The 144,179-nt window shown below is 37.3% G+C and overlaps 6 protein-coding genes across 6 annotated transcripts; all 6 read left to right on the top strand.

The window, feature by feature from the left end:
* The first annotated feature begins 471 nt into the window (after positions 1-471).
* Positions 472-18,184, top strand: LOC587815 (fibronectin-like). Its single transcript, XM_030988276.1, has 18 exons — positions 472-766; positions 1,193-1,468; positions 2,089-2,361; positions 2,803-3,078; positions 3,700-3,972; positions 5,038-5,313; positions 5,936-6,208; positions 6,638-6,913; positions 7,699-7,971; positions 8,401-8,676; positions 9,462-9,734; positions 10,164-10,439; positions 11,228-11,500; positions 12,124-12,399; positions 13,188-13,460; positions 14,084-14,359; positions 17,551-17,823; positions 18,168-18,184. The coding sequence occupies exons 1-18, from the start codon at positions 472-474 to the stop codon at positions 18,182-18,184; spliced, it is 4,704 nt and encodes a 1,567-aa protein (XP_030844136.1).
* A 26-nt stretch (positions 18,185-18,210) lies between these two features.
* Positions 18,211-32,703, top strand: LOC105445256 (fibropellin-1-like). The gene is made up of 10 exons (XM_030988277.1): positions 18,211-18,529; positions 19,533-19,805; positions 20,737-20,850; positions 23,885-23,998; positions 25,887-26,000; positions 27,271-27,384; positions 28,643-28,756; positions 30,404-30,517; positions 32,156-32,269; positions 32,693-32,703. The coding sequence occupies exons 1-10, from the start codon at positions 18,211-18,213 to the stop codon at positions 32,701-32,703; spliced, it is 1,401 nt and encodes a 466-aa protein (XP_030844137.1).
* Positions 32,704-38,947: 6,244 nt separating this feature from the next.
* Positions 38,948-46,599, top strand: LOC105445257. Its single transcript, XM_030988278.1, has 7 exons — positions 38,948-38,986; positions 39,184-39,217; positions 39,943-40,052; positions 40,918-41,113; positions 42,927-43,026; positions 44,272-44,512; positions 46,170-46,599. The coding sequence occupies exons 1-7, from the start codon at positions 38,948-38,950 to the stop codon at positions 46,482-46,484; spliced, it is 1,035 nt and encodes a 344-aa protein (XP_030844138.1). The 3' UTR covers positions 46,485-46,599.
* A 23,018-nt stretch (positions 46,600-69,617) lies between these two features.
* On the top strand, positions 69,618-87,146 carry LOC105447359 (sushi, von Willebrand factor type A, EGF and pentraxin domain-containing protein 1-like). The gene is made up of 15 exons (XM_030988279.1): positions 69,618-69,834; positions 70,887-71,069; positions 72,124-72,306; positions 73,362-73,544; positions 74,599-74,781; positions 75,835-76,017; positions 77,072-77,254; positions 78,308-78,490; positions 79,545-79,727; positions 80,781-80,963; positions 82,018-82,200; positions 83,254-83,436; positions 84,492-84,674; positions 85,731-85,913; positions 86,968-87,146. Exons 1-15 carry the CDS (start codon positions 69,618-69,620, stop codon positions 87,144-87,146), a joined length of 2,775 nt encoding a protein of 924 aa, XP_030844139.1.
* A 5,601-nt stretch (positions 87,147-92,747) lies between these two features.
* On the top strand, positions 92,748-99,766 carry LOC105443018 (P-selectin-like). The gene is made up of 8 exons (XM_030988280.1): positions 92,748-92,759; positions 93,143-93,413; positions 94,468-94,650; positions 95,702-95,884; positions 96,939-97,121; positions 98,178-98,360; positions 98,717-98,899; positions 99,471-99,766. Exons 1-8 carry the CDS (start codon positions 92,748-92,750, stop codon positions 99,764-99,766), a joined length of 1,494 nt encoding a protein of 497 aa, XP_030844140.1.
* Positions 99,767-107,827: 8,061 nt separating this feature from the next.
* LOC105440012 (mucin-5AC-like) lies at positions 107,828-130,195 on the top strand. Its single transcript, XM_030988281.1, has 18 exons — positions 107,828-108,080; positions 109,444-109,515; positions 109,751-109,822; positions 111,531-111,614; positions 111,856-111,927; positions 112,139-112,222; positions 112,464-112,535; positions 112,775-112,846; positions 114,312-114,383; positions 114,935-114,994; positions 115,206-115,289; positions 116,154-116,213; positions 116,726-116,797; positions 120,008-120,108; positions 122,433-122,628; positions 125,115-125,214; positions 126,247-126,481; positions 127,915-130,195. Exons 1-18 carry the CDS (start codon positions 107,849-107,851, stop codon positions 128,227-128,229), a joined length of 2,055 nt encoding a protein of 684 aa, XP_030844141.1. The 5' UTR covers positions 107,828-107,848; the 3' UTR covers positions 128,230-130,195.
* Positions 130,196-144,179: the final 13,984 nt, after the last annotated feature.

Below are 144,179 nucleotides of genomic sequence, written 5' to 3' on the forward strand. Positions count from 1 at the left end.
ATGAGCGATGATTACCATTATTCCGTGTTATTTCTTTCTTAAAAAGTGAAATAACAATATTAATGTTTATATTGATATTTGGGGTATAATACTATTTATTGTATAATAACATTATTTATTTATATAATACTATTTAGTGTTTCTTTCCACATTCCATGAATGAAGAATCATAACAGATAGGGTATCATTTTGAAGACGAGTAAACACACATGATAACCCACATTCAGTGCTCATAAATATAGGTATGTGATTGGGCCAACAGAACAATGTTTGGTCTAAAATTTCAGCTATTTCCTGTCATTTTTTGACTTGGACCATATTGAAAGAGCAATCTTTTTAGGGGACTTTTCTGCTATAATATTCTCCAAACCGACATTTTACAAATGAATTTAACTCAACATTACTTTTATCTTAACTAGAACCCGAGTGTATTTTAATATTGCATTAGATTTTTAAATAGTATTCTTAAATATGATTTCTTTAATCCATGCAGGGCCTGCTGAAGTTGTCAACCTCACAGAAGGGTCTTCATCCACGACATCCGTGAGCGCGAATTGGACTGGACCAAAGATCGCGGTCGACAGTTTCAACATCTCATGTAGCAACGGTGATGCATCCCCAGCGACCATTAAAGACACCAACCAGTCATCTTACATGGCGTCTTGCGTTAATCTGCCAGTACCAGGCGATACGTACAATATGACTGTGTACAGTATTGTGGGTAGTTGCGCTACTAGTACTTCATCTTCCATCGACCTGGTTGCATGTTAGTAACACCAACAAACGATAATAATTATACTTTTCATAGTAATAATAATAATAATACTTCTACTACTGCTATTTAGTAATCGACACAATAGAGAAAATATAAAATAATGTATGAGGGCGCCCACTCCCCCAAATGTAAATTAATAAGAGGATATTTAAGGTGCACGTTGCCTCTTATTTTCCTGTTTTTAAATTTCGCGAGCTAATGACGCGAACGATCCTGCATTATTAATGTTATTTTCAAATATAAGAGGTATATAATATATTTGGTGTTTCACAAAATAGAAGTAACTCCAAAATAATATTTTGATGTAACTAAATTCTCTCGCGGCATCTCAGGGCGGCACCCATATTAAAAAGCGCTGGTATAAACTATGGATAATGTTCACGAACTTCAATATTTGTTGTTTCTATATCAAACCAGTACCAAGTGCTGTGAACATATCGGAAGGGTGTTCCAATAATACCGTCATCTCAGCTACTTGGACAATACCTAACAGTGTGGTAGACACCTTTGATATCATGTGCTCCGCTGGTACTGCCTCCCCGGCATCTATTCCGCTTGAATCTAGTCCAACGAGTGATACCTTTACAGCTTCCTGTACTGAGTTACCAACACCTGGACTGGAATACAACCTCTCAGTGGTCGCTATTAGCAACAACAAACAGAGCGCCATCCAAACTGTGGGAGTGCATGCATGTAAGTTCCGCAGACATCGATTGGAGTTGTCAGCATTTTATTGCAGACGTAATCTAGTGTAGTGGATAACTACTATCCTTTGCTACTATGTCTCCTTTGTTGTGCAAGTTTTATATCAACCACATACAATCTTTTGTTGGCAACTCAAGCTTGATCGATTACATCTCTTTTGTCGTGGCAACATTATGGCTTTGTTAAGTATCTGTAGGCAGTATGTGTATTCTTCTTTAATAAAATATATATTTCTCGATTGACAAGAAGCAAAGTTGATTCAAAAGATAGAATGTAACAAATATTTGTTGGTATAATTTATAAGAACATGCCAAAGGTTTTTCATTGACACAATATTTCAGTGCAAATGAAAATAGGTATATTATTGGGCTAAAAGATATATGTTTGGTCAATAATTTCAACTATTTCCTGTCATATTTTTGAGTTGGACGTTGTTGAAGGGCATTCCTCTTTAGGGGACATTTCTGCTATAATATTCGATAAACTTACGTTTTACAAATGAAATACCTCAACATTATTTTTCATCTTAACTAGAATTCGAGTGTATTTTAATATTGCATAAGATTTTTAAATAGTATTCTTGAACATAATTTCTTTGATCCATGCAGGGCCTACTGGAGTTGTCAACCTCACAGAAGGGTCTGCATCCACGACATCCGTGAGCGCGAATTGGACTGGATCAAAGAGAGCGGTCGACAGATTCAGCATCTCATGTAGCCATGGTGATGCATCCCCAGTGACCATTGAAGACACCAGCCAGTCATCTTACATGGCGTCTTGCATTAATCTGCCAGTACCAGGCGATATGTACAATATGACTGTGTACAGTATTGTGGGTAGTTGCGCTACTAGTACTTCATCTTCCATCGACCTGGTTGCATGTTAGTATCACCAACAAACAATAATAATTATACTTTTAATAGTAATAATAAAAATAAAATACTTCTACTACTGCTTTTAAATAATCGACACCAAACAAAAGATATTTTGAAAAATGTATAAGCCACCCCCTCACCAAATGTAGGTTAATAAGAGGAAATTTAAGCTGCACGTTGCCTCTTATTTTCCTGTTTCTAAATTTTGCGAGCTTATGAAGCGAACGATCCAGCATTATTAATGTAACTTTGAAATATAAGAGGTATATAATATATTTGGTGTTTCACAAAAATTGAAGATACTCCAAATTAATATTTTGATGTAACTAAATGCTCTCGCGGCATCTCAGGGCGGCATCTCAGGGCGGCACCCATATTAAAAACGCTGGTATAAACTATGCAAAATGTTCACGAACTTCAATATTTGTTGTTTCTATATCAAACCAGTACCAAGTGCTGTGAATATATCGGAAGGGTGTTCCAATAATACCGTCATCTCAGCTACTTGGACAATCCCTAACAGTGTGGTTGACACCTTCGATATCATGTGCTCCGCTGGTACTGCCTCCCCGGCATCTATTCCGCTTGAATCTAGTCCAACGAGTGATACCTTTACAGCTTCCTGTACTGAGTTACCATTACCTGGACTGGAATACAACCTCTCAGTGGTCGCTATTAGCAACAACAAGCAGAGCGCCATCCAAACTGTGGGGGTGCATGCATGTAAGTTCCGCAGACATCGATTGGAGTTGTCAGCATTTTATTGCAGACGTAATCTAGTGTAGTGGATAACTACTATCCTTTGCTACTATGTCTCCTTTGGTTTGCAAGTTTTATATCAACCACATACAATCTTTTGTTGGCAACTCAAGCTTGATCGATTACATCTCTTTTGTCGTGGCAACATTATGGCTTTGTTAAGTATCTGTAGGCAGTATGTGTATTCTTCTTTAATAAAATATATATTTCTCGATTGACAAGAAGCAAAGTTGATTCAAAAGATAGAATGTAACAAATATTTGTTGGTATAAGTTATAAGAACATGCCAAAGGTTTTCCATTGACACAATATTTCAGTGCACATGAAAATAGGTATATTATTGGGCTAAAAGATATATGTTTGGTCCACAATTTCAGCTATTTCCTGTCATATTTTGAGTTGGACGTTGTTGCAAGGGCATTCCTCTTTAGGAGACATTTCTGCTATAATCTTCGATAAACTTACGTTTTACAAATGAAAATACCTCAACATTATTTTTCATCTTAACTAGAATTCGAGTGTATTTTAATATTGCATAAGATTTTTAAATAGTATTCTTGAATATAATTTCTTTGATCCATGCAGGGCCTACTGGAGTTGTCAACCTCACAGAAGGGTCTGCATCCACGACATCCGTGAGCGCGAATTGGACTGGATCAAAGAGAGCGGTCGACAGATTCAGCATCTCATGTAGCCATGGTGATGCATCCCCAGCGACCATTGAAGACACCAGCCAGTCATCTTACATGGCGTCTTGCGTTAATCTACCAGTACCAGGCGATATGTACAATATGACTGTGTACAGTATTGTGGGTAGTTGCGCTACTAGTACCTTATCTTCCATCGACCTGGTTGCATGTTAGTATCACCAACAAACAATAATAATTATACTTTTAATAATCGCGGTAGAGGTTTACGGTACACCATGTGTAAAGTCCTAGAAGAACTAAGGAAAGTGTTTAGAAAATAGAGGTGAAATAGAAAGGCGAGAAAGTGGAGGTTGGAAGGAAGAGTATCTTTCGGAAGTGAGTATAGTCCTGAAAAGGACTGTAAACCAGAAAGTTGTAGATAGGATGAGAGGTTTGAGTAGAAGACTGGATTGAGTTGGAGAGTTGAGTAGAGTTGTAGAGCAGGAGCAGGAGAGTAGACTCGACGTTTCGGACAGGTTGACTGTCCGTCTTCACTTACTCACACCTGAAGACGGACAGTCAACCTGTCCGAAACGTCGGATCTACTCTCCTGCTCCTGCTCTACAACTCTACTCAACTCTCCAACTCAATCCAGTCTTCTACTCCAACCTCTCATCCTATCTACAACTTTCTGGTTTACAGTCCTTTTCAGGACTATACTCACTTCCGAAAGATACTCTTCCTTCCAACCTCCACTTTCCCGCCTTTGTATTTCACCTCTATTTTCTATCCACTTTCCTTAGTCCTTCTAGGACTTTACACATGGTGTACCGTAAACCTCTACCGCGATTATTCATACCACCATGCAAACCTTCAAACGTCATACTTTTAATAGTAATAATAAAAATAAAAATACTTCTACTTCTGCTTTTAAGTAATCGACACAAAACAAAAGATATTTAAAAATGTATGAGGGCGCCCCCTCCCCAAATGTAGGTTAATAAGAGGAAATTTAAGCTGCACGTTGCCTCTTATTTTCCTGTTTCTAAATTTTGCGAGCTTATGAAGCGAACGATCCAGCATTATTAATGTAACTTTGAAATATAAGAGGTATATAATATATTTGGTGTTTCACAAAAATTGAAGATACTCCAAATTAATATTTTGATGTAACTAAATGCTCTCGCGGCATCTCAGGGCGGCATCTCAGGGCGGCACCCATATTAAAAACGCTGGTATAAACTATGCAAAATGTTCACGAACTTCAATATTTGTTGTTTCTATATCAAACCAGTACCAAGTGCTGTGAATATATCGGAAGGGTGTTCCAATAATACCGTCATCTCAGCTACTTGGAAAATCCCTAACAGTGTGGTTGACACCTTCGATATCATGTGCTCCGCTGGTACTGCCTCCCCGGCATCTATTCCGCTTGAATCTAGTCCAACGAGTGATACCTTTACAGCTTCCTGTACTGAGTTACCAACACCTGGACTGGAATACAACCTCTCAGTGGTCGCTATTAGCAACAACAAGCAGAGCGCCATCCAAACTGTGGGGGTGCATGCATGTAAGTTCCGCAGACATCGATTGGAGTTGTCAGCATTTTATTGCAGACGTGTTGTAGTGTAGTGGATAACTACTATCCTTTGCTACTATGTCTCCTTTGTTGTTCAAGTTTTATATCAACCACATACAATCTTTTGTTGGCAACTCAAGCTTGATCGATTACATCTCTTTTGTCGTGGCAAGATTACGGCTTTGTTAATTATTCGTAGGCATTATGTGTATTCTTCTTTAATAAAATATATATTTCTCGACTGACAAGAAGCAAAATTGATTCAAAAGATAGAATGTAACAAATATTTGTTGGTATAATTCATAAGAACATGCTAGAAGTTTTTCCATTGACACAATATTTCAGTGCACATGAAAATAGGTATATTATTGAGCTAAAAGATATATGTTTGGTCCATAATTTCAAATATTTCCTGTCATATTTTGAGTTGGACGTTGTTGAAAGGGCATTCCTCTTTAGGAGACATTTCTGCTATAATATTCGATAAACTTACGTTTTACAAATGAAAATAACTCAACATTATTTTTCATCTTAACTAGAATTCGAGTGTATTTTGATATTGCATAAGATTTTTAAATAGTATTCTTGAGTATATTTTCTTTGATCCATGAAGGGCCTACTGGAGTTGTCAACCTCACAGAAGGGTCTGCATCCACGACATCCGTGAGCGCGAATTGGACTGGATCAAAGAGAGCGGTCGACAGATTCAGCATCTCATGTAGCCATGGTGATGCATCCCCAGCGACCATTGAAGACACCAGCCAGTCATCTTACATGGCGTCTTGCGTTAATCTACCAGTACCAGGCGATATGTACAATATGACTGTGTACAGTATTGTGGGTAGTTGCGCTACTAGTCCTTCATCTTCCATCGACCTGGTTGCATGTTAGTATCACCAAAAAACGATAATAATTATACTTTTAATAGTAATAATAATAAGAAAATACTTCAACTACTGCTTTTAAGTAATCGACACAAAACAAAAGATATTTTAAAAAATGTATGAGGGCGCCCCCTCCCCAAATGAAGGTTAATAAGAGGAAATTTAAGCTGCACGTTGCCTCTTATTTTTCTGTTTCTAAATTTTGCGAGCTTATGAAGTGAACGATCCAGCATTATTAATGTAACTTTGAAATATAAGAGGTATATAATATATTTGGTGTTTCACAAAAATTGAAGATACTCCAAATTAATATTTCGATGTAACTAAATGCTCGCGGCATCTTAGGGCGGCACCCATGTTTAAAAGACGCTTGTATAAACTATGCAAAATGTTCACGAACTTCAATATTTGTTGTTTCTATATCAAACCAGTACCAAGTGCTGTGAATATATCGGAAGGGTGTTCCAATAATACCGTCATCTCAGCTACTTGGAAAATCCCTAACAGTGTGGTTGACACCTTCGATATCATGTGCTCCGCTGGTACTGCCTCCCCGGCATCTATTCCGCTTGAATCTAGTCCAACGAGTGATACCTTTACAGCTTCCTGTACTGAGTTACCAACACCTGGACTGGAATACAACCTCTCAGTGGTCGCTATTAGCAACAACAAGCAGAGCGCCATCCAAACTGTGGGGGTGCATGCATGTAAGTTCCGCAGACATCGATTGGAGTTGTCAGCATTTTATTGCAGACGTAATCTAGTGTAGTGGATAACTACTATCCTTTGCTACCATGTCTCCTTTGTTGTGCAAGTTTTATATCAACCACATACAATCTTTTGTTGGCAACTCAAGCTTGATCGATTAATCTCTTTTGTCGTGGCAACATTAAGCCTTTGTTAAGTATCTGTAGGCAGTATGTGTATTCTTCTTTAATAAAATATATATTTCTCGATTGACAAGAAGCAAAGTTGATTCAAAAGATAGAATGTAACAAATATCTGTTGGTATAATTCATAAGAACATGCCAGAAGTTTTTATATTGACACAATATTTCAGTGCACATGAAAATAGGTTTATTATTGGGCTAAAAGATATATATATATTTATATTTCTCGATTGACAAGAAGCAAAGTTGATTCAAAAGATAGAATGTAACAAATATCTGTTGGTATAATTCATAAGAACATGCTAGAAGTTTTTCCATTGACACAATATTTCAGTGCACATGAAAATAGGTTTATTATTGGGCTAAAAGATATATGTTTGGTCCATAATTTCAGCTATTTCCTGTCATATTTTGAGTTGGACGTTGTTGAAAGGGCATTCCTCTTTAGAAGACATTTCTGCTATAATATTCGATAAACTTACATTTTACAAATGAAAATAACTCAACATTATTTTTCATCTTAACTAGAACTCGAGTGTATTTTAATATTGCATTAGATTTTTAAATAGTATTCTTGAATATAATTTCTTTGATCCATGCAGGGCCTACTGGAGTTGTCAACCTCACAGAAGGGTCTGCATCCTCGACATCCGTGAGCGCGAATTGGACTGGATCAAAGAGAGCGGTCGACAGATTCAGCATCTCATGTAGCCATGGTGATGCATCCCCAGCGACCATTGAAGACACTAGCCAGTCATCTTACATGGCGTCTTGCGTTAATCTACCAGTACCAGGCGATATGTACAATATGACTGTGTACAGTATTGTGGGTAGTTGCGCTACTAGTCCTTCATCTTCCATCGACCTGGTTGCATGTTAGTATCACCAAAAAACGATAATAATTATACTTTTAATAGTAATAATAATAATAAAATACTTCTACTACTGCTTTTAAGTAATCGACACAAAACAAAAGATATTTTAAAAAATGTATGAGGGCGCCCCCTCCCCAAATGAAGGTTAATAAGAGGAAATTTAAGCTGCACGTTGCCTCTTATTTTCCTGTTTCTAAATTTTGCGAGCTTATGAAGCGAATCATCCAGCATTATTAATGTAACTTTAAAATATAAGAGGTATATAATATATTTGGTGTTTCACAAAAATTGAAGATACTCCAAATTAATATTTTGATGTAACTAAATGCTCGCGGCATCTTAGGGCGGCACCCATGTTAAAAAAACGCTTATATAAACTATGCAAAATGTTCACGAACTTCAATATTTGTTGTTTCTATATCAAACCAGTACCAAGTGCTGTGAATATATCGGAAGGGTGTTCCAATAATACCGTCATCTCAGCTACTTGGACAATCCCTAACAGTGTGGTGGACACCTTTGATATCATGTGCTCCGCTGGTACTGCCTCCCCGACATCTATTCCGCTTGAATCTAGTCCAACGAGTGATACCTTTACAGCTTCCTGTACTGAGTTACCAACACCTGGACTGGAATACAACCTCTCAGTGGTCGCTATTAGCAACAACAAGCAGAGCGCCATCCAAACTGTGGGAGTGCATGCGTGTAAGTTCCGCAGACATCGATTGGAGTTGTCAGCATTTTATTGCAGACGTGTTGTAGTGTAGTGGATAATTACTATCCTTTGCTACCATGTCTCCTTTGTTGTGCAAGTTTTATATCAGCCACATACAATCTTTTGTTGGCAACTCAAGCTTGATCGATTAATCTCTTTTGTCGTGGCAACATTAAGCCTTTGTTAAGTATCTGTAGGCAGTATGTGTATTCTTCTTTAATAAAATATATATTTCTCGATTGACAAGAAGCAAAGTTGATTCAAAAGATAGAATGTAACAAATATCTGTTGGTATAATTCATAAGAACATGCCAGAAGTTTTTATATTGACACAATATTTCAGTGCACATGAAAATAGGTTTATTATTGGGCTAAAAGATATATATATATTTATATTTCTCGATTGACAAGAAGCAAAGTTGATTCAAAAGATAGAATGTAACAAATATCTGTTGGTATAATTCATAAGAACATGCTAGAAGTTTTTCCATTGACACAATATTTCAGTGCACATGAAAATAGGTTTATTATTGGGCTAAAAGATATATGTTTGGTCCATAATTTCAGCTATTTCCTGTCATATTTTGAGTTGGACGTTGTTGAAAGGGCATTCCTCTTTAGAAGACATTTCTGCTATAATATTCGATAAACTTACATTTTACAAATGAAAATAACTCAACATTATTTTTCATCTTAACTAGAACTCGAGTGTATTTTAATATTGCATTAGATTTTTAAATAGTATTCTTGAATATAATTTCTTTGATCCATGCAGGGCCTACTGGAGTTGTCAACCTCACAGAAGGGTCTGCATCCTCGACATCCGTGAGCGCGAATTGGACTGGATCAAAGAGAGCGGTCGACAGATTCAGCATCTCATGTAGCCATGGTGATGCATCCCCAGCGACCATTGAAGACACTAGCCAGTCATCTTACATGGCGTCTTGCGTTAATCTACCAGTACCAGGCGATATGTACAATATGACTGTGTACAGTATTGTGGGTAGTTGCGCTACTAGTCCTTCATCTTCCATCGACCTGGTTGCATGTTAGTATCACCAAAAAACGATAATAATTATACTTTTAATAGTAATAATAATAATAAAATACTTCTACTACTGCTTTTAAGTAATCGACACAAAACAAAAGATATTTTAAAAAATGTATGAGGGCGCCCCCTCCCCAAATGAAGGTTAATAAGAGGAAATTTAAGCTGCACGTTGCCTCTTATTTTCCTGTTTCTAAATTTTGCGAGCTTATGAAGCGAATCATCCAGCATTATTAATGTAACTTTAAAATATAAGAGGTATATAATATATTTGGTGTTTCACAAAAATTGAAGATACTCCAAATTAATATTTTGATGTAACTAAATGCTCGCGGCATCTTAGGGCGGCACCCATGTTAAAAAAACGCTTATATAAACTATGCAAAATGTTCACGAACTTCAATATTTGTTGTTTCTATATCAAACCAGTACCAAGTGCTGTGAATATATCGGAAGGGTGTTCCAATAATACCGTCATCTCAGCTACTTGGACAATCCCTAACAGTGTGGTGGACACCTTTGATATCATGTGCTCCGCTGGTACTGCCTCCCCGACATCTATTCCGCTTGAATCTAGTCCAACGAGTGATACCTTTACAGCTTCATGTACTGAGTTACCAACACCTGGACTGGAATACAACCTCTCAGTGGTCGCTATTAGCAACAACAAGCAGAGCGCCATCCAAACTGTGGGAGTGCATGCATGTAAGTTCCGCAGACATCGATTGGAGTTGTCAGCATTTTATTGCAGACGTGTTGTAGTGTAGTGGATAACTACTATCCTTTGCTACCATGTCTCCTTTGTTGTGCAAGTTTCATATAAACCACATACAATCTTTTGTTGGCAACTCAAGCTTGATCGATTACATCTCTTTTGTCGTGGCAACATTAAGCCTTTGTTAAGTATCTGTAGGCAGTATGTGTATTCTTCTTTAATAAAATATATATTTCTCGATTGACAAGAAGCAAAGTTGATTCAAAAGATAGAATGTAACAAATATCTGTTGGTATAATTCATAAGAAAATGCCAGAAGTTTTTCCATTGACACAATATTTCAGTGCACATGAAAATAGGTTTATTATTGGGCTAAAAGATATATATATATATTTATATTTCTCGATTGACAAGAAGCAAAGTTGATTCAAAAGATAGAATGTAACAAATATCTGTTGGTATAATTCATAAGAACATGCCAGAAGTTTTTCCATTGACACAATATTTCAGTGCACATGAAAATAGGTTTATTATTTGGCTAAAAGATATATGTTTGGTCCATAATTTCAGCTATTTCCTGTCATATTTTGAGTTGGACGTTGTTGAAAGGGCGTTCCTCTTTAGAAGACATTTCTGCTATAATATTCGATAAACTTACATTTTACAAATGAAAATAACTCAACATTATTTTTCATCTTAACTAGAACTCGAGTGTATTTTAATATTGCATTAGATTTTTAAATAGTATTCTTGAATATAATTTCTTTGATCCATGCAGGGCCTACTGGAGTTGTCAACCTCACAGAAGGGTCTGCATCCACGACATCCGTGAGCGCGAATTGGACTGGATCAAAGAGAGCGGTCGACAGATTCAGCATCTCATGTAGCCATGGTGATGCATCCCCAGCGACCATTGAAGACACCAGCCAGTCATCTTACATGGCGTCTTGCGTTAATTTACCAGTACCAGGCGATATGTACAATATGACTGTGTACAGTATTGTGGGTAGTTGCGCTACTAGTCCTTCATCTTCCATCGACCTGGTTGCATGTTAGTATCACCAACAAACGATAATAATTATACTTTTAATAGTAATAATAAAAATAAAATACTTCTACTACTGCTTTTGAAGTCCCACTGCACTACTTGTAGCTACTTGCGCCCTCTATATAACAAACAATGCATAATCGGTGACCATTGGTCCCCCATGATCCTCTTTTTCTTATGTTAACTGATAGCTGAGTTGATGAGATAACCACCTGTCCAGTGACCTTGCAGGGCGCTCTAATCCCTCCTGTAAACTATGGCAGATAAGCTTTAAGTAATCGACACAAAACAAAAGATATTTTAAAAAATGTATGAGGGCGCCCCCTCCCCAAATGTAGGTTAATAAGAGGAAATTTAAGCTGCACGTTGCCTCTTATTTTTCTGTGTCTAAATTTTGCGAGCTTATGAAGCGAACGATCCAGCATTATTAATGTAACTTTGAAATATAAGAGGTATATATTATATATTTGGTGTTTCACAAAAATTGAAGATACTCCAAATTAATATTTTGATGTAACTAAATGCTCGCGGCATCTTAGGGCGGCACCCATGTTAAAAAAAACGCTGGTATAAACTATGCAAAATGTTCACGAACTTCAATATTTGTTGTTTCTATATCAAACCAGTACCAAGTGCTGTGAATATATCGGAAGGGTGTTCCAATAATACCGTCATCTCAGCTACTTGGACAATCCCTAACAGTGTGGTGGACACCTTCGATATCATGTGCTCCGCTGGTACTGCCTCCCCGGCATCTATTCCGCTTGAATCTAGTCCAACGAGTGATACCTTTACATCTTCCTGTACTGAGTTACCAACACCTGGACTGGAATACAACCTCTCAGTGGTCGCTATTAGCAACAACAAGCAGAGCGCCATCCAAACTGTGGGAGTGCATGCATGTAAGTTCCGCAGACATCGATTGGAGTTGTCAGCATTTTATTGCAGACGTGTTGTAGTGTAGTGGATAACTACTATCCTTTGCTACCATATCTCCTTTGTTGTGCAAGTTTCATATAAACCACATACAATCTTTTGTTGGCAACTCAAGCTTGATCGATTACATCTCTTTTGTCGTGGCAACATTAAGCCTTTGTTAAGTATCTGTAGGCAGTATGTGTATTCTTCTTTAATAAAATATATATTTCTCGATTGACAAGAAGCAAAGTTGATTCAAAAGATAGAATGTAACAAATATCTGTTGGTATAATTCATAAGAAAATGCCAGAAGTTTTTCCATTGACACAATATTTCAGTGCACATGAAAATAGGTTTATTATTGGGCTAAAAGATATATATATATATTTATATTTCTCGATTGACAAGAAGCAAAGTTGATTCAAAAGATAGAATGTAACAAATATCTGTTGGTATAATTCATAAGAACATGCCAGAAGTTTTTCCATTGACACAATATTTCAGTGCACATGAAAATAGGTTTATTATTTGGCTAAAAGATATATGTTTGGTCCATAATTTCAGCTATTTCCTGTCATATTTTGAGTTGGACGTTGTTGAAAGGGCGTTCCTCTTTAGAAGACATTTCTGCTATAATATTCGATAAACTTACATTTTACAAATGAAAATAACTCAACATTATTTTTCATCTTAACTAGAACTCGAGTGTATTTTAATATTGCATTAGATTTTTAAATAGTATTCTTGAATATAATTTCTTTGATCCATGCAGGGCCTACTGGAGTTGTCAACCTCACAGAAGGGTCTGCATCCACGACATCCGTGAGCGCGAATTGGACTGGATCAAAGAGAGCGGTCGACAGATTCAGCATCTCATGTAGCCATGGTGATGCATCCCCAGCGACCATTGAAGACACCAGCCAGTCATCTTACATGGCGTCTTGCGTTAATTTACCAGTACCAGGCGATATGTACAATATGACTGTGTACAGTATTGTGGGTAGTTGCGCTACTAGTCCTTCATCTTCCATCGACCTGGTTGCATGTTAGTATCACCAACAAACGATAATAATTATACTTTTAATAGTAATAATAAAAATAAAATACTTCTACTACTGCTTTTGAAGTCCCACTGCACTACTTGTAGCTACTTGCGCCCTCTATATAACAAACAATGCATAATCGGTGACCATTGGTCCCCCATGATCCTCTTTTTCTTATGTTAACTGATAGCTGAGTTGATGAGATAACCACCTGTCCAGTGACCTTGCAGGGCGCTCTAATCCCTCCTGTAAACTATGGCAGATAAGCTTTAAGTAATCGACACAAAACAAAAGATATTTTAAAAAATGTATGAGGGCGCCCCCTCCCCAAATGTAGGTTAATAAGAGGAAATTTAAGCTGCACGTTGCCTCTTATTTTTCTGTTTCTAAATTTTGCGAGCTTATGAAGCGAACGATCCAGCATTATTAATGTAACTTTGAAATATAAGAGGTATATATTATATATTTGGTGTTTCACAAAAATTGAAGATACTCCAAATTAATATTTTGATGTAACTAAATGCTCGCGGCATCTTAGGGCGGCACCCATGTTAAAAAAAACGCTGGTATAAACTATGCAAAATGTTCACGAACTTCAATATTTGTTGTTTCTATATCAAACCAGTACCAAGTGCTGTGAATATATCGGAAGGGTGTTCCAATAATACCGTCATCTCAGCTACTTGGACAATCCCTAACAGTGTGGTGGACACCTTCGATATCATGTGCTCCGCTGGTACTGCCTCCCCGGCATCTATTCCGCTTGAATCTAGTCCAACGAGTGATACCTTTACATCTTCCTGTACTGAGTTACCAACACCTGGACTGGAATACAACCTCTCAGTGGTCGCTATTAGCAACAACAAGCAGAGCGCCATCCAAACTGTGGGGGTGCATGCATGTAAGTTCCGCAGACATCGATTGGAGTTGTCAGCATTTTATTGCAGACGTGTTGTAGTGTAGTTGGATCAATAGGAAACTCAGTCACACCGTACCAGATTGCCACTTGAAACTGTATATTTCATTGTATTCAAATCTGCAAAGATATAAATCAAAGGACTCAAAATATATGTATGTGTTATGTTACCAATAAATGAATTCACTCTCTTAAACATGTATAAGAGTTTTCCTTTCCTATTCTCATATGGGTTACAACTGAAATCAACTGAACTCTGTATTTCATAAAAATACAATACACTTTTGATTGTATCTAAATATTCTACCATGTCAATATCACATACCCAATTAATCTCCAATTAAAGACTAAATCTAGTTTAAATGACCATACGAAAAATACATGCATAACCAACAAAGAAATGACAAATATAGTCATTTCTTTCATTTATATCACCAAATCCTCAAACTATAAATTTTACTTGCCCTCCTTGGTTCTAACAAGTAACAAATTTAAGACCTTGTCCATCGCATTTTAGGATGAAACAATTTATACATTACAATTCATCATATATTTAGTATTTCTTTAAGGATCGATATAAGCGATCATATTTTATATATACCACATTCTAAATTGCTCTTAATGCATGAACTGGTTATCTTTCACTGTTTTATAACCAAAATATATAATTAATAATATCATCGGAACTTTCCCTTTTAAATTACGAGCCACGTCTACAATTCGTAAAACGCCACCTACGTTCAAACCAAAGACCTGTACACGTATGCAATACGTTTTTGATATTTTGATATTTTATAATAATGCAACCGTAGGTATATCTGAATTAGTATTACCAGCATTTTATAGAGACATGCTGGATGTTTGGATGGCTACGAGAATATTTTTGTTAAAGGAAAGTGTTTCTAGGAGGAATGAGATTATCTATAATAATAGAATTGTTTTTATCGATGGTCATGTTCATTTCGATGAGGGATTATTTAACAAAAATGTTTATAAGTTGCATCATATTGTTGATAAGGAAGGTAATATAAAATCTAATGAGGAATTTCAAAGAAAAGGTTTAAATAGTTTAGAAATTAGTAAAATACAACGTATTTTTCTTGGCATCCCGTCTTCATGGAAACAATTTTTAAATAAAAATACTCACTCAAATATAGATAGGGAATTGGATATGGATATTATTATGTTTGAAAAGGTATATATGTTAGATCAAATAACCTCAAAAATTATATACGCTTTTTTATTAAATAAGAAAGTAGAAAAATCATATGCAGAACGACATTTAGAACAGACTTATAATATTCATGGAAAAGATATACAATTAATATTTTTAAGACTTAGAAAGTACACATTGAAAGGTAAGCTTAGAGAATTTCAATTTAAAATGCTTTATAATATTATATATACCAAATTACATTTATATAAATTTAAAATGGTTAATAGTAAATTTATGTTCTTTTTGTGGTAAATATGAGGAAACTTACGAGCATTTATTTTGTCTTTGTGAGAAAGTAAAACCAATTTGGGAAGAGTGTGGGAATTCATTTAATTTAGTAGAAATTACAAATATAAATTGGAAAGGTATCCATGTAGGGATAGTTGAGTTTAACATAGGGAAGGAACAGTTATTAAATCATATCATAATTTTGATAAAATATATGATATTTATAGATAGTAAAAATAGACAAAAACCACCAACTTATTTGGAGATTAAGAAAAGATTATTAGAAAATAGAAAGGAGGAGAAGAAATTAGCTGGGGACCGAGGTACACTCACATATCATTTTAGAAAGTGGGACAATTTAGAATAGCTTCGTGCAGAATAAATAAAATAAGGAAGGCGAATAGAAGCAATGAAATGGACATGGCTGATATAATGGTCGAGATTCCCACAAAATGTAGGCATGTTTTAAGTGGGTGTTTGTGTGGGTGTCTGTGCACGTGTGTGTATGTGTGTATGTAAGTATTTTTTTTTTTTTTTTTTTTTTTTCTTCTTCTTTTTTTCATCTCTTAAATGTCTTTTTATGTTCATGCCTTCTTCATGCATGCATGTTTCATGCTTTATTTGATGTAAATAGTAAAATTTCATTTGTATTATTTAGATGTGAATGTAAAATCATATTCTATATAATAATATTAACATGCAGATTATTTTATGTATTGATTTTGTTATTGTTTGTGAAAAGCAATGGAGAAAATAAAATATCATTGAAAAAAATAAAAAAAATAAACTCAAATATCCGCCCAAGTACCAAATTCAAATGTACATTTCAATACCCGCTTATTCTTTTGCTTGAGCTCTGAAAATTATAAATTTCTCATACTTCTTACACACATAAATGAAATTACTGAATATCCAATGTCAATTACTACAAAAACTCACTTCTTAGGCGACAATCTGGCGTCACAAGTTAATAAATTTTTCTCTCGACAACTGCTGACGTCTTGCTCTGTACTCTGTCAAATGGCGTAATAAGGTAACTTTAAAAACCTAAACTTAGCGATTATGTAACTCGCTTCTTCTGACTCAAAATCTACGGTGTCTTCAAATTACTATAAAAAAAAAGAAAACATTAAATAGAAATACAAAATAAGGTTTGTTCATCAAACCAGTAGTGGATAACTACTATCCTTTGCTACCATGTCTCCTTTGTTGTGCAAGTTTTATATAAACCACATACAATATTTTGTTTGCAACTCAAGCTTGATCGATTACATTTCTTTTGTCGTGGCAACATTAAGCCTTTGTTAAGTTTCTGTAGGCAGTATGTGTATTCTTCTTTAATAAAATATATATTTCTCGATTGACAAGAAGCAAAGTTGATTCAAAAGATAGAATGTAACAAATATCTGTTGATATAATTCATAAGAACATGCCAGAAGTTTTTCCATTCATACAATATTTCAGTGCACATGAAAATAGGTTTATTATTGGGCTAAAAGATATATGTTTGGTCCATAATTTCAGCTATTTCCTGTCATATTTTGAGTTGGACGTTTTTGAAAGGGCATTTCTCTTTAGGAGAAATTTCTGCTATAATATTCGATAAACTTACATTTTACAAATGAAAATAACTCAACATTATTTTTCATCTTAACTAGAACTCGAGTGTATTTTAATATTGCATTAGATTTTTAAATAGTATTCTTGAATATAATTTCTTTGATCCATGCAGGGCCTACTGGAGTTGTCAACCTCACAGAAGGGTCTGCATCCACGACATCCGTGAGCGCGAATTGGACTGGATCAAAGAGAGCGGTCGACAGATTCAGCATCTCATGTAGCCATGGTGATGCATCCCCAGCGACCATTGAAGACACCAGCCAGTCATCTTACATGGCGTCTTGCGTTAATCTACCATTACCAGGCGATATGTACAATATGACTGTGTACAGTATTGTGGGTAGTTGCGCTACTAGTCCTTCATCTTCCATCGACATGGTTGCATGTAAGTATCACCAAAAAACGATAATAATTATACTTTTAATAGTAATAATAATAATAAAATACTTCTACTACTGCTTTTAAGTAATCGACACAAAACAAAAGATATTTTTAAAAATGTATGAGGGCGCCCCCTCCCCAAATGTAGGTTAATAAGAAGAAATTTAAGCTGCACGTTGCCTCTTATTTTCCTGTTTCTAATTTTGCGAGCTTATGAAGCGAACGATCCAGCATTATTAATGTAACTTTGAAATATAAGAGGTATATAATATATTTGGTGTTTCACAAAAATTGAAGATACTCCAATTTAATATTTTGATGTAACTAAATGCTCTCGCGGCATTTCAGGGCGGCACCCATGTTAAAAAAACGCTGGTATAAACTATGCAAAATGTTCACGAACTTCAATATTTGTTGTTTCTATATCAAACCAGTACCAAGTGCTGTGAATATATCGGAAGGGTGTTCCAATAATACCGTCATCTCAGCTACTTGGACAATCCCTAACAGTGTGGTAGACACCTTCGATATCATGTGCTCCGCTGGTACTGCCTCCCCGGCATCTATTCCGCTTGAATCTAGTCCAACGAGTGATACCTTTACAGCTTCCTGTACTGAGTTACCAACACCTGGACTGGAATACAACCTCTCAGTGGTCGCTATTAGCAACAACAAGCAGAGCGCCATCCAAACTGTGGGAGTGCATGCATGTAAGTTCCGCAGACATCGATTGGAGTTGTCAGCATTTTATTGCAGACGTGTTGTAGTGTAGTGGATAACTACTATCCTTTGCTACCATGTCTCCTTTGTTGTGCAAGTTTTATATAAACCACATACAATTTTTGTTTGGGAAACTCAAGCTTGATCGATAACATCTCTTTTGTCGTTCGATCATTATCGCTGTGTTAAGTATTTGTAGGCAGTATGTGTATTCTTCTGTAATATGATACCATATTTGTTTCACTGTGCAGCCATATAATGAGCGGTAAATCAGAATAAGGGGCATGGTTAAAAGTGAGAAGTTGCGAAATACACTGATAAGCACTTGTATTGTTAAGAAACGCACCACACAGCAACCCTACAATCTTCAAAGAAAGAAGAATCAAAACAACAAGAGCAGTCAATGTTTAACTTTTTGCTTTACAACCATGCCCCTTTTTTAATGGTAAGTCAGATTTCGTGAAGGAAAAATGGGGTATCATCTAAAAGACGAATAAACGCACTAACAATATACCAACACGAAGAGATAATTGTGCTAAAGCAACAGAGATGTAATCAACCAAACTTAGATTTCCAAACTTTTTTTCAGTGGTTTATATTAAAAATATATATTTCTCGATTGACAAGAAGCAAAGTTGATTCAAAAGATAGAGGGTAACAAATATTTGTTGGTACATTTCATAAGAACATACCAGAAGTTTTTTCAATTAACACAATATTTCAGTGCACCTAAAACTAGGTATATTATTGGACTAACAGATAAATGTTTGGTCTACAATTTCAGCTATTTCCTATCATATTTTGAGTTGGACCATGTTGAAAGGGTATAACTTTTTAGGAGACATTTGTGCTATAATATTCTCAAAACTGACATTTTAGAAATGAAAATATCTCAACATTATTTTACATCTTAACTAGAACTCGAGTGTATTTTAATATTGCATTAGATATTTAAATAGTATTCTTGAATATAATTTCTTTTTATCCATGCAGGGCCTGCTGGAGTTGTCAACCTCACAGAAGGGTCTGCATCCACGACATCCGTGAGCGCGAATTGGACTGGACCAAAGAAAGCGGTCGAAAGTTTCAGCATCTCATGTAGCCATGGTGATGCATCCCCAGCGACCATTGAAGTCACCAGCCAGTCATCTTACATGGCGTCTTGCGTTAATCTGCCGGTACCAGGCGATACGTACAATATTACTGTGTACAGTATTGTGGATAGTTGCTCAACTAATACTTCGTCTTCTATTTCCCTGGTTTCATGTTAGTAGCATTATCTTTTTCGTCTATAACGAGGTAAAAAAAGCTACATTTGTTTGTGCATATGTTTTCTATAAAACATCAGCTGAAAATTACATTTTTTTGACATTTTTGCATCGTGACGTTATTTAAACGATTTTTTGATAAGAGTTTCTGTAAAATACTTCTCTTAATATCCTTTAGTTTGATTAAGATCTTAACATGTTATTATGTGATTTTTTTTTGAAAAACTATTTCACCTGATGAATAATAATAAATAATATTTAATTTTTATATAGCGCTTAATAAAAATGTTTCTAAGCGCTTTACAAATATACTATTATCCCGGTCATTGGATTCAGTGCTTGCCCGCACACAACGTGTGCACAATCTCCACTCCCTGGGGAGCATTCCAGCCAGGCGTTACATGACGCTCAAAAACTGTTTGACCAACAATGACGGTCGCATCCTACTGGGTACCCATTTAACACCTGGGTGGAGAATAGCAAGTGCAGGTCAATATCTTGCCAAAGGATATTAGTGCCGTGTCGGGATTCGAACCCTCGACCTTCGCATCTCCAAGTCAAGCGTCAAGAGTATATCAATTGATTTGTATGCTTTGCAGATCATCCCCATTCTCATTTTTAAAAATCTCAGTACACACCGGAGTGTTGGCTCAGTCAGTAGAGCCTCACAACCGGGAGGTCGTATCATACCAAAATACGTTAAAAGATATGAGTTGTTGCTACCTTGTTTGGCGTTCAACAATAAGGGATAGAGCAACGTCGATCTGGCACTGCTCAGTGGCTGCCGGGCTCACGATCAATTGGGCAAAAAGAATTTCCGTTTCGTTTTAATAAAATTTGGAGTGGACTATTAGGCTATCATTATTATTATTACAAAGTTGCTTTCATTTAGTGTCTTTTTCAACACTAATTCAAATTTTCCATTGCAGACGTTGACGACTGTAATCCTAGTCCCTGTTCGAATGGTGGAACATGTACAGATGGTGTCAGCTCTTATACATGTAATTGTGCTACTGGTTATACTGGAATGAATTGCTCAACAGGTAAATAAATTGCGTCTTAATTCTCTGAAGACTTACCAATCAGATTCGTCAGATATTCTTTATTTGAAGAAAAAAAAATCATCTCTTTTTCGTTCATAACGAGGTAAAAGAAGCTACATTTGTTTATGCATACGTTTTTCATAAAAAAAATCCTCTGAAATCACATTTTGTTGGCATTTTGGCATCGTGACGTTATTTAGGCGACTTGTTGTATATATTTGATAAAAGTTTCTTCACTATACTTCTCTCAATATCCTTTAGTTTAATTAAGATCTTAACATGTTATTATGTGATTAAAAAAATATATTTCACCTGATAAAAGAGTATATCAATTGATTTTCATGCTTTGCAGATCATCCCCATTCTTATTTGTTTATATCTCTGTACAAAGTGGTTTTCACTCAGTGTCTTTTTCAACACAAATTCAAATTTTCCATTGTAGACATTGACGACTGTGATCCTAATCCCTGTTCGATCGGTGGAACATGTAAAGATGGTGTCAGCTCTTATGCATGTACATGTTACTAAGTTGTGTCTCAATTCTCTGCAGATTACAACATAAGATTTGTCAGAAATTCTTCTTTCGAAAAAAAGTTTGGCCCTTTTTCGTGTACATTTTTGTCTCAAAATTACACTTGTTTCTGCATACGTGTTCTGTATTATATCTGCTAATGACATTTTGATCACATAACTGCAGAGTTACGTAATTTCGGCGCCTTTCGTATATTTGTTAGGAAGAGTTCCTTTAATTTACTTCAGTTAATTTTCTTAAATTTCATTTTGATCTTAATATCTTATCCAGTGAAGAAAAAAAAAAATCATCTGATGAAAGAGCATATCAATTCTCGATAACGCCAAAACTCCCACATGCCTATATGTGCAACTATTGGATGTAATTTGCGAGCCATTTTCCAGGACTAACAGACTTCCGATGTACGGTTCACGCAAGCTTGGAAATTTTTCTTAATTCAGTGTCAACAGGGTTGAAAGTACAGACAAAAGATGCGAGGATGTTTCACCTTTTGGTGCGATAATGAGAGAAATTTGATTCCTCTTGATTTTGAGTAGACACATGGAAAATGGGGGTGCATGTTACTTTCAAGAGCAGATTTGATATTGTGATTACCGCAACGATCTCTATTAACTACGATTTGTTTTTGCTTTAGGGTATGTTTAGGCTTGTATATTTTATCCTGATCGTACCGATTCAACTGCTAAGGTCACTTAAAATTCAGACTATGTATTTGACATTTTTGCGTTCATTTTCACATTAATTTTATCCCGATGAAGGGAAAATTGATTTAGTGACCTTTTTTTCCCGTTAACCTAAATAAGGCCGGGGGTCATAATGCCCCTCCCAGTCGAATTTTGGCCGCTGCATCAAGACCCCTGAACCTTTGGCGCTGAAATTTCATGGGTTCTTTTCCACATGTTACCTGCATATTTTGATACCAAATTTGTTATGGGTGAACCTATGGTTCGGATGTTAGGTGACAAAATATAATCACAAGTCAATCAAAAAATGTAATTCTCACAAATGTGCGTGTGTAAGTATATTGCAGTTATATGATCTTTATCAAAATCAATATTATGAGTGATTCATTTCATGTTATGCTGTCATACATTTATGATTATATTTTTTTTTTATTCACATAAGAAATTACATAAATTAAAAATACCAGAAATTGGTAATTATAAATATAAAAGAAACTATAGTTTCATATGAAAACAACATGTGGCAAACATATTTGTACCTGTATGTGTGTTTATTTGTTATTTGTATTAGAATGATTATATTTCAATTGATAAATGTTATTATTAAACTAAAACAGCAATTTCAAAACAATCTGCCAGTGCATTGTTCAAAATCACGCATTTTTGAAAATTTCCAAAAAATGTTTGCCTATTGTCATACAAATATTAATTAAAAAAAAAAAATATATATATATACCGGTATATACTTCAACCTATCACCATGCTAATGGTCATATTAATTTGACCTTCCTAGGCCGAGATCTTAGGAGGGGCCAGAATGCTTCCGCCCGGCCGTATTAACTCTTGCAGTGCCAGAGGTGCAAATATGCACCAATTAATACACACAAACCCCATAGACCACCAATCTCCTTGGCACCATCAGAGTTAAGGCCTCAAATGGCCCGGCCTTTTTAGGGTTAAGGGAACACCAAGATTAGTGAGACAATAAGATTTTTCCAAAATATGTTTTCTTTCTAAGGCCGGGATTTTCTGAAAGATTCGAACATTAACCGAGGTGATTTAGTTCGTTTTATACTCCATTTGATTTATTGATTAAAGGGATAGTTGAGTTCTGTTTTCAGACCGCAAATGCCTCAAAGTGCATTGGTATTGCTCTTATTCTTATCTATGACATTTCTAGTGCCCTTTCAAGACCTAAAATTGCTATGAAGGTAATTTTAGACCCCAAAATGTGTGAAATTTAGCCAATACAATTATACCAATTCAGCTCCACTTTCAAAAAAATATGGTGACCGTTAATTAATTAATTAATTAGAAATAACAATACATAGGCCGGCTGGTTGTGCGTAATATAACCAACACGAAAATGCCAACAAAAACAATATCATTGGCTGAAATACGACGTAAAAGGCGCTATTTCAACGGTTTCTTTTCTCAAATTATCTTATATTTGTGGTGGTACACAAGTATTATTGATTGTTATATTTATGGATATTTCAGCCGTCTCTGAACCGATTTTGATCAAACAAAGATGGTTTGTCATTTAAATTGTATGTTCTTTCAAATTTGACACTTAGTTTTTCATTATCTCACGAAAAAAAACTTTTTTGTAACGGCCTCTGCAACAGAACTCAACTATCCCTTTAAAAGTTTTACAAATATATTTTTTTTTCTCCACTGTCATTGACTTAATTAAAAATACCAGATTTAACTTGATTTTTCCTTTTATCCGCCACATGACGATCAATTGCTTAAACGCAACATTATTTTTCTCATCGCTTTTATCCCAATCATTGTCTTCGGAACTCACTTTGCACAGATATCGACAATTGTTCTTCCGATCCGTGTGAGAATGAAGGAGTTTGTACTGATGGATTAAACACCTATACTTGTGCCTGCGTTCTTGGCTATACTGGGACTAGGTGTGAAACAGGTGAGCTATTAAAGTCAAAGCAGATTACTTACCTGCATACATACATTTTTCGTGTAAAGCAAATGCTCCTTGCACATCAAATAACATTTTCCTCTTAGTTTGATTTCTATCTTAATATTTATCCTGTGATTAAACAAAAATTGTCACTTGATGAAAAAGCTAATGGATTTGCTTTTAAGCTTCGCAGATCATCCCCTCTATCATTTTTTGGAAAAGTCTTTGTAAAAAGTGGCTTTCATTCAGTGTCTTTGTCAATACAATTTCAAAAGTTCCATCTCAGATATTGACAACTGTGATTAAAATCCCTGCTTGAATGGTGGGACATGTAAAGATCATGTTAATTGTTATAACTGTAACTGTTCTAGTAATTATACTGGATTGACCTGCTCAACAGGAAACTGAAGTGTGTCTTAATTCTCTGAAGACTACCAATAAGATTCGTCAGAAAATCTTCATGTTAAGATCATCATTAACCGAACATTAACCGAGGTGATTTAGTTCGTTTTATACTCCATTTGATTTATTGATTAAAGGGATAGTTGAGTTCTGTTTTCAGACCGCAAATGCCTCAAAGTGCATTGGTATTGCTCTTATTCTTATCTATGACATTTCTAGTGCCCTTTCAAGACCTAAAATTGCTATGAAGGTAATTTTAGACCCCAAAATGTGTGAAATTTAGCCAATACAATTATACCAATTCAGCTCCACTTTCAAACAAATATGGTGACCGTTAATTAATTAATTAATTAGAAATAACAATACACAGGCCGGCTGGTTGTGCGTAATATAACCAACACGAAAATGCCAACAAAAGACAACATCAACATTGGCTGAAATACGACGTAAAAGGCGCTATTTCGTTTTTTCAACGGTTTCTTTTCTCAAATTATCTTACACTGTTGGTCATAATGGTGGAATATTTATTTTTACCCCAGTTTAGGAAAGGATTTGAAAAAATTATTTGTTTCTAATAGATCTAGATAATGGCATACATTCTCAGATTTTATTGAATATCAATTTGCGAGTGTTTGTTTTGCGTGACTGCTAAATCATATGTGTGCTACTATGCCAATCAGCTAGGGAATCTACGTCCTTAAATCATAATTGACAGTAATGAAGATTAATGCCTCACAAAAGGGCACTAATATAGCTGATCGACACGATTTTTATCCTGGGGCCTCACAGTAACGAGGCCATTGCTTAGCCCCTGAATCATGACTGTACGCAGTGTTTGCTAGGGTACGCGGCCCCTTCCACAAATCCCCCAAAATGAAGAAAATGCAATAAATTGTCAAAAATTCATTGCATTTTCCCCCGGCCCAAAACAGGAAAAATTCCTCTATGTGGCCATGCCTTGAACCATAATGCACAGCCCTACCGAATATTATTTTCTGTTGGGGGCCGGGGGGAGAATGTATACCATTATCTAGATCTATTAGAAATAAATATTTTTTAAATCCTTCCCTAAACTGGGGTAAAAATAAATATTCCACCATTATGACCAACAGTGTATATTTGTGGTGGTACACAAGTATTATTAATTGTTATATTTATGGATATTTCAGCCGTCTCTGAACCGATTTTGATCAAACAAAGATGGTTTGTCATTTAAATTGTATGTTCTTTCAAATTTGACACTCAGTTTTTCATTATCTCACGAAAAAAAAAAAAAATCTTTTTTGTAACGCCCTAGGCAACAGAACTCAACTATCCCTTTAAAAGTTTTACAAATATAATTTTTTCTCCACTGTCATTGACTTAATTAAAAAAACAGATTTAACTTGATCTTTTCCTTTTATCCGCCACATGACGATCAATTGCTTAAACGCAAAATTAATTTTTCATCGCTTTGTTCCCAATCATTGTCCTCGGAACTCACTTTGCACAGATATCGACAATTGTTCTTCCGATCCGTGTGAGAATGAAGGAGTTTGTACTGATGGATTAAACACCTATACTTGTGCCTGCGTTCTTGGCTATACTGGGACTAGGTGTGAAACAGGTGAGCTATTAAAGTCAAAGCAGATTACTTACCTGCATACATACATTTTCGTGTAAAGCAAATGCTCCTTGCACATCAAACAACATTTTCCTCTTAGTTTGATTTCTATCTTAATATTTATCCTGTGATTAAACAAAAATTGTCACTTGAAGAAAGAGCTAATGGATTGGCTTTTAAGCTTCGCAGATCATCCCTACTATCATTTTTTGGAAAAGTCTTTGTAAAAAGTGGCTTTCATTCAGTGTCTTTGTCAATACAATTTCAAAAGTTCCATCGCAGATATTGACAACTGTGATTAAAATCCCTGCTTGAATGGTGGGACATGTAAAGATCATGTTAATTGTTATAACTGTAACTGTTCTAGTAATTATACTGGATTGACCTGCTCAACAGGAAACTGAAGTGTGTCTTAATTCTCTGAAGACTACCAATAAGATTCGTCAGAAAATCTTCATGTTAAGATCATCATTAACCGAACATTAACCGAGGTGATTTAGTTCGTTTTATACTCCATTTGATTTATTGATTAAAGGAATAGTTGAGTTCTGTTTTCAGACCGCAAATGCCTTCAAGATGCATTGTTATTGCTCTTATTCTTATCTATGACATTTCTAGTGCCCTTTCAAGACCTTAAATTGCTATGAAGGTAATGTTAGACCCCAAAATGTGTGAAATTTAGCCAATACAATTATACCAATTCAGCTCCACTTTAAAAAAAAAATGGTGACCGTTAATTAATTAATTAATTAGAAATAACAATACATAGGCCGGCTGGTTGTACGTAGTATAACCAACACGAAAATGCCAACAAAAAACAACTTCAACATTGGTTGAAATACGACGTAAAAGGCGCTATTTCGTTTTTTCAACGGTTTCTTTTCTTAAATTATCTTATATTTGTGGTGGTACACAAGTATTATTGATTGTTATATTTATGGATATTTCAGCCGTCTCTGAACCGATTTTGATCAAACAAAGATGGTTTGTCATTTAAATTGTATGTTCTTTCAAATTTGACACTCAGTTTTTCATTATCTCACGAAAAAAAAAATCTTTTTTGTAACGCCCTCTGCAACAGAATTCAACTATCCCTTTAAAAGTTTTACAAATATAATTTTTTTTCTCCACTGTCATTGACTTAATTAAATATACCAGATTTAACTTGTTTTTTTACTTTTATCCGCCACATGACGATCAATTGCTTAAACGCAAAATTATTTTTCTCATCGCTTTGTTCCCAATCATTGTCTTCGGAACTCACTTTGCACAGATATCGACAATTGTTCTTCCGATCCGTGTGAGAATGAAGGAGTTTGTACTGATGGATTAAACACCTATACTTGTGCCTGCGTTCTTGGCTATACTGGGACTAGGTGTGAAACAGGTGAGCTATTAAAGTCAAAGCAGATTACTTACCTGCATACATACATTTCTCGTGTAAAGCAAATGCTCCTTGCACATCAAATAACATTTTCCTCTTAGTTTGATTTCTATCTTAATATTTATCCTGTGATTAAACAAAAATTGTCACTTGAAGAAAGAGCTAATGGATTGGCTTTTAAGCTTCGCAGATCATCCCCACTATCATTTTTTGGAAAAGTCTTTGTAAAAAGTGGCTTTCATTCAGTGTCTTTGTCAATACAATTTCAAAAGTTCCATCGCAGATATTGACAACTGTGATTAAAATCCCTGCTTGAATGGTGGGACATGTAAAGATCATGTTAACTGTTATACCTGTAACTGTTCTAGTAATTATACTGGATTGACCTGCTCAACAGGAAACTGAAGTGTGTCTCAATTCTCTGAAGACTACCAATAAGATTCGTCAGAAAATCTTCATGTTAAGATCATCATTAACCGAACATTAACCGAGGTGATTTAGTTCGTTTTATACTCCATTTGATTTATTGATTAAAGGGATAGTTGAGTTCTGTTTTCAGACCGCAAATGCCTTCAAAATGCTTTGTTATTGCTCTTATTCTTATCTATGACATTTCTAGTGCCCTTTCAAGACCTAAAATTGCTATGAAGGTAATTTTAGACCCCAAAATGTGTGAAATTTAGCCAATACAATTATACCAATTCAGCTCCACTTTCAAAAAAATATGGTGACCGTTAACTAATTAATTAATTAGAAATAACAATACACAGGTCGGCTAGTTGTGCGTAATATAACCAACACGAAAATGCCAACAAAAACAACATCAACATTGGCTGAAATACGACGTAAAATTCGTTTTTCAACGGTTTCTTTTCTCAAATTATCTTATATTTGTGGTGGTACACAAGTATTATTGATTGTTATATTTATGAATATTTCAGCCGTCTCTGAACCGATTTTGATCAAACAAAGATGGTTTGTCATTTAAATTGTATGTTCTTTCAAATTTGACACTCAGTTTTTCATTATCTCACGAAAAAAAAAACTTTTTTGTAACGCCCTCTGCAACAGAATTCAACTATCCCTTTAAAAGTTTTACAAATATAATTTTTTTCTCAACTGTCATTGACTTAATTAAATATACCAGATTTAACTTGTTTTTTACTTTTATCCGCCACATGACGATCAATTGCTTAAAGGAAAAATTATTTTTCTCATCGCTTTTATCCCAATCATTGTCTTCGGAACTCACTTTGCACAGATATCGACAATTGTTCTTCTGATCCGTGTGAGAATGAAGGAGTTTGTACTGATGGATTAAACACCTATACTTGTGCCTGCGTTCTTGGCTATACTGGGACTAGGTGTGAAACAGGTGAGCTATTAATGTCAAAGCAGATTACTTACCTGCATACATACATTTCTCGTGTAAAGCAAATGCTCCTTGCACATCAAATAACATTTTCCTCTTAGTTTGATTTCTATCTTAATATTTATCCTGTGATTAAACAAAAATTGTCACTTGATGAAAGAGCTAATGGATTGGCTTTTTGAGGCTTCGCAGATCACCTCCACTATCATTTTTTGGAAAAGTCTTTGCAAAAAGTGGCTTTCATTCAGTGTCTTTGTCAATACAATTTCAAAATTTCCATCGCAGATATTGACAACTTTGATTAAAATCCCCGCTTGAATGGTGGGACATGTAAAGATCATGTTAATTGTTATACCTGTAACTGTTCTAGTAATTATACTGGATTGGCCTACTCAACAGGAAACTGAAGTGTGTTTCAATTCTCTGAAGACTACCAATAAGATTCGTCAGAAAATCTTCATGTTAAGATCATCATTAACCGAACATTAACCGAGGTGATTTAGTTCGTTTTATACTCCATTTGATTTATTGATTAAAGGAATAGTTGAGTTCTGTTTTCAGACCGCAAATGCCTTCAAAATGCTTTGTAATTGCTCTTATTATTTTTATCTTATCTATGACATTTCTAGTGCCCTTTCAATACCTAAAATTGCTATGAAGGTAATTTTAGACCCCAAAATGTGTGAAATTTAGCCAATACAATTATACCAATTCAGCTCCACTTTCAAAAAAAAAAGGTGACCGTTAATTAATTAATTAATTAGAAATAACAATGCACAGGTCGGCTGGTTGTGCGTAATATAACCAACACGAAAATGCCAACAAAAACAACATCAACATTGGCTGAAATACGACGTAAATGGCGCTATTTCGTTTTTTCAACGGTTTCTTTTCTCAAATTATCTTATATTTGTGGTGGTACACAAATATTATTGATTGTTATATTTATGGATATTTCAGCCGTCTCTGAACCGATTTTGATCAAACAAAGATGATTTGTCATTTAAATTATATGTTCTTTCAAATTTGACACTTAGTTTTTCATTATCTCACGAAAAAAAAACCTTTTTTGTAACGCCCTCTGCAACAGAACTCAACTATCCCTTTAAAAGTTTTACAAATATAATTTTTTTCTCCACTGTCATTGACTTAAAGGTAAAGACCAGTATTGGAAACGCCCCAATTTTAAAAAATGAAATGGAAGCTCTCATTACCAATCATGTAAAAGAATATGTTTTGACTAATACATGATGATAAAAAATTTGCCGGGAAACCGCCTTCTAATTCATATATTTGGTAAATTTGTTTCTCTCATGGTCTGTGAGATATATAGGGTAGTCCCATATACATCTTTCTGTGTATAGTGCTTGTAACTTTACGAAGAATGGGCCAAATTTCTTATCATTTTGATGATTGCAGAACCTTGCAGATGCTAGATGCTAGAGGATCAACCTTTTCTGATCGATTCCACAACGTTTCTTTCACAATGCAATCGCATGACCATAACTGGTCTTTACCTTTAATTAAAAATACCAGATTTAACTTGATTTTTCCTTTTATCCGCCACATGACGATCAATTGCCTAAACGCAAAATTATTTTTCTCCTCGCTTTTATCCCAATCATTGTCTTCGGAACTCACTTTGCACAGATATCGACAATTGTTCTTCCGATCCATGTGAGAATGAAGGAGTTTGTACTGATGGATTAAACACCTATACTTGTGCCTGCGTTCTTGGCTCTACTGGGACTAGGTGTGAAACAGGTGAGCTATTAAAGTCAAAGCAGATTACTTACCTGCATACATACATTTTTCGTGTAAAGCAAATGCTCCTTGCACATCAAATAACATTTTCCTCTTAGTTTGATTTCTATCTTAATATTTATCCTGTGATTAAACAAAAATTGTCACTTGATGAAAGAGCTAATGGATTGGCTTTTTTAAGGCTTCGCAGATCATCCCTACTATCATTTTTTGGAAAAGTCTTTGTAAAAAGTGGCTTTCATTCAGTGTCTTTGTCAATACAATTTCAAAAGTTCCATCGCAGATATTGACAACTGTGATTAAAATCCCTGCTTGAATGGTGGGACATGTAAAGATCATGTTAATTGTTATACCTGTAACTGTTCTAGTAATTATACTGGATTGACCTGCTCAACAGGAAACTGAAGTGTGTCTCAATTCTCTGAAGACTACCAATAAGATTCGTCAGAAAATCTTCATGTTAAGATCATCATTAACCGAACATTAACCGAGGTGATTTAGTTCGTTTTATACTCCGTTTGATTTATTGATTAAAGGGATAGTTGAGTTCTGTTTTCAGACCGCAAATGCCTTCAAAATGCATTGTTATTGCTCTTATTCTTATCTATGACATTTCTAGTGCCCTTTCAAGACCTAAAATTGCTATGAAGGTAATTTTAGACCCCAAAATGTGTGAAATTTAGCCAATACAATTATACCAATTCAGCTCCACTTTCAAAAAATATGGTGACCGTTAATTAATTAATTAATTAGAAATAACAATGCACAGGTCGGCTGGTTGTGCGTAATATAACCAACACGAAAATGCCAACAAAAACAACATCAACATTGGCTGAAATACGACGTAAAAGGCGCTATTTCGTTTTTTCAACGGTTTCTTTTCTCAAATTATCTTATATTTGTGGTGGTACACAAATATTATTGATTGTTATATTTATGGATATTTCAGCCGTCTCTGAACCGATTTTGATCAAACAAAGATGAATTGTCATTTAAATTGTATGTTCTTTCAAATTTGACACTCAGTTTTTCATTATCTCACGAAAAAAAACCTTTTTTGTAACGCCCTCTGCAACAGAACTCAACTATCCCTTTAAAAGTTTTACAAATATAATTTTTTTCTCCACTGTCATTGACTTAAAGGTAAAGACCAGTATTGGAAACGCCCCAATTTTAAAAAATGAAATGGAAGCTCTCATTACCAATCATGTAAAAGAATATGTTTTGACTAATACATGATGATAAAAAATTTGCCGGGAAACCGCCTTCTAATTCATATATTTGGTAAATTTGTTTCTCTCATGGTCTGTGAGATATATAGAGTAGTCCCATATACATCTTTCTGTGTATAGTGCTTGTAACTTTACGAAGAATGGGCCAAATTTCTTATCATTTTAATGATTGCAGAACCTTGCAGATGCTAGATGCTAGAGGATCAACCTTTTCTGATCGATTCCACAACGTTTCTTTCACAATGCAATCGCATGACCATAACTGGTCTTTACCTTTAATTAAAAATACCAGATTTAACTTGATTTTTCCTTTTATCCGCCACATGACGATCAATTGCCTAAACGCAAAATTATTTTTCTCATCGCTTTTATCCCAATCATTGTCTTCGGAACTCACTTTGCACAGATATCGACAATTGTTCTTCCGATCCGTGTGAGAATGAAGGAGTTTGTACTGATGGATTAAACACATATAATTGTGCCTGCGTTCTTGGCTATACTGGGACTAGGTGTGAAACAGGTGAGCTATTAAAGTCAAAGCAGATTACTTACCTGCATACATACATTTTTCGTGTAAAGCAAATGCTCCTTGCACATCAAATAACATTTTCCTCTTAGTTTGATTTCTATCTTAATATTTATCCTGTGATTAAACAAAAATTGTCACTTGATGAAAGAGCTTATGGATTGGCTTTTAAGCTTCGCAGATCATCCCCACTATCATTTTTGGAAAAGTCTTTGTAAAAAGTGGCTTTCATTCAGTGTCTTTGTCAATACAATTTCAAAAGTTCCATCTCAGATATTGACAACTGTGATTAAAATCCCTGCTTGAATGGTGGGACATGTAAAGATCATGTTAATTATTATACCTGTAACTGTTCCAGTAATTATAGTGGATTGACCTGCTCAACAGGAAACTGAAGTGTGTCTCAATTCTCTGAAGACTACCAATAAGATTCGTCAGAAAATCTTCATGTTAAGATCATCATTAACCGAACATTAACCGAGGTGATTTAGTTCTTTTTATACTCCATTTGATTTTTATGATTAAAGGGATAGTTGAGTTCTGTTTTCAGACCGCAAATGCCTTCAAAATGCATTGTTATTGCTCTTATTCTTATCTATGACATTTCTAGTGCCCTTTCAAGACCTTAAATTGCTATGAAGGTAATTTTAGACCCCAAAATGTGTGAAATTTAGCCAATACAATTATACCAATTTAGCTCCACTTTCAAAAAATATGGTGACCGTTAATTAATTAATTAATTAGAAATAACAATACATAGGCCGGCTGGTTGTGCGTGATATAACCAACACGAAAATGCCCATTACGAAAAGCTCGTTAAAACTATACCCCACCACTATAGCACAGCAGTCAATGTAATCTGGTGGGGTAGCACTACCCCAGATTCGTTTCTCTCGTTAAAACTTTGTAATCTGGTGGGGTAGCAATACCCCAGTTTCGTTTCTCTCGTTAAAACTTTGAGAGAGCTACTACTATTACACAGGCACCAATGGGAATCTGATGGGGTCTCACTACCCCACTTTCAATTCTCTCGTTAAAAACTTGGACAGAGCCTTGAGGCTTTGAGTGAGAGATTAAGATATTGGATTGCAGCTGGACTCTACATCATCTTACGTAATACTAGTGTAGACAAACTCTTACTGGGGTCTGCCTGAAAGGAAATGAGAAGTAGGAAATAAGTATTTTACTTGTTTTAAGATATTTTCATGTCCTAAAGTCACTAATAATTTGGATGAAGACCAAAATGAAAGTTCGAACGAAGCAAAATGACCCATAATTGGCGATATAACAACAATTTTAACTCTGGCAGCGAACCCCTGCATGTGTCTCTTTCTCCCTTCTCCCTTCCTTTCCCCTTGTATCATGCTTATCTCTCTCTCGCTATCACCTCATCAAGGTCTCGGTGGGGGTGGACTACAGCGCTAGTGTTTACTTAGGGCTTATCACAATCTCAGCTCTAGTACAAGTAGAAATGGTGAAAGTCAAATGGGGGTTTCAATTTTAAACGACGAGTTTTCGTCATGAACACAAAACAACATCAACATTGGCTGAAATACGACGTAAAAGGCGCTATTTCGTTTTTTCAACGGTTTCTTTTCTCAAATTAACTTATATTTGTGGTGGTACACAAGTATTATTGATTGTTATATTTATGGATATTTCAGCCGTCTCTGAACCGATTTTGATCAAACAAAGATGGTTTGTCATTTAAATTGTATGTTCTTTCAAATGTGACACTCAGTTTTTCATTGTCTCACGAAAAAAAAAATCTTTTTTGTAACGCCCTCTGCAACAGAATTCAACCTTCCCTTTAAAAGTTTTACAAATATAATTTTTTTCTCCACTGTCATTGACTTAATTAAAAATACCAGATTTAACTTGATTTTTCCTTTTATCCGCCACATGACGATCAATTGCTTAAACGCAAAATTATTTTTCTCATCGCTTTTATCCCAATCATTGTCTTCGGAACTCACTTTGCACAGATATCGACAATTGTTCTTCTGATCCGTGTGAGAATGAAGGAGTTTGTACTGATGGATTAAACACCTATACTTGTGCCTGCGTTCTTGGCTATACTGGGACTAGGTGTGAAACAGGTGAGCTATTAAAGTCAAAGCAGATTACTTACCTGCATACATACATTTTTCGTGTAATGCAAAAGCTCCTTGCACATCAAATAACATTTTCCTCTTAGTTTGATTTCTATCTTAATATTTATCCTGTGATTAAACAAAAATTGTCACTTGATGAAAGAGCTAATGGATTGGCTTTTAAGCTTCGCAGATCATCCCTACTATCATTTTTTGGAAAAGTCTTTGTAAAAAGTGGCTTTCATTCAGTGTCTTTGTCAATACAATTTCAAAAGTTCCATCGCAGATATTGACAAATGTGATTAAAAACCCTGCTTGAATGGTGGGACATGTAAAGATCATGCTAGTTGTTATACCTGTTACTGTGCTAGTAATTATAGTGGATTGACCTGCTCAACAGGAAACTGAAGTGTGTCTCAATTCTCTGAAGACTACCAATAACATTCGTCAGAAAATCTTCATGTCAAGATCATCATTATAACCCCCTCCCCCAGCCCCCCCCCCCCCACACCTCCAAAAGAAAATCCATACAGAATTGGAAAAGTCAGCCTAATTCATTATTTGACAATCTTAGAGCTACAGACCAGTTTTGGAAACGCCCACTCTAAAAACAAAAACAAATGGAAGCTGTTATTACCAATCTTGTGAAAGATTATGTTTTGACTACAAATCAAATACGGGATGATACTAATTGTTGTTATAATTCAATATTGTTTTATTTTTTATATAATTGATAATAAATATTCTATTCTTAAAATAGTGTTATTTTCAAAAAGATATATATTTAAATTGATATTTCACATTCATGTACAATAATGATGGTAATATTATATTCCCTTTTTATACTGTTATTTTATTAGACAGGGCTTTCTTGAAAAGCAGGTCCACTGGCCTTCAGTGGAATATAAATTACCCTGGTGAAAGAAATCATGAATAAATAAATAAACAAATAAATAAATAAGGTATTAATATATGAATCCTAAGTTACGCAACCAAGACCTCACTGATTTAGAGACGTATTGAATTTGTGGCCACATGTCATGTTTGAGTAAAACAAAAACGAGGTTAAGGGAGGCAAGATGTACGGCAATAATATGGCCAGCAATGGAAATGGAAGTTATAGAAACATAATTTGAAAACAAATCTTGGAAGTCCTTTTTTGAACTATTGCCTTTCGTAATTTGAACGTTATCTGAACAAGCACTCTAGAAAAAGAAAAAAATTGAGTTATGAACGATCAAAATGTCATTTTTCTCCAACGTTCATGAAATCATCCGTAAGATCGCCTTGGCTACCACAATATCTTGTCTATAAACCAATTTTGATTCATTTTAACTTGAGAGTTACTGCCCAGTGTATTTACTGTACAAAACAGAAATCTTAACAAGAGTAATGTTTGCGAGTTCTCAAATTTCCGATCACCTATTTCATGACCAACGTCAGGAACGTGTTACCTGCGTATTATAGGAATGTTTGACATAAGAAATCAAACAACATAATTACATTAATGCAAAATACAAAAGAGAGCAACTGGAAATATTTGCAAAAGTAAAGAAGAGTTCTCATGGTGATAGGAGTGTAGAATAAACCACAATTAAAAGAACAACAGACATGACCAAGGTATGTGCAAATAGGGGTGGGGTGCATTCTGAATGTAAAGACGATAACAATGAAGGGTGTTATAGAAAAGAGGGTTACAAAAGTTAAGGTAATTAGACAGTGAAGAACGTCCAAGGCGAAGTGGTCATGGTCCTAACGATGAAACAAAGTTATCGAAATATCTGAGAACTCGCAAACATGACTATTTTAAGGGTTTTCTGTTTGGTACTGTTTGTACGTACCACCTCTGGTAACACTGGATACCGACCAGTGTATTGTACAATTAAAATGTATTATATATTAATTTTTGCAGATTGTAACGAATCTGGGGGTTGTCAAAGAGGTTTGTTTTTTTCAAACCTAAGTTAAACAAGGGATAGTAATTGTCCGACCTTTTTAAATGACGCGATTTACCCGTGATTTTACACTTAATATGGCCCATAAATAATCTCTCTGTGTCGCGTAAGATTTATCGTGGGATACATGTACCACAGGCTTCCATATTTAGTTAACCGTTTAATAGTACAACTATTCTATCTATCTATCCCATTATCTATCTGAATGTATATGATTGTGTCCCAAAGCTTGGAGGCTGTTGGGGCGACAAATAAATAAAAAGAAAATGGACCTTGAGACACAGGTTCTCCATAATTGTCTGTCTTCAGCTGTTCTAGTTAGCTGCTGAAGTGACATTCCCGTCCTTTGCCTGATGTTACCAGTTCATACAGGTTATCATGTAGTTAATCAAGACCAGAAGTGGCTATTCCGGCAAAGCCATTGTGTTGCAGAAAGCAATCCTTCCGTCCGTTGGTGCATATAGATTTGTGTACATATGCTCGTGTGACGAACGAGCGATCATGCCAATTAGCGCTGATGGCAAATTAAAGATTGAAGTGGTGTTCACCTTACACGCTAAGTGGGTATATCAGTATTATTTCCGTACAGATTTGGAAGTCGGGTGGGAAGTTGTTGTTGTCTTGTTGTTCTTAACAAAATCCACATTCACCGTCTATCGGTAGGCTTAAAATAATACATTGTGTGGTTGTATGACCCTTGCCCCTGTCACAACTTTACCAATTTGGTCATCAGTTTGTGACGTCATGTCCTCACTATTTATCAATTGCTTTATGTAGTTTAATCCCATTAATTTCCCTTGTTATCCCCCAAAACTTGATTTCCCCATGCCTTTGACCAGGTTATATGATTTGTATCATATTGCGTGCATGACATTTCACAAAATCTTTTATGAACTTTGAAGAATTGATACTATTTTTCTGAATATTGATTATTCATAATTATTGAATTTTCATACATTGTTTATCAAATTTCACATTTTTCATGATTTAACTAAAACAAAAATTACTCTATATTAGTGCATCCACAAAAAAACATATTACTATCAATCTAACTTGGATGCTGGTGTGAAGAAATAAGTTTCTGAGGGGGAAAATAGGAAATTTATGTTATCAATATAAAGAAAAGAATTAGTGGATAGTGAGGACATGACGTCACAGACTGATGAGTGAGTTGCCAATTTGTCTAGTGATTTTCAAAGTTTTTCATATTATTAAAAATTCATAACTTCTTTTATTAGTTATCCGATTTTGCTCAAACTTTTTTGATTGGTTTTCTGATTTTTCTGTTTCTATAGAAAGTAAATTATTTTTGGAGTGGACTTGCCCTTTAACTAAATTTAGGAGACGAAGTTGCATTTGTCTTGTTTTATCCATGTACAAAGTGGCTTTAATCGAGTGTCTTTTTCAATACAAACTTAAATGTTTCATTGCAGATATTAACGAATGTGATTCTAATCCTTGTTCGAATGGTGGAACATGTATAGATGGTGTCAGCTCTTATACATGTAATTGTGCTCCTGATTGGACTGGAACGAGCTGTGGTAACTAAATTGTGTCTTAATTCTCTGCAGACTACCAAATAAGATTTGTCAGAAATTCTTCTTTAAAAATAAGTTTGTCCCTTTTTCGTGTTTAACTTTGTCTCAAAAGTTATATTTGTTTCTGGATACGTGTTTTATATTACATCTGCTGAAAATGAAATTTCGACCACATACTGTAAGTGCGTCGTGACGTTATTTTGGCGCCATTTTGTATATTTGTTCGAAAGAGTTTCTTTAATGTGCTTCAGTTAATTTCCTTTAGTTTCATTTTGATCTTAATATCTTTTACTGTGAAGACGCAATTAATTCATCTAATGAAAGTGCGTATCAATTATCGATATCGCCAATACCCCCAAAATGCCCGAGGCCTCGTTGCATAAAACTTACCATTGATGGTAACTTTGCCATCGATGGCAACTACCGTGGTAACAGGGCTCAACAGCCAATTAAAATCAAAGTGTCCATGGTAGTTACCATTGATGGCAAAGTTACCATCAATAGTAAGTTTTATGCAATGGGGCCCTGATGTGCGACTCTTGGATGTAATTTCGAGCAACTTCCTGGGCTTTCATACTAAATGGTGCATGCATGCGGCGTGCGCGCAGTATACGTATTAATGCACAATATACATATCCAAAAGCTATATCGAGATTCCACTCTTGTCGGCTGCTACTGAGTTCCTTGCATTTTTTACAAGTAAATGATTGTTCGAGAAGAAATACTTAGAGAATCCACTGCCTGCTCATCATTTTGTAATTATTATATGTCAAAATGTTTACAAACCGACTTTGATTCATGTTAACTTGAAAGTTACTGACAAGTGTAAATGGTGATACAACTGTAAAGTACGAAACAGAAATCGTAATAACAGTCATGTTTGCGAGGTCTCAAATTTTCGATCACCTTATTTCATGGGCAGTGTCATAAGAGCTTAAGAACTTAAACACATGACAACATTAATATATATACAACAAAAGAAAAGTGACTGAGAGTATTTGCCAAAATATTGAAAAGTAAAGAAGAGTGATCATTGTGATAGGAGTGTAGAATGAACCACAAGTAAACAGAGAACAAAAGATAAAAATGAAGGGTGTAATAGAAAAGGTTTTCACAGAAGTTCAGGTAATTAGACAGTGCAGAATGTCCTAGGTGTAATGGTCATGGTCCTAACGATGCTCATGAAACAAAGGGATCAAACAATCTGAGAACTCGCAAAAACGACCCTCAACAGGGTTTCTGTTTATTACTGTATGTGCGCACTTGTCGCAATACTGAATACTGATTAGTGTATAACATATTTTATATATTATTTTGCAGAGTGTGAACTCAACGGCAGCGTTTGTCCGAAAACAGGTATGTTCCTCTCTAACATAAGTTAAACCGCGAAAAGTCTGCTGAAGTGACACTCCCGTCCTTTGCCTCATGTTATCAGTCCATATAACTGTGTTTAAAAGGTTATCATGGAGCTAATCAAGACCAGATTTGGCTATCCCTGCAAGGCCATTGTGTTGCAGAAAGCAATTCTTTCCTCAATTGGTGCATATTGATTTGTGCCTACATGTTTATGCAATTGTGGCGAACGAGCGATCATACCAATTAGCGCTGATGGCAAATTAGGGATTCGAGTGGTGTACGCTTTGTACGCTGAGGGACGGCTTTGGGTATATATTATCATTATTATTGCTGTACATATTTGGGAGTCAGGTAGGAAGGAGAGAACCCCTATCACTTTTTTCTTCCATTTTTACTAATTGAATCCACTTTCACCGTCTATCGGTAGGCCTGAAATATAACATTGTGTGGTTATACGACACTTAGCCCTGCGAAAATAAACGTATTAATTTGGAGGTGCTTGCATTAAATTTTTACACTTATCTCGATTAAATTCATTTATAATCAAACAGAGGTTTGCAATCAGTCGCAAAATGGTAATGGCCAATCATGATCATTATTGCATGCACATTGTGTTCAAAAGGTTGACCATTAACCAATCCAAATCTTGGTTTCAAATGTGTAATTGACCTCAAAGCGTTGTGTTACGTGGGCCTGTTTATGTTTTTTCGTTATAAATAATATAGCTACGTTTGTGGGCAATGTCACTGAGGACTCCAGTACTGCCACTAGTGGTCGAAGGAAACGTGCAGCTGTTCCCACTGGGTCACCAGAGGTACGGATTCTGCTGGATTCAGTAAGTGTTACCTTGGTCATTTCTTAAAATTGTCATTCGGCCATTTGGGAAACTCTCTATGCAAGTGTATCTAATAAAATAAGTCGTGTACATCTAGAATGTATAAAGTCAACCTTTATCCGGCATTCTATGGACCAAGAAGAAATTACAGAATAGCATCAAACCAAGTCCACGGAACCCAAGCCGGACTCGGGTTTCGTGTAGGTCCTACTCCATGAGAGTGTGTATAGGTGTGTTGAGTAGTGTACTCACAAGTTGTTTTTAATTTGATATGAAAGCGTATTTAAAAATCTCGTAAGTAATATTGAAGCTTATATTTTGAATGTAGTTTAGCCACATGTAACCCCTAACAAACAGAACAAAAAGTACGTTTGGGTGATTGGTACACTTTATAATGTTTACTGTTTTATTATTCTAAAAGGGTGCGTTGCATTCTTTAAGTAAACAGAATATTCTTAAGTGCGTCGATACAAATTATTTCATTCACCTGTTACGAATAATTTCAATAGTCAGAAAGCAAATTGCATATCTTACGTGTTGTTATATGTATGAAAAGCCATGTTTGTCCTACTTAGCAACGACTTATGTGTGCGATTTGAATTCTGACTATTAAGATACATTTATTCGTAACAGTTGAATGAAATAACTGGTATTGAGGCGCTTCAAAAAGGCATATGCATAAATATGGTTACATAACGAATATTGCCTATTATCTGTTGATGATACCTGAATTGGCTTCTGTTTGCTATTGCGCAAAAAATAATGCTGTGAAAAATATATTTTTTACAAGTTTTGTCATGTTTGTATTGCTGTGTAAAATTGAATAACTGCATCATCAAATCAATATTCGTCTCTATCTCTTTAGATCGTGAGTACTATCGACAGTCTTCCAGAAGTAATAAGTGTAAATGGAATAGCCATTTCGGCGAATGATGACGTCATAGATCTCCTCACAGCAATGGTCAGAATGGACGTGACCTTTAAGAATAACATCACTATTCAACAGTTGTTCTTACTCGTGATAGCCTCTATCAACAACATCCCTGGAGTCGACGTTCAAAGTGAGTAATGCAGCAATACTACATTCGCCGCTCTTTACCCTGGTGTTAAATGGGTCCGATAGGAAGGAGTTCATTGACTGCTGTTGGCAATGGAATATGTAGCCTGGCTGCGAGTTTTATTTCTGTCAGGACTTGCGCCACCGACGAGACAGGGCAGTATTCACGCTATAACTTGTGGCTATAAAACATGAATTATTCATAAATTTTGGCTGCTTACAGCGTGTGACGTAACAATGACATAACCTTAAGGGTTAGGATTAGGGATATAATAATCATGCAAACCCATCGTACATCAACCCATCGTTGGCTTGATCGGTAAGGTCAGCGAATGAAAATCTTAGGGGTGTGGGTTCGAACCCCAATAATATTTCTGTCCTATTTCTGGACGTTATAAATAGTGAGGCAAAGCAATAAATATTAAAAGTCTACTTGCTTGTGACCTCTTTCCAAGCTGCTAAGAACGTAAAAATATATCAGCCAATCAGAAGACCGAAAATACAAACCTGTTCATGAGTGGGTGATGGTGAATACTGCCCTCTCGCGTCGGTGGCGCAAGTCCTGGCAGAAACAAAATATCGCAGCCGGGGTGATATAAAAGCGCCTTGAGCGGGCCTGATCCCCTTGGTTGGTGGGTATATGCGCTTTAACAAATACCAATTTTGTTTTTTCTTCTCTCTCGTCTTCTTCTCCTCCATCTTCTTCTTATCTTCTTCTTTTTCATTATTAACTCACCTGAGTCAAGGCTCAAGTAAGCTACTGTGGTCGGTTTTTGTCCCGCCCGTCGTCCGTAAACTTTTCACATTTTCAATTTTGTCTCAAAAACCCAAGGGGGCTTTGGAACGGCCTTCAATTTCCACTATCCAAACAGAAATGTGAGAAAGGCAAACTTAAAATATACACGTGCACGTGCGAATTTTTAAAGCTGAAAATTGAAATATAATTTTAAAAAATTGTTCCATTTGAATCAAGGTTATCTCTTCAAAGGTTATATAGCCGCATTCTATATTTCATGTTCTGATATGTCATTAAGTGACAAGAAATGATTTCAGACCAAAACGTTGGTATGGATTCTGGCTTAGCATGTTAGGAATCATTTCCATGTGAAGAAGACCTAAAATTGTTTGAATGGGATGCCTGCCCCAGCAAGGGACTTGGGAGCAGCAACCTTAAGTTACCGTGCTGTTTCAATATATTCTATGTTCCTGATGCAAAGGGGATGGGAGCTAGGTCCCTTATTGCGAGGTCCCTATTTTCATCCGCTCATGTGAACGTAAGGCCTGTGGACCTCTTGTTATTATTGCTATTATTGTTATTATTTTTTATTATTGTACTATTGTATTATTATCATTATTATTATCATTATTATTATTATTACCATTATTATTATCATTATAATTGTTATTATTATCATTATTAGCATTACTATTAAACATCATCATCATCATCATAATTATTATTATTATTTTTATTACTAGCTTAACTAATATCATCATCATCATCATAATCATTATTATTATTATCTTCATTATCATCATTATCATTATCGTTATTATGATTATTATTGTTATAATTATAATTATCAAGGTTATTAGCGTTATCATCATCATCATTCTGGATGTAGCTCTTCACAGGATTAATGCCTGACCAAAGGGCACTAGCACATCGACTTGGTTTCGAACCCGGGTCTTCCGGCTACGAGACCACTGCTCTACCACTGAGCTATCGCATATCCTATTGCTCTAACAAGTACAGTGTATACGTTGCTAACATTTCATGACGGGAGGCAAACGTTTTAAATCATTTCCATCCGCAGGTTTTGAGCTGCAGACTGATCCATGTTCATTGGACAATCCTTGTAGAAATGGTGCTACATGTGAAAGGGTCGAGCCCGGCTCTGCGAATGTCACCTGCATGTGAGTTTCTCCTGTTTTTATGTTCTGTAAATATGCCCTCATTTTCTGTATTTCAGCAGGACAGGGGGCTTTGCGTGAGTCTATCCATACAGGCCCGAATTCACAAAGGAGGTTTGTCGACATCATTTGACGCGTTTTGACGCGTATTTTACAAACCTGGTTTGTAAAAAACAAAAGGAGGTTTGTCGAAACAAAAGGAGTTTTGTCGACAAACCTCCTTTGTGAATTCGGGCCTTAGGGTTTGTGGAACAGGGAGAGTGACGGGGCGGAGCACGGTCATACTTGGAAAATTAAATGTGAATTTTCAAGTCTATTTGATGGGTAAGAGTGCGGGAAATGGTCCAGGGATCTTTTTTGCTCGTCATTTCCGTCACCACCCCCCTCCCATAACGTGCCCCAACATCCACTGTTACAGTAGTTGGGCCAATGCAGCGGGAAAGCATGTTTAACAGACGATTTACATTCTTTGATAATATAATTTTACCCTCATCCCTAAATTTATGAAGGATATCCCCGGAACAGGTTGCATGCAGTATTACAATACAATACAATACAAGTTGCCAGACAGACATGCTGTAGCATCACCAGGAAGACAAAGGCAATGATGATGTCTTGTACATATGTATGCAAGCATGCAATTCTACTATGAAAGTGTGTTAAGCTGGGGGAAATTACATACCATTGTCTATTCTAGAATATTAGTTTAGTCTGACATAGCAACTTATATGTTGCTATTGTTTATGGTATTGTAACAGGTGGTCAACTTTGGCAAAGTTACATGACACTTTCTCAAGTTAGCTCATTGATGACTGATAGATGATGTCACAAGGGGGATGAGATCTAGAGGTTTTTAGGGTGGAGCTTAGAAAGTTTGAAAACAAACATTTCAAAAATATTTAAAAATCTATGAAACAAATTCAAAATGTTACATATCAAAATATGAGATGTATGCAGGACTGCACACCAACAGGAATACACTTGTATTTCGATGTCATGGGCCCTTTAAGAAGTCCGCGTAAGACAATAAGTTACTAAAGGTGTGGTCTGAACATTTATGCTTGGTCCCATCTACCAGGTTTCGTGTACAGTGTATGTGAAGCTCAACTAGACTGACTCGATATTTATACTGGTCATTCCAAAACCTCACAATATACACCAGCTCTTATGTGCTACATACTCAAACTTTTCTTATTCATATTGATATTACATAACCGATACAATACTCACCTTTGTCTTAAAAATTAGTCCTCTAAGTGACGATGGCGGTCCAACAGCACTTAGCATCGCCCTGCCCATCGTGGCCGTCCTGGTCATTTTCATCCTTCTTACCATGGGTTACCTTGTACGTCTCTACCGTGGCCGGAGGTGGCAAATGGAGACGTTGTACGGTGTATCGCATGGAATGACGGGTAACTTCAAGAAGGACACCAGTCGGAATAGACGTTCCAACCCGTCACCATACCGGCAGACAGAACACTTTGTTAACGTAAGTCCTCAATATCACTTTCAAAATTTTACCAAGAAAGGGGAGGGGAAGGCGCAATATCCCCCCAAAATGCTGAAAAGCAGGGGGGAAAGGGTCACCAGGATTTGTATGTGCCTTTATACTTTTACAAATTCAAGCAAGCAAAGAGAAATGCATGTACCCCCCAAAAACATGAAAAAATATGAAGAAACAAAATTGAATTACCTAAAACAAATAAAAAAAACGATGGGGAGGGGGGCTGGGCATACTTTGTGACTCGTTTATGTCACGTTTATTCCGAAGGGGGTGGGGCATTTGCATGACGTCCCAGATTTGTGCTACGATAAAAACGTTAGTTCTGTCAATCGAACTTGGGCACTGCTTCCTCCAGTTCTCCTCCTGGGGCCCGTCTTCTAAAGAGCTGATATCACTCTCCACTATGTACATACGAGAAAGGAAACTGCAAACTTGCTATTGATAGGAAGACTTGCGATTGATTTTGATCAATCGTAACTCTTTATAAGACGGGGCCCTATACCACCAAGCCGATATAATCATTGAGGGAGACTCATTAGCATAAGTCGTTGAGGTCTGACCTAGAGCAACGATATCCTCTTCATTTTCCTCCTAAACAATTTGTTTGCTTGTAATACAATCAGTGGCGTCTTTACGGCTAACAGGGGGCCTGTTTCGTTAGTGGCATTTGAAGGGGCTGCAAAAACCGCAAAAGAGGGGGCACACAAGATGCAAAAGAAAAGAGAGAGGGGAGGAAAGGGAAGAAGAAAAAAACATAAAATTAATTTCTCGAAGATAGTTGATATGGTATTTCGGCAAAATATCCCTTGTGTTATACCACGCATTGACAAAAGTTCTTTGACGTTCACTGTTTGAGTAGTTGATACGATTGTAAGCACTATGAACATGACTGACAAAGAAAGCGGACAAAATATACAGTTCCTCAGATAGACAAAGGAACATCCCTTCACTGCTATTATGTAAAAATGTGTAGAACAGGTATCACATGCATATTCACCTTTTTACATAATAGCAGTGAAGGGATGATCCTTTGTCTACCTAAGGAACTGTATATTTTGTCCGCTTTCTTTGTCGTCATGTTCATAGTGAAGGCTCGTTCAGAAAAGACGTGGTAACGACCCCAAAACACGCCTGTTGTGTACGTGTAAATGCAAGGCAAATGCGCACAACAAAGGTACAACGTGTATTCACTGAATTCCGTGTTAAAAGATCCAGGAATGTGAAGCATATACGTCATCACTAGGCCTCTTTACATGTCAACGAAAACATTTTGAAAAATCAAGTTTTTTACTAACATTTACATTCCTGGAAATACCCTCAAAAACCCGTGGAAGTTTGCTCATACCGATTTGTTGTGAGTAGTGTCGTACGCCACTCCTCAGTGCCCTGCATGCGTTAGCACGGAAGCAACACAACGATGAAACTTCGGCAGGCGTATCATGAAACTACAATCGAGAGGAGGATTTTTCGATTTCGATCTTTCGTCGTCTTTGCAAGTGGTATCTTTGCCGGAATGTGAACAAATTGGCGATTTCTGTTTCTAATGTATATGCAGCTATTAAATAGATCGGCCGTGGTTTTGCCGCTTTATATCTTAATGAGGCTTCGTAACTTATGCTATTCTTTTTATCGAACCTATCAGGAAAGCACTCCGGGAGCGAGACGAAAGCGGAGCAGAAGTATCGGCCACCTGTCTTCGGGACACATCAACCCTCCATTCGTGCACAAATACAAGGATGGGCTAGAGATGGGCTGGAGCTCGAATACTGGTGATGTGTTTCGTGATGATAGCGAAGCTCAGGGCTTGTCTTCTCGGCAGACGGTAGACGACAATGGATTTTCATATAGATATCGAACAGCCAGTGGTTACTGGACAGAGGCGTCCTACTCAAACGGCGCCCCCACAAGGAATGGCCAGAATAAATTCCACCATGGATCCTTGGACACGTACTTTTAAACGAGTCCGTGAAAACCAGACAGAGATTTGTTATGAGGTTGAGAGGGGTGACCTATTCATGCATCCAGTAGCTTATTTGGTATGGAATTGAGCTAGCATAGTCCCTCCCCCCCCCCCCCCCACCCTGTTTAGATTCCTTGACACACAAAGGAATACTTCTTCTCGCCGTCCGCCCTATGTATTCCTCATGTTGGGTTTCCATTCTATTCCACATTTCTCTCTGGTTGGGATTCCTCACCATTGCTGGATACGCCATTGTATTTATCTATTTGTATGCTGTCACTTCGCTCTGTGTGACTTTTGCTATGGTTTCTTTTACTTGTCTTTCGTAGATTACTGTTAACGGCATAAATATTAGCTTTAAAATCAACCTTGCAAACCTTTTGTATGTTGAATTACTGTAAGTTGTGTTTGCTATAAATACAGGGTGTCCAAAAAGCAAATGCAACAAGATTTTGATTGGTAACATGTGGCTTTGTGCAAACACTGATACGCATTCCTGCTTGTACACTAGATAATAGCCGGGATTAACGCCCGTGGTTCGATTTGTTACATCAAGGGATACAGCTGATTCGAGATTAGTGTTACAATTAATTATTATTTACGATAACATGATATCAAGAATTTTGTGATATATTTTAAGAAAAAAATAGTAACCTAAACGTGTATATCGTGCCGCCTTCTACTTTCTCTTCTATCATACTTCAAAGTTTGTATTCCTATATTATTATAAATGTATGATCGTACATTACATGCCTCTTAGTGACAGTACTTGAGATGTACGTAAACTGCCATATATTGCTCACAATGTTATGTGCCGACCGCCGTGTCCCATATTGCATCACCAACTTCATGACGCGCGCATGATGACGCTTGGGTTCAGAAACCGGAAATCGCTTCTATAATATGTACACCTTAAAAGAAGAGTGGCACATTTGAAAGTACACTACAGCAGTGGTAGCGATGTTGGTAAAACACGTTGCTTTTATTTAAAAAGAGATCTTGTATTTCTACTTGTCTCAAATTAAATGGAGGCATATTTTAGCAAAATATTGCTTTATTTTAAGAACGCTACCCTGAAATCCAATGTGTTGCATATAACCGGCCGCTCGAAATGACTTCAAACAAAATCAACCATTTAAGCACCTTCTCGGAAGTGTGTGAACATTACAAGGACGTATTGCCTAATCTGAAAATAATGTACGTGTATGTAGGCAATACTTCCACTGTGTTTTGAAAATTGATATCTAGAAAGTATTGGTGATTCTTATATTTTGTTGTTGTCGTTAGTAGAGTTATTATTGTTATTATTTTCATTGTTGATGTTATTCATATCATTTTGATAATTATTGTTATCACCATATATTAATATGCTGCTTTATTTTGCAGCTGAACTATACTATATACTTTTGGAAAATAATTTACATTTTATAACAGTACTATTTCAAATATGCATGATATATGTTTTTTTATCAAATCAATGCATTTAAGCAGAATCCTATATTTGATTGGATTGGTTGAAATGGGGCTTGTACTTTGTTGCTATATATTCAGATATCAAAATATCTAAGATTCGACTTATGTTATTTTCAACATTTCAATTAGTTATGAACTTAAATGATAGAATTTAAAAAATGATTATTAAGAATTACTATTCATTCATGATAAAAATTCCTATCCTTCGGGACCGATCGCAAAGACTTCAACGAAATCATCCTAAGAAAATTTCAATAGCTTTTTGCCTCACTTTTTGAAATGTGCGAAGATTGCAATGACATTATATATACATTCGTTACAGTCCTGCTTTTTTCATGCATGATTTATATTACAAGACAGTTGATATCGTGTAGTCCATGTGTATACATGTATTTAGAATGTAATTATGTTGTAGTTCTTTCATGTACAAAAGAAAAGAGGGGGAACATAAGGGCCATATTGAAACACAGATGTTGAATAAAGATATATTTATTGTATTTACAACACTGCTTTTGAATGAATTATGATTTTAGTATATATCAATAACAATCAGAAAGTAATTAGATGTAGTCACGATTACCATATTATCGTATAATCATGTTCATCTGGTCATGATTGTTATGTTTAATCATGATTATTAGGTAATTATGATCATCGTGCAACTAGTTATCCTCCTCGCTATCATGTAATTCTCCTGGCTATCATGTAATTATGATTATCATTTTATAGTGAAATAATAATAATCTTGTAATTGTTTACCATGATTACATGCGATCGTCCAATCATAATTTTTGTGTGATCATTAGTATCATACTGATAATATGTCCATTTACATAGCACGGCTACGATACAAATATACTTACAAAGCATCATGGTATTACCCCGGATGCACGCCCGTAACTTAGATTTTAGTGGGGATGCAGAAATTATATGAGGTGGACCATTTTGAGGCCGCAAAGTGTCCGAGCGACGGAAGGCTCTAGAAGGAGGTCTGGGGGGGGGGGATCCGAAGGGGTCTTGGGAGGGTGTTCCCCCTTCCCGGGGTAGGTAGAATTATGGCATATTTATGTCTGAAAATCAAGTTTTAGGTAAATTTGTTAACATCAAAATTGTTTCTCTAATAACTGTGTCCTACCTTTGTTGTTTGTACCTTTTTCTTACCTATATCATACTGAGCATCCTCCCCCTTGGATTGCTCTTCTAAAATATGTCTACTACCTCATCCAGGTTGATGACCTTGTCATGATGAATATGCATGAGCAGTGGCGTAGCTTGCCCTCATACATTCTTCGTCTTCCAGATCGTCGTTTTCAACTTTTTTTTTTTTTTTAGACACTCCATATTTTTGGAGTTAGAAAGTTTCCCGTCATGATTAATGTTATCACCGTATATTAATTTTCGGCTTAATATTGCAGCTGAAACTATACTCTATACATTTGAAAAATATTTTTACATTTTATTACTGTACTATTTCGAATATGCATGTTATATGTTTTTTATCACATTTAAGCAGGTACGTGTTATGGTAGGGATTAGTTGAAATGGGACTTGTACTTTGTTGCTATATATTCAGATATCGAAACAACTAAGATTCGAATGGACGTATTTTCAATATTTCAATCGAATATGCATGATATATGTCTTGTTATCAAATAAATGCATTTAAGCAGGTTTCTATACGTATTATGCTTGGGATTGGTTAAAATGGGGTTCGTACTTTGTTGCTATAATATTCAGATATCGAAATAACTTAAAGATTCGAATGGAAGTATTTCAATATTTCAATCAGTCATGAACTTAAATGATAGAATAACAAAACTATTATTGATAATTACTATTCATTCAAGATTTTAAAAAAAATATTCCTATCCTTCGGAACCGATCGCAAAGACTTCAACAACACTTCAAAGACAACACTGCTTTTGAATGAATATGTAATTACATGTAGTCACGACTACCATGTAATCGTATAATAATGTTCATCTGGTCATGATTACCATGTTTAATCATGATTATTAGGTAATCATGAGCATCGTGCAACCGTGTAATCCTCCGGCTATCATGTAATTATAAATATCATTTTATAGTGAAATAATGATTATCTTGTAATTGTGTACCATGATTACATGCGATCGTACAATCATAATCATTGTGTGATCATTAGTATCATACTGATAATATGTCCATTTACATAGCACGGCTACGATACAAATATACTTAACAAAGTTTCATGCTATTACCCCGGATTCAGGCCCGTAACTAAGATTTTAGTGGGGATGCAGAGATTATATGAGGTGGACCATTTTGAGAGCGCAAAGTGCCCGAGCGAAGGAAGGCTCTAGAAGGAGGTCTGATAAAGTAAGTGTTAGGCGCTATATAAGCAAATATAATTAATTATTTGTTCATTGTGAAAATAAAACTTCATATCTGAAATAGTATACCTTATCAAAACACCCCATGTGATATATATTTGATAATCTTGCGGCTACCTATACTTTGTTTCCATGAATTCGACGTTATTGCAAACTATATAACTCGCGGCAAAAAAATATTATCGCGGCACCTCAGTTGATAAACGCTCTACAAGATGGAGGGGATATATCCGTTGCCCCTTTAGAGCGGGAAGGTTTTACATTCTAAAGTTAAACGGACACACACACATACTCTCTCTGTCTCTTTTCCGGAATGGCCTCTATATTTTACTCCCATCTTAAAAGTGGACGATCAACCTTTATATATATATCTATTTTTTTGTATTTTAATTGCTTGTAAAAAAAAAAGTTAATTTCATTGAAGTGTCCACATTTTCTTCCACTGATGAATTTATTTTTTCCTCACTGAAAATTGGGATAAATAATTTTACACCTGTTACCCGCCCCCCTCAAAGGAGAGTGGATAGACAAATACCCCTCCCCACCCCCCTGATTTACGCCCGTAGTTCTCAACATAAGTGAACCCCATTTGGGTTCTATGCTTAGGTATTTTATTTGGGGAAAACCCCAAAGTGTATTACTGTGAAGCCAATATACAGGCAAGCGCTCCGAATCAATGAGCATTGCCGAATTTCTATTCATGAAACTTCCAGAAATACCAGCCTTTTCGTTTTCAATTGATATGCGTGGGCATATGAATATGAATGATCAACCTATGAGTAGAATATCTTCCATTGACAAGCACAATTTTGGATTTCTCATTAGCTTACCACGAACATTAGACAGAACGGGAACAGCATCAACACTGTCAATGAGACAGGCATGTAGAATCAGCGTGGCCAGTGAAATAAATACAATCATGCTAGGGGAGCAGCGAAAATTATGCTAAATCGCCAAAAATTATGGCAAAACCCCCCAGACATCGAATTGTTCAGGAAATATTTTGCGCCGACTAAGCCATCCGCTGAATCGAAGCGGGGGGGGGGGGGAGGGGGGGGGGGGGTAAGAAGCAATTTGTTTGAAAGATTTACCATCATACCTACATGTACTTGAAAAACGTATTAAAAATGCTTTTAAAAAAGCTCAAATTATGCCAGAATTTCGCTAAAAACAGCCAAATTATACCAGGCATAATGCAAGATGCTAAAAGGGTCAACATTATGCCAGAAAGCATACTTATACTAAATCTGGCAACATTGTGTAGAATCGGGTTGTTGCATTACTGTTGTTTATGTGTGAGGTAGAGTGATGCCCTTCCATATTCCCAAATACTTCACACGGGAAGAAAACTGCAGATAATTTATTATAAGTATAATTATGGCGAGAAGAATGCTTTTGCCTTTGATAATTCCTAAATCTCAGGGTATCTACTTAGCAATCAGGCTATCCAAATTGCCTTCACGTAGTTTCTCTCACAAGGTAATCGCATGACCAGAACTGATCTATATCTTTGACTTTCTAATTTTACAATGAGGTTTTCTCCAAGCCCAATGTAGTCACTACCGCTGATACTCCATGAATTTAAATACATGTTATCCTACTTTTTTTTTCCTTATTTTGTTTCCATTTGTCACACATTTAACGTTTTGTGATCTTGCACAGATTTATTGTGATTTTTGAGAGTTTGTACTGCGCGGTGTTTTCAGCAATTCAGAAAGGAGGTAAAGATCAGTAGATATGATAAACGAGATTAATGGAAGAGACGAACAGACAGGGGTAAGTTTAGATAACATCAGTGGGGAAAATCCGTTCTGGGAAGGGGAGGGGGAGGGGGGGGGTGATCACAACCAAGTAAATCCTTTACTCAGTCAGGCAAGTTGCAGTAGAGTGTTTGGGTCAGAAGATCACAATTAAACGCACAAATATACACACAATTCTTTGGATTGAGAGTGAGATTTGGAAGAAAAACCTATATATGTATATATATTTTGTATTTTAACAGCTTTTACAAACAAAGGTTACTTATATTGAAGTATTCAAGTTTTCTTTAACTAATAGATTTATCTTTTCCATAGACAATTGGAATATATAATTTCACCCCGGTCACCCCCCCCCCCCTCCCCTCTCAAAAAAGGGGGGGGGTGGACATATATCCCTCCCATCCCCCCCCAGATTTACGCCCGTGGTCCTCACCATAAGATCACCCCATTTGGGTACTATGCTCATTAGTTTGGGGAAAACCACAAAGTGTGTTAGTGTGAAGCCAATACAGCCGCAAACGCTCCGAGTCAATGAACATTGCCGAATTTCTATTCATGAAACTTCCCGAAACACTGTTTACCAGCCTTTTCGTTTTCAATTGATATGCGTGGGCATATGAATATGAATGATCAACCTATGAGTAGAATATGTTCCATCGACAAGCACAATTTTGGATTTATACTTAGCTTACCACGAACATTAAACCGAACGGGGAACATCGTCGACACTGTCAATGAGACAGGCATGTAGAATCAGCGTGGCCAATGATAAACATACAATTATGCTAGGGGAGCAGCGAAAATTATGCTAAATCGCCAAAAATTATGCCAAACGCCCAAACATCGAATTGTTCAGGAAATATTTTGCGCCGACTCAGCCAACCGCTGAATAAGGGGGAGGGGGAAGGGGTAAGAAGCAATTTAGCGACGGCTTAGAAAAACAATATAGAAAATTGGAATGATTTACCATCTACCTACATGTACTTGAGAGATATATTAAATTTTTTTTTTTTTTTTAAGCATAAATTATGCCAGCATTTTGCTTAAAATAGCCAAATTATGCCAGGCATAATGCAAGATGCTAAAAGGGTCAACATTATGCCAGGAAGCATACTTATACTAAATCTGGCACCGTTGTGTAGAATCGGGTTGTTGCATTACTGTTGTTTGTGTGTGAGGTAGAGTGATGCCCTTCCATATTCCCGAATACTTCACACGGGAAGAAAACTGCGGAAAATTCATTATAAGTATAATTATTGCAAGAAGAATGCTTTTGCCTTTGATAATTCCTAGACCTCAGGGTATCTACTTGGTAATCAGGCTATCACAATTGCGTCCACGAAGTTTCTTTTACTATATAATCGCATGAGCAGAACTGATCTATATCTTTGACTTTTAAATTTTACAATGAGGTTTTCTCCAAGCCCAATGCAATCACTACCGTTGATACTCCATGAATTCAAATACATGTTATCCTACTTTTTTTCCTTATTTTGTTTCCGTTTGTCACACATTTAACGTTTTGTGATCTTGCATAGATTTATTGTGATCTTTGAGAGTATATATTGCGCAGTGTTTTCAGCAATTCAGAAAGAGGTAAAGATCAACGGATATTATTAACGTGATTAATGGAAGAGACAAACGGAAAGGGGTTAGTTTACGTTAGTTTACTGATACGTGTGACGTCCATTCAAGGCAGTGCATTAAAAGGACGTCGATCGTAGCAATCCACGTTGTCGTTGTGCAAATCTAAAAGTCCCTATTATTAACATGATTAATGGAAGAGACGAACGGAAAGTGGTTAGTTTAGATAACATCAGTGGGTAAAATCCGTTCCGGGAAGAGGAGGGGGATGATCACAACCCAAAAATACCACTTACTCGGTCAGGCAAGTTGCAATTAAACGCGCAAATATACACACAATCCATTTGGATTGAGAGTGATATTTGGAAAGAAAACCTATATTATGTATATATATATATTTACTATTTTAACAGCTTTTACAGACAAAGGTTACTTATATTGAAGTATTCAACTTTTCTTTAACTTATAGATTTATTTTTTCCATTGAAAATTGGAATATATAATTTCACGCCGGTCTCCCCCTCCCTCCCCTCTCAAAAGGGGGGGGGGGTGACATATACCCCTCCCATCCCCCTGATTTACGCCCGTGGTCCTCACCATAAGTGAACCCATGTGGGTACTATGCTCATTTGTTTGGGGAAAACCACAAAGTGTATTACTGTGAAGCCAATAAATGCTCCGAATCAATGAACATTGCCGAATTTCTATTCATGAAACTTCCAGAAATACTGTGTACCAGCCTTTCCGTTTTCAATTGATATGCGTGAATGGATATATAAATATGAATCATCACCGTATAAGTACAATGTGTTCCATTGCCAAGCACAGTTTTGCATTCATGAATTGCTTCCCAAGAGCAATAAACAGAACAAGGAACAGTATGCACACTGCCATAATAAGACAGGCAAGTGGAATCAGGCTGTAGCGAGTTATTACTGTTGCTTGTGAATTGAATTTTTAGGTGACAGTCAGGGATATCGGATATTACTTGAGATAGTCAAAATTGAATATCGGGATATATTTACTAATATGCTGCGACACTTGAGCAAAAAGGAATATTAAAGAGGTGAGTACATACCCAGCAGTAGTAGGAAGTATATACATGTACACTGTTGAGTGCCAAAAGGGCGTTAGGTTTATAAAGCCCGTCTGGCAATCAACAAATGATCAGCCGCTAAAAACAATGTTTTAATAGTCGATGTACTTCAAGCAATATCGGGTAAGGGAGGGGTGATGAAAATGGGGATGGGGTGCAGAGTTATGCCCCTCCTCACCCCCAATACTCCACACGGAAAAGGTATATATGAAGAAAAATGCTTTGAAAAGAAATTGGGAATGAGTGAAATTCCTATTGTGTTGATAATTCCGAAACCACAGGGTATCTTCTTAGTAATCAAGCTTTCCCAATTGCCTCCACAAAGTTTCTTTCACGATGTAATCGCATGACCCGAACTGATCTGTATCTTTGAATGTAACACTTTTGAGGTTTTCTCCATACAAATTGTGTTCGCCAACAGAATTGATAACATACTGCATGAAGTCAGAGTCATATGTCTTCTTGTTCTTTTTCTTTTCTCCGTTTCTCGCACATTTTACCTATTCTGCTCTTGCACAGGCAGCTTTATTGTGATTTTAAGAGTCTGTATTACGCGGTGTTTTTTTAGCAATTGACAAGGAAGTATAGATCAGCGGATATAAGGAACTTTTAGATTTGCGTGGACTCATACGTGTGACGTCCATTCAAGGCAGTGCATTAAAAGGACGTCGATCGTAGCAATCCACGTTGTCGTTGTGTAAATCTAAAGGTCCCTATTATTAACGTGATTAATGGAAGAGATGGACGGACAGGGGGGACTTTAGATTTTATCAGTGGAGGAAAATCTTTTCGAGAAGGAAACGGGGTGGGAGGAGAGGGGTGATTTTTATATTTATTCAGTCTTCTTTTGAATACAGGGTTGTCCCTTCAGAGCCGCAATGCCTGCTTTTTAAGGGTACCCTGTAGGCAATCGACAAAGTACACGACAAAACTTACAACAACACCAAATAAAAACATATACACAAAACATAATACACATTTATTTACTACTAAATAAATAAGGTAGGTTTAAACGCAGAACACGTTTCAGTTGGAAAAGACGACCTATATAAAATTCAAGCTTGGTTGAAATGAACCAAATAAGCAAGGGCATATAATTATATTTATCAATTAAACAAAACAAGTTCACATAGATTGATATACTTGCACCGATACAATAAAATAAAACAAATATTTAAACCACATTAAAGATCGAAACAGATTCCAGTGAGATAGAAGGGTTTAAAGTAAAGTGTGGCTAAAAAGTGTGGCTTAAAGTTAGTTGCACAATAGAAAGACAGCATAAGCACTCAATGGACAGTTTAACAAGACTAGAGGATAATGATACGAACAAACTAGTAAAAGAAAAAACACAACGAGTCAGCCCTCGTTGAAAGTAGCGAAATCAATTATTCATATATTTTTATTTTCAAGAAGAAGAGACTGATAGTGTCGGTTTTGATTTTTAAAAACTTGCAAAGATGATGATAATTGAATAAAAAGTTGTAATTCATTAAACTGTGAACATGCAAAGTAAAAATGTATGGCTCAAGGCATGGGCACACAGAAGATATTTTTCTGTTGGGAACCGGGGGGAATTCAATGAATTATTGATAATTGATTGCATTTTCTTTGGGTTTTTTTATTTGTGGGGACTGCCCCTTACCCTAGCTCCCGCTGCATACAGTCATGGTTCAGTGGCAAAACAATGGCCTCGTAACTGTGAGGCCCCAGGATCAGAACCGTGTCGATGTGTCATATTAGTGCCCTTTTGTTGGGCATTAATCCTCATTACTGTCATTTATGACTTAAGGGGGTAGGTCCTCTAGTTGGTGAGCATAGTAGCATACATATGCTTTAGCAGTCACGCAAAACAAACACTGGCAAATTATTATTCAATAAAATCTGAGAATGTATATTATTATCTAGATCTATTTGGAATAATTAGAAATAAATCACTGTCAAAATAATTCCCTAAATTGGGTTTAAAACAAATATTCCAACTATATGAGCGACAGCGTAGTTTTAGTTTTACTACAATTTATCTTCCTTTTTGTTTATGTTAAACTATTTTATCAAAACATCCAGCTTATTTTTTAATGTTTGGTAAACATGAGCAAACTTATCCCCTTTTGCAAAGATTGCAGTATCGTCAGCGACAAAGATACTTTTGACAAGTGTTGGAAATTAAAAACAAATATCATTGATAAAGGTGCTAATTAATAATGGTCACAGTATCAACCCCTGGGCACTCTTTCATGATTAGGAAGAAAACTAGAATAGAGCAAACAGTCGTTCAAATGTTAATGAACATGGGCATCTGTAAGTCATTCTTGTTCAACAATGTAAACAAAGAATGAGAAATAATGAGGAGGATTGGGCTCTGGATGTCTTTTGTAGTCCCATGACTGCATGGTTTTGACAAGCACGACAAAGGGGCCTCTCCTTTGTAGTTTCTCATGATCATTATTTTGTTCATTGTTTTAGATTGATCTACAAATTTAAAGATGCTTATCAACATTCAAATGGACAGATGCCCCATTTGTGCAATTTTCTTCCTTAGACTCATTATTGTCAAATGACTTTGTTCAGTCATTTATGTTTATTTTGATATGTGAAAGATATTTCTATATTGAATATTTATTTTGAAAATTAACGGGGTGTCAACTTTGTGTGTATTTATTAACATTAATTCCCTTCACAACAGTACAATATAAAACACAATGTATATATAAATTACATATGTAACAATGATTTCAACATAGAGTATACAATAAATAATTCAGATACGGAAGGAGGCGAAAACCCGAAAAAACATAACATTTGGGATAACAGTTGGGAACGCCCATAATAAGTTTACACAGTTACTGAGAGAAAATTATAGATATTATTATGAAAATTACATATTGTATGAACAGAACGTTGATAAAAAAAAAAAAAGTAAATGGAAGCAAAAAATGAGAAGAGAATCAAGTATAGGAAGGCATGTTCACTTATAAAGAGAAAATTAACTCAATTGGCCTGTGCATGTAAATAATAATAATTGATGAATACCAACTTTACTATTTAACATAATCGAGTCTTTCCAAATACCATTTGTAATCACATGCTTTACTTTAGAAATTCCAGCTACGTACGACTTTGAAAACAATAATCTAGAACTTTTTAATCTAACATGGCTGTTTTCCATAATATCTCCTCTTATATTTCTTTTACATTAACTAAACCTCGATATTTAAATTCTGACCATGCAACAAGAAGATTTTGATAAAACTCTGACAGTCCTTTTTGTATACACATCATTTTTATATCTTTCTTATTCAAATTATATCGTAAATAATCTGGAAAAAATCCAATCCTTTCAATCCAATGTCTGAATAATGATTTCCATCTACAAGTTTGTTCATCCAATAATTTGCTTATCCAAGATAAATACAAAAAAATTGTTTTCGATTCAATGCCTACCATATCAAGACTACCATCTAACTGTTTATTTATAAAGACATTTCTTTTCACTATTTCTCTTTTTGAACTCCAAAGAAAAGCATATATACTTTTATGCAATGATTTAATAACAAAAATAGGAGCAGGTACTACAGTTACAGTAACTATAATAGAATATCCCTTATAATCGTGAATATTTTTCCTTAATATTATCCAACACAGGTCTAAGAATATCTTTGAAATATTGCGTGTTAACCTCTTCTAAATTAATTGCTGTTTAAAATCAACTGTTCGAACACACCGTCTGGGTATATAATGAACTAATTCGTATTGCTATTGTTATAACTATTATCATTATTATTATCATTATCATTAGTATTGTTATCATCATTATTATTGTCATTATTATTCAAATTTAAATCACCAATGCATTTGATTGATGAATCAATCATTTATCAACAATTTTCTCTATACATCACCTTGTTTTATTTCTCCACAGCTAAAGATGAAGCACTTATGGATCTATGTCGTTTTTACCATGGTCTTGACTTTTAACAGAAGTAAGTTAATATCTATCATCACTTTTCACCAGATCAATCATGTGGGGGGGGGGGGACTATGTGGAGCTCCATGAGTTAAACTACTGTAATTCGCATGTCACAACTATCTCTTTCAGATCGTTATTGTTGTGACACACGCACTCATACGCGATCAAAGGACAATACATGGAGCTCCAAATAGTTCCCTCCCCCATAAAGGCCCAAATTCTCAAAGGAGGTTTGTCGACCAACCTAGGTTTATGTGCGTCATAATTTATGACGCGTTTCGACGCATTTCAAACCTAGCTTTGTACGAATTCAGGCCACAATCTTTGCGGAAGTAAACTATTTCAAGGCTCCATAGATTTAATGTATGAACGAGGGCAACTTCTACAGAAATATCTCTACAAGCTATGGGTTGGATATGTATGATGGGGCGTCCAAAGTTCGCGAACATTTAAAGAATATTTAGGTTCGATCCATGATTTATCATTTCCTACTAAAAATTAATTAAGAATGATTTACTACCAAATGCAGTTCAGAATTCAAAACTACATCAAGTGTAAAATAATTCCGACGATATCGCTCCCTCAAACTCCGACGTGAGATCGGCGTGCGTTACAACTGAGGAACAAGTCATAAATCAGCGAGTGCTTTATAATTCGGGCACGAAAGTTTACAGCTGAATTTTATCTAAAAGAGAGATCTACCATAGGTGAGATAATTGAATTAAGATGAAGGCAAAATATCAAATAGTCAGTTGGTATCGCTCTCTACGCACAATTTTGATGACATCTTCTTTGAAAATAAAGATTTGCAAACCCTTGTCGGTAAATACACATTTTTTTTCGGCACAGACACCAAACACTGCAAAGCTGCCGATCTTTTGTTAATGTTTTTATAATTTCTCACTACATTTTCTAGAAATGCTCGTCACTAGGTGATTGCAGGTTCTTCTTTCCATTAGTTGCATCTGTTTGTTGTTTAGATAATGGAACTGTGCGTGAACTTACGACGCGCGTGAACCATGGTCACACTGCCAGACGATGAGTTATTTTGTACATTTTGACAGGTCATTACTAAAGTGCTGGGGAGGGTAATATTTAGAGGGGGAAAGGACAGTTGTCCCTATCTATAAAAGGTTGTTTTTTTTCTTATGGTTTTATTTGTGGTCGGTGAGCCACTATCGTTGTCAGCTTCCTCCCAGAGCCATTTATACACACACTTTGGCCAATTTGGTTTCAGTTGGTCACAATATTTATATTGCATACATTCTATTGTGTTGTGCTTGCCAACGTTATTCGCCACATTGTGCCACTTCAAACGGTGTTTGAATGGCAGTAGGAGGTTTTAGTAACGAGACGGAAGGCAAAGAAGACGGGAGAATTCACTCAACCGAGATCAAATATTATATGCAGTTCGGATTCTGTGTATTGAAATACTATTATTCTTTTCAGGTGAATGAAATAATTTGTGTTGAGGCACTTCACAAAGACTTATACATTAAATTTGGTTACATTACGAAAATGACGGAAGGCAAAGACGAGGGTAACCGAGCAAAATAATCAATCTGCGCATGTGCGAACAAGAGTTTTCTCCGTCTTGTTGATTTTCACGACCGTTCTCAGCCATAATAGCGTACGTTTCCTAAACTAGACGGAAGAGTTGTATCGCCGTACAATAGACCATTTTCGTAATGTAACCAAATTTAATGCATATGTCTTTGTGACGTGCCTCAATACAAATTATTTCATTCACCTGATAAGAATAATAGTATTTCAATACACAGAATCCGAACTGCATACATTATTTGATCTCGGTTGAGTGAATTCTGCCGTCCTCTTTGCTTTCCGTCTCGTTACTAAAGCGCCCTACTGTTCCCTCTAGGTAGGCCTTTGGAGTTTGGTAGGAACCTATTTTGAGTTTATCAAAGGCTAACAGTGAAATTATAAAATTAAAAAATTGACATGACTGAAGCTCACTAGTAGACAAGTTACAAGAAAATATTCTGGATAGCCTAGGTTGTGGTCCCGTTGTGGTATAGTAAGAGGGAGCCTAAAATTGTGAGTACTCGTATAAGCCAGTTTACGGTTGCAGTCTGAGCATGAGCAGATAAAGGGTCATTTGTACCAAAAAGGTAAAACCCACAGAGATGAATACTGGATATGCGCTCATGAGGGTTATGTAACATTATTCATTTATGCACCAACGATACATTCTAAAATACGCAGGTAGAAGTATTCTTTTCAAGAGGGCAAACAAAAGGTATCCATGACAGTGGCGGATCCAGGGGGGGGGGCCGGGGGGCCCGGGCCCCCCCCTTGAGAAAAAAATCATGTAAAATCACGTGATTTTTACGATTTTGGGGGGTTGGGCCCCCCCCCCTGGCGCTCAAGGGGGGGGGGGGTGCAAATTGAAATTTTTTCGAGGATCAAAAAAAAAAAAAAAGTGCTTACTACCCCCCCCCCCCCCCCCCCCCCCCCACTGAGCGATTTTTGGGCCGGCGAGTTTTTCAAATTTTCGGGAGCAAAAAAATTGTGCTCTGTACCCCCCCCCCCCCCCCCCCCCCCCCCCCCCCCCCCCCCCCCCACTGAGCGACTTTTCGGCCGGCGCGATTTTCAAATTTTCGGGAGCAAAAAAAAAAAAGTTGGGCCCCCTCCCCTAAGAAATCCTGGATCCGCGCCTGATCCATGAAGCACATCTAGGACTTTGGCAGTTATTATCCTAAGATGCTCAAAGTGGAACTTCTCCATGTGCAAAAGATCTGTGGATATTTGGGGTCATTTGTACCATATGCTATCTGTAAACTCCGTTATTCTTTTATGTCAGTGTGGCCGAGCATCATGTTGGAAACGTCTTCCGTAATGTATTGTTCTTCACATGCCACATGCATAGATGGAAAGCTTGAAAGCCATGTGTTTATAGTCCTATATTTACAAATTTCTCCGTGCAGAGTGTAATTATCAGCAAGACTGGGTAAATTTCTTATGATTTCGATAATTTAAAATCCTTACAGTGTGCACCGATTCTTAAGCTACATTACCTAAATGATTTTCTACGAATTCTTCTACATTGTAATCACGTCATCCGAACTCTTTTAGTTTTCTTTTAGTTTATTAATTTATTTTAAGAGGTTAAATTTGTTATTTTACGGTCTTGAAATTGTTTCCCTCTGATCTGGTTGTTCATGCTCTTTACCTCATTTCCATTATCTTTTCATCACCTTCACCGAGTTCATGCCTCTTTCCGCCATGCTTCATTATTATTCAGGACACTTCATCATCTCATTTCATCCTTATTTATTTTTCTTTAACTGGGTTCTTCTGTTCTTAGTTTTTATATATGTTATCCCTCTTTATCATATGAATACATTTGAATATATTTTGTAAAATCATGGAAAGTAGGGTTTGCTGTGCAGGACTGTAAATCAAACCGATCCTGGACGTACTCTTGTCAACATCTTTTATTTCTGAGTATTTCTGTTTAGCTACATGTAATTGTAGATTCTTCATTCAATTCATTTGATGCTGTCTAACTGTAACTTTGCTGAGTTTGTGTCTTTCATGATTGATATTGGGTTAATTCTGCATTTATTTGTCAGTAACATTATCTTTTATCTTCTTTTTCATTTTATCAATTCCACTTTAGTGACTGCCACAGACGTTTGTTTCAATAACAACCAAGCATTTACTTGTAGCTGCACATCGCCTCCCGTGAAACCACCAGGAAGACCATGTTTTGCCTGTGGTGAGCCTAACTGTGGTATATATGTATTATGTTACAATCGACGGAGATTTTTGCACACATTAAAAATGATCTCTCCCCGGAAATCGAAACCGGGTCCTGGTTCAGAACACCAGTGCTTTATTAGGGCTTGATAAAAGGCTAGGGGTTTTGAGACCACCTAGGCGTTGTGGCGTGCGCCTGTAATCCAGCTAAAAAGTGGAAGTTACAAACTGATTCAGCCGAGGACGCAGGTTCGAAACTGAGTCACGTCTTTCGGATGGTGACGTTTAAAGGTCGGTCCCAGACGTAAATAATCATATCTGATTGATACACGTCTGTAAAAACCCAATACACACACACACACACCTTTTCAAACCGATGTAATTTCCTTTCTTCTAGAAACAATTACAACTACCGATTCAATATTTCCCCCTAACATTGGATGTTAACCACAAACTAGAGCTTGAGCTCAATATGGACCCTAATGCAATTACATGCTGGTATTAAAGAAGACATTGTAATCTAACTTTATAATAACAATTTAAACCAGCATTCATTTTGAACTTCAAAAAATGTCATGTGAAGTTCACCAGATTTGTCTCATTTACTTAACGCTGATATTCTAAGCAAATAAATGTCCCTTAATTTGGTACCTACGGCAAGCATATGTTATTTATAAGTTTTTCAATTACATAGTATATATCACAAAAAAATTCTAGCTATTCGAAATCCTCGATTGAATTGTGGAAAATATCTGCCTCTCTTTGCATAGAAAATCAGTCACGGCGCTAGTCTACTATTTATGACATCACGTCCGGGAAGAGTATATTCACGTACCTGGATGTTCCATAGAAAGCATGTGCAGAGAGATACGATTTTCTGCTTATTTTGTTTCAAAGGCTGAAAAGTCTAATAAATCATAATTCTATGTACAATTCTTTACCTTCCCCTAATATTTCATAGTATTAATATCAATTCCCCATTAAAAAAATTATGACATATACATGCCAACGATGGGATTAGTCGATATTTTCACCAGTCATTTTTTTTTTTTTTTTTTTTTTTTGGGGGGGGGGGGGGGGGGGGGGGGGGGGAAATCGGCCCAGGCCGCACGCAGTGAACAATGGACCTACAGTTTATTACCATAGTTTACAGCGATCTCCCGATGGTTTCTTCTTCCTTTTTCCCATGTCTTTCGCCTTTCGTCTTTCGCCTTTCGTCTTTCGCCCTGAAGATCCTTCATCTTCTTCCATGCTGTGCATTGTGCGATCTACCAATTCTGTCACCGGTAGTCACTGAGGAGCAGGGGCGGCCGCACAGAAACGTTGTTAACGCAAACAGCGCACGTTAGTCGAATTCACTATCAGCGCTGTTAGCCTGACATTTCAAGGCCGTATGGCAAGCCGTTTTATCATTTAAACATATTTCTTGATATCAAGAAATCAATTCTTGATATCAAGAAATGAATTCTTGATATCAAGAATTACCATTGCTTTACAACGTAAAATCATTTCTTGATATCAAGAATTCAATTCTTGATATCAAGAACTCGATTTCTTGATATCAAGAATTCATTTCTTGATATCAAGAAATCGAATTCGTGATATCAAGAAATCGAATTCGTGATATCAAGAAATCGAATTCGTGATATCAAGAATTAAATTCTTGATATCACGAATTGTTATAGTGAATGATTACGAACGCAAAGGTATTGCACGAATTCATACTGAGCGCGCCGTTTTAACATTTATTCCTATATCCTGCCTGACCGGTCCTGTGTGGGTTGGCGAAAGTCAATGTGTCGCGAGAATTCAACTAATGCAAGAATACATGCTGCCACTCTGTGCAAACCGGTGCAGTGTGGGTTGTCGAAATGTATTCTTGCATTAGTTGAATTCTCGCGACACATTGACTTTCGACAACCCACACTGCACCGGTTTGCACAGACTGGCAGCATGTATTCTTGCATTAGTTGAATTCTCGCGACACATTGACTTTCGACAACCCACACTGCACCGGTCTGCACGCAGACTGGCACAAGTATTCTTGCATTAGTTGAATTCTCGCGATACATTGACTTTCGACAACCCACACCGGACTTCGGAATAAATGTTAAAACGGCGCGCTTATGTCAGTATGAATTCGTGCAATACCTTTGTGTTCGAAAGCATTCACTATAAAAATTCGTGATATCAAGAAATCTATTTCTTGATATCAAGAAATGAATTCTTGATATCAAGAATTCGAATTCTTGATATCAAGAAATGATGTTTAGATATCAAGAAATGAATTCTTGATATCAAGTAATCGAATTCTTGATATCAAGAATTGATTTCTTGATATCAAGAATTACCATTGGTTCACAACGTAAAATCATTTCTTGATATCAAGAATTCAATTCTTGATATCACGATTTCGACTTCTTGATATCAAGAAATGAATTCGTGATATCAAGAAAGCATATTTGTGATATCAAGAATTGAATTCTTGATATCAAGAAATGATTTTACATTGTAAAGCAATGGTAATTCTTGATATCAAGAATTGAATTCTTGATATCAAGAATTGAATTCGTGATATCAAGAATTCGATTTCGTGATATAAAGAAATGATTTCTTGATATCAAGAAATATGTTTAAATGATAAAACGGCTTGCCATAAGGCCGCATAGAAGCTAACAGTAGTGGTAATGTTTTAACAACTTACTTACAGTGCCAGGGGCACCAATAGTGACAATGTTAGTGAATAATTTCTTGCGTGCGCTCCCTTTTTGATCATTCTATCACTTTCTCTTTCTGTCTTTTCTTATGTTATCCTTTGTTTCTTCCTTCCATCATCTTCTCTTATGTTATTCTTTGTTTTTATCTTTCTGTCACTTTCTCTTCTGTCTTTATTAATGTTATTCTCTGTTTTTTCCTACTTTCACCTTCTCTTATGTTATTCTTTTTTTTGTATCATTCTATCACTTTCTCTTTCTGTCTTTCCTTATTTTATTTGTTGTTTCTTCCTTCCATCATCTTCTCTTATGTTATTCTTTGTTTTTATCTTTCTATCACTTTCTCTTCTGTCTTTTCCAATGTTATTCTACGTTTTTTTCCTTCTTTCACCTTCTTTTATGTTATTCTTTTTTTTTATCATTCTATCACTTTTTCTTTCTGTCTTTCCATATTTTATCCTTTGTTTCTTCCTTCCATCATCTTCTCTTATGTTATTCTTTTTTTTTATCATTCTATCACTTTCTCTTTCTGTCTTTCCTTATTTCATCCTTTGTTTCTTCCTTCCATCATCTTCTCTTATGTTATTCTTTGGTTTTATCATTCTATCACTTTCTCTTTCTGTTTTTACTTTCTGATTTACGCTGCGATGTAGCAAGATGAAGTCATTATGACGACGGGTCTCTAGTTTTCTGACGAACCCCAAATCATCGATGAACGGGTTCGCAAATTTGGCCTGACGACGCCAAACGACCCGACGCATGCGCAAATCACCGAAATGACGTCACATCTACGCACAAATCATAGATTTTACCTAACTCGATGGCTCAAATCAACTAACAGCGCTCTAACAACGTTTCCTGTACGGTCATTTTACCCGTGTTGTTAGTGGCTGATTTGTTAGTGACTTGTTAGCGCTAACAAACCTGCTACTAACAGCGTTTCTGTGCGGCCCGCCCAGGTCTTTTGTTAGTTGTTTTTCTAAAGGCCCGGTCACACAGAGGGGACGCATGGGGAACGCACGGCCAGCGCATTGGAAATGTGCAATTTTGGCCAGTGCGTTGTCGTGCGCCCAACTTTTGTCGAAGCTACAGCTAACTGACACCAAATGCATAGCGTGTTGCTAGCGCGCTGGACGCATACAGGGCGCACACAGGGCGCACACAGGGCGCACACAGAGCGCACATGATAACAACTTCCACGAATGCACAGCGTGTTGCTAGCGCGCTGGACGAATGGTCCACGCATGCACCGCGTTCTACGACGCACGGCCAGCGCATTGGAAATCGGAAAAGAACGTGTGCCTAACTTTTGTCATAATTTTGGAAAAGCTAGCGAGCTGACACAAAATGCACGGCGTGTAGCTAGCGCGCTGTGCGTATACAGGGCGTGTGCTCCACGCATGTCTGGCGCTGGTCTAGCGCGCTCCACGCATGTCTGGCGTGCCTTTGGCGTGTATATTCATGCGTCGAGCTCGGCGCACGTTTTTGAGCATGCTCAAAAAATCCCGACGCACACAGCGAATGACGACGCATGCATAGCGCTGGTCCAGCGTTGGTCCAGCTCGCTCGACGAACGAGTAACGAATGATGACGCACGCCTAGCGAACGACAACGCACTGGCCCAAATTGCAAATTTCCAATGCGCTGGCCGTGCGTTCCCCATGCGTCCTCCCTGTGTGACCGGGCCTTTAGCTGGTAACGTCGCTTTCATTCTCTTGCAATTGCCGATAAACATGTAACTAGCGCACGTACGTTCCATCACAAGCATATGCCGCGCCTAGAGCAGCGGCCTGGTCTTACATCCCGATTCTGCTCGCTTCACGAACGTTCGTGCTATAGAGCCGCACCACTCGCAGATGAATATCGTTCGATCACTAATCTCAGACGTTGTCAAAATATTACAGAGGAAGCGCGCTTGCTTGATCTCGTCAAAGTTTGATATTTTACCACATATTATGTTTAACTGGTACTGTGTCCTTTTTTGAGGTAGTCACACACAAGTACTATCATATAGTTTTAGGCCTATTCGTTTTACAAAACATCCGCAAAATGCATCCGCCTATTCATACGTGCATGATTTAACCTTGTTTCCCAAGCAGTAAACTCGTCTTAAATCTCTACCAAATAGGTGAATATGAGGATATAAAAAGGAATCAGCGACTGGAAAACGTTGCTTCGTTATTCTTCATTCAAATGAAAACAGAAAATCAATCAAATATACTCATTAACAACAACAAATCTAAGCTCTGACAGGATAGCATTTACGTAGGGATATCACTGCCATTCACTCTCACTGAGCCCATGAGTCCCGTTAGTGACGTCACGGATAGAGGGCCGACTCTACATGCACTTCCGGGTTTCAGTCTTAGATATTTTGGTAGAGTTTACTCGCATTAATTCACCATTCTTAACTTGTTTTTGTCAGTTGGACACCATTTAGTGTTATTCTGGGGGTTAAAAGCTGTCTATTGAGGTAATTATCTCAATATTTGGGATTTTCTTAGAATATCAACTTTAAATGACTAAAGCTATATGGTCACATTACAGAGCGGCGACCGACCGATTTGTAGCCTGCTCGGTCACCGCTGGAATTTATGCATCGCCCAACGATTTTTTGAGAAGTCAACCAGGGTGTATAGCCTCAGCAATGCTTGGGCGGTGGGCTGTCATTTTCCCGTCGGTCGCCTGTCGATTTTAGGTCAAAACTTGGCGAAACCGGAAGCTTCTCTCCGGGGGACGTCCCGGCAGTGACCGACTGATTCCATCATTCCTGAGCGGTCTCCCACCGGCCACCGGTGATCGGCGAGGCACCGAAATGCGCTTGGTGCCCGGGCGATCGCCGCCTGGGCATCATATTGCTTCGATTGTCTCATTTTCGCTCGTAGTCTGCAGGCACAGACCCTAATTTGACACTTAATCAAAAAATCATTGTGCCTTGAGAGAAGTCTAGCCCAGCTACCTACTGGTTGTGTCAGGAGCAGCTACAGTACATGGCCTATGGTAGTCTTATAGTGCAGACTCACTTTTACGACTGACCAGGGTTTGTGCTTGCAGACTATTTCGCTCGCTCGATCACTGCAGCACAAACAAAGCTCGTTCGACGTCACTACCAAACTAGCCAATCAGCTGTCAATGACGTCATATTGAATGCGGCGGCAAATATTGCCGACCTGCCCTCTGCTCCCCCTTAGCCACCGTTGTCCAAGGTTTGGATCATCCGCCAACTACAGGTACTGCATCGCTACTGCCCGATGCAGGACGGGGTTTATTTGAAGGCGACCCAATCCGCCTTGTCGTGTTCTCGTAATTGGGTTATAAGAGTTTTTCTAGAGCTAACAGCGTCACCTATTAGCTCCTCTCCTCTAGTAAGAACAGCGGGATCAGACTCTCACCCCACTGGAACGCAGCCAGTATTTCTACGGCCTTACAGATAACGTGTTGAGCTATCGATTTCAGTGTACACGTTGCAGAGCACATTTTTCTATGGATGTGAGCTGCCATTTGATTTTAGACGGTTATTAAGAGGCCAGAATTCCGGGTTTGGGAAAATTGCAATGGTATTTCAGAGTCGCTAGTAATTTCCGCAAAATAAGTAAGTAAAGTTTATAAAAGATATTATGAAGTGTATCATAATGAATTGGAGAAAATTAATTATTATTTGGTGTCACATTCGAGTACGAATATGTGTTATTTAATTTATATGGTAATGTGTATGGTAGGTTGAATGATATTGCATACGGTTACATTTAAAGTACGTACCGTATTTATAGTGAGTATGAAATTCACGCAAGGATTAGTAATAATGATATTGTCAGGTTGTTCTTTTAAGGTTGTTTAAGTTGACAAATGTTGGTGTTGACATATGAAATAAGTGTCAAATAAATAAGAGTTGTGAAAGAAAAAGACTGAGATACAGTCAGGTTTTTGAGATTTATGATGAAAGTTCAATGAGTCTAAATAGGAACGACAAGATTGACATACTATAAGTAAGATGGGATCTGTTTAATAAGCATATATTTTAAAGGTAGTCTTGACTGGGAAGTATTTCTGTAAAGGTATGTTATTTTGGCATAGAGATTAATGGGGGTTTAGGGCTTTTGGATATAGAGTCGAGACTTCTACAGGATGACAATTTAAGGCTACATGAACAGGATGAATGCATAGTACATTTTATGTGTTAGACATGAATACTGAGGATGTTTATTTGTATTCTATATACTTCATTTTTAAGTTATTTCCTTCACCTATAGTGCAGTACATTCATGCGTTATAGACATGTATACTGAGGATGTTTATTTGTATTCTACTTCATTTTCAAGTTACCTACGACACCCATAGTGCAGTACATTTCATGCGTTATAGACATGTATACTGAGGATGTATTTTATTCTACCTCATGAATATCAAAGGCAAGTACGTTTGAATGTTTCTAGAAGCACTCATGGTTTGTCTGATTCTTTTCAATATTAACTCAGAGATTACGTGCACCGTACCTGCATTTGACGACAACGTAAATTCTTCGTGTTCACCCAATACATCAGTAAGCTACAATGAACGATGCAACTTCTCTTGTCCGACTGGTTATAACCTAATTGGTCCATCGTCTGTTAACTGCACGGGCTCAGGAAATTTCTCGGAACCGTTTCCTGAATGTGTGGGTAAGTGTAATATAGGAGCACTGTGGTACATTGGTTAAGGATTTTGACTCAGTTACCTCTGTTTTAACAAAATCCTCATGCAATGAGAGCTGCTATTCGCAAATGTGGTTAGATAATTCCTGAAAATGCACTGTGCTTTTATAACGGCTGCCGCCGGAGCTAGGCTAATGATTTTCAAAGCTCTTTGGAAGCATAGCACGTTATATAATATGATACGCACTATACAAGAACTGAATATTATAACTATTCTTGTATAGTGGAAGCCGTCCGGTCACCAGCCTTGACCGGATATTCATTGTCACAGTGAGCTCATGACATTTAAATAGATAGGCGTTCCTTTAATTCTTTGTCATAGTTACTCTTTTCAGCCCAATCCATATTTGTTCAAAAGACGAAATGTTGAACTTCAAAGAGCTTCAGTTTAAGAAATTATATATATAAAGAATGGGATTAATGTAACGAAAGACCTTATGTTTGCAGTGGTGACCCCAGGAATGTTACGCGAGTACTAAGCAAGGCGTTACAAGTGACGTTGGGTGACGTGGCTCCAAATTAACGATCGTATAGAGATGTGTCTTTTGGTGTTATTACCTAGTCACTAGTGTATATCGTGGGTAAATAGACATTAACGCTCAATTATCTCAGAAATGAATATAGAAACAATTAAAATTACTAAACTCACTTTCACAATAACGCTGGGCTATGATGAAAGTGGGGACAGTCCTGCCTTTTTTTTAAAGACATTTTTGGCAGAAGGGATTTTTTGTGCCAGTCTTTTGTGCCCGTCTTTTGCTGGTCATCGCCCGAAATATGTATGACTTAAACGATGTTGTATTTGGCCGTGTTTGCCACTTTTATTGATTTTCGAGTTATTTACTACATCTATAGCTCAGAGCATGCTCTCCAATTGGGGTTAGCAACAAGAAGTGAGGGTTTCGCCTTTTAAGGAAGTTTCGGAAATTAGGGTCGGGTTCATGAATATAAGTGGCAAGACCGTTTGAATGTTTCTAAAGGCACTCATGATTTGCCTGATTCTTTCAATATTAACTCAGAGATAACGTGCACCGTACCTGCATTAGACGACAACGTAAATTCTTCGTGTTCACCCGATACATCAGTAAGCTACAATGAACGATGCAACTTCTCTTGTCCGACTGGTTATAACCTAATTGGTCCATCGTCTGTTAACTGCACGGGCTCAGGAAATTTCTCGGAACCGTTTCCTGAGTGTGTGGGTAAGTGTAATATAGGAGCACTGTGGTATATTGGTTAAGGATCTTGACTCAGTTACCTCTCTTTTAACAAAATCCTCATGCAATGAGGGCTGCTTTTCGCAAATCTGGTTGGATTATTCCTTGAAATGCACTGTGCTTTCATAACGGCTGTCGCCGGAGCTAGGCTAATGATTTTCAAAGCTCTTTGAAAGCAAAGTGACGTTATGTAATTATGATACGCGCTATACAAGAACTGAATATTATAACTATTCTTGTATAGTGGAAGCCGTCCGGTCACCAGCCTTGACCGGATATTCATTGTCACAGCGAGCTCATGACATTTAAATAGATAGGCGTTCCTTTAATTCTTTGTCATAGTTACTCTTTTCAGCCCAATCCATATTTGTTCAAAAGACGAAATGTTGAACTTCAAAGAGCTTCAGTTTAAGAAATTATATATATAAAGAATGGGATTAATATAACGAAAGACCTTATGTTTGCAGTGGTGACCCCATGAATGTTACGCGAGTACTAAGCAAGGCGTTACAAGTGACGTTGGGTGACGTGGCTCCAAATTAACGATCGTATAGAGATGTGTCTTTTGGTGTTATTACCTAGTCACTAGTGTATATCGTGGGTAAACAGACATTAACGCTCAATTATCTCAGAAATGAATATAGAAACAATTAAAATTACTAAACTCACTTTCACAATAACGCTGGGCTATGATGAAAGTGGGGACAGTCCTGCCTTTTTTTTAAAGACATTTTTGGCAGAAGGGATTTTTTGTGCCAGTCTTTTGTGCCCGTCTTTTGCTGGTCATCACCCGAAATATGTATGACTTAAACGATGTTGTATTTGGCCGTGTTTGCCACTTTTATTGATTTTCGAGTTATTTACTACATCTATAGCTCAGAGCATGCTCTCCAATTGGGGTTAGCAACAAGAAGTGAGGGTTTCGCCTTTTAAGGAAGTTTCGGAAATTAGGGTCGGGTTCATGAATATAAGTGGCAAGACCGTTTGAATGTTTCTAAAGGCACTCATGATTTGCCTGATTCTTTCAATATTAACTCAGAGATAACGTGCACCGTACCTGCATTAGACGACAACGTAAATTCTTCGTGTTCACCCGATACATCAGTAAGCTACAATGAACGATGCAACTTCTCTTGTCCGACTGGTTATAACCTAATTGGTCCATCGTCTGTTAAATGCACGGGCTCAGGAAATTTCTCGGAACCGTTTCCTGAGTGTGTGGGTAAGTGTAATATAGGAGCACTGTGGTATATTGGTTAAGGATCTTGACTCAGTTACCTCTCTTTTAACAAAATCCTCATGCAATGAGGGCTGCTTTTCGCAAATCTGGTTGGATTATTCCTTGAAATGCACTGTGCTTTCATAACGGCTGTCGCCGGAGCTAGGCTAATGATTTTCAAAGCTCTTTGGAAGCAAAGTGACGTTATGTAATTATGATACGCGCTATACAAGAACTGAATATTATAACTATTCTTGTATAGTGGAAACCGTCCGGTCACCAGCCTTGACCGGATATTCATTGTCACAGCAAGCTCATGACATTTAAATAGATAGGCGTTCCTTTAATTCTTTGTCATAGTTACTCTTTTCAGCCCAATCCATATTTGTTCAAAAGACGAAATGTTGAACTTCAAAGAGCTTCAGTTTAAGAAATTATATATATAAAGAATGGGATTAGTATACCAAAAGACCTTATGTTTGCAGTGGTGACCCCAGGAATGTTACGCGAGTACTAAGCAAGGCGTTACAAGTGACGTTGGGTGACGTGGCTCCAAATTAACGATCGTATAGAGATGTGTCTTTTGGTGTTATCACCTAGTCACTAGTGTATATCGTGGGTAAACAGACATTAACGCTCAATTATCTCAGAAATGAATATAGAAACAATTAAAATTACTAAACTCACTTTCACAATAACGCTGGGCTATAATGAAAGTGGGGACAGTCCTGCCTTTTTTTTAAAGACATTTTTGGCAGAAGGGATTTTTTTGTGCCAGTCTTTTGTGCCCGTCTTTTGCTGGTCATCGCCCGAAATATGTATGACTTAAACGATGTTGTATTTGGCCGTGTTTGCCACTTTTATTGATTTTCGAGTTATTTACTACATCTATAGCTCAGAGCATGCTCTCCAATTGGGGTTAGCAACAAGAAGTGAGGGTTTCGCCTTTTAAGGAAGTTTCGGAAATTAGGGTCGGGTTCATGAATATAAGTGGCAAGACCGTTTGAATGTTTCTAAAGGCACTCATGATTTGCCTGATTCTTTCAATATTAACTCAGAGATAACGTGCACCGTACCTGCATTAGACGACAACGTAAATTCTTCGTGTTCACCCGATACATCAGTAAGCTACAATGAACGATGCAACTTCTCTTGTCCGACTGGTTATAACCTAATTGGTCCATCGTCTGTTAACTGCACGGGCTCAGGAAATTTCTCGGAACCGTTTCCTGAGTGTGTGGGTAAGTGTAATATAGGAGCACTGTGGTATATTGGTTAAGGATCTTGACTCAGTTACCTCTCTTTTAACAAAATCCTCATGCAATGAGGGCTGCTTTTCGCAAATCTGGTTGGATTATTCCTTGAAATGCACTGTGCTTTCATAACGGCTGTCGCCGGAGCTAGGCTAATGATTTTCAAAGCTCTTTGGAAGCAAAGTGACGTTATGTAATTATGATACGCGCTATACAAGAACTGAATATTATAACTATTCTTGTATAGTGGAAGCCGTCCGGTCACCAGCCTTGACCGGATATTCATTGTCACAGCGAGCTCATGACATTTAAATAGATAGGCGTTCCTTTAATTCTTTGTCATAGTTACTCTTTTCAGCCCAATCCATATTTGTTCAAAAGACGAAATGTTGAACTTCAAAGAGCTTCAGTTTAAGAAATTATATATATAAAGAATGGGATTAATATAACGAAAGACCTTATGTTTGCAGTGGTGACCCCATGAATGTTACGCGAGTACTAAGCAAGGCGTTACAAGTGACGTTGGGTGACGTGGCTCCAAATTAACGATCGTATAGAGATGTGTCTTTTGGTGTTATTACCTAGTCACTAGTGTATATCGTGGGTAAACAGACATTAACGCTCAATTATCTCAGAAATGAATATAGAAACAATTAAAATTACTAAACTCACTTTCACAATAACGCTGGGCTATGATGAAAGTGGGGACAGTCCTGCCTTTTTTTTAAAGACATTTTTGGCAGAAGGGATTTTTTGTGCCAGTCTTTTGTGCCCGTCTTTTGCTGGTCATCACCCGAAATATGTATGACTTAAACGATGTTGTATTTGGCCGTGTTTGCCACTTTTATTGATTTTCGAGTTATTTACTACATCTATAGCTCAGAGCATGCTCTCCAATTGGGGTTAGCAACAAGAAGTGAGGGTTTCGCCTTTTAAGGAAGTTTCGGAAATTAGGGTCGGGTTCATGAATATAAGTGGCAAGACCGTTTGAATGTTTCTAAAGGCACTCATGATTTGCCTGATTCTTTCAATATTAACTCAGAGATAACGTGCACCGTACCTGCATTAGACGACAACGTAAATTCTTCGTGTTCACCCGATACATCAGTAAGCTACAATGAACGATGCAACTTCTCTTGTCCGACTGGTTATAACCTAATTGGTCCATCGTCTGTTAACTGCACGGGCTCAGGAAATTTCTCGGAACCGTTTCCTGAGTGTGTGGGTAAGTGTAATATAGGAGCACTGTGGTATATTGGTTAAGGATCTTGACTCAGTTACCTCTCTTTTAACAAAATCCTCATGCAATGAGGGCTGCTTTTCGCAAATCTGGTTGGATTATTCCTTGAAATGCACTGTGCTTTCATAACGGCTGTCGCCGGAGCTAGGCTAATGATTTTCAAAGCTCTTTGGAAGCAAAGTGACGTTATGTAATTATGATACGCGCTATACAAGAACTGAATATTATAACTATTCTTGTATAGTGGAAACCGTCCGGTCACCAGCCTTGACCGGATATTCATTGTCACAGCGAGCTCATGACATTTAAATAGATAGGCGTTCCTTTAATTCTTTGTCATAGTTACTCTTTTCAGCCCAATCCATATTTGTTCAAAAGACGAAATGTTGAACTTCAAAGAGCTTCAGTTTAAGAAATTATATATATAAAGAATGGGATTAGTATAACGAAAGACCTTATGTTTGCAGTGGTGACCCCAGGAATGTTACGCGAGTACTAAGCAAGGCGTTACAAGTGACGTTGGATGACGTGGCTCCAAATTAACGATCGTATAGAGATGTGTCTTTTGGTGTTATTACCTAGTCACTAGTGTATATCGTGGGTAAACAGACATTAACGCTCAATTATCTCAGAAATGAATATAGAAACAATTAAAATTACTAAACTCACTTTCACAATAACGCTGGGCTATGATGAAAGTGGGGACAGTCCTGCCTTTTTTTAAAGACATTTTTGGCAGAAGGGATTTTTTGTGCCAGTCTTTTGTGCCCGTCTTTTGCTGGTCATCACCCGAAATATGTATGACTTAAACGATGTTGTATTTGGCCGTGTTTGCCACTTTTATTGATTTTCGAGTTATTTACTACATCTATAGCTCAGAGCATGCTCTCCAATTGGGGTTAGCAACAAGAAGTGAGGGTTTCGCCTTTTAAGGAAGTTTCGGAAATTAGGGTCGGGTTCATGAATATAAGTGGCAAGACCGTTTGAATGTTTCTAAAGGCACTCATGATTTGCCTGATTCTTTCAATATTAACTCAGAGATAACGTGCACCGTACCTGCATTAGACGACAACGTAAATTCTTCGTGTTCACCCGATACATCAGTAAGCTACAATGAACGATGCAACTTCTCTTGTCCGACTGGTTATAACCTAATTGGTCCATCGTCTGTTAACTGCACGGGCTCAGGAAATTTCTCGGAACCGTTTCCTGAGTGTGTGGGTAAGTGTAATATAGGAGCACTGTGGTATATTGGTTAAGGATCTTGACTCAGTTACCTCTCTTTTAACAAAATCCTCATGCAATGAGGGCTGCTTTTCGCAAATCTGGTTGGATTATTCCTTGAAATGCACTGTGCTTTCATAACGGCTGTCGCCGGAGCTAGGCTAATGATTTTCAAAGCTCTTTGGAAGCAAAGTGACGTTATGTAATTATGATACGCGCTATACAAGAACTGAATATTATAACTATTCTTGTATAGTGGAAGCCGTCCGGTCACCAGCCTTGACCGGATATTCATTGTCACAGCGAGCTCATGACATTTAAATAGATAGGCGTTCCTTTAATTCTTTGTCATAGTTACTCTTTTCAGCCCAATCCATATTTGTTCAAAAGACGAAATGTTGAACTTCAAAGAGCTTCAGTTTAAGAAATTATATATATAAAGAATGGGATTAATATAACGAAAGACCTTATGTTTGCAGTGGTGACCCCATGAATGTTACGCGAGTACTAAGCAAGGCGTTACAAGTGACGTTGGGTGACGTGGCTCCAAATTAACGATCGTATAGAGATGTGTCTTTTGGTGTTATTACCTAGTCACTAGTGTATATCGTGGGTAAACAGACATTAACGCTCAATTATCTCAGAAATGAATATAGAAACAATTAAAATTACTAAACTCACTTTCACAATAACGCTGGGCTATGATGAAAGTGGGGACAGTCCTGCCTTTTTTTTAAAGACATTTTTGGCAGAAGGGATTTTTTGTGCCAGTCTTTTGTGCCCGTCTTTTGCTGGTCATCACCCGAAATATGTATGACTTAAACGATGTTGTATTTGGCCGTGTTTGCCACTTTTATTGATTTTCGAGTTATTTACTACATCTATAGCTCAGAGCATGCTCTCCAATTGGGGTTAGCAACAAGAAGTGAGGGTTTCGCCTTTTAAGGAAGTTTCGGAAATTAGGGTCGGGTTCATGAATATAAGTGGCAAGACCGTTTGAATGTTTCTAAAGGCACTCATGATTTGCCTGATTCTTTCAATATTAACTCAGAGATAACGTGCACCGTACCTGCATTAGACGACAACGTAAATTCTTCGTGTTCACCCGATACATCAGTAAGCTACAATGAACGATGCAACTTCTCTTGTCCGACTGGTTATAACCTAATTGGTCCATCGTCTGTTAACTGCACGGGCTCAGGAAATTTCTCGGAACCGTTTCCTGAGTGTGTGGGTAAGTGTAATATAGGAGCACTGTGGTATATTGGTTAAGGATCTTGACTCAGTTACCTCTCTTTTAACAAAATCCTCATGCAATGAGGGCTGCTTTTCGCAAATCTGGTTGGATTATTCCTTGAAATGCACTGTGCTTTCATAACGGCTGTCGCCGGAGCTAGGCTAATGATTTTCAAAGCTCTTTGGAAGCAAAGTGACGTTATGTAATTATGATACGCGCTATACAAGAACTGAATATTATAACTATTCTTGTATAGTGGAAACCGTCCGGTCACCAGCCTTGACCGGATATTCATTGTCACAGCGAGCTCATGACATTTAAATAGATAGGCGTTCCTTTAATTCTTTGTCATAGTTACTCTTTTCAGCCCAATCCATATTTGTTCAAAAGACGAAATGTTGAACTTCAAAGAGCTTCAGTTTAAGAAATTATATATATAAAGAATGGGATTAGTATAACGAAAGACCTTATGTTTGCAGTGGTGACCCCAGGAATGTTACGCGAGTACTAAGCAAGGCGTTACAAGTGACGTTGGATGACGTGGCTCCAAATTAACGATCGTATAGAGATGTGTCTTTTGGTGTTATTACCTAGTCACTAGTGTATATCGTGGGTAAACAGACATTAACGCTCAATTATCTCAGAAATGAATATAGAAACAATTAAAATTACTAAACTCACTTTCACAATAACGCTGGGCTATGATGAAAGTGGGGACAGTCCTGCCTTTTTTTAAAGACATTTTTGGCAGAAGGGATTTTTTGTGCCAGTCTTTTGTGCCCGTCTTTTGCTGGTCATCGCCCGAAATATGTATGACTTAAACGATGTTGTATTTGGCCGTGTTTGCCACTTTTATTGATTTTCGAGTTATTTACTACATCTATAGCTCAGAGCATGCTCTCCAATTGGGGTTAGCAACAAGAAGTGAGGGTTTCGCCTTTTAAGGAAGTTTCGGAAATTAGGGTCGGGTTCATGAATATAAGTGGCAAGACCGTTTGAATGTTTCTAAAGGCACTCATGATTTGCCTGATTCTTTCAATATTAACTCAGAGATAACGTGCACCGTACCTGCATTAGACGACAACGTAAATTCTTCGTGTTCACCCGATACATCAGTAAGCTACAATGAACGATGCAACTTCTCTTGTCCGACTGGTTATAACCTAATTGGTCCATCGTCTGTTAACTGCACGGGCTCAGGAAATTTCTCGGAACCGTTTCCTGAGTGTGTGGGTAAGTGTAATATAGGAGCACTGTGGTATATTGGTTAAGGATCTTGACTCAGTTACCTCTCTTTTAACAAAATCCTCATGCAATGAGGGCTGCTTTTCGCAAATCTGGTTGGATTATTCCTTGAAATGCACTGTGCTTTCATAACGGCTGTCGCCGGAGCTAGGCTAATGATTTTCAAAGCTCTTTGGAAGCAAAGTGACGTTATGTAATTATGATACGCGCTATACAAGAACTGAATATTATAACTATTCTTGTATAGTGGAAGCCGTCCGGTCACCAGCCTTGACCGGATATTCATTGTCACAGCGAGCTCATGACATTTAAATAGATAGGCGTTCCTTTAATTCTTTGTCATAGTTACTCTTTTCAGCCCAATCCATATTTGTTCAAAAGACGAAATGTTGAACTTCAAAGAGCTTCAGTTTAAGAAATTATATATATAAAGAATGGGATTAATATAACGAAAGACCTTATGTTTGCAGTGGTGACCCCATGAATGTTACGCGAGTACTAAGCAAGGCGTTACAAGTGACGTTGGGTGACGTGGCTCCAAATTAACGATCGTATAGAGATGTGTCTTTTGGTGTTATTACCTAGTCACTAGTGTATATCGTGGGTAAACAGACATTAACGCTCAATTATCTCAGAAATGAATATAGAAACAATTAAAATTACTAAACTCACTTTCACAATAACGCTGGGCTATGATGAAAGTGGGGACAGTCCTGCCTTTTTTTTAAAGACATTTTTGGCAGAAGGGATTTTTTGTGCCAGTCTTTTGTGCCCGTCTTTTGCTGGTCATCACCCGAAATATGTATGACTTAAACGATGTTGTATTTGGCCGTGTTTGCCACTTTTATTGATTTTCGAGTTATTTACTACATCTATAGCTCTGAGCATGCTCTCCAATTGGGGTTAGCAACAAGAAGTGAGGGTTTCGCCTTTTAAGGAAGTTTCGGAAATTAGGGTCGGGTTCATGAATATAAGTGGCAAGACCGTTTGAATGTTTCTAAAGGCACTCATGATTTGCCTGATTCTTTCAATATTAACTCAGAGATAACGTGCACCGTACCTGCATTAGACGACAACGTAAATTCTTCGTGTTCACCCGATACATCAGTAAGCTACAATGAACGATGCAACTTCTCTTGTCCGACTGGTTATAACCTAATTGGTCCATCGTCTGTTAACTGCACGGGCTCAGGAAATTTCTCGGAACCGTTTCCTGAGTGTGTGGGTAAGTGTAATATAGGAGCACTGTGGTATATTGGTTAAGGATCTTGACTCAGTTACCTCTCTTTTAACAAAATCCTCATGCAATGAGGGCTGCTTTTCGCAAATCTGGTTGGATTATTCCTTGAAATGCACTGTGCTTTCATAACGGCTGTCGCCGGAGCTAGGCTAATGATTTTCAAAGCTCTTTGAAAGCAAAGTGACGTTATATAATTATGATACGCGCTATACAAGAACTGAATATTATAACTATTCTTGTATAGTGGCAGCCGTCCGGTCACCAGCCTTGACCGGATATTCATTGTCACAGCGAGCTCATGACATTTAAATAGATAGGCGTTCCTTTAATTCTTTGTCATAGTTACTCTTTTCAGCCCAATCCATATTTGTTCAAAAGACGAAATGTTGAACTTCAAAGAGCTTCAGTTTAAGAAATTATATATATAAAGAATGGGATTAGTATAACGAAAGACCTTATGTTTGCAGTGGTGACCCCAGGAATGTTACGCGAGTACTAAGCAAGGCGTTACAAGTGACGTTGGATGACGTGGCTCCAAATTAACGATCGTATAGAGATGTGTCTTTTGGTGTTATTACCTAGTCACTAGTGTATATCGTGGGTAAACAGACATTAACGCTCAATTATCTCAGAAATGAATATAGAAACAATTAAAATTACTAAACTCACTTTCACAATAACGCTGGGCTATGATGAAAGTGGGGACAGTCTGCCTTTTTTTTAAAGACATTTTTGGCAGAAGGGATTTTTTGTGCCAGTCTTTTGTGCCCGTCTTTTGCTGGTCATCACCCGAAATATGTATGACTTAAACGATGTTGTATTTGGCCGTGTTTGCCACTTTTATTGATTTTCGAGTTATTTACTACATCTATAGCTCAGAGCATGCTCTCCAATTGGGGTTTGCAACAAGAAGTGAGGGTTTCGCCTTTTAAGGAAGTTTCGGAAATTAGGGTCGGGTTCATGAATATAAGTGGCAAGACCGTTTGAATGTTTCTAAAGGCACTCATGATTTGCCTGATTCTTTCAATATTAACTCAGAGATAACGTGCACCGTACCTGCATTAGACGACAACGTAAATTCTTCGTGTTCACCCGATACATCAGTAAGCTACAATGAACGATGCAACTTCTCTTGTCCGACTGGTTATAACCTTATTGGTCCATCGTCTGTTAACTGCACGGGCTCAGGAAATTTCTCGGAACCGTTTCCTGAGTGTGTGGGTAAGTGTAATATAGGAGCACTGTGGTATATTGGTTAAGGATCTTGACTCAGTTACCTCTCTTTTAACAAAATCCTCATGCAATGAGGGCTGCTTTTCGCAAATCTGGTTGGATTATTCCTTGAAATGCACTGTGCTTTCATAACGGCTGTCGCCGGAGCTAGGCTAATGATTTTCAAAGCTCTTTGGAAGCAAAGTGACGTTATGTAATTATGATACGCGCTATACAAGAACTGAATATTATAACTATTCTTGTATAGTGGAAGCCGTCCGGTCACCAGCCTTGACCGGATATTCATTGTCACAGCGAGCTCATGACATTTAAATAGATAGGCGTTCCTTTAATTCTTTGTCATAGTTACTCTTTTCAGCCCAATCCATATTTGTTCAAAAGACGAAATGTTGAACTTCAAAGAGCTTCAGTTTAAGAAATTATATATATAAAGAATGGGATTAATATAACGAAAGACCTTATGTTTGCAGTGGTGACCCCATGAATGTTACGCGAGTACTAAGCAAGGCGTTACAAGTGACGTTGGGTGACGTGGCTCCAAATTAACGATCGTATAGAGATGTGTCTTTTGGTGTTATTACCTAGTCACTAGTGTATATCGTGGGTAAACAGACATTAACGCTCAATTATCTCAGAAATGAATATAGAAACAATTAAAATTACTAAACTCACTTTCACAATAACGCTGGGCTATGATGAAAGTGGGGACAGTCCTGCCTTTTTTTTAAAGACATTTTTGGCAGAAGGGATTTTTTGTGCCAGTCTTTTGTGCCCGTCTTTTGCTGGTCATCACCCGAAATATGTATGACTTAAACGATGTTGTATTTGGCCGTGTTTGCCACTTTTATTGATTTTCGAGTTATTTACTACATCTATAGCTCTGAGCATGCTCTCCAATTGGGGTTAGCAACAAGAAGTGAGGGTTTCGCCTTTTAAGGAAGTTTCGGAAATTAGGGTCGGGTTCATGAATATAAGTGGCAAGACCGTTTGAATGTTTCTAAAGGCACTCATGATTTGCCTGATTCTTTCAATATTAACTCAGAGATAACGTGCACCGTACCTGCATTAGACGACAACGTAAATTCTTCGTGTTCACCCGATACATCAGTAAGCTACAATGAACGATGCAACTTCTCTTGTCCGACTGGTTATAACCTAATTGGTCCATCGTCTGTTAACTGCACGGGCTCAGGAAATTTCTCGGAACCGTTTCCTGAGTGTGTGGGTAAGTGTAATATAGGAGCACTGTGGTATATTGGTTAAGGATCTTGACTCAGTTACCTCTCTTTTAACAAAATCCTCATGCAATGAGGGCTGCTTTTCGCAAATCTGGTTGGATTATTCCTTGAAATGCACTGTGCTTTCATAACGGCTGTCGCCGGAGCTAGGCTAATGATTTTCAAAGCTCTTTGAAAGCAAAGTGACGTTATATAATTATGATACGCGCTATACAAGAACTGAATATTATAACTATTCTTGTATAGTGGCAGCCGTCCGGTCACCAGCCTTGACCGGATATTCATTGTCACAGCGAGCTCATGACATTTAAATAGATAGGCGTTCCTTTAATTCTTTGTCATAGTTACTCTTTTCAGCCCAATCCATATTTGTTCAAAAGACGAAATGTTGAACTTCAAAGAGCTTCAGTTTAAGAAATTATATATATAAAGAATGGGATTAGTATAACGAAAGACCTTATGTTTGCAGTGGTGACCCCAGGAATGTTACGCGAGTACTAAGCAAGGCGTTACAAGTGACGTTGGATGACGTGGCTCCAAATTAACGATCGTATAGAGATGTGTCTTTTGGTGTTATTACCTAGTCACTAGTGTATATCGTGGGTAAACAGACATTAACGCTCAATTATCTCAGAAATGAATATAGAAACAATTAAAATTACTAAACTCACTTTCACAATAACGCTGGGCTATGATGAAAGTGGGGACAGTCTGCCTTTTTTTTAAAGACATTTTTGGCAGAAGGGATTTTTTGTGCCAGTCTTTTGTGCCCGTCTTTTGCTGGTCATCACCCGAAATATGTATGACTTAAACGATGTTGTATTTGGCCGTGTTTGCCACTTTTATTGATTTTCGAGTTATTTACTACATCTATAGCTCAGAGCATGCTCTCCAATTGGGGTTTGCAACAAGAAGTGAGGGTTTCGCCTTTTAAGGAAGTTTCGGAAATTAGGGTCGGGTTCATGAATATAAGTGGCAAGACCGTTTGAATGTTTCTAAAGGCACTCATGATTTGCCTGATTCTTTCAATATTAACTCAGAGATAACGTGCACCGTACCTGCATTAGACGACAACGTAAATTCTTCGTGTTCACCCGATACATCAGTAAGCTACAATGAACGATGCAACTTCTCTTGTCCGACTGGTTATAACCTTATTGGTCCATCGTCTGTTAACTGCACGGGCTCAGGAAATTTCTCGGAACCGTTTCCTGAGTGTGTGGGTAAGTGTAATATAGGAGCACTGTGGTATATTGGTTAAGGATCTTGACTCAGTTACCTCTCTTTTAACAAAATCCTCATGCAATGAGGGCTGCTTTTCGCAAATCTGGTTGGATTATTCCTTGAAATGCACTGTGCTTTCATAACGGCTGTCGCCGGAGCTAGGCTAATGATTTTCAAAGCTCTTTGGAAGCAAAGTGACGTTATATAATTATGATACGCGCTATACAAGAACTGAATATTATAACTATTCTTGTATAGTGGAAGCCGTCCGGTCACCAGCCTTGACCGGATATTCATTGTCACAGCGAGCTCATGACATTTAAATAGATAGGCGTTCCTTTAATTCTTTGTCATAGTTACTCTTTTCAGCCCAATCCATATTTGTTCAAAAGACGAAATGTTGAACTTCAAAGAGCTTCAGTTTAAGAAATTATATATATAAATGAATGGGATTAGTATAACGAAAGACCTTATGTTTGCAGTGGTGACCCCAGGAATCGTACGCGAGTACTAAGCAAGGCGTTACAAGTGACGTTGGGTGACGTGGCTCCAAATTAACGATCGTATAGAGATGTGTCTTTTGGTGTTATTACCTAGTCACTAGTGTATATCGTGGGTAAACAGACATTAACGCTCAATTATCTCAGAAATGAATATAGAAACAATTAAAATTACTAAACTCACTTTCACAATAACGCTGGGCTATGATGAAAGTGGAGACAGTCCTGCCTTTTTTTTAAAGACATTTTTGGCAGAAGGGATTTTTTGTGCCAGTCTTTTGTGCCCGTCTTTTGCTGGTCATCACCCGAAATATGTATGACTTAAACGATGTTGTATTTGGCCGTGTTTGCCACTTTTATTGATTTTCGAGTTATTTACTACATCTATAGCTCAGAGCATGCTCTCCAATTGGGGTTAGCAACAAGAAGTGAGGGTTTCGCCTTTTAAGGAAGTTTCGGAAATTAGGGTCGGGTTCATGAATATAAGTGGCAAGACCGTTTGAATGTTTCTAAAGGCACTCATGATTTGCCTGATTCTTTCAATATTAACTCAGAGATAACGTGCACCGTACCTGCATTAGACGACAACGTAAATTCTTCGTGTTCACCCGATACATCAGTAAGCTACAATGAACGATGCAACTTCTCTTGTCCGACTGGTTATAACCTTATTGGTCCATCGTCTGTTAACTGCACGGGCTCAGGAAATTTCTCGGAACCGTTTCCTGAGTGTGTGGGTAAGTGTAATATAGGAGCACTGTGGTATATTGGTTAAGGATCTTGACTCAGTTACCTCTCTTTTAACAAAATCCTCATGCAATGAGGGCTGCTTTTCGCAAATCTGGTTGGATTATTCCTTGAAATGCACTGTGCTTTCATAACGGCTGTCGCCGGAGCTAGGCTAATGATTTTCAAAGCTCTTTGGAAGCAAAGTGACGTTATATAATTATGATACGCGCTATACAAGAACTGAATATTATAACTATTCTTGTATAGTGGAAGCCGTCCGGTCACCAGCCTTGACCGGATATTCATTGTCACAGCGAGCTCATGACATTTAAATAGATAGGCGTTCCTTTAATTCTTTGTCATAGTTACTCTTTTCAGCCCAATCCATATTTGTTCAAAAGACGAAATGTTGAACTTCAAAGAGCTTCAGTTTAAGAAATTATATATATATAATGAATGGGATTAGTATAACGAAAGACCTTATGTTTGCAGTGGTGACCCCAGGAATGTTACGCGAGTACTAAGCAAGGCGTTACAAGTGACGTTGGGTGACGTGGCTCCAAATTAACGATCGTATAGAGATGTGTCTTTTGGTGTTATTACCTAGTCACTAGTGTATATCGTGGGTAAACAGACATTAACGCTCAATTATCTCAGAAATGAATATAGAAACAATTAAAATTACTAAACTCACTTTCACAATAACGCTGGGCTATGATGAAAGTGGAGACAGTCCTGCCTTTTTTTTAAAGACATTTTTGGCAGAAGGGATTTTTTGTGCCAGTCTTTTGTGCCCGTCTTTTGCTGGTCATCACCCGAAATATGTATGACTTAAACGATGTTGTATTTGGCCGTGTTTGCCACTTTTATTGATTTTCGAGTTATTTACTACATCTATAGCTCAGAGCATGCTCTCCAATTGGGGTTAGCAACAAGAAGTGAGGGTTTCGCCTTTTAAGGAAGTTTCGGAAATTAGGGTCGGGTTCATGAATATAAGTGGCAAGACCGTTTGAATGTTTCTAAAGGCACTCATGATTTGCCTGATTCTTTCAATATTAACTCAGAGATAACGTGCACCGTACCTGCATTAGACGACAACGTAAATTCTTCGTGTTCACCCGATACATCAGTAAGCTACAATGAACGATGCAACTTCTCTTGTCCGACTGGTTATAACCTTATTGGTCCATCGTCTGTTAACTGCACGGGCTCAGGAAATTTCTCGGAACCGTTTCCTGAGTGTGTGGGTAAGTGTAATATAGGAGCACTGTGGTATATTGGTTAAGGATCTTGACTCAGTTACCTCTCTTTTAACAAAATCCTCATGCAATGAGGGCTGCTTTTCGCAAATCTGGTTGGATTATTCCTTGAAATACACTGTGCTTTCATAACGGCTGTCGCCGGAGCTAGGCTAATGATTTTCAAAGCTCTTTGGAAGCAAAGTGACGTTATATAATTATGATACGCGCTATACAAGAACTGAATATTATAACTATTCTTGTATAGTGGAAGCCGTCCGGTCACCAGCCTTGACCGGATATTCATTGTCACAGCGAGCTCATGACATTTAAATAGATAGGCGTTCCTTTAATTCTTTGTCATAGTTACTCTTTTCAGCCCAATCCATATTTGTTCAAAAGACGAAATGTTGAACTTCAAAGAGCTTCAGTTTAAGAAATTATATATATAAAGAATGGGATTAGTATAACGAAAGACCTTATGTTTGCAGTGGTGACCCCAGGAATGTTACGCGAGTACTAAGCAAGGCGTTACAAGTGACGTTGGGTGACGTGGCTCCAAATTAACGATCGTATAGAGATGTGTCTTTTGATGTTATTACCTAGTCACTAGTGTTTATCGTGGGTAAACAGACATTAACGCTCAATTATCTCAGAAATGAATATAGAAACAATTAAAATTACTAAACTCACTTTCACAATAACGCTGGGCTATGATGAAAGTGGAGACAGTCCTGCCTTTTTTTTAAAGACATTTTTGGCAGAAGGGATTTTTTGTGCCAGTCTTTTGTGCCCGTCTTTTGCTGGTCATCACCCGAAATATGTATGACTTAAACGATGTTGTATTTGGCCGTGTTTGCCACTTTTATTGATTTTCGAGTTATTTACTACATCTATAGCTCAGAGCATGCTCTCCAATTGGGGTTAGCAACAAGAAGTGAGGGTTTCGCCTTTTAAGGAAGTTTCGGAAATTAGGGTCGGGTTCATGAATATAAGTGGCAAGACCATTTGAATGTTTCTAAAGGCACTCATGATTTGCCTGATTCTTTCAATATTAACTCAGAGATAACGTGCACCGTACCTGCATTAGACGACAACGTAAATTCTTCGTGTTCACCCGATACATCAGTAAGCTACAATGAACGATGCAACTTCTCTTGTCCGACTGGTTATAACCTTATTGGTCCATCGTCTGTTAACTGCACGGGCTCAGGAAATTTCTCGGAACCGTTTCCTGACTGATGTTTAGAGATTCAAGAGAGATGGACGTGTTTTTCGCGAGCTCCTGAAAATTGCACTTTTCTGCAGCCAAATAATGGACTCAAAGAAACTTTTTATACCAAACTGACGACGAAAGGATAGTGGTGAGATTTGTGTAATTCATTTTTCACAAATTTTTAGACTTTTCAAGATTTTGGCCATTTTATACTGTTATTTTGGTCAATTTTTAAATATTTATTTTCTTGATTTTTGAACATTAAGCGCAATATAAACACTTTACGCAGAATTCATCTTGGATACAGCGCAAGTGAGCGCAATGATACAACGCAAGTGTGCGCTAGTGAGTTATCTCAGTATTTATTACGCACTGATGTTAACGCAGTACTTTTCAGCAAACAGGTGAACAATTATATTAAATGACGTCACAATGACCATCGTTAACGTAAGAAGTCTCCGTGTGAAGGAACTCAAAGCTGAACTGCAGAAACGTGGTCTAAATAAAAATGGTGTAAAAGAAACTTTGGTAAATAGGCTGCAAAGTGCAATCAATGACAATATCCATCAAGCGAGTAATGACAAAAGAAATCAGGAGACGAATACTGAGCAAGCTGATCTCTATGACCTATTCAATCTAGTTTTGTCGTCAGTTCATGAACTAGCCGACAGGCTTATCCATCTTGAAGCTAAGTTCGATAGTGCTGATCTGGTAAAGGAGAAAATAGATCTCAATGAGATAGTGGGAACTATCTCAAGCGTTAATCCCGCGAGGTATGATAATCGACCAGGAAATGTTTATACCGTCCCGACGAAGAATAGGTTTGATGTCCTTGCGGATAATCATGTCACTGACGCTGAGCCTGCTACTTCGATGTCGACTAGTGACCAGATGAAAGAGTACCGAGATGGGCATCGCCAGCGCTGCTTGTCTGAGCTACATGAATCTGTCCTCGAAGGCACAGACGTCGAGCCTCCTACTCCGATGTCGACGAGCGACCAGATGAAAGAGTACCGAGATGGGCATCGCCAGCGCCGCTTGTTGGAGGTACCTGCTGCTGTTTTCAAAGGCACTGACGCAAAGCCTTCGACTTCGATGTCGACGAGCGACCAAACCAATGAGTACCGACAAGGGCATCGCCAACGCCGCTTGTCTAAGCTACCTGATGTTGTCATCGAAGGCGACTCGATGATTAAGCACATCGAGGGCCGACTCCTGAGCCGAAAACATCGAGTAGTCTGCCATCCGAACCCAGGGGCAACGGTGGCTGATATCTCCTCTAAGAAGGCTACTGAGGGTGTAAAGGCGAAAGGAGACGTCATTCTACATGTTGGGTCAAATGACTTGTCGAAAGGTAATGGTAGTACATCCACCGCCGATGACATCATAGCATTAGCAGACGTGATTGCAGCAAAAGGCTGCGATGTATGCTTGTCTGGTGTTATACACCGCAGATGGGAATCGGTTCACCAGAGGCGCAGTGTCGATGGGGTTAATGGGCGATTGAGAAGAGCTGCCCGTGAAAGGAGATGGGGTTTCGTTGACAACGAAAACATAGGTGACAGGCACCTCGGCAGAGATGGGGTCCACATCAATAAGGCAGGACAAGCTGTTCTTGCCTCTAATCTACGCCACTTTATTGAGCGACCTCAAGGGCCACCTACACCTACTCAGCAAACGTCCTACGCTGAAGTTGTTGGATCTTCAACGCAGGATTTCGAGATGATTGCTCCGAGAGGAAGGCTAAAGTCTGCACCTGCTCTTCCAATGTTTCCACTGACAAAAGCTCAACAGGGGTGGGACGAGCATCTACGTCTTGTCATGGCAACATGCTGTTAAACTCTGTCTCTGATACTGGCATACTACATCATAATCTTCAGGATCAATCTCATGAACTGAATAAGAGTAACATTAAACAGTTGGAAGGTGGTTCAGTTCCTCCGTTTAGAAACAGGGGCTTAAAATTTGCCCATTTGAATATTCATAGCTTAGTTGCTAAGATTGACGAACTTAGATTACTTCTGAGAAATGCATCATTTGATGTTATTGGTTTAAATGAAACATTTTGCGACTCCATGATTGATGATTCTGAATTGTATATAGATGATTATATTTTATTACGTAGAGACCGTACGAGACATGGTGGTGGTGTGGCTGTATATATATCCAAGAGGTTCAATTATAAAAGAAGGGATGATTTGATTTCATCTACTTTAGAATGCCTTTGGTTTGAATTGCATTATCCAAATAAGTCTCCCATCCTGGTTGGAGAGTTTTACAGACCTCCAAATTCTCACGTTGATTTCTTTGAAGAATTAGACGAAAATTTGGACTCTGCTCTCTCGGAAGATATGAGCTGTATTATTTTAGGTGATTTCAATTGTGATTGTATGCCACACCAACTTGATCTGAATGCTGAAAAGTTAATGTTTTATACAAATATGTACGGGCTAAGTCAGCTAATTGATACTGCCACAAGAGTTACAAATACCTCTTCTACTTTAATTGATTTGATATTTGTATCAGACAAGGAACTTTACAATGAATGGGGAATATTTGAAACTAGCATAAGTGATCATTATTTGGTGTATACGGTTCGCGATTTTAGTGCAAAGATCCATAACAAATCTGAATACGCAGAATTTCGCTCGTTTAAAAATCTTGACGAGGAGAAATTTTACAATGAATTGAGAAGTACTCCTTGGCAGGTCATAAAAGATATAGATAATGTTGATGTTGCGTGGGATATGTGGTTGACTCTATTTAATAATATAATCAACAAGCACATACCAGTATGTAAAAAGCGGATAAGAAAAAATGCATGTCCATGGATATCTGACGAGATTGTTAAGCTTATGACGGAACGTGATAAAGTTCTCAAAGCTGCTAAAGCTAACAAAAGTGATGATCTTTGGGACACCTACAAATATCTAAAGAATACAGTTATTCATCTCATGAGGAAAAGAAAAAGAGAATATAATGCAGACCAGATCTCGCAAAATCATAACAATAGTAAGCAAATGTGGAGATGTTTGAGAAACCTGGTGCCTAAGTCATTACCTATATCTCCCAATAGCATAAATGTTGATGGTGCTAATGTGTCAGACAATGCAAATATTGCTGAAGCTTTTAATGACTTTTTCATTTCTAATGCTACTAAGATTACAAAGGACCTGCGAAGAAATAAGTCTCAACTGAGAGTAGACGAGGACAATAATATTGGTCCAACTCATTCGCAATTTAATTTGAATTTGATTACTGAGGATTTTGTTTTGAAACAGATTGATAATCTGAGTATAGATAAAGCAACTGGTGAAGATCACATCAGCTGTAAACTTTTAAAGATGACGAAGAATGTTATCGCAGAGTCTCTTTGTGATATCATTAACAAATCCCTGTCTCCAGGAGTTGTTCCACGTGAATGGAAAAAGGCTCGGGTAGTACCAATATTCAAATCTGGAGATATTTCTTCTTTGAATAATTACCGCCCCATTTCAATATTACCTATTGTGAGTAAAATTATAGAAAGGGCCGTCCACCAACAACTCAGTGAATTCTTGGACGTGAATCAATTATTACACCCTAATCAGTCTGGATTTAGACCTAAACATTCAACAGCTACTGCCCTTGCAAAACTTGTAAATCAATGGTCGTTGAATATTGATAACAACAAAATTTCTGGAGTTGCCTTCATAGATCTTCGTAAGGCTTTTGATACTGTTGACCATGAGCTACTTCTACATAAACTAGCTTGTATAGGTTGTAGTAATAGGACTATTTATTGGTTCAAATCATATTTAGGGGATCGACAACAAGTGACCCAATTCAAAGGAGCCAAGTCGCATCCATCAACCATCAAATTAGGTGTGCCACAAGGTTCAATTCTTGGTCCCCTTTTATTTTCAATATATGTTAATAGTCTACCTGAATGTACTCCTGAAGGTATCATAGATATGTATGCTGACGATACGACACTTACCGTCAGTGCAAATGATGCAACTGTTGTGGAAGAAAAATTAACTGTTGCGTTAAACAGAGTCATGGCATGGATTAAGGAAAATCGTCTTGTTCTTAACACTGAAAAAACTTGTGTCATGTTAATAGGCTCTCCTGCTAATCTCAAGAAAATTGAATCTTTTACCATTTCATTAAACGGCAATTTGATCAAAAGAGTTCAATTCACCAAATGCTTAGGACTTTTGATAGATGAAGAATTGAAATGGTCTAAACAAATCGAAAACGTAAGTAAACTTACCCAGAAAAACATTAGCATGATAAAGAGAGCAAAAAGTTTTTTGCCTCAAAAATCCTTAAAGTTACTTTATAACAGTCTAGTGTTGCCACGATTAGATTACTGCTCTGTTGTATGGTCGAACCGATTTCATTCTCATACAACTAAGCTGCAAAAAATTCAAAAGAGGGCCGCAAGAATAATATTGAACAAGACATATGACACACCGTCGGCTGATTTGTTCACAAGTCTTAAATGGATGACACTAGACAAGCGGTTTGAGTTAAGTCGCGTTATGATGATATATAAATGCGTTCATAACTTAGCACCTTCTTACCTTCAGGTAGGCTTAATCAATCCTAATGATGTACATGAGCATCATACAAGGCAAATAGACAGTGGATGTTTACGTGTGCCTAGATTTCACACTGATTGTTATAAGTGTAGCCCAATTGTTTCTTCCATATTTGAATGGAATAAGCTAGATAATTCATTGAGAACGGCTTCCTCTGTCAATTCATTTAAGAGATTGTTTAAACAAAGTTGTAATTTGTGAATGGCTCAGCCGTACATACACTACGTGCATGTTCTGTAATATTTACATGACTTATTCACATAATTGCGACTTAATTAATATTTTCCTATTGACATTACTGTTTACTAGGTTAATGATTATATTTATTTTGCAAACGAGTATTATTTTTGTAACTGTTCTGTATAAATGTTATAAACGATGTAAATATGTTCATTCAGGGCCCCATGGAAGACCACTACTTGTTGGTGAATGGGCTACCCTGTCAAAATATTAGAAATAAATAAATAAATAAATAAATAATATAGGAGCACTGTGGTATATTGGTTAAGGATCTTGACTCAGTTACCTCTCTTTTAACAAAATCCTCATGCAATGAGGGCTGCTTTTCGCAAATCTGGTTGGATTATTCCTTGAAATGCACTGTGCTTTCATAACGGCTGTCGCCGGAGCTAGGCTAATGATTTTCAAAGCTCTTTGGAAGCAAAGTGACGTTATATAATTATGATACGCGCTATACAAGAACTGAATATTATAACTATTCTTGTATAGTGGAAACCGTCCGGTCACCAGCCTTGACCGGATATTCATTGTCACAGCGAGCTCATGACATTTAAATAGATAGGCGTTCCTTTAATTCTTTGTCATAGTTACTCTTTTCAGCCCAATCCATATTTGTTCAAAAGACGAAATGTTAAACTTCAAAGAGCTTCAGTTTAAGAAATTATATATATAAAGAATGGGATTAGTATAACGAAAGACCTTATGTTTGCAGTGGTGACCCCAGGAATGTTACGCGAGTACTAAGCAAGGCGTTACAAGTGACGTTGGGTGACGTGGCTCCAAATTAACGATCGTATAGAGATGTGTCTTTTGGTGTTATTACCTAGTCACTAGTGTATATCGTGGGTAAACAGACATTAACGCTCAATTATCTCAGAAATGAATATATAAACAATTAAAATTACTAAACTCACTTTCACAATAACGCTGGGCTATGATGAAAGTGGGAACAGTCCTGCCTTTTTTTTAAAGACATTTTTGGCAGAAGGGATTTTTTGTGCCAGTCTTTTGTGCCCGTCTTTTGCTGGTCATCACCCGAAATATGTATGACTTAAACGATGTTGTATTTGGCCGTGTTTGCCACTTTTATTGATTTTCGAGTTATTTACTACATCTATAGCTCAGAGCATGCTCTCCAATTGGGGTTAGCAACAAGAAGTGAGGGTTTCGCCTTTTAAGGAAGTTTCGGAAATTAGGGTCGGGTTCATGAATATAAGTGGCAAGACCGTTTGAATGTTTCTAAAGGCACTCATGATTTGCCTGATTCTTTCAATATTAACTCAGAGATAACGTGCACCGTACCTGCATTAGACGACAACGTAAATTCTTCGTGTTCACCCGATACATCAGTAAGCTACAATGAACGATGCAACTTCTCTTGTCCGACTGGTTATAACCTAATTGGTCCATCGTCTGTTAACTGCACGGGCTCAGGAAATTTCTCGGAACCGTTTCCTGAGTGTGTGGGTAAGTGTAATATAGGAGCACTGTGGTATATTGGTTAAGGATCTTGACTCAGTTACCTCTCTTTTAACAAAATCCTCATGCAATGAGGGCTGCTTTTCGCAAATCTGGTTGGATTATTCCTTGAAATGCACTGTGCTTTCATAACGGCTGTCGCCGGAGCTAGGCTAATGATTTTCAAAGCTCTTTGGAAGCAAAGTGACGTTATATAATTATGATACGCGCTATACAAGAACTGAATATTATAACTATTCTTGTATAGTGGAAGCCGTCCGGTCACCAGCCTTGACCGGATATTCATTGTCACAGCGAGCTCATGACATTTAAATAGATAGGCGTTCCTTTAATTCTTTGTCATAGTTACTCTTTTCAGCCCAATCCATATTTGTTCAAAAGACGAAATGTTGAACTTCAAAGAGCTTCAGTTTAAGAAATTATATATATAAAGAATGGGATTAGTATAACGAAAGACCTTATGTTTGCAGTGGTGACCCCAGGAATGTTACGCGAGTACTAAGCAAGGCGTTACAAGTGACGTTGGGTGACGTGGCTCCAAATTAACGATCGTATAGAGATGTGTCTTTTGGTGTTATTACCTAGTCACTAGTGTATATCGTGGGTAAACAGACATTAACGCTCAATTATCTCAGAAATGAATATAGAAACAATTAAAATTACTAAACTCACTTTCACAATAACGCTGGGCTATGATGAAAGTGGAGACAGTCCTGCCTTTTTTTTAAAGACATTTTTGGCAGAAGGGATTTTTTGTGCCAGTCTTTTGTGCCCGTCTTTTGCTGGTCATCACCCGAAATATGTATGACTTAAACGATGTTGTATTTGGCCGTGTTTGCCACTTTTATTGATTTTCGAGTTATTTACTACATCTATAGCTCAGAGCATGCTCTCCAATTGGGGTTAGCAACAACAAGTGAGGGTTTCGCCTTTTAAGGAAGTTTCGGAAATTAGGGTCGGGTTCATGAATATAAGTGGCAAGACCGTTTGAATGTTTCTAAAGGCACTCATGATTTGCCTGGTTCTTTCAATATTAACTCAGAGATAACGTGCACCGTACCTGCATTAGACGACAACGTAAATTCTTCGTGTTCACCCGATACATCAGTAAGCTACAATGAACGATGCAACTTCTCTTGTCCGACTGGTTATAACCTAATTGGTCCATCGTCTGTTAACTGCACGGGCTCAGGAAATTTCTCGGAACCGTTTCCTGAGTGTGTGGGTAAGTGTAATATAGGAGCACTGTGGTATATTGGTTAAGGATCTTGACTCAGTTACCTCTCTTTTAACAAAATCCTCATGCAATGAGGGCTGCTTTTCGCAAATCTGGTTGGATTATTCCTTGAAATGCACTGTGCTTTCATAACGGCTGTCGCCGGAGCTAGGCTAATGATTTTCAAAGCTCTTTGGAAGCAAAGTGACGTTATATAATTATGATACGCGCTATACAAGAACTGAATATTATAACTATTCTTGTATAGTGGAAGCCGTCCGGTCACCAGCCTTGACCGGATATTCATTGTCACAGCGAGCTCATGACATTTAAATAGATAGGCGTTCCTTTAATTCTTTGTCATAGTTACTCTTTTCAGCCCAATCCATATTTGTTTAAAAGACGAAATGTTGAACTTCAAAGAGCTTCAGTTTAAGAAATTATATATATAAAGAATGGGATTAGTATAACGAAAGACCTTATGTTTGCAGTGGTGACCCCAGGAATGTTACGCGAGTACTAAGCAAGGCGTTACAAGTGACGTTGGGTGACGTGGCTCCAAATTAACGATATAGAGATGTGTCTTTTGGTGTTATTACCTAGTCACTAGTGTATATCGTGGGTAAACAGACATTAACGCTCAATTATCTCAGAAATTAATATAGAAACAATTAAAATTACTAAACTCACTTTCACAATAACGCTGGGCTATGATGAAAGTGGAGACAGTCCTGCCTTTTTTTTAAAGACATTTTTGGCAGAAGGGATTTTTTGTGCCAGTCTTTTGTGCCCGTCTTTTGCTGGTCATCACCCGAAATATGTATGACTTAAACGATGTTGTATTTGGCCGTGTTTGCCACTTTTATTGATTTTCGAGTTATTTACTACATCTATAGCTCAGAGCATGCTCTCCAATTGGGGTTAGCAACAAGAAGTGAGGGTTTCGCCTTTTAAGGAAGTTTCGGAAATTAGGGTCGGGTTCATGAATATAAGTGGCAAGACCATTTGAATGTTTCTAAAGGCACTCATGATTTGCCTAATTCTTTCAATATTAACTCAGAGATAACGTGCACCGTACCTGCATTAGACGACAACGTAAATTCTTCGTGTTCACCCGATACATCAGTAAGCTACAAAGAACGATGCAACTTCTCTTGTCCGACTGGTTATAACCTAATTGGTCCATCGTCTGTTAACTGCACGGGCTCAGGAAATTTCTCGGAACCGTTTCCTGAGTGTGTGGGTAAGTGTAATATAGGAGCACTGTGGTATATTGGTTAAGGATCTTGACTCAGTTACCTCTCTTTTAACAAAATCCTCATGCAATGAGGGCTGCTTTTCGCAAATCTGGTTGGATTATTCCTTGAAATGCACTGTGCTTTCATAACGGCTGTCGCCGGAGCTAGGCTAATGATTTTCAAAGCTCTTTGGAAGCAAAGTGACGTTATGTAATTATGATACGCGCTATACAAGAACTGAATATTATAACTATTCTTGTATAGTGGAAACCGTCCGGTCACCAGCCTTGACCGGATATTCATTGTCACAGCGAGCTCATGACATTTAAATAGATAGGCGTTCCTTTAATTCTTTGTCATAGTTACTCTTTTCAGCCCAATCCATATTTGTTCAAAAGACGAAATGTTGAACTTCAAAGAGCTTCAGTTTAAGAAATTATATATATAAAAAATGGGATTAGTATAACGAAAGACCTTATGTTTGCAGTGGTGACCCCAGGAATGTTACGCGAGTACTAAGCAAGGCGTTACAAGTGACGTTGGGTGACGTGGCTCCAAATTAACGATCGTATAGAGATGTGTCTTTTGGTGTTATTACCTAGTCACTAGTGTATATCGTGGGTAAACAGACATTAACGCTCAATTATCTCAGAAATGAATATAGAAACAATTAAAATTACTAAACTCACTTTCACAATAACGCTGGGCTATGATGAAAGTGGAGACAGTCCTGCCTTTTTTTTAAAGACATTTTTGGCAGAAGGGATTTTTTGTGCCAGTCTTTTGTGCCCGTCTTTTGCTGGTCATCACCCGAAATATGTATGACTTAAACGATGTTGTATTTGGCCGTGTTTGCCACTTTTATTGATTTTCGAGTTATTTACTACATCTATAGCTCAGAGCATGCTCTCCAATGGGGGTTAGCAACAAGAAGTGAGGGTTTCGCCTTTTAAGGAAGTTTCGGAAATTAGGGTCGGGTTCATGAATATAAGTGGCAAGACCGTTTGAATGTTTCTAAAGGCACTCATGATTTGCCTGATTCTTTCAATATTAACTCAGAGATAACGTGCACCGTACCTGCATTAGACGACAACGTAAATTCTTCGTGTTCACCCGATACATCAGTAAGCTACAATGAACGATGCAACTTCTCTTGTCCGACTGGTTATAACCTAATTGGTCCATCGTCTGTTAACTGCACGGGCTCAGGAAATTTCTCGGAACCGTTTCCTGAGTGTGTGGGTAAGTGTAATATAGGAGCACTGTGGTATATTGGTTAAGGATCTTGACTCAGTTACCTCTCTTTTAACAAAATCCTCATGCAATGAGGGCTGCTTTTCGCAAATCTGGTTGGATTATTCCTTGAAATGCACTGTGCTTTCATAACGGCTGTCGCCGGAGCTAGGTTAATGATTTTCAAAGCTCTTTGGAAGCAAAGTGACGTTATATAATTATGATACGCGCTATACAAGAACTGAATATTATAACTATTCTTGTATAGTGGCAGCCATCCGGTCACCAGCCTTGACCGGATATTCATTGTCACAGCGAGCTCATGACATTTAAATAGATAGGCGTTCCTTTAATTCTTTGTCATAGTTACTCTTTTCAGCCCAATCCATATTTGTTCAAAAGACGAAATGTTGAACTTCAAAGAGCTTCAGTTTAAGAAATTGTATATATAAAGAATGGGATTAGTATAACGAAAGACCTTATGTTTGCAGTGGTGACCCCAGGAATGTTACGCGAGTACTAAGCAAGGCGTTACAAGTGACGTTGGGTGACGTGGCTCCAAATTAACGATCGTATAGAGATGTGTCTTTAGGTGTTATTACCTAGTCACTAGTGTATGGCGTGGGTAAGCAGACATTAACGCTCAATTATCTCAGAAATGAATATAGAAACAATTAAAATTACTAAACTCACTTTCACAATAACGCTGGGCTATGATGAAAGTGGGGACAGTCCTGCCATTTTTTTAAAGACATTTTTAAAAGAAGGGATTTTTTTTGTGCCAGTCTTTAATGCCCGTCTTTTGCTGGTCATCACCCGAAATATGTATGACTTAAACGAAGTTGTATTTGGTTGCGTTTGCCACTTTTAGTGATTCTCGAGTTATTTACTACATCTATAGCTCAGAGCATGCTCTCCAATTGGGGTTAGCAAAAAGAAGTGAGGGTTTCGCCTTTTAAGGAAGTTTTGGAAATTAGGGTCGGGTTCATGAATATAAGTGGCAAGACCGTTTGAATGTTTCTAAAGGCACTCATGATTTGCCTGATTCTTTTAATATTAACTCAGAGATAACGTGCACCGTACCTGCATTAGACGACAACGTAAATTCTTCGTGTTCACCCGATACATCAGTAAGCTACAATGAACGATGCAACTTCTCTTGTCCGACTGGTTATAACCTAATTGGTCCATCGTCTGTTAACTGCACGGGCTCAGGAAATTTTTCGGAACCGTTTCCTGAGTGTGTGGGTAAGTGTATAGGAGCTCTGTGGTATTTTCATGTAGGTTCTTGACTCTCCTATGAGAGGTTCTTGGTTCTGGGTGATGGGTGATGGGTCATCACCAGAAATATGTTGTCTTCATAAAGTTGTATTTGGTAGTATCCTCGACTTTTCTTCTTTTTTCAAGTTATTTACTACATCCATAGTTCAGGGCATGACTAAATGCTCTCTGATTGGGGGTTGCTAACAAAGAATGGAAGGTTTCGCCTTTACTAGGTAGTTTTGGAGAATTAAGTTTCTTGTTTAATGATTATTAATTGCAGAATTTTTGAATGTTTCTAAAAGCACTCATGGTTTATCTGATTCTTTTCATTATTAACTCAGTAATAACGTGCACCGTACCTTCATTGGAAAAAAACGTATCTTCTTCGTGTTCAACCGGTACATCAGTAAGCTACAATGGCCTATGCAGTTTCTCTTGTCCGACTGGCTTTTACCTAATAGGTGCGTCGAATGTTACCTGCACGAGCTCAGGAGGTTTTTCGCAAATGTTTCCTCGCTGTGAGGGTAAGTGTAATATAGCAGCACTGTGGTATATTCATGTAGGTTCTGACTCTTCGACGAGAGGTTCTTGGTTCTGGGTGATGGGTGATGGGTCATCACCGGAAATATGACGACTTCATAAAGTTGTATTTGGTAGTATCCTCCACTTTTCTTCTTTTTTAAGTCATTTACTACATCCATAGTTCAGGGCATAACTAAATGCTCTCCGATTGGGGGTAACAACAAGGAATGTGACTTTCGTATTTTAAGGAAGTATCGGAAATTAAGGTCGGGTTCATGAATATCAATTGCAATTCTGTTTGAATACCTCTAGGTACTAGGCACTCATGGTTTGTCTCATTTTTTTCAATATTAACTCAGTAACAACGTGCACCGTACCTTCATTAGACGAAAACGTATCTTCTTCGTGTTGACCCGGTACATCAGTAAGCTACAATGAACGATGCAACTTCCTTTGCCTGTTCTTCGTCTAAGTTTTTTGTTTACATGATTGATTATTGGGTGATTCAGCATTTATTTTGTGTGTCACATTTTCTTTCGATGATGTTCTTTTTTTCTTTCAATTCCGCTTTAGTACCTGCCTCAGACGTTTGTTTCAGTAACAAGCAAACATATAATTGTAGCTGCACATCTCCTCCCGTGACATTACCACCAAAACCTACATTCTGTGGTAAGTATATTCTACAATCGACTGAGATTTTTGCAAAGATTAAAATGTTGTCTCCCCGAGAATCGAAACCGGTTCTGGTTAAGAACGCCAGTGCCTCACTAGGCTTTGATAACAGGCTAGTGGTTTCTGGGACTACATATTCAAACCGACAGTTTTGCCAAATCTTTAACCTCTCATGCATGTTATTTCCTTTCTTCTAGAAACAATTGGCCTACCTATTCAATATTGTCCAGAAAATTAAATGTTACCCACAAACTAGAACACGAGCTTAATATGGATCCTAATGCAATTAAGTGCTGGTAAAAAGAAGACATTGTAATCTAACTTTATAATGAATTTTCAACCCGCATTCATGTTGAACTTGGCAAGAATCAAACATGTAGCAGGGGGGGGGTGGGGTTAAACCCCCCCTTAAGTTTTTTTTTAATGTGTATGTTTTGTGTATGTTTTTTGGTTACCCCCCCCCCCCCTTTTTGACTTAAAAAAAAAAATTAAATGGCTAACCTAAAACAGGTGACCTAACCCCCCCCCCCCCCCCCCTCAACGGAACAAAATTTCAAATTTTCAAATTTCGAGACAAAAAAAAAAAAAAAAATGTCCTCTTACCCCCCCCCCCCCCCCCGCTTATTCAGCGACTGGCTGAATCGTTGCGATTATTTTGAGACTCCAAAAAAAAAAAGTGTCCGTATACACCCTCCCCCCCCCCCCCCCCCCCCCCCCCCTCTTATTCAACGGCTGGCTGAGTCGTTGCGATTTTTTGGGACTCCAAAAAAAAGGGGGAAAAGCCCACTTACCCCTCCCCCCCCCCCGCTTATTCAGCGGCTGGCTGAGTCGTTGCGAAATTTTTGGCCCGATTTTAACCCCCCCCCCCCCTTATAAAAAAAATCCTGCGTACGCCGCTGAGCCCACCGTATTTTTTTCCTTAACTGCCAACGACTAAGCAAGCGGGAAACTTTCTTTCGTTCTCTTCTAAAAATGATAATAATAATAATAGTGAACATATGTAATACGACATGTCTGTCAAACTTGACTGTCAAACTGGCACACTTGTGAAAAAATGTGGTATAAATTAATGTAGGCGCACATAAAAATAAAAAAGCACATTCTCATAAATGATAGACTTAAACATCATTTTTAACATAATACCGAGGTTTCTTTCATTCTAGACGATAGTTTGCACGAGTAATTTATGTTTACCTTCTATGACAAGTCATTGTGGATGCCAAGAAGTATTTTGAATTCGGTGTGATTACGTTTTTATATTTTACTACGGTACATTATTTTCAATTCAATTCAATAACGGTTTTATTTAAACATGTCTCACAGCCAGTGGCTGATTTGCACATGATTGCGCACATATTATGGTGGTAAGTTTAACAAAATGCATGTACAAGTATCGCATGAAATATAACCCTATAACTTACACGTTAACATAAGACAGCTTAGAATTGATTAAATCGAATTATACACCACCTACGAGGATCCTTGTCACTTGATTGGAGGATTATTGGTCACATGATACTCAATAGATGTTCTATTACACGGGCGTGCATTTTTGGTTATATGCAGACTGCGTGCCTCTCTGCCGTGCGCGTATCCTTACGTGTATCTGACGCGAAGGCAATCTGAATGTAATCGAGAAGGCTTGACTCCAAATTTAATTTATCTTTAATATAAGGATTAAAGCATAATTTGTTGATTAACGTTCTATTAGATCTTCTTCGATGTTGTATAAAACAAATAATGAATGTTTTTTATTCGTCCAATAGTGCGAATATTTTCATGAGTTGAAAGATTAACATTCTATTCAACGAGGCATTATTTGTATATTATACACCAAAAATAACAGCGGACATATATAGTTCTCTATTTGAGATTCCAAAGAATTGCTGAACAGCATGTAAGTGAGTTTTAAAAACATAATTTGTTTGCGTTCATCCAAGCTTGTGTAATAAAAACAATAATAGGCGTCTATCTAGACAATTCTATTCCGAGGCGCACAAGAAAAATAGAAAGAATGAGAGAGTTTGGATGAGTGTCAGATCAGTATTATGTGAAGAAGAGTATTTGGTTGTAATATGAAAAGAATAATATCCGACTCGTCAACAAAAGGAATACCTGACTTGCTCAAAGAAGAACACTGGAAGTCATTTTCTTTAATGAATGACGAAGGACCCAGAAGTGGTCCTTGGTGGACACCGTATGATATTGAACTTTGATAACAGAACTTTGGCCAGTGACAATATTTAGATATTGACGACATATTCTTTCCGTCTGTAAGATAATTTATGAACCACCTCAAGCCTAGGCCTTTCCATGAATCCAATGATGGGATAATTTATGTGGAAAATTATAGTGGTTAATAATATAAATGGCATGGGCTACTTTGTCCAGGAGCATGAATAAAACAATGGTTGTGGAGATGTCATTTTTCGCACTGCGACCTCACAAATCTTTTTTTTCCCCTTCGTTTCGCTCGCTATAGCAAATGAATATTTAGACCATCACATCCAACTGTAAAGTATGATGCTTAAGCAATATCTTGTATGATGTATAAAGAGAAACAAATATTGAAGGCATCCCAGATAATGTAATGAAGTAAAACTGGGTGGTTAGTAGAATAGAATAAATGGTATGAATGATGGCGGAGTTAAACCACCCTTTTACTTTATACGGTGAAAGTGAAATGGATGGAATGAATGGAATGAAGAAAAGAAACAAAGACACTGACTAACACTTAACTAACCTTATATTATCTGTACTCAGCTCAGCATAGCAGTAGATGTTCAGCTAACTCGTCGAACTCCCGGGTCTTGAGGTGAACCAGGAGTTGCATGATTCGGGAAGCTAGGTGATTCTGGAGTGTGTGTGTTTGTAGCCCCCCCCCCCCCCCCACTCCGAGAACGGACGGACCCCATGCGTTTTGCCAAATGTCCTTTTCGTAACAAAAGAAAAAGGTCGACCCGTATTGACTTTACACACCGGACTTTTGCTGAAAGGGGGGGGGGGTGCTGAAAAAGGCTCGTATACAAAAGAAAAAGGTCGAGCCGTACTGACTTTACACACCGGACTTTTGCTGAGAGGGGGGGGGGGGGTCGGTTGGAACAAGCATATGCGTACCCTAAATAACACTGAGTGGGGGGGGGGCAGGGTTTGTAGCAGCTCAGCAAAGTCCAGAATGCTTATAGGCACGTGCTCGAGAGGTTGGCAACGGACGGATGCGTAAGCGCATCCAAAATGCGTACATTTTTACCGTGTTTACACAGTGATCCGCCTCGAGGGTTGAAGCCGGGTTGAAGCCGCGAGGCGTGTTGAACTCGGCAATTTTATGTCATGTAAACGGGATCTGATCCGCCTCGAGGGTTGAACCCATGAAGGCCGACGTGAGCAGCCAATGAAAATGGTAGTACTGATATGCGCGCATAGTTTTCCTTTATGGCAAACTTAAAAGTATGAATAGGCCGCGCGTATGTTACTACTACTAGACCCCCCTCCCCCAGCTGAAGCTGATGTAGTAAAATTCCCCGCATTTTGACGTCATTGTGATCCGCCTCGAGGATTGAACTCTTTTTTTTTCTTCTTCCGTGTAAACACGATCACATTTGCGCGCTTTATAGAGTGTAACACGCCTCGCGGCTTCAACCCTCGAGGCGAATCACTGTGTAAACACTGTAAGTGTGAAACCTTGCGCGCTGGTAAAATATCCGCCGCCTGGTTTCACATATGTACTCTTGCGTCCACGAATGGGTACACAAAATTGGCATACTAAATGCCATTTTACAACAGTAATCACAATGTAGGGGTATATACCAATGCCTAACAAATTGTATATTTTCGCTTTGAGACTTCCCTTTGTAGGTGCCCTTTTTTCTCTCCAGAAAGTGCCCTCTTTGTTAGTGCCCCCCCTTGGAGCATCATTTATCCCCGATCAGCATTTGATTTTTCCCACGGTCAGTCGAATGTTTTATACCATTTGGAGGTCACGTGACGCCTCCGTGACCTAGTTCGAACGCATCGTACTCTCAATACGACGTCGTGTGGCCATCATGTAGCTTCGTGTTGCCTGCGGGTAAACTACTTAGTAAAAGTCCACATATTCGTGTTGCCTTCGTGTGTGGTTCGGGTGCTATCATGTGACCTTCTGAAGGCATCGTACTTACTTCGGCTGTTGATCGGCTGCTGACCAAGTTCGGGGCCATCTTCGTGGGAAATTTTAAAAAATCCATATTTTGTGTGTCCATCGGGGGTCGACTTCGGGACAGTGTGACGCGGGCATCAAGAACGTTCTAATACCCGCGTCACACTGTCCCGAAGTTGACATAAGATGGACACAAGAAATTTGAACTTCGCACGAAGATGGCCCCGAACTTGGTCAACAGCCAACCAACAGCCGAAGCAAGTACGATGCCTACAGAAGGTCACACGATGGCACCCGAACCACTGACGAAGGCAACACGAAGATGTGAATTTGTAAATAAGAAGTGTACCCGCAGGCCACACGAAGGCCTCACGACGTCGTATTAAGAGTACGATGCGTTCAAACTAGGTCACGAAGGCGTCACGTGACCAACCGATGGTATAAAACCTTCGACCGACGGTGGGAAATTCAATTGCTGATCGGAAATTAATGATGCTCAGAGCAGGGGCGTCGGAGCGACTTCCAAATCGGGGTATGGGACCAACAAAAAAGGGCACTTTCTGGATAAAAAAAAAGGGGATCTACAAAGGGAAATCTCAAATCGAAAATATACAATTTGTTAGACATCGGTATGTACCCATATACATTGTGGTTACGTTAACAAGGATGCTTTCAATATTTATTTCTCTTTGTACATCATACAAGATATTGTTTAAGCATCATACTTAGCAGTTGGGTGTGATGGTCTGAATATTTATATGCGAGCGAGGAAAAATTTTAAGATTTTTGAGGTCGCAGTGCCAAAAAATTACATTTTTAATATGAAGAGAACAAAACCCAATCCTGATGGAGTTATACTCACATTGTCATAACAGAAGACTGAAAATACATTTGATAAGTAACATAATTATATCATCTATGAATGTAAGTGAGTGTAGCAAGAGAGCTTTTGGGGACATTGCTTTTAGTCACTTTAAATTAGGGTCATGTTTAAAAAGAGAAGAAAAGGGGACACTTATCGAAAAGGATAAGACACTTTTTTCTTTTACCTGAAAAGAAGCCCTCACCAGGGACTAAAAAAGGCACTTATGAGAATGGTAAATGGGCATAATTGTCGATGGAATTCGGGTACCCATCATATTTTTATAGAGGCATTCATAAGAGTTGAAAATGGGCATTTATGAAAAGGGGATACGTCCCTTATTAGAAAGGAAAGGGGGCACGTTATTGTTAAAATGGACATTTTCAGAGGTGTAAAGGGACATTTTATCGCCCCTGGAAAGAGGCACTGACCAGATATGAAAAGGGTTACTTATGAGAATGAAAAGGGAGACTTTTAATAGGTGAAAAGGGGGCATTTATGAAAAGTGGAAGGAGCTCTTTAGTTTTAATGGGGGTACTTATCGTAAGGAAAAGGGGGCACTTATTAGATTTAAAAAGGGGCACACGTGGAAATAAAAGGTGCGCTTATCGGAGTTAAATGGGTAGTTATTAAAAGGGGAAAGAGGCAATTCCTACAAAGGAAAAGGGGCACTTGTCAAAGTAAAAGGGTCATCTCCCAAATTGGAATAGGATAACTATCAGAGGTAAAGGGGGAGGGGCACTTGTCGAAATTGAAATGGGGGCTTGTTAAAGGAAAAGGGGCGCATGTCAAAATAAAAGGGGTACTTATCATATTTAGAAATGTAATAGGGGCACTTTTTATATAGGGGCACTATCCTACGTAAGAAAGGGCACTTTTGGGGTACTTGAAAAGCCTCTGGCTATGAGGCTGGCTTTTTATATTCATGTATTCATTCAAAATAGTTTATTTCAAATAACGCTTTCATCGCGGCGTTTGTCTTACATTCAAATTTAAATGTAATATATAACATTGCATAACATGATTTATTGAATTTGAAAAAAAAAAAGGGATACATACGAGAAATATAGCTTATTCCGACATATTTCCATGTTACTATGACACATGGAAAACGCTTGAGCTACTTAAAGTCGGCTGTCTTCGCCGACACCATGGTCCCATCTGGATGTCATCGTACTGTAATACGATGGCTACACGATGGCATTGCGAGGGCTTCACGTAGTCGTGTTGCCTTCCGAAGACATTCGGGCAGCTTCTTGCTTCCTTCGTATTGTCTTCGTGAGGCGATAAATGCCCGATGGCACCGATGATCACACGAAGTAATGACGAAGATGACACGATTTGACAAGATGCCCTCACGATGGCCTTACGAAGGGCAACATGGACACACGAATACAACACGAAAATGAACCTTCGCAAGGTCTTCGGGCAATTTTTTGGCACGCCAAAGATTTTGCAATCACTCACGAAGTTACTGCCGGAGCCTGAAAAATCCACCGGCGGTCATACGATTGCTCCAGATGCCCTCACGAATGGCCAAATATGGCCCGATGTGTTTACGATCAGATCCGAATTTGGAATTTTCCTTCATCGTGTGTCCATCTTATGTCAACTTCGGGACAGTGTGACGCGGGCATAAGCAGAGTGGTTATGGTTCTAAGTTCTAACGATGGTCATAAAACAAAGTGATCAAATATTTGAGAACTTGCAAATCACGAGAAACATGAATATACAGAAATAATATGGCCAGGAATGTTAATGGAAGTTGTAGATACCTTATTTAAATCAATATTGGAAGTCCTTATTTGAACCATTTTCATTCCGTAATCTGAACGTTATCTGAACAAGCCCTCAAGAAAGGAAAATAACTTGTGAGTTATGAACGATCAAAATGTCATATTTCTCCAACGTTCATTAAATCATCCGTAAGATCGCCTTGGCTAACACAATATATGGTCTACAAACCAAATTTTTGTTTTAACTTGAAAGATACTGACAAGTATATTTAAATGAACGAAATCTTAATGAGTGTCATGTTGGCGAGTTCTCGAATTTTCGATCACCATATTTTACGACTATCGTCGGGAACTAAAATATATGAATAAACGTGTTAACTTTGTGTAATATGGAGGTTTGACATAAGAAATCAAACAACATAACGGCATGTTTACTACAAAAGAGACTTGAAAGCAAAAATGTTGTGAACATTGAATTGGCGCATCGTGTCGATATAGGTACTGCCAAATGAAGGAAAATTAGCATAATTTACATATTTTAGTCATGTTGGGGGAATTATCATGTTTCATTTGGGCATATTATTTGTGTGAAAGTTATCTGATGAAGAATAAGGGGTTGTACCGAATATATTATATTTGATAATTTAATGAAATTAGCAGAAGTGTTGTTTTACTAACTAGCACATGATTTCACAGGGGCCTCTTGGACGGGATCTCCATTCATTACAGCTTCCTGATTAAATGAAAAGGACCTTGAGACACGATGTTCTCCATAACTTTCTGTCTTCAGCCGCTCTTTTTAGCTGCTCAAATGACATTCCCAGCCACTGATTGATGTTATCAGTCCATAAAGGTGTTTCAAAAAGTAGAACGGAGCTAACCAAAGATTGTTAATTCCGCAAAGACATTCATAAAGCAATCCCTTCGTCAGTTGGTACATAATTATAGACTTGTACCGGTTTGCACGTAATGGCGAACGAGCGATCGTGGCGATAAGCGCTGATGACAAATACCAGACTCGTGTGGGTTCGCCTCGCACGCTAAGGGACGGCTTTGGGTATATTTTATACTTTCTGTACAGGTTTGGGAGTCAGGTGAGAAGGAGAGAACCCTATAAAAAAAAAATTCTCTGTTTTTTCTGAACAAAATCCACTTTCACCGTTTATCGGTAGGCTTAAAATATAACATTGTGTGGTTTTATGGCACTTGCTCCTGCGACAATTATTAACAAAAGGATGTGGAGGTCCTTGCTTTAATGTTGTAAACGTGCCTCGATTCTATTTTCATTGATAATCTTTATATAATATTTTTGATTCTTTCGTGGCCGTCTTTCACTGGTCATCATCAGGAAATAATTATGTTGACTTTATAAAATTGTATACGGTCGTATCCTCCACTTGTATCCATTTTCGAGTTATCCATAGCTCAGGGCTGACTTAGAGCTCTCCGATTGGGATTACTAACAACGAATGATGGTTTTGCCTTTATTAGGAACTGTTGGAAAATTTAGGTCAGGTTCTTAAATATATATGGCACGACTGTTCTAATGTTTCTAAAGGCACTCAGCGTTTGTCTGATTCTTTTCATTATTAACTCAGTAACGTGCACCGTACCTTCATTAGGAGCAAACGTATCTTCTTCGTGTTCACCCAATACATCAGTAAGCTACAGTGAACGATGCAACTTCTCTTGTCCGACTGATTATAACCTAATTGGTCCATCGTCTGTTAACTGCACGGGCTCAGGAGATTTCTCAGAACCATTTCCTGAATGTGTGGGTAAGTGTAATATAGGAGCACTGTGGTATATTAATTAAGGATCTTGACTCAGTTACTTCTCGTTTAACAAAATCTTCATGCAATGAGAGCTGCTATTCGCAAACCTGGTTGGATTATTCCTTGAAATGCACTGTGCTTTCATAACGGCTGCCGCCGGAGCTAGAGCTAGGCTAATGATTTTCAAAGCTCTTTGAAAGCATAGGGACGTTATGTAATATGGTACGTGCTAAACATTAATTAAATATTATAACTAATCTTGTATAGTGGCAACCATCTGGTCACCAGCCTTGACCGGAGATTCATTGTCACAGCGAGCTCATGACATTTAAATAGGCGTTCCTTTAATTCTTTGTCATAGTTAATCTTTTCAACCCAATCCATATTTGTTCAAAAGACGAAATGTTAAACTTCACAAGAGCTTCAGTTCATAAAAGAAATATATAAAGAATGGGATTAGCATAACGAAAGACCCCAATGTTACTATGGTTGCGATGGTGACCTTTAGGAGTGTTACGCGAGTACAGAGCAAGGCGTTACAAGTGAGTTTGGTTGACGTGGCTCCCAAGTCACGATCGGTGAAGTATATAGATGTGAGTTTTGGTGTTATTACCTAGATACTAGTGTATGGCGTGGGTATACAGAAATTTACGCTCAATTATCTCAGAAATGAATATAGAAACAATTACAATTGCTAAACTCACTTTCACCATAATGCTGGGCTATGATGATAGTGAGGACAGTCCTCTATTTCTTTTTTTTTGGCAGAAGGGATTTTTCATGCCAGCCTTTCGTGCCCGTCTTTTGCTGGTCATCACCTGAAATATGTATGACTTTAAAAAAGTTGTATTTGGCCGCGTTTGCCACTTTTATTGATATTCGAGTTATTTACTACATCTATAGCTCAGAGCATGCTCTCCAATTGGGGTTAACAGCAAGAAGTGAGGGTTTCGCCTTTTAAGGAAGTTTCGGAAATTAGGGTCGGGTTCATGAATATAAGTGGCAATACCGTTGAAAATTTGCAAAAAATGTGTTTAAATCATTGCATTTAACATATATTTGTTTCCTCAGGAACGTCAACAGTTACAATACCTACAACAACAACAGAAACTACAACATGTACTACACCAGGCAAATTTTGTTTGCGGTTCATAGCTAGACACCTTAAATTTTAAGAGACTTGTGTTCTCTGAATGTCATATGGTTGTTGCTTCTGTGAGCAGCATGAGAACAAATTGTCAGACCTGATACATGTCATTTCCAAAGCAAAAAAAACATTTGTAAACCACGTAAATTCATCTCAAAGTTCTTGAATATAGGGTTATATGTATGAATCATTGCATATAACATTTATTTGTTCCCTCAGTAACAACACTGGTTACAACACCTGAAACAACACCAGAAACTACAACAGGTAGTACACCAGGCACAACACCAGGTAACGTCAAATTTTATTTACGGTTCATATAGCTAGACACCTTATTAACTTTTAAAGGATTTGTGTTTTCTGAATGTCATATGGTAATTTCCCCTGTGAGCTGCTTTATAAAATTGTCAGACCTGATACATGTCATTTACAAAGCCAAACATCATTTGTAAACCACGTAAACTCATCTCAAAAATCTTGAATATAGGTGTATATGTATAAGTCATTTCATTTAACTTTTCCTCAGGAACAACACAGGTTACAACACCTGAAACAACACCAGAAACTGCAACAGGTAGTACACCAGGCACAAAACCAGGTAACGTCAAGTTTTGTTTACGGTTTATATCTAGACACCTTCTTGATTTGTAAAGGATTTGTGTTTTCTGAATGTCATATGGTTATTGCGCCTTGGAGCAGCTTTATAAAATTGTCAGACCTGATACATGTCATTACCAATGCCAAACAACATTTGAAACTTAAGTAAGTTAAGCGCAAAATTCTTGAATATAGGTGTATATGTGTAAATAATTGCATATAACATTTTATTTTTTCCTCAGTAACAACACCGGTTACAACACCTGAAACGACACCAGAAACAACAACAGGTACTACACCAGGCACAACACCAGATAGCGTCAAATTTTGTTAACGTTAACATTTTTTAAATCATTGCATGTAACATTTTATTTTTTCCTCAGTAACAACACCGGTTATAACACCTAAAAGGACACCAGAAACTACAACAGGTACTACACCAGGCACAACACCAGATAGCGTCAAATTTTGTTAACGTTAACATTTTGTTAAATCGTTGCATTTAATATATATTTGTTTCCTCAGGAACATCAACAGTTACAATACCTAAAACAACAACAGAAACTTCAACAGGTACTACACCAGGCAAATTTTGATAACGGTTCATAGCTAGGAACCTTTTTGAATTGTAAAGGATTTTTGTTTTCTAAATTTCATATGGTTATTGCTCCTGTGAGCAGCTTCACAAAGTTATCAGACCTGATTCATGTTATTTCCAATGCCAAACAACATTTGAAACTCTAGTAAATTAAGCGCAAAATTCTTGAATATAGGTATATATGTCGAAATTATTGCCTTTAACATTTAATTTTTTCCTCAGGAACAACACCGGTTACAATATCTAAAACAACACCAGAAACTACAACAGGTACTACACCAGGCACAACACCAGGTAACGTCAAATTTTGTTTACGGTTTATAGCTAGACACCTTACTAAATTTTAAAGGATATGTGTTCTCTGAATTTCACATGCGTATTGCCCCTGGGAGCAGCTTTATAAAATTGTCAGACCTGATACATGTCATTTCCAAAGCCAAAAAACATTTGTAAACCACGTAAATTTATCTCAAGATTTTTGAATATAGGTTTATGTATAAATCATTACATATAACATATAATTTTTTCCTCAGTAACAACACCGGTTACAACACCTGAAACAACACCAGCAACTACAAGAGGTACTACACCAGGCACAACACCAGGTAACGTCAAGTTTCGTTTACGGTTCTTAGCTAGGAACCTTATTGAATTGTAAAGGATTTGTGTTCTCTGAATTTCATATGGTTATTGCCCCTGTGAACAGCTTTACAAAATTGTCAGACCAGATTCATGTCATTTCCAAAGCAAAACAACATTTGTAAACCACGTAAATTAAGCGCAAAATTCTTGAATATAGGTGTATATGTTTAAATCGTTGCATTTAATATATATTTGTTTCCTCAGGAACATCAAAAGTTACAATACTTAAAACAACAATAGACACTTCAACAGGTACTACACCACGCAAATTTTGATAACGGTTCATAGCTAGTAACCTTTTTGAATTTTAAAGGATTTTTTTTCTCTGAATTTCATATGGTTATTGCCCCTATGAGCAGCTTTATAAAATTGTCAGACCGGATACATGTCATTTCCAATTCCAAACAACATTTGTAAACCACGTAAATTCATCTAAAAATTCTTGAATATAACATTTATTTTTCCTCAGGAACAACACCGGCATCAACACCGGTAACAACACCTCAAACAACACCAGAAACTACAACAGGTACTACACCAGGCACAACACCAGGTAACGTCACGTTTTATTTACGGTTTATAGCTAGACACCTTATTGAATTTTAAAGGATTTTTCTTTTCTAAATTTCATATGGTTATTGCTCCTGTGAGCAGCTTCACAAAGTTACCAGACCTGATTCATGTTATTTCCAATGCCAAACAAAATTTGAAACTCAAGTAAATTAAGCGCAAAATTCTTGAATATAGGTGTATATGTCGAAATTATTGCCTTTAACATTTAATTTTTTCCTCAGGAACAACACCGGTTACAATATCTGAAACAACACCAGAGACTACAACAGGTACTACACCAGGCACAACACCAGGTAACGTCACGTGTTATTTACGGTTCATAGCTAGATACCTTATTAAATTTTAAAGGATTTTTGTTCTCTAAATTTCATATGGTTATTGCCCCTATGAGCAGCTTTACAACATTGTCAGACCGGATACATGTAATTTCCAATGCCAAACAACATTTGTAAACCACGTAAATTCATCTAAAAATTCTTGAATATAACATTTATTTTTCCTCAGGAACAACACCGGCATCAACACCGGTAACAACACCTCAAACAACACCAGAAACTACAACAGGTACTACACCAGGCACAACACCAGGTAACGTCACGTTTTATTTACGGTTTATAGCTAGACACCTTATTGAATTTTAAAGGATTTTTCTTTTCTAAATTTCATATGGTTATTGCTCCTGTGAGCAGCTTCACAAAGTTACCAGACCTGATTCATGTTATTTCCAATGCCAAACAACATTTGAAACTCAAGTAAATTAAGCGCAAAATTCTTGAATGTAGGTGTATATGTCGAAATTATTGCCTTTAACATTTAATTTTTTCCTCAGGAACAACACCGGTTACAATATCTGAAACAACACCAGAAACAACAACAGGTACTACACCAGGCACAACACCAGGTAACGTCAAATTTCGTTCACGGTTTATAGCTAGACACCTTACTAAATTTTAAAGGATATGTGTTCTCTGAATTTCACATGCGTATTGCCCCTGGGAGCAGCTTTATAAAATTGTCAGACCTGATACATGTCATTTCCAAAGCCAAAAAACATTTGTAAACCACGTAAATTTATCTCAAGATTTTTGAATATAGGTTTATGTATAAATCATTGCATATAACATATGATTTTTTCCTCAGTAACAACACCGGTTACAACACCTGAAACAACACCAGCAACTACAAGAGGTACTGCACCAGGCACAACACCAGGTAACGTCAAGTTTTGTTTACGGTTCTTAGCTAGGAACCTTATTGAATTGTAAAGGATTTGTGTTCTCTGAATTTCATATGGTTATTGCCCCTGTGAACAGCTTTACAAAATTGTCAGACCAGATTCATGTCATTTCCAAAGCAAAACAACATTTGTAAACCACGTAAATTAAGCGCAAAATTCTTGAATATAGGTGTATATGTTTAAATCATTGCATATAACATTACTTTTTTCCTCAGTAACAACACCGGTAACAACACCGGAAACTACAACAGGTACTACACCAGGCACAACACCAGGTAACGTCACGTGTTATTTACGGTTCATAGCTAGACATCTTATTGAATTTTAAAGGATTTTTCTTTTCTAAATTTCATATGGTTATTGCTCCTGTGAGCAGCTTCACAAAGTTACCAGACCTGATTCATGTTATTTCCAATGCCAAACAACATTTGAAACTCAAGTAAATTAAGCGCAAAATTCTTGAATAAAGGTGTATATGTCGAAATTATTGCCTTTAACATTTAATTTTTTCCTCAGGAACAACACCGGTTACAATATCTGACACAACACCAGAAACAACAACAGGTACTACACCAGGCACAACACCAGGTAACGTCAAATTTTGTTCACGGTTTATAGCTAGACACCTTACTAAATTTTAAAGGATATGTGTTCTCTGAATTTCACATGCGTATTGCCCCTGGGAGCAGCTTTATAAAATTGTCAGACCTGATACATGTCATTTCCAAAGCCAAAAAACATTTGTAAACCACGTAAATTTATCTCAAGATTTTTGAATATAGGTTTATGTATAAATCATTGCATATAACATATGATTTTTTCCTCAGTAACAACACCGGTTACAACACCTGAAACAACACCAGCAACTGCAAGAGGTACTACACCAGGCACAACACCAGGTAACGTCAAGCTTCGTTTACGGTTCTTAGCTAGGAACCTTATTGAATTGTAAAGGATTTGTGTTCTCTGAATTTCATATGGTTATTGCCCCTGTGAACAGCTTTACAAAATTGTCAGACCAGATTCATGTCATTTCCAAAGCAAAACAACATTTGTAAACCACGTAAATTAAGCGCAAAATTCTTGAATATAGGTGTATATGTTTAAATCATTGCATATAACATTACTTTTTTCCTCAGTAACAACACCGGTAACAACACCGGAAACTACAACAGGTACTACACCAGGCACAACACCAGGTAACGTCACGTGTTATTTACGGTTCATAGCTAGACACCTCATTGAATTTTAAAGGATTTTTCTTTTCTAAATTTCATATGGTTATTGCTCTTGTGAGCAGCTTCACAAAGTTACCAGACCTGATTCATGTTATTTCCAATGCCAAACAACATTTGAAACTCAAGTAAATTAAGCGCAAAATTCTTGAATATAGGTGTATATGTCGAAATTATTGCCTTTAACATTTAATTTTTTCCTCAGGAACAACACCGGTTACAATATCTGAAACAACACCAGAAACAACAACAGGTACTACACCAGGCACAACACCAGGTAACGTCAAATTTTGTTCACGGTTTATAGCTAGACACCTTACTAAATTTTAAAGGATATGTGTTCTCTGAATTTCACATGCGTATTGCCCCTGGGAGCAGCTTTATAAAATTGTCAGACCTGATACATGTCATTTCCAAAGCCAAAAAACATTTGTAAACCACGTAAATTTATCTCAAGATTTTTGAATATAGGTTTATGTATAAATCATTGCATATAACATATGATTTTTTCCTCAGTAACAACACCGGTTACAACACCTGAAACAACACCAGCAACTACAAGAGGTACTACACCAGGCACAACACCAGGTAACGTCAAGTTTCGTTTACGGTTCTTAGCTAGGAACCTTATTGAATTGTAAAGGATTTGTGTTCTCTGAATTTCATATGGTTATTGCCCCTGTGAACAGCTTTACAAAATTGTCAGACCAGATTCATGTCATTTCCAAAGCAAAACAACATTTGTAAACCACGTAAATTAAGCGCAAAATTCTTGAATATAGGTGTATATGTTTAAATCATTGCATATAACATTACTTTTTTCCTCAGTAACAACACCGGTAACAACACCGGAAACTACAACAGGTACTACACCAGGCACAACACCAGGTAACGTCACGTGTTATTTACGGTTCATAGCTAGACACCTTATTAAATTTTAAAGGATTTTTGTTCTCTAAATTTCATATGGTTATTTCCCCTATGAGCAGCTTTAAAACATTGTCAGACCGGATACATGTCATTTCCAATGCCAAATAACATTTGTAAACCACGTAAATTAATCTAAAAATTCTTGAATATAACATTTATTTTTCCTCAGGAACAACACCGGCATCAACACCGGTAACAACACCTCAAAAAACACCAGAAACTACAACAGGTACTACACCAGGCACAACACCAGGTAACGTCACGTTTTATTTACGGTTCATAGCTAGACACCTTATTGAATTTTAAAGGATTTTTGTTTTCTAAATTTCATATGGTTATTGCTCCTGTGAGCAGCTTCACAAAGTTATCAGACCTGATTCATGTTATTTCCAATGCCAAACAACATTTGAAACTCAAGTAACTTAAGCGCAAAATTCTTGAATAAAGGTGTATATGTCGAAATTATTGCCTTTAACATTTAATTTTTTCCTCAGGAACAACACCGGTTACAATATCTGACACAACACCAGAAACAACAACAGGTACTACACCAGGCACAACACCAGGTAACGTCAAATTTTGTTTACGGTTTATAGCTAGACACCTTACTAAATTTTAAAGGATGTGTGTTCTCTGAATTTCACATGCGTATTGCCCCTGGGAGCAGATTTATAAAATTGTCAGACCTGATATATGTCATTTCCAAAGCCAAAAAACATTTGTAAACCACGTAAATTTATCTCAAGATTTTTTAATATAGGTTTATGTATAAATCATTGCATATTACATATAATTCTTTCCTCAGTAACAACACCGGTTACAACACCTGAAACAACACCAGCATCTACAAGAGGTACTACACCAGGTACAACACCAGGTAACGTCAAGTTTTGTTTACGGTTCTTAGCTAGGAACCTTATTGAATTGTAAAGGATTTGTGTTCTCTGAATGTCATATGGTTATTGCTCCTGTGAACAGCTTTACAAAATTGTCAGACCAGATTCATGTCATTTCCAAAGCAAAACAACATTTGTAAACCACGTAAATTAAGCGCAAAATTCTGGAATATAGGTGTATATGTTTAAATCATTGCATATAACATTAATTTTTTCCTCAGTAACAACACCGGTAACAACACCAGAAACTACAACAGGTACTACACCAGGCAGAACACCAGGTAACGTCACGTGTTATTTACGGTTAATAGCTAGACACCTTATTCAATTTTAAAGGATTTTTATTCTCTAAATTTCATATGGTTATTGCCCCTATGAGCAGCTTTACAACATTGTCGGACCGGATACATGTTATTTCCAATGCCAAACAACATTTGTAAACCACGTAAATTCATCTAAAAATTCTTGAATATAACATTTATTTTTCCTCAGGAACAACACTGGCATCAACACCGGTAACAACACCTCAAACAACACCAGAAACTACACCAGGCACAACACCAGGTAACGTCACGTTTTATTTACGGTTCATAGCTAGAGACCTTATTGAATTTTAAAGGATTTTTCTTTTCTAAATTTCATATGGTTATTGCTCCTGTGAGCAGCTTCACAAAGTTATCAGACCTTTCCAATGCCAAACAACATTTGAAACTCAAGTAAATTAAGCGCAAAATTCTTGAATATAGGTGTATATGTCGAAATTATTGCCTTTAACATTTAATTTTTTCCTCAGGAACAACGACGGTTACAATATCTGAAACAACACCAGAAACTACAAGAGGTACTACACCAGGCACAACACCAGGTAACGTCAAATTTTGTTTACGGTTTATAGCTAGACACCTTACTAAATTTTAAAGGATATGTGTTCTCTGAATTTTACATGCGTATTGCCCCTGGGAGCAGCTTTATAAAATTGTCAGACCTGATACATGTCATTTCCAAAGCCAAAAAACATTTGTAAACCACGTAAATTCATCTCAAAATTCTTGAATATACACTGTCGCTCATAAAGGTGGAATATTTTTTTGTTATCCCAATTTATGGAATTATCTTAAAAATAATTTAAAAATAATAGATCTAGATAATAGTATACATTCTCAGATTTTATTGAATAATAATTTGCCAATGTGTGTCTCGCGTGACTGCTAAAGCATGTGTTTGCTACTATGCTTATCAACTAGGGGACTTATGCCCTTAAGTCATAAATGACAGTAATGAGGATTAATGCCCCACAAAAGGGCACTCATATAGCACATCGACACGGTTTTGATACTGGGGCCTCACAGTTACGAGGCCATTGCTTTGTCACTGAACTATGAATGTACGCAGCGGGGGCTGGGGGTAGGGGGCAGTTTCAATAAATATTAAAAAACACAGAAAATGCAATACATTTTCAATAATTTATTGCATTTTTCCCCGGTTCCCAACATAACAAATCTTCTGTGTGCCCATGCCTTGAGCCATTATGCATGGCCGTCCAGAGGTTTTTTTTAAATACTAAACAAAGATGTTAGCTATGCTCTGTTCATATCATAGCTTTGATCGCCTAATAAATTTCAAAAACATATTGGTAACTTACCACTCCCCTTAGAATTAAATAAAGAAGGCGAAAGAGTCTTTTCACTTTCTAATGTAACAATCTTACGGACACCATTTTCAATTTTCCGAGCTTTTGGAACATGTGACTCGGGGTACACAGGAGTTTTGTGCGGTGACGCGAGTAAGATCTTTTTTTATATGCTTTTACTGGTATTGCTTACAATTATTAATGTCTATTAGTATTAGAGTATTGCGAATTAAAGGATATTTTGGGTTATTGTTGCTCACTACAGAAAACCAAGTACATATGGTCACAAGGCGGGAATCGAGCAACGGCTTGTATCAAATCATATCATGTCTTTGTAATTTAAAATGTGGTTATATTACTACTACTAATAATAATGCCTTTGCAAAGCTTACAATCGTTCTTTTATTTCATGATACATACACATACTCAAAGTCATCTCTTGACAGATATTCTGTATAATGCTTCAATAACCGATCATGATATACAGACCCCGAGGAAGAACAAATCAACTTTGTCGGTTGATCTGAAGCGGGTGATCCCTCGATCTTTATTTTAATCATAATATTTTTTTTTCCAGAATAGTCCTCGTAAAATATATATGTTAGTGTTTTGTTTTTTTATGTTTTAAGATTTTGTACTTCACATTTTATGATCGTAAATAAAACCAAATCAAACCAAACCAATCCCATTCCCATCACTCCTGCCTCTGCTTAAACACGGGAGAAAGCAAAACATGGGTACTTCATGGAAACGTTTGCATAGCGTGACTGTACTCACATCTAGTCACTTGTTATTTTCCTTCTAAATATGCTTGTTTTGTTTGATATGATTTCTCTCCTCTTTGTAGTTAACTGTACTGGTGACGATCCATGTCTGAACGGAGGTACCTGTGAGAACAGTACATGTACATGTGCTTCGGGATTTACCGGATCTGTGTGTGACAGTGGTAATGGTAAGAACATATATCATTATTACTGTCGGGTCCAAATGGGCCCGAATCTGCCCGCCGCCCCATTTTGGAGGCTTGAAAAAGAGGTTGGGGCCAGAGAGAGTGACGGAAGAAAAAAGAGAATAGAATATTCAAGGCCAGAAAGAAGAAAAGAGGAAAAGCACAGAGCGATAGAAAGACCAAAACAAAAATGATTCCGGTCTTTTATATAACACGGTACGCGGTTAACAGTACTTTGTCTCACAGGCACTCACTGAATATAGTAACGTGAATGGGCCTACTATGGTCCACTGTTTTATAATAAACTCCCACATTCTGTTCAGTCATGCAAATCATTATGTTAAAAAGACAATGTCGTCTTTTTGTGCATTTACTTTGACTCTGTTACCTGTGTGTGCATTTATTTAATGTCCCCTTCACCACTGGCGATTTTTTATTATTTTTTATAAAACCAACACATGTGATTGCAAAATTTTATCGTCAATTTTCAAAAGTGCAATAGTCCTATTTTACGCTATTCCTTCTGTAATTATTCTGGTGTTTTTATCTATTATTTTTGTTTCTTTGTTTTCGTTTTAGGCATGTTTTTGTTAGTGTTATAATTCATTATTTTGTATATAATTGATAATAAATATTGTATTATTAAAAAAGTGTTATTTTCAAAAATATATATTTTTAAATTGATATTTCATATTTATGTACAATAATGATGGTAATGTTATATTGATTTGTCTATACTGTTTAATATTATATTAGACAGGACTTTCTTGAAAAGCAGGTCCACTGGCTTTCAGTGGAATTGAAATTACCCTGGTGAAAGATATCATAAATAAATAAGGTATATACGTATGAATCCTACGTTACGCAACCAATACCTCACTGATTTACAGACGTATTGAATTTGTGGACAGATGTCATATTTGAGTTTAAAAAATGAGGTTAACGTAAATATGATGTACGGCAATGATATGGCCAGCAAGGAAAATGGAATTTATAAAAACACAATGCTAAATATATTACTCATTGCGGATGTAATATCGAAATTAATATCGCTAGTGATATTCGTTTGTCTGGCAATGTGGTCAATAAGGAATCTGAAAGATCACGACGTTTCGTGCGCTATCTGCAACACTTCGTCAGGTAACATCTCATGAAATGATCTCTTTTCATCTATCTATCTAAGTCACTATCTATGTGCCTGTCTGTAAAAACATAATTTGAAAAAATCTTGGAAGTCCTTATTTGAACCATTGCCATTCCGTAATCTGACCGTTATCTGAACAAGCCCTCTAGAAGAAAAAAAACGTTTGAGTTATGAACGATCAAAAATGTCATTTTTTTTCCAACGTTCATGAAATCATCCGTAAGATCGTCTTCAGCAGCCCCCTTTTTTGTAGGGGGGCTATGGAAAATCATGATTATCACATGCACATTCTGTTCAAAAGGTTGACCGTTAACAAACGAAATTTGTAATTGACTCCTGTTTCTTGGTTTAGCATCGTTTATAACAGAGGTCGAACAGTCTGAGGGTAGCAATCGAAGAAAACGTGCAGCTGTTCCCATCGGGTCAACAGTGGTACAGAACCTGCTGGATTCAGTAAGTGCAACCTTGGTCATTTCTCAAAATAAAACCTTGAGTTTGGAAAACTCTCTATGCAAAGTGTACCAAACACCTAATAAAATAGTTGTGTTCAGCTAGAATGTATAAAGTCAACCTTAATACCTTAATAACTTTATCCGGCATTATATGGACCAAGAAGAAATAACAGAATAGCATGAAACCAAGTCAACGGAACCCAAGCCGGGCTTTGGTTTCGTGTGGGTCCTATTCTATGGGAGTGTATTATGTGCGTCGAGGAGTTGGTTTTATTTGAATTGAGTGTGTATTCAATGTGCAGTATCTGTTTACATACTGATATTAAAGGTTTTATTTTGAATGTAGTATAGCCACATGTAACTACTAACACACAGAATAAAGTACGTTTTGGTTATTGGTACACTTTAAAGTCAACTGTTTTACGTATTATAGAAGGGTGCTGTGTAAATCAGAATCGGTCATTATCGGTTAGCAAAAGGCAAGCTTAAACATGACACCTCAAACCTAACCCTATATCGAACCATAAACCTGAACCCTACCCTACCAGTGCGTTAGGACCAATTGGATTAAACAATTTTGTATTCACTTATTTATCTATGATTTTATTTATTCCTTTATTTATCTTTTCATTTATTTTTATCTCTGTTCATCTATTTATTTATTTACTTATTTCTTAATATGTTTCTTAAAGTATAACTTAATTATTTATTCAATTATTCATTTATTTATATAAATAATACGTATGTATTTATTTATTCATTTATTTATGTAATAATTACCTTTTATTCATCTATTTAGTCATTGTTCTCCCTTTTAGTCTGATTTTGCTTAATATTGCTGTTTCGCAGTTTCTCACCTAGTGCCTTCAATTAAGTCTCTATTCATTGACTTAGCTTTCTTACATTCTAATCATTCTTATCATTATGTCAGCCCTGTAAAAAGGAAAAATATAAATTTAATATGATTGATACAGAAGATCGACTCATAACTTAGCCCACCATAGCTAGTTGAAAGAGATAGTTACGTCATCGGAAGTTGCCTCTTATAAGTCAGTCATTCCACGGAGAATCAAATAGTTCCTTCCCATTTACAGAAATAATACGTGGGAAGGAACTATATAAATAATTGTTGGTGACATCAATTGGCAGTGCTCCTTACAGGAAAATAACGTACCATTGTGTAGTTTCAGAAGTGGTGAGGTTTGGGAAAACTGTTTTAAAACGTCAGATTGAACACAAACAAAGCGATTCTGACTTTTCAAACACAGACATGAAATTATACGAATTATTACGTGGGAGTGTCGTGATCGAGTTGTTTAAGGTGCTTGACTTGAGATGCGAAAGTCGAAGGTTCGAATCCCGACGCGGCATTAATATCCTTTGGCAAGATATTAACCTGCACTTGCTACTCTCCACCCAGGTGTTAAATGGGTACCCGGTAGGATGCGGCCATCATTGTTGGTCAAACAGCTTGTGAGCGTCAAGTAACGTTCGGCCGGAATGCTCCCCAGGGGGTGGAGATTGTGCACACAGTGTGTGCGGGCAAGCACTGAATCCAATGACCGGGGTAATAGTATATTTGTAAAGCGCTTAGAGACATTTGTATTAAGCGCTATATCAAAATTAAATATTATTATTATTATTACATGTAGGTCAACATAAATTGAAAAGGCCCGGGCAATAATTGAGCAGGAGTTCTTCAAAAAGATGTAAAAGTACAACTAAGTAAAGCACTTTTTTCAACTATGATTGTTCATTTTTCGGCCATATATTTAAACATGCGATGTGTGCGAAAAGTGAGTACTTTTTAGCGCTAATGCTAACGCTAATTGTACGAGGTCTTATGGGTTGTAATGTAATCAAAGTTATGCTTAAGTGCCTCGATACGAAATATTTCATTCACCTGTTAAGATTGATTGTACTTCAATAGCCACTGACTATTAGTCAAAATTAAAATTGCATATATTACGTGTTGTTAGGTTTAAGGAAAGTCAGAAGATGTGTCCTACCTAGCAACAGCAAATGTGTGCGATTTTAATTCTGACTATTGAGATACATTTATTCGTAACAGGTGAATGAAATAATTTGTATTGAGGCGCTTCACGAAGGTATATGCGTACGTTTGGTAACATAACGAAAATGGCCTATTATCTGTTGATGATACCTAAATTGGCTATTGTTCGCAATTGCGCAAAAATGATTATGTGTAGAAGACCTAAATTTGGTTGAATGGGATACCTGCCCCTCCTGGGGCCTTGGGAGCGATGATGCTGTGAAAAATTAATATCTGCGTCATTAAACTGAAATTTTCTCTATCTCTTTTAGATCGTGAATGCTGTCGACATTCTTCCAGAAGTAAATAGTGTAAATGGAATAGCCATTTCAGCGAATGATGATACCATTGATCTCATCACAGCAAGGGTCAGACTGGACGTGACCTTTAAGAGTGACATCACGATTCAACAGTTGAGATTACTCATGATAGCCTCTATCAACAACATCCCTGGAGTCAACGTTCAAAGTGAGTCATGCAGCTGCATTACTACATTCGCCACTCTCTACCCAAGTGTTAAATGGGTCCGATAGGAATGAATGTATTGACTGCTGTTGGCAACGGAATCTGTAGTCTGGGAGTGTCTCGAGTCCCTTGTTTGGTGGATATATGTGCTGTAATTAACATCCATTTTTATTTTGTTTCTTCTTTTCTTTCTTTGTCTTCTAATTTTCTTTTCCATCTTCTTCTTCTTCTTCTTCCTCATTAATTGCTCACCTGAGCCAAACGCTCTTGAAAATGTTTGATTTTGTTTTGATTTTTTTTTTTTAATTGTTCCATTTGGCTCAGTCAGTAGAGCGTCCGCCTCACAACCGGGAGGTCGTGGGTTCAAACCCCGGCCGCGTCATACCAAAATACGTTAAAAGATGGGAGTTGTTGCTACGCTGTTTGGCGTTCAACAATAAGGGATAGAGCAACGCCGATCTGGCGCTGCTCAGTGGCTGCCGGGCTCACGATCAATTGGGCAAAAAGAATTTTCGTTTCGGTTTAATAAAATTTGGAGTGGACTATTAGGCTAATATTATTATTAATATTATTAAATGCCTAGTTACCCTCGACTTTTTATTTCATATTCTGATTGTGAAGGGTAAAAAGTATTCGTATCAAATCGTTGGTTTGGATTCTGGCTAAAAATTTTAGGAATCATTTTATGTGAAGAAATGGGATACCTCACCCTGCCGGGGACCTGGAAGCAGTACCCCTAGATTGCCCTACTGTTCCCATAAATCCTATGTTCCAGGTGTAAGTGGATAGGAGCGAGGTCCCTTTGTGTGAAGCTCCTACTTTTATCGGCTTAGGGGAGATTATGGTCTACGGACCTCTCATTGATGTTATCATTATTATAATTATCATTATTTTGATGATTATCGTTATCATTATCATCATTATTATTATTTTTATTTTTACTATTACACTGTTGCTCATAACGGTGGAATATTTTTTTTTATCCCAATTTATGGAATTATTTTAAAAATAATTTAAAAATACTAGATCTAGATAATAGTATACAGTCTCAGATTTTATTGAATAATAATTTGCCAATATGTGTTTTGCGTGACTGCTAAAGCATGCATATTATGCTACTATGTTTATTAACTAGGGGACCTATGCCCTTAAGTCATAAATGACAGTAATGAGGATTAATGCCTCACAAAAGGGCACTAATATAGCACATCGACACGGTGTTGATCCTGGGGCCTCACAGTTACGAGGCCATTGCTTTGTCACTGAACTATGACTGTACGCAGCGGGGGCTATGGTAGGGGGCAGTTTCCATAAATTAAAAAAAAAACAGAAAATGCAATAAATTTTCAATAATTTATTGCATTCTACCCCGGTCCCCAACATAAAAAAAATCTTCTGTGTGCCCATGCCTTGAGCCATAATGCATGGCCGTCCAGAAGATTTTTTTATGTTGGGGACCGGGGTAGAATGCAATAAATTATTGAATATTTATTGCATTTTCTGTTTTTTTTTTAATTTATGGAAACTGCCCCCTACCATAGCCCCCGCTGCGTACAGTCATGGTTCAGTGACAAAGCAATGGCCTCGTAACTGTGAGGCCCCAGGATCAACACCGTGTCGATGTGCTATATTAGTGCCCTTTTGTGAGGCATTAATCCTCATTACTGTCATTTATGACTTAAGGGCATAGGTCCCCTAGTTGATAAACATAGTAGCATAATATACATGCTTTAGCAGTCACGCAAAACACATATTGGCAAATTATTATTCAATATAATCTGAGACTGTATACTATTATCTAGATCTAGTATTTTTAAATTATTTTTAAAATAATTCCATAAATTGGGATAAAAAAAAATATTCCACCGTTATGAGCAACAGTGTATTTTTTTTTCTTCAATATTTTTATTATTATTATCATCATCTTCATTATTATTATTCTGAATTTATAAAGCGCCTCACATAAACATTGTAACATCAGTCATCGCATCCAGGCTTACCTGTACACAATGTCCGCACATTCTCCACTATCAGGCGGGGGAGGGGGAATGTGTTTTGTTATTGCTTTCTGATCAATTTTGGAAAACACATATTGCTCATATTTATGTGGTACTGGGTGCACTTAAATCTATGAAAAAAATAATTCACAGAAAGGCTTCATTTATTGCGCGTAAGACAACATAGCTTTTATTTTTCTAATATATTGGAGGTTTGTTTATTTTTTTTACTTGACTGCAAAAATGCTTGTAAGTAAGCAGCCAGGGGACCGACGGTTTGAAGTCCTCTCCGACGGACTTGGTAATGAGGATTAATGCCTAACCGAAGGGCAGTAGCACATCGACTTGATTTCGAACCCGGGTCTTCCCGGCTACGAGACCACTGCTCTACCACTGAGCTATCGCATATCTGATTGCTCTAACAAGTACATCCTATACATTGCTAACATTTCATGACGGGAGGCAAACATTTTAAATCATTTCCATCCGCAGGTTTTGAGTTGCTGACTGATCCATGTTCATTGGATAATCCTTGTGGTAATGGAGAAACATGTGAAAGGGTCGAGCCCGGCTCTGCGAATGTCACCTGCATGTGAGTTTCTCCTGTTTTTATGTTCTGTAAATATGCCCTCATTTTCTGTATTTCAGCAGGACAGGGGGCGTTGAGTTAGACTATCCATTAAGGGTTTGTGGAACAGGGGGAGGGGTGGGGCGGGGCATGGTCATACTTCAAAAATTAAATGTGAATTTACTAGTCTATTTGATGGGGTAAGAGTGCGGGAAATGGTCCAGGGATCTTCTTTGCTGGTCATTTTCCGTTACCACCCCCTCCTCCCATAACGTGCCCCAACATCCACTGTTGCAGTAGTTGGGCCACTGCAGCTGGAAAGCATGTTTAACAGACGATTTACTTTTTTTGATAATATAATTTTCCCCTCATCCCTAAATTCATGAAGGAAATCCCCGGAACAGGTTGCATGCAGTATTACAATACAATACAATACAAGTTGCCAGACAGACATGCTGTAGCATCACCAGGAAGACAAAGGCAATGATGATGTCTTGTACATATGTATGGAAGCATGCAATTCTACTATGAACGTGTGTTAAGCTGGGGGAAATTGTCTATTCTAGAATATTAGTTTAGTCTGACATGTCTGGCATAGCAACTTAAACTTTGCTATTGTTTGTGGTAGTGTAACAGGTGGTCAACTTTGGCAAAGTTACATGACACTTTCTCAAGTAGGTCGGCCATGGGAATAATTTTTTATTTATTTTTTTATTTATTTATTTAAAAAAAAAAAAATTAAAAAAAAAGGGGGGGGGGGTTAGGTTTTTTTTAGGGGGTTTTACATACATAAAATTACCAAAGGGGGGGTTAACCACCAAACCCCCCCCCCCCCCCCCCCCCTGTGGACGCGCCTGGTCCCATCTACCAGATTTCGTGTACAGTGCATGTGAAGCTCAACTAGACTGACTCGATATTTATACTGGTCATTCCAAAACCTCACGATATACACCAGTTCTTATGTGCTACATAAAGTTTTCAATTGCTTTTAGACAGTTTAATTCATATTGTTATCACATGACCGATACAATACTCAACTTTGTCTTTTAGAATTAGTCCTCAAATTGGCAGTCCAACAGCTCTTATCATCGCCCTGCCCATCGTGGCCGTCCTGGTCATTCTCATCCTTCTTACCGTGGGTTACCTTGCACGTTTCTACCGTGGCCAGAGGTGGCAAATGGAGACTATGTACGGTGTATCGCATGGCATGACGGGTCACTTCAAGAAGGACACCAGTCGGAATAGGCGTTCTAGACCGTCACGATACCAGCAGACCGAACACTTTGTACACGTAAGTCCTCAGGATCACTTTCAGAATTTTACCCCAAAAGGAGGAGGAAAGGCGCAATATTCCCCCCAAAATGCTGAAAAGCAGGGGGGAAAGGGTCACCAGGATTTGCATGTGCCTTTATATTTTTACAAATTCAAGCAAGCAAAGAGAAATACATGTACCCCTAAAAAACATGAAGAAAAAAAAATTTAATTACATAAAACAAACAAAAAACGATGGGGTGGGCTGGGCATACTTTGTGACTCGTTTATGCCACGTTGATTCCGAAGGGGTGGGGCATTTGCGTGACGTCCCAGATTTGTGCTACGATAAAAACGTTAGTTCTGTCAATCAAACTTGGGCACTGCTTCTTCTCGTTCTACTCCTGGGGTCCCGTCTTCTAAAGAGTTGATATCACTCGCAACTAGGACACTGCAAACTTGGTATTGATAGGAAGACTTGCGATTGATTTTGATCAATCGTAACTCTTTATAAGACGGGGCCCTGGTGCCACATCACAGAAGTAAAAACTTATTGTCGCTGAAGATTGCCCTAAAAACGGGGCGGTGGCCAGAAAATACCACCAAGCCGATATAATCATTGAGGGAGATTCATTAGCATAACAACGATACCCTCTACATTTTCCTCATAAACAATTTGTTGCTTGTATTACAATCAGTGGTGTCTTTGCGGATGACAGGAGGCCTGTGTTGTTAGTGGCATTTGAAGGAGCTGAAAAAACCGCAAAAGAGGGGCCACAAAAAATGCAAAAGAAAACAAGAGAGAGGGGAGGAAAGGGAAGAAGAAAAAAAAAACATAAAATTGATTTCTCGAAGATAGTTGATAGTCGGCAAAAAATCCCTTGTGTTATACCACGCATTGACAAAAGTTCTTTGACGTTCACTGTTTAAGTAGTTGATACGATTGAAAGGCTCGTTCAAATAAGACGTGGTAACGACCTCAAAACACGCCTGCTGTGTACGTGTAAATGCAAGGCAACTGCGCACAACAAAGGTACTACGTGTATTCACTGAATCCGTGTTAACAGATCCAGGAATGTGAAGCATATACGTCATCACTAGGCCTCTTTACATATCAACAAAAACATTTACATTCCTGGGAATACCCTCAAAAACCCGTGGAAGTTTGCTCATACCGATTTTTTGTGAGTAGTGCACATACGCCACTCCTCGGTGCCCTGCATGCGTTAGCACGGAAGCAACACAACGATGAAACTTCGGCAGGCGTTTCATGAAACCACACTCGAGAGGAGGATTTTTCGATTTCGATCTTTCATCGTCTTTGCCAGTGGTAGCTTTGCCGGAATGTGAACAAATTGGCGATTTCTGTTTCTAATGTATATGCAGCTAGTAAATAGATCGGCCGTGGTTTTGCCGCTTTATATCTTAATGAGGCTTCGCAACTTATACTATTCTTTTCATTGAACCTATCAGGAAAGCACTTCGGGAGCGAGACGAAAGCGGAGCAGAAGTGTCGGCCACCTGTCTTCGGGACACATCAACCCTCCATTCGTGCACGAATACAAGGATGGGCAAGAGATGGGCTGGAGATTGAATACTGGAGAGGTGTTTCGTCATGATAGCGAAGCCCAGGGCTTGCCCTATCGGCAGACGGTAGACGACAATGGATTTTCATATAGATATCGAACAGCCAGTGGTTACTGGACAGAGGCGTCCTACTCAAACGGCGCCCCAAAAAGGAATGGCCAGGATAAATTCTACCATGGATCCTTGGACACGTACTTTTAAACGAGTACGTGAAAACCAGACAGAGATTTGTCATGAGGTTGAGAGGGGTGACCTATTCATGCATCCAGTAGCGTATTCGGTATGGAATTGAGCTAGCATAGTCCCTCCCCCCACCCTGTTTAGATTCCTTGACACACAAAGGAATACTTCTTCTTGACGTCGGCCCTATGTCGTCCTCATGTTGGGTTTCCATTCTATTCCACATTTCTCTCTGGTTGGGATGCCCCCACCATTGCTGGATACGCCATTGTACTTATCTATTCTTATGCCTTCACTTAGCTCTGTGTGACTTTTGCTATGGTTTCTTTTACTTGCCTTTCGTAGATTACTGTTAACGGCATAAATATAAGCTTAAAATTCAACCTTGCAAACCTTTTGTATGTTGAACTAAGTTGTGTTTGCTATATACAGGGTGTCCAAAAAGCAAATGCAACAAGATTTTGATTGGTAACATGTGGCTGTGTGCAAACACTGACAAGGGTTTGTGCTTGTACACTAGATGATTGCCGGGATTAACGCCCGTGGTTCGATTTGTTACATCAAGGGATGCAGCTGATTTGAGATTAGTGTTACAATTAATTATTATTTACGATAACATGATATCAATAATTTTGTGATATATTTTAAGAAAAAAGTAGTAACCTAAACGTGTATATGGTGCCGCCTTCTACTTTCTCTTCTATCATACTTCAAAATTTGTATTCCTATATTATTATAAATGTATGATCATACATTACATGCCTCTTAGTGACAGTACTTGAGATGTACGTAAACTGCCATATATTGCTCAAAATGTTATGTGTCGACCGCCGTGTCCCATATTGCATCACCAACTTCATGACGCGCGCATGATGACGCTTGGGTTCAGAAACCGGAAATCGCTTCTATATGTACATGTACACCTTAAAAGAAGAGTGGCACATTTGAAAATACACTACATCAGTGGTAGCGATGTTGGTAAAACACCTTGCTTTTATTTAAAAAGGGATCTTGTATTTCTACTTGTCTCAAATTTTAATGGAGGCATATTTTAGCGAAATGTTGCTTTATTTTAAGAACGCTACCCTGAAATCCAATGTGTTGCATATAACCGGCCGCTCGAAAGGACTTCATACAAAATCAACCATTTAAGCACCTTCTCGGAAGTGTGTGAACATTACAAGGACGTATTGCCTAATCTGTAAACAATGTACGTGTATGTAGGCAATACTACCACCGTGTATTGAAAATTGATATCTAGAAAGTATTGGTGATTCTTATATTTTGTTGTCGTTAGTAGAATTATTATTGTTATTATTTTCATTGTTGATGTTATTCATATCATTTTGATAATTATTGTTATCACCATATATTATTATGCTGCTTTATATTGCAGCTGAACTATACTATATACTTTTGGAAAATAATTTACATTTTTATAACAGTACTATTTCGAATATGCATGATATATGTTTTTTATCAAATCAATGCATTTAAGCAGAATCCTATATTTGATTGGATTGGTTGAAATGGGGCTTGTACTTTGTTGCTATATATTCAGATATCGAAATAACTAAGATTCGATTTATGTTATTTTCAACATTTCAATCAGTCATGAACTTAAATGATAGAATTTAAAAAATGATTATTAAGAATTACTATTCATTCATGATAAAAAATTCCTATCCTTCGGAACCGATGGCAAAGACTTCAATGAAATCATCCTAAGAAAATTTCAATAGCTTTTTGCCTCACGTTTTGAAATGTGCGAAGATTGCGATGACATAATTTACATTTGTTATAGTCCTGCTTTTTTCCATGCATGATTCATATTATAAGACAGTTGATATCGTGTAGTCCATGTGTATACATGTATTTAGAATGTAATTATGTTGTAGTTCTTTCATGTACAAAAGAAAAGAGGGGGAACATAAGGGCCATATTGAAACACAGATGTTGAATAAAGATATATTTATTGTATTTACAACACTGCTTTTGAATAAATTATGATTTTAGTATATCAATAACAATTAGAATGTAATTACATGTAGCCATGATTACCACGTAATCGAATAATCATGCTCATTTGGTCAATCGGATTACCATCTTACGTGTAATCATGATTATTAGGTAATTATGATCGTCGTGCAACCATGGAATCTTCCTGGCTATCATGTAATAATGATTATAATTTTATAGTGAAATAATGATAATCTTGTTATTCTGTACCATGACTACATGCGATCGTACAACAATAATCATCGTGTGATCACTAGTGTCATACTGATAATATGGCCATTTACATAGCACAGCTACGATACAAATATCATGCTATTAATACCCCGGATGCAGGCCCGTAACTAAGATTTTAGTGGGAGATGCAGAGATTATATGAAGTGGACCATTTTGAGGGCGCGCAATTAAAGTGCCCGAGCGATTGAAGGTTCTAGAAGGAGTTCTGTACAGGGACTGTAAGGGGTCTGGGGAGGGTGTCCCCCCCTCCCGTGGTAGGTAAAACTATGGCACATTTATGTCTGAAGATCAAGTTTTAGGTACATTTTTTAACATCCAAACTGTTTCAAAAATAACTGTGTCCTACCTATGTTGTTTGTACCTTTTTCTTACCTATATCATACTGAGCATCCTCCTCCTTGGATTGCTCTTCTAAAATATGTCTACTACCTCCTCCAGGTTGATGACCTTGTCATAATGAATATGCATGAGCAGTGGCGTAGCGTTGGCTCATACATTCTTAGTCTACTAGATCGTCGTTTTTCAACCTTTTTTTTTAATCACGCCATACTTTTAGAGTTGAAAAGTTTCCCGTTATTATTAATGTTATCACCGTATATTAATTTTCTGCTTAATATTGCAGCTGAAACTTTACTATATACATTTGAAAAATATTTAACATGTTGTATAACAATACTTTTTCGAATATCCATGATATATGTTTTTCATCACATGAATGCTTTTAAGCAGATTTCTATACGTATTATGGTTGGGATTGGTTAAAGTGGGCTTTTACTTTGTTGTTATATATTCAGATATCGGTATATTACTAAGATTCAAATTATATTCTTTTCTTTATTTCAATCAGTCATGAACTTTAATGATAGGATAACAAAAATGATTATTAAGAATTACTATTCATGATAAAAATTCCTATCCTTCGGAACCGTTCGCAAAGACTTCAATGAAATCAACCTAAGAAAATTTCAATAGCTTTTTGCCTCACTTTTTGAAATGTGCGAAGATTACAATGACATATAAATAAAATTGTTTTTAGTCCTGCTTTTTTCCATGCATGATTTATATTATAAGACAGTTGATATCGTGTAGTCATTGTGTATACATGTAGTTAGAATGTAATTATATTGTAGTCCTATCATGTAAAAAAAAAAAAAAGGAACATAAAGGCCATATTGATACACAGAAGTTTAATAAAGATATAGTTATTGTATTTACAACACTGCTTTTGAATGAATTATGATTTGGGTATATATCAATAACAATCAGAATGTAATTACATGTAGACATGATTACCATGTAATCGTATAATAATGTTCATCTGGTCCTGTTACCATGTTACGTGTAATCATGATTATTAGGTAATTATGATCATCGTGCAACCATGTAATCCTCCTCGCTATTATGTAATTATGATTATCATTGTTTAGTGAAATAATGATAATCTTGTAATTGTGTACCATGATTACATTAGATCATACAATCATAATCATTGTGTGATCATAAGTATCATACTGATAATATTGCCATTTACATAGGACGGCTACGGTACAAATATACTTAACAAATGACCATGCTATTACCCCGGATTCAGGCCCGTAACTAAGATTTTAGTGGGGATGCAGAGATTATATGAGGTGGACCATTTTGAGGGCGCAAAGTGCCCGAGCGAAGGAAGGCTCTAGAAGGAGGTCCGATAAAGTAAGTGTTAGGCGCTATATAAGCAAAAATAATTAATTATTTGTTCATTGTGAAAATAAAACTTCATATCTGAAATAGTATACCTTATCAAAACACCCAATGTGATATATATTTGATAATCTTGCGGCTACCTATACTTTGTTTCTATGAATTCGACGTTATTGCAAACTATATAACTCGCGGCAAAAAAATATTATCGCGGCACCCCAGTTGAAACACGCTGTACAAGATGGAGGGGATATATCCGTTGCCCCTTTAGAGCGGGAAGGTTTTACATTCTAAAGTTAAACGGACACAGACACATACTCTCTCTGTCTCTTTTCCGGAATGGCCTCTATATTTTACTCCCATCTTCATTTATTTTTCCCTTTTTGATGTTCACTACAACAAGGACGCAGATCAGATCGCCCCAAAGCATTTTTCAATAATAGTTTCATGTACTTCTTACAACAGATTTCATTTATGATACATGCATTTTCAAGCAATCTAACTCAGTATATTTTCTTGTCATGTTATTTGTTTTCTTTTCCTTCATCTCTCACCTCGCTGTCACTTATACCCCCTCCCCCCTTTTTTTTCCCCGATTCGATTGACGGGACAGGTGCCCCCATGCCCGAGTAGCTAAGGCACTGGCTCGCATTATTTAATTTTATTTTCATTCATTTGCAGTTCTGAATACATAATGTCAGTATACATCAAAAACATACATGTACAAATATAAACGTATACAATTAGTTTTAAAAGAACTGGCCAGGGGTCGAAGATAAGCGAAGTTTGATGCCTTGTGAACCCTGACAATTAAGTACAAGTTAAATACATAAACTAGGGGGTACCTTGTGATGCAAAATTACAACAAAGATAATAGAAGAATGATAGGTAGAGACTGAAGAGTGATTGGTAGAGAAAAAGAGAGAGAGAGAAAGAGAAAAAGAGACACACAGAGAAAGGGGAGTTGAAGTGAGAAGGAGCTACAGATGATTGCACGTACCGCTGCTATTAAAGAAGTCATAAATATTCATGACTAAACAGTATATTGGGAGAGCAGCATTATTTTCAATGCTACTATTAATTCCATCTCTGAGCGAATATTCATGTGATCTAAAGGCAGGGAATTCCATATGCCCTGGCCGCGACTTTTTTAACCTAACCTAGCCATCATATTAATTAATGGAAGCGGCTTGGAAAGAGGCCACAAATATGTAGATTTTGATTATTTTTTGCTTTGCCTCACTTTTAAAAAGGCAAACAATAGGCCACCATTCTAGAATTGTAGTACGCTGACCTTACCGATCAGGCAAATGTAGGTTTATATGAATTAGCATAATATATCCATAACCCTAGCCCTCATCCTAATCCTAACCCTAACCCGAACCCTAATCCTGACCCGAACCAAATCCCTAACTAAACCCTATCCTTTAATCTTAAGGTATAACCTATATTCTAAAGTACGTAATATCATGAATATTCGTGAGATTCGACTAAATATAAACCGTATTATCACTATCACTTCCATTAGTATAACACGCGCACCTACGGTGGCTAGATTAGGTTTTTATTACTAATATATTAGCTTTGTTCAACCTTTTTTTAATTAGTCACGGCACCTATCTAGAAGTTATGGGGGAAAACCAAAAAACATATTAGTGTGAAACCAATACACAGGCAAGCGCTCCGAATCAATGAGTATTGCCGAATTTCTATTCATGAAACTTCCCGAAACACTCCGTACCAGCCTTTTTGTTTTAAATTGATATGCGTGGGCATCTGAACATGAATGATCACCCTATGCGTATAGTGTGATCCATTGACAATCAGAGCTTTGCATTTATGAATAGCTTCTCAAGAACAATAAACAGAACGGGGTACAGCATGCACACTGCCATAATGAGACAGGCATGTAGACTCGGTCTGCTGCGAGTTATTACTGTTGTTTGTGAATTTGATTTGTAGTTGACAGTCTGGGATATCGGATATTATAGGCGAAATTGAATATTGGGATTTATTTACTACAGTGTTGCGACACCTTGAGGTACATGACATAGCACATAGGTAAGTACGTACATTGTAGCGCTAAGAAGTATAGGCACTGTTGAGTGCCAAAAGGGTGTTAGGTTAACGCCTGTCTGGCCATCAAAAAATATGCAGCCGATGAAATCATTGTTAGTAAGTGTATTTTAAACAATTTTGGGTTGGGAGAAAATGAGAATGGAGGTGGGGGGGGGGGTGACGTCCCTCGATCCTTTTTCTCGGATACTCCACACGGCGCGAAAAAAATGCAGATAATTGTTAAAAGGTATACAGCAAGAAGAATGCTTTTGAACGGGATGGGGAATGAGTGAAATTCCTATCATTTGGTTAATATCAAAACCACAGGGTATTGATTTAGTAGTCAGGCTTTTCTTCATTGCCTCCACAAATTTTCTTTCGCAATGTAATCGCATGGACAAAACTGATACATATCTTTGAATTTAACAGTTTACACCGAAGTTTAATCCACGCACATTGTGTTCACCGGCATAATCGATACCATACTCCATGATGTCAAAGCCACAGTTTGTTTTTCTTTTCTCCGTTTCTTGCACTTTCAACACATTTTGTTCCTTTATGTCTACACAAAACTACGTTGTTATCCATTAAGTTGGAATTACCGAAATAAATGAAATGATTGTGGCAGTATTGAAGAAAATAAGTGTGTAATGATAAGGTTAAAAGAGAAACTATACATTCTTACCACTCCCAGTATAGCAACAAAGAAAAAAATGTGGACACTCTTTATTGCTCAGAATTTTTAAATAAATCATTGATAAAATATAATGAGATATATGTGAGATTAAAAGAACATTGATACTCTGCTAACATGAATTAAGATCAAGTTTTGAAGTTTCACGCTTGTTAGGGCACATCGATTTAACCGTTACTTAAACGTCTGTTTAAGACAATTTCTAAATAGAGCAAACAGCCATTCAAAAGTTGATTAACATGGGCATGTGTAAGTCATCTTGTTCAACAATGAAAACAAAGAATGTGAAACAATGAGGAAAATTGAGCTCTGGATGTTAACCGTAGTCCCAGGCAGGCACACAGCCAGAGTTTGATGTTTGGGGGGGGGGGGGGGGGGGGGGGGGGGGGGACATGTAATCGATCGAGGTAATACAAAAAAGGGGTCTAAAAAAGTTCAACCAATCCTGGAAAAAAAATGGGGGGCGCGTGCCCCCCCCCCCCCCCTCCCCCGTGGCTACGTGCCTGGTCTCAGGACTGCATGGTTTTTACAAGCACGGTATGGATGCCTCTCCTTTTTTGTTTCTCGTGATTACTTGTTTCTTCATTGTTTTAGATTGCTCTTTAAGTTGTATTGTTCTTTTTTATGTATGATGGTCCTAGATTTTGGAATTCTCTAAGTGAAGGTATTAAAAATAGTCCATCCCTAAATTCTTTCGGGAAAAATCTAAAAATATTTTTGCTCGAATCTTATAGTAATATACAAGAATAATCTGATAACAGTTGGTAATCATCTTAATTTTTCATATAGGTCTTCATCATCTGCTCGATTAATTTAATATCTATTTGGTTTTATGATCTTACCTTCCCAAAATTAACATTATAACTTACTTTGTTCCGGTCATGATTTGTCCTGCTTCTTCTTCCTTCCCCCTTTCCCCTTTCCTTCTTATCTGTTTTACTTCTCATTGTTCGTTTCGTGTTTGTAAATTGTATGTTGTTTTGAAATATTGTCTTGTGTTTTCTAAGTCTTCGTAGGCAAAATTTGCAACTTTTTTTTTTCTTTTCTGGGTGATCCACAAACTACAAGCACTGCTTTTTAGTGGTTCCCCCCCCCCCCCATTTCCTCAGAAATTAAGAATTTCTTGTAATAATGTTATTATGTGCAAAGTTTATTTGTATAGTTTCTCGAAAAAATGAATTATGTATGAAATAAAATGTAATATCTTTGTTTACCTTTCTTTTGGAAATGAAATAAATATGAATATGAATAAGATGAAAATTCTCATTAACATTTGAATGGACAGGTGCCCCATTTTTGGCAATTTTCTTCCAGAGACTCATTATTGTCAAATAAAAATGTACGAGGTGTCTGGTATCAAAAGGCGTCCAGCATTAGGACATAAGATCGTATATTAAACAGGGATTGATCAAGGGGGTTTCGGCGGTTTAAACCCCCGCCCCCCCCCCCCCTGGGCGGCGAAGTGAAGAAAAAAAAGGGGGAAAAGAAGAGAGGAAAAAAAAGTAAAACAGTAGTAAAAACGGCGCGTTTTTTAGAAAATCCGGGATCTGCCACTGGGTCAGCCCCCCCCCCCCCCCATGGCAAAAAGCAAGATCCGCCCCTGTTAAATGCACGCAAGAAAAACAAATCTAAGTCGTACGATAGATGCATACAGCCTCAACTCGACTGCGCGTATATACAACGGTGGAGGGTTGGGTACCCGGACGCGAAATTTTTATTCCCAAACAGGTTTGCAATTTCTTATATTTCCGTTCTTTTCAATGGCTGATATGTTCTACGTCATTAGCAGATCGGAAAGAGGTCACAAACAATTAGACTTTGATTTTGTATTGCTTTGCCTCACTATTTATAAAGGCAAAAAAACTAAATAAACTGAGACTTGAACCCACAACTCTGAGTTTGTATTACGCTGTCCTTACCGATTGAGCCAACGATGGGTTGATGAAAAGTGATTCTGCATGATTTTTATAACCCATTCACTCACCCTAACGGTTACGTCATTGCTAATGACGTAACATATCAGCCAATCAGATGACCGGAAATATTAGCATTGGCAAACCTGTTTGGGAATAAAAAATTAGCTACCCGGACATTTAAACCAAACATACAAACTCTATTTTACCTTCGGATTTAGTGGAAAATAATCTTTACGTAGCACTAACAATCGTGAATATTTGTCCTTAATAATATTTTCCAACATAATCCTATGTAGATCTATAAAATATTGCTTGAAACTTCTTTAAACTCAATGGTTGTTTTAAATCAACTGTCTGGACACCTAATCTGTCCGGAAACACACAATGTCTGGGTATATGATGAATTCTTTAACATTACTATTATTATTATTACAGTGTATTATCATTCACGAATTCGAATCACATTCGCATGCTGACAGTAGCTGGGATGAATTTGATTGCTGAATCTATCATTATTTTCTCTATTTCTTCACAGCTGAAGATGAAGCATTTATGGAACTATGCCGTTTTTATCATGGTCTTGACTTTTCAAAGATGTAAGTTAATATCTATCATCGCTTTTCACTAGGTCATTTCATTCTAAAGGAGAAGATGAGGCATATCTTATTATAGTAATAATAATAATATTCGGTTCTTATATAGCGCATATCACATTTAAACCTCTGTGCGCTTCCAAATCTTGAAATTATTACCCCGGCTTCAGCATGGCTGCCATTACGGCACTCTAGCATTTCATGGAATAAATTGCTGCCAGGTACCCATTTACCTCACCTGGGTCGAGTGTGGCAAATGTAGATTAATGTCTTGCTAAAGGACATTGGTGCCATGGCGGGACTCGAACCGCGGACCTCTAAAATTGCTTTTAAGGTTACCAATCACCAATTAAGCTCCACTTTAAAAAAATATGGTGCCCGTTGATGTAATAATTTAATACTAATAACAATGCACGGGCCAGCTGGTTGTGCGTATGATAACCAACACGAAAAAGCCAACAAAACGCCAACATTGGCATTGGCTGGAATTAAACCTGTATATGAAGAGTTTCATTCCAAAAGGAGCTAAATCCATGTTTGTAACTTCGGAGAAAAAAGCCATTGTTTACCAGATTTTGTACAGGCGTCTATGGAAAAGTGATATTAGAAATTGAATTTTTTTCATAATTGCTCCAAAAATTGAAGTAAATAATTTTGTTCAAAGACGGGTACTAAAGTGAACAATGTTCTGATATCAATAACTCCATTTTCATCAAAAGTGGATTTAGCTCCTTTTGGAATTAAGCTCTTCATATACAGGCGCATCCTCGTTTTTTCAACGGCTGATTCAAAATTATCAAATATTTGTGGAGCCCCACAAATATTAGAAATGGTTATATTCATGGATATTTCAGCCGTCTCTGAACCGATTGTAATCAAACAGTGACGATTTTGTCATTTAAATTATATGCTCTTTCCAATTTGACATTCAGTTTTTCATTATCTCACACACACAAAAATATTTTGTCGCAACTATCTCTTTCAGTACGCTATTGTTGTAACCCACGCACTCATAAGCGATCAAAGATCAATACATGTAGCTCCAAATAGTTCCCACCCACATAATCTATATGGGAGGGAACTTTTTCATTGGTCCACGAATTTGATCTATGAATGGGGGCCACTCCCAGTGACCTATCTCTACTAGCAATGGGTTGGGGGTACGTATGGTGTGGTATTCAAAATTCACGGACATTTAAATAATATTTTGGTATGTACATGTGATACATGATTTCTCATAAAATCAACGAGTCCTTAATTCGAGCACGAGAGTTTATTGTTGCATAATCCAACAGAGCGATCCACTAAACGTGAGATAAGTGCATAGGGGAAGGTTAAGCATCATACAATCATTTTGTTTCACTTTCTACTTAACATTTCGATTAAAATATCTCTCAAAATGAATATTTGCAGACCCTTGTCGTTAACTTCATATTTTTTCGGAACGGGCACAAAACACTGCAAGAACTGCCGATCTCTTGTTAATATTTCAAATTTGCGTCACTACCCAGTTATAGGTTCCTCTTCCCATTGATAGTATATTAGATTTTTTGAAATCTTACCGATTTTCTTTTGAGAAAATGAAACTGTGCGTAAAATTAGGTCACGCAACCAGACGATGGTTTGGTATACTTTGGTCAAGAGCTCGGGGTAATATTGAGAGCGGAAAATGATAGTTATTTGTCGCAATCTATACAAAGGTTTTCTCTTTTCTTATGGTTTTATTCGTGGTCAGATTGCTAAATTAAACATAATGTTTGACACAGTTCACATCTTTCAATCAATTGTCCAAAGTACAATTTAGAAATAAAAAATAATAAATGCTACTGGTGATCACCAACCACCGACACCTCAGGAACACGCATGAAACCAGGTCATTTTGACTCGTGATGAATTGAAACACCTAACAGTCAAAACTACAAGGCCAAAATCAATTAACTAGCTTTGGTCATCTGAAAAACAAAGCAGAAATTATATTATTCCTACACTCAGCAAGATATCACTTCCTATGAACATGAAATAACTTAACCATTGAATCCACTACATTCTACACTACTGTCTTTGTCAAGTTATCAAATCATGTGCATCGAAAAAATTAATTCCTATCAAATCGTTTTGATTAACAAACATAATTCACTGTTAACTTAAACAATGTTCACTATTCATTGTAAATACATGTTTAACTTTAAACAGCTAAATAACACAAACATTTAATGCCATGATATGGGTATGAGCGCCGCCATCTTTAAATTCAATGTATACATGCGCACATCCTGTGTACGTCGTCATGACCATAGCTTGCCTCCCATTTATCTAAGTACACTTTCGCTCATATACTTGGAATATATTTTGTTTACCTCAATTAATGGAATTATTTTGACAATGATTAATTCCTAATAGATCTAGATAATAGTATACATTCTCAGATGTTATTGAATAATAAGTTGCCAGTGTTTGTTTTGCGTGACTGCTAAAGCATGTGTATGCTACTATGCTTATCAACTAGGGGACCTACGCCCTTAAGTCATAAATGACAGAAATGAGGATTAATGCCCCACAAAAGGGCACTAATATAGCACATCGACACAGTTTTGATCCTTGGGCCTCACAGTTACGAGGCCATTGCTTGACCATTGAACCATGAATGTACGCAGCGGGGGTTAGGGTAGGGGGCTGTTCTCATAAATAAAACAAAACAAAGAAAATGCAATATATTTTTAATAATTCATTACATTTTACCCCGGTCCCCGACATAAAAAAAAATCCTCTGTACGACCATGCATTATGGCTCAGGGCATGGGCACACAGAAGGTTTTTTTTCTGTTGGGGACCGGGGGGATGTATACTATTATCTAGATCTATTAGGAATAAATCATTGTCAAAATAATTCCATAAATTGGGGTAAAAAAAAATCCAACTATATGAGCGACCTGAGTGTATCTGCGTGATTTCAATTAATAAAACAAACATCAAATGTCACAAGCAGACACTCCAAATAACTAAATAACCATGCTACCGACATTCATTGCACCCCGATACCCATCTCATCAAAAATATCACTCCGATATAGCAGAGGTAAAAGCCAATATTTTAAAGTATATTATTTCGAATGTAATTCATAGACAATATCATTTGATAAAGAATCTTTGCTATTTCAGCATTATAAATAGAAATTAATTAAAAACTACAAATTACGATAGTGGCGTAGGGACATCAAACACCTATGGTAATTGAGAATAATCAGGCCGATCATCTAAAACTTCCGTCACCTGACTGTAAATCAGATAAGTCAGTCCTATTATCCTAAAGGAATTTCTGTCTTCCGACAATTGGAAGACCATAAACTATTCCTCATCACGTAATAATAACCTCTCTTTTTCTTTATACAACTGCATTAAAGTTCACTTGTTTAGCTTGAATAAACCTACTTTCATCGTTTATCCATAGGCCTAAAATATAACATTGTGTGGTTGTACGACACTTGCTCCTGCGACAATTAACCTAATGCTTTGGAGGTTCTTTGATATATGTATATATTTTTTTTGGAAGTACCTTAATATACATTTGTCTTTCGTGCCCGTCTTTAGTTGGTCATAACCAGAGATATGATTTCTTCATAAAGTTGTATACGGTCGTATCCTCCATTTGTGTTCTTTCCCCAAGTTATTTACTTAATCCAAAGCTCAGGGCATGACTTCATGCTCTCCGATTGGGGTTTAAAACAGGGTATGAGGATTTCGCAATTTAAGGAAGTATCGGAAATTAAGGTTGGGTTCATGAACATCTATGGCAAGTCTGTTTAATTTTTTCTAAAGGCACTCATGGTTTATCTGATTCTTTTTATTGTTGACTCATTAGACGAAATAGTTTCTTCTTCGTGTTCGTGTTCAACCGGTGAATTTGTGATCGAAGGTCAACAATGCTACTTCTCTTGTCCGGCTGGTTATAACCTAATTGGTCCGTCGTCTGTTACCTGCACGGGCTCAGAAAGTTTCTCGGAACCGTTTCCTGAATGTGTGGGTAAGTGTAATATGGGAGCACTGTGGTATATTCGTGAAGGTTCTTGACTCCCCATACGAGAGGTTCTGGGTTCGATCCTTGCTCAGCGCTTACTTACTTGGACAAGCCATTTTGCCACTATGTCAAATTATTTGCTCAGGTGTAAATGGGTACCTGTCATTGCTGGGTAATAAAATAATGCAGGGTCCACAGGAAGATTTCTATTAATACTGATATGTCTTCCCTGGGTACATTAGACACAATTAATATTTATTTCCTTATTATAGTCGACAAACAGTTAGGATGATAAAATTGGTCCGAGCAAGCGATGCAAAATATTTCCAAACTCTTTACAGCTTTCGTAAAATCAAGCGCTGTTTTGTACTGTTAGGCCCCAAAATTTAGTGTAAGAAACACTCTCCAACGGGACGTCATCGAATACAACGTTGCTTGGCAGTGAGTCTATAGTATTACTGAACAACATATATTTAGTTTTTTGGAGATTAAGTGAAAGTTTGTTTGCTCTAATCCATTGTAGAATCTTAGATAGTTCAGAATTAACCGTTTGCATAAGAGTGTATGGATTGTTTTGGGAAAAGAACAGATTCGTGTGGTCAGCAAAAAGTATAAACGATAAAATATGAGATGATCTGCAAAAATCATTTATATATAACAATAAATAAAAGTGGACCTAGGAGGCTTCCCTGTGGAACGCCACAGCTAATATTACATAAATCTGATAAACAATCGTTTAAAAAGGCATATTGCTTTCTGTTAGAAAGATAGTTCCTGAACCACTCCAAAGCCTTTCCACGTACACCGTAATGGGAAAGTTTATAAAGTAATATATCGGGGTTTATTGTGTCAAAGGCCTTGGAGAAGTCCAGGAAAATACCAACCGTATGAGAGGTTTTGTCAATAGCATTAGCTTTTTTCTCCACAAAAGATAATAAAGCCTGAATGGTACTACGTTTTTCTCTAGTAGTAGTATGCTATATTCAATAATGCCCCCTGTCTTGTCCGACTGGTTATAACATATTTATGACCTTGATTTTTCAAAAAAGTGACTATGAAATCGGATATTCAGAGTATTTTTTAAATCATATAAATAATAAGAGATTTGTAAGGCCTTCAATCCACTTGAAAACAAATACTCAAGGCGCACTTGTAAAACAAAAACCCACACAACAACAACAAATAAAATGTAATGTATTGTAAACAGAGGAACAATAGTTAAATAGAACATATCAGAATTTAAAAAGAAATTATAAGCCGAATGAAACAAATATATTTTAAGCCCCTTTTAAAGTGTTGGGAACCTCAAATTTCCCAAAAATTTGATGACAAAATGTCAATTAAATTGTAACGTATTGTGAAAGAAGATGTCATTTAAGGCACTCTTCTGCAAGGATTTCCCCCCAAAAATGTGTTTGAAGACCAATGTTGATTCACTGTCGTTCATAAAGGTGGAATATTTTACTTTTACCCTAATTTATGGAATTATTTTAAAAATTATTTAAAAATAATAGATCTAGATAATAATATACATTCTCAGATTGTATTGAATAATAATTTGCCAATGTGTGTTTTGCGGGACTGCTAACACATGTGTATCCTACTATGCTGATTAACTAGGGGACCTACGCCCTCAAGTCATAAATGACAGTAATGAGGATTAATGCCCCACAAAAGGGCACTAATATAGCACTTAGACATGGTTTTGATCCTGGGGCCTCACAGCTACGAGGCTATTGTTTTGTCACTGAACCATGACTGTACGCAGCGAGGGGCTAGGGTAGAGGGCAGTTTCCATAAATTAAAAAAAAAACAGAAAATGCAATAAATTTTTCAATAATTTATTGCATTTTACCCCGGTCCCCAACATAAAAAAATCCTCTGGACGGCCATGCATTATGGCTCAAGGCATGAGCACACAGAAGATTTGTTTATGTTGGGAACCGGGGTAAAATGCAATAAATTATTGAAAATTTATTGCATTTTCTGTGTTTTTTTTTATTTATGGAAACTGCCCCCTACCCTAGCCCCCGCTTGCGTACAGTCATGATTCAGTAAAAGGCAATGGTCTCGTAACTGTGAGGCCCCAGGATCAAAACCGTGTCGATGTGCTATATTAGTGCCCTTTTGTGGGGCATCAATCCTCATTATTGTCATTTATGACCTAAGGGCATAGGTCCCCTAGTTGATAATCATAGTAGCATACACATGTTTTAGTGGTCACGCAAAACACACATTGGCAAATTATTTTTCAATCAAATCTGAGAATGTATACTATTATCTAGATCTATTATTTTTAAATAATTTTTAAAATAATTCCATGAATTGGGATATAAAAAATTATTCCACCTTTATGAGCGACAGTGTACATGAACACATAATTTAGGTTTTCCGTAATACGCAGAAAACCTAAATTTGGTATTCTTTCATCAATATTCGACTTCAAACATATTTGTTTTGAAAATCCTTGCAAAAATGACTGTCATCCTTTTTCACATTATGAAACAATTTAAGTGAAATTTGCCATCACATTTTTGGGGGCTTCCAATACTTTAGAGTGGCTTTAACTTTATTTTTAAATACTTAACGGGAGCTGTTTTTAAGAGTATTTCAATGGAGAGCATTCCACAGCGAAGGCCCCGCGTGACCAAAGGTTCTTTCCCCCCACTAAGTATTGAGCTTACGAAAAACAAGAAGTCCGGATATTTGAGACCGCAAACATTTTTACGGAATATAATGATTTATCAAAATAATAAT

The sequence above is a fragment of the Strongylocentrotus purpuratus genome, unplaced genomic scaffold (assembly GCF_000002235.5).
Source record: "Strongylocentrotus purpuratus isolate Spur 01 unplaced genomic scaffold, Spur_5.0 spur5_scaffold_17, whole genome shotgun sequence".
NCBI lineage: Eukaryota > Metazoa > Echinodermata > Echinoidea > Camarodonta > Strongylocentrotidae > Strongylocentrotus > Strongylocentrotus purpuratus.

Coding starts and splice junctions, on each gene's coding strand:
- LOC105443018 (XM_030988280.1), top strand. Junction 93,414..94,467: donor ACCGTTTCCTGAGTGTGTGG/GTAAGTGTAATA, acceptor ATATTAACTCAG/AGATAACGTGCACCGTACCT. Junction 97,122..98,177: donor ACCGTTTCCTGAGTGTGTGG/GTAAGTGTAATA, acceptor ATATTAACTCAG/AGATAACGTGCACCGTACCT.
- LOC105447359 (XM_030988279.1), top strand. CDS start 69,618: ATGGTTTGTCTGATTCTTTTCAATATTAACTCAGAGATTACGTGCACC. Junction 73,545..74,598: donor ACCGTTTCCTGAGTGTGTGG/GTAAGTGTAATA, acceptor ATATTAACTCAG/AGATAACGTGCACCGTACCT. Junction 79,728..80,780: donor ACCGTTTCCTGAGTGTGTGG/GTAAGTGTAATA, acceptor ATATTAACTCAG/AGATAACGTGCACCGTACCT.
- LOC587815 (XM_030988276.1), top strand. CDS start 472: ATGATTTCTTTAATCCATGCAGGGCCTGCTGAAGTTGTCAACCTCACA. Junction 12,400..13,187: donor AACTGTGGGAGTGCATGCAT/GTAAGTTCCGCA, acceptor TGATCCATGCAG/GGCCTACTGGAGTTGTCAAC. Junction 14,360..17,550: donor AACTGTGGGGGTGCATGCAT/GTAAGTTCCGCA, acceptor TGATCCATGCAG/GGCCTACTGGAGTTGTCAAC.
- LOC105445256 (XM_030988277.1), top strand. CDS start 18,211: ATGTTCACGAACTTCAATATTTGTTGTTTCTATATCAAACCAGTACCA. Junction 20,851..23,884: donor TGGAATGAATTGCTCAACAG/GTAAATAAATTG, acceptor CACTTTGCACAG/ATATCGACAATTGTTCTTCC. Junction 23,999..25,886: donor TGGGACTAGGTGTGAAACAG/GTGAGCTATTAA, acceptor CACTTTGCACAG/ATATCGACAATTGTTCTTCC.
- LOC105445257 (XM_030988278.1), top strand. CDS start 38,948: ATGAAGGGTGTAATAGAAAAGGTTTTCACAGAAGTTCAG. Junction 39,218..39,942: donor CAGCGTTTGTCCGAAAACAG/GTATGTTCCTCT, acceptor TAAATAATATAG/CTACGTTTGTGGGCAATGTC. Junction 44,513..46,169: donor AGACAGAACACTTTGTTAAC/GTAAGTCCTCAA, acceptor CGAACCTATCAG/GAAAGCACTCCGGGAGCGAG.
- LOC105440012 (XM_030988281.1), top strand. CDS start 107,849: ATGTTTCTAAAGGCACTCAGCGTTTGTCTGATTCTTTTCATTATTAAC. Junction 115,290..116,153: donor TACACCAGGCACAACACCAG/GTAACGTCACGT, acceptor TTTTTTCCTCAG/TAACAACACCGGTAACAACA. Junction 116,214..116,725: donor TACACCAGGCAGAACACCAG/GTAACGTCACGT, acceptor TTTTTTCCTCAG/GAACAACGACGGTTACAATA.